Source organism: Pholis gunnellus, assembly GCF_910591455.1.
Source record: "Pholis gunnellus genome assembly, chromosome: 5".
NCBI lineage: Eukaryota > Metazoa > Chordata > Actinopteri > Perciformes > Pholidae > Pholis > Pholis gunnellus.
The window spans coordinates 17,970,241-18,097,742 of record NC_136531.1 but is presented as its reverse complement, the minus strand read 5'-3'; the positions used below and the strand labels follow the sequence as shown (position 1 = coordinate 18,097,742).

General features: G+C 41.3%; 5 protein-coding genes and 1 long non-coding RNA gene across 6 annotated transcripts in view; 1 reads left to right on the top strand and 5 right to left on the bottom strand.

Annotated features, from left to right (window-relative positions):
* Nucleotides 1-6,334: 6,334 nt before the first annotated feature.
* LOC306696150 (complement C3-like) lies at nt 6,335-34,666 on the bottom strand (the record flags this gene model as incomplete). The annotated part of the gene is made up of 43 exons (XM_079159693.1): nt 6,335-6,564; nt 6,827-6,971; nt 7,413-7,496; nt 7,606-7,698; nt 9,630-9,719; nt 9,904-10,006; nt 10,093-10,182; nt 10,318-10,408; nt 10,553-10,601; nt 10,717-10,798; nt 10,966-11,028; nt 11,146-11,301; nt 11,407-11,484; nt 11,865-11,950; nt 12,533-12,683; nt 22,505-22,600; nt 22,712-22,871; nt 23,003-23,078; nt 23,383-23,589; nt 23,752-23,841; nt 23,945-24,008; nt 24,192-24,404; nt 24,795-24,934; nt 25,054-25,142; nt 25,257-25,377; nt 25,474-25,671; nt 25,990-26,058; nt 26,774-26,903; nt 27,150-27,305; nt 27,471-27,662; nt 27,786-27,880; nt 27,997-28,096; nt 28,373-28,519; nt 29,246-29,361; nt 29,622-29,742; nt 29,977-30,079; nt 30,282-30,369; nt 30,475-30,557; nt 31,784-31,872; nt 32,196-32,290; nt 32,515-32,677; nt 32,835-33,030; nt 34,590-34,666. The coding sequence occupies 43 exons, from the start codon at nt 34,664-34,666 to the stop codon at nt 6,420-6,422; spliced, it is 4,980 nt and encodes a 1,659-aa protein (XP_079015819.1). The 3' UTR covers nt 6,335-6,419.
* A 14,982-nt stretch (nt 34,667-49,648) lies between these two features.
* LOC306696416 (complement C3-like) lies at nt 49,649-71,978 on the bottom strand (the record flags this gene model as incomplete). Its single annotated transcript, XM_079160020.1, has 43 exons — nt 49,649-49,888; nt 50,131-50,275; nt 50,716-50,799; nt 50,909-51,001; nt 52,922-53,011; nt 53,196-53,298; nt 53,385-53,474; nt 53,626-53,716; nt 53,861-53,909; nt 54,026-54,107; nt 54,281-54,343; nt 54,461-54,616; nt 54,721-54,798; nt 55,176-55,261; nt 55,847-55,997; nt 59,869-59,964; nt 60,076-60,235; nt 60,367-60,442; nt 60,747-60,953; nt 61,116-61,205; nt 61,309-61,372; nt 61,556-61,768; nt 62,159-62,298; nt 62,418-62,506; nt 62,621-62,741; nt 62,838-63,035; nt 63,354-63,422; nt 64,097-64,226; nt 64,473-64,628; nt 64,784-64,975; nt 65,099-65,193; nt 65,310-65,409; nt 65,686-65,832; nt 66,557-66,672; nt 66,933-67,053; nt 67,288-67,390; nt 67,593-67,680; nt 67,786-67,868; nt 69,099-69,187; nt 69,511-69,605; nt 69,830-69,992; nt 70,150-70,345; nt 71,902-71,978. The coding sequence occupies 43 exons, from the start codon at nt 71,976-71,978 to the stop codon at nt 49,744-49,746; spliced, it is 4,980 nt and encodes a 1,659-aa protein (XP_079016146.1). The 3' UTR covers nt 49,649-49,743.
* A 3,128-nt stretch (nt 71,979-75,106) lies between these two features.
* Nucleotides 75,107-77,530, top strand: LOC306695615. Its single transcript, XR_013767082.1, has 3 exons — nt 75,107-75,253; nt 76,850-76,946; nt 77,378-77,530. It is a non-coding gene; the product is annotated as an uncharacterized lncRNA (long non-coding RNA).
* An 837-nt stretch (nt 77,531-78,367) lies between these two features.
* dennd1c (DENN domain containing 1C) lies at nt 78,368-88,127 on the bottom strand. Its single transcript, XM_079158908.1, has 22 exons — nt 88,043-88,127; nt 87,064-87,128; nt 86,391-86,434; nt 85,089-85,138; nt 84,885-85,004; nt 84,711-84,780; nt 84,525-84,605; nt 83,449-83,502; nt 83,228-83,338; nt 82,846-82,946; nt 82,705-82,750; nt 82,477-82,578; nt 81,950-82,075; nt 81,668-81,769; nt 81,303-81,393; nt 81,064-81,104; nt 80,922-80,972; nt 80,788-80,835; nt 80,557-80,664; nt 80,316-80,398; nt 79,981-80,194; nt 78,368-79,813 (listed from the first exon to the last, which is right to left on the bottom strand). The coding sequence occupies exons 1-22, from the start codon at nt 88,057-88,059 to the stop codon at nt 78,827-78,829; spliced, it is 2,712 nt and encodes a 903-aa protein (XP_079015034.1). The 5' UTR covers nt 88,060-88,127; the 3' UTR covers nt 78,368-78,826.
* Nucleotides 88,128-89,128: 1,001 nt separating this feature from the next.
* LOC306696059 (tubulin beta-4B chain-like) lies at nt 89,129-92,305 on the bottom strand. Its single transcript, XM_079159548.1, has 5 exons — nt 92,119-92,305; nt 91,045-91,153; nt 90,834-90,944; nt 90,407-90,651; nt 89,129-90,313 (listed from the first exon to the last, which is right to left on the bottom strand). The coding sequence occupies exons 1-5, from the start codon at nt 92,173-92,175 to the stop codon at nt 89,501-89,503; spliced, it is 1,335 nt and encodes a 444-aa protein (XP_079015674.1). The 5' UTR covers nt 92,176-92,305; the 3' UTR covers nt 89,129-89,500.
* A 25,739-nt stretch (nt 92,306-118,044) lies between these two features.
* gcgrb (glucagon receptor b) overlaps nt 118,045-127,502 on the bottom strand; it is a 13,535-nt gene continuing 4,077 nt past the window's right edge. Inside the window, exons 4-13 of the mRNA XM_079158776.1 lie at nt 127,313-127,401; nt 126,759-126,865; nt 125,931-126,087; nt 125,077-125,236; nt 123,943-124,003; nt 123,661-123,730; nt 121,932-122,020; nt 121,696-121,840; nt 120,389-120,430; nt 118,045-120,038 (exon numbers count right to left, since the gene is read on the bottom strand). Of these exons, the coding sequence (XP_079014902.1) occupies nt 119,616-120,038; nt 120,389-120,430; nt 121,696-121,840; nt 121,932-122,020; nt 123,661-123,730; nt 123,943-124,003; nt 125,077-125,236; nt 125,931-126,087; nt 126,759-126,865; nt 127,313-127,401 (1,343 nt within the window). The 3' untranslated portion in view covers nt 118,045-119,615. The remainder of the gene's footprint in view (nt 120,039-120,388; nt 120,431-121,695; nt 121,841-121,931; nt 122,021-123,660; nt 123,731-123,942; nt 124,004-125,076; nt 125,237-125,930; nt 126,088-126,758; nt 126,866-127,312; nt 127,402-127,502) is intronic.

Here is a 127,502-nt window from a genome sequence, read left to right as displayed (position 1 = left end):
ACCAAAAACTTTAGTTTGAAATTCAACATTGTGGAATTGTCTAACTGCTCAGACAATGGCGGACGTCATCTAAAACATGACACGTCATGTGGGACTACAAGTGGAAGATAGATCGAACTCTCAAAATTGAGAGGAAGTTTCACTCGTGACCGCGCCTCGCCAGACCACAAAATGGTGCAAGACTACAAAATGGCGAGAGACAATAGAAATTGTGTTATCTGCCCTGGTCTGAGGTAGTAAGTGCAACCCGTATATATACATGCAGCTAACGCTATATGTGTGTGTGTGTGTGTGTGTGAGTAGGTGTGTGTGTGTGTGTGTGTGTGTGTTAATAGAAGAAGAGAGAAAGTAAAACGAAACAAAATAAATCCTCCAAAACAAACGAGATCCTTACCACCGCGGTGGAATACGGAGGATTGCTATTTCACAGAAACCCGGCTGGCGATCTTGGACTGCCCAGCCGCGGTTCTGACCTTTGAACCGATAAAATAGCAACTAACGATCCCACTAGCGGTGACTGATTTATCTCAAAACACGATTGCAGCAGTATGAAATACACATTCATTTCTACACAACATTAACAATCTTGTTCGTTAATCTCTGTGATTATTGAGCATACACAACACCACGTTATAAAAATAACACAGTAATTTAAGCAAAACAACAAAGCAAATAAACGGACTATTACCTTAATCTGCCCAGACTCACTAAGCCTCTTATGGTGCGATTACTTTGTGGCTGTCGATGTGGTCCTTCTGAGTTCCTCTATCATAAACTCAGGATTGTGAGCTCCGGCTGCGCGGCGATAACTCTCTTTGTGGCGGAGAGTTTCCTTTAGAAAATAAGGGTATTCTCCTTCCTTATAACCAATCTTTATTTGCTCATACTCTATCCCAGCTGCAAATTGGGGGTGAGACACAATAAATATAGCTTTGCCAGTGTGGTTCCTTATCACAACTGATCAAGATGGCCAAAAGATTCTCTGCTCAGAGGGACTTGCAATTGATTTTGGAAAAGAGAGAAGCTTTTGATGATGATGTAGAGGACGAGCATTCAGAATGTGAGGATCACATTTCTAAAAAGTCAGAGTCTGACAGTGACTTTGAAGAAGAGGATTAGATTGAGCATCACCTAGTTCCAAAACAAAGATGAGCCACAGGACCAGCCCATCAGCAGCCCGCTCCAGGACCAGAACAAGCCCGTCATCAGCTAGCAAGTGAAGAAATATGGATGTCAAAAAATTCTGAAATTTAATGGTCTTCTTGCCCAAGAAATGAGCCACCCCGCATGGCTGCCAATGTGATAAGGATGCAACCAGGGCCAACACGGATGGCAGTTACTCATGTGCAGGACATCAAGAAAATTATTCTGGATTGCAATAATTTAGAAGGAAGGCGTGTTTTTGGAGAGAGGTGGAAGGAGATGGACCATACCCATTCACATGCCTGCTTATCCTTGCTGGAGTTTTCAGGTCCAAAGGGGAATCCACAGAATCCCTGTGGGATGCAGAAACTGGCAGAGAACTTTTCCGTCTCTGGAAAACTTCCACATAATTTCCAGGATAATCCGCTTTTATAAACGAGACGACAGACCAGCTCAACGGCAGAGAGACAAGCTAGCTGCCATCAGGGCAGTGTGGGACAAGTGGGTGCACCGCCTCCCCCTGTTTTACAACACTGGGCCTAATGTCACCATTGATGAGCAGCTGATGCCATTTAGGGGCTGCTGCCCCTTTAGGCAGTATATACCATCTAAACCTGCAAAATATGGTATAAATATCTGGGCTGCCTGTGATGCCACTTCCTCATATGCTTGGAACTTACAAGTCTACACGGGGAAGCCAAATGGAGGAGCCCCTGAGAAAAATCAAGGACTGAGAGTTGGAAACATCACATGCGACAATTTTAAACAAAAAACGAGAAGCACTTTAATTCATAAATGTGATCTAACAAAGGTAAAGGGCAAATATTAACCATATATGCTGTTTATATTGCTTGTAATTGGGATGAGGTAAACATCTTTTGAGTATTTTAACATAAAATAGTTTGATTGTGTTGAATTAAAAACCCCAAAATGCAGCGGGTCCACCAGACCCACGAACACTGGCTGTTTAACAAAAATATCAACACCATACAAGTGTTAAGTTTCGGCTGAAACTCTAGGTGCGGCACATTCCTTGGGCCCAGGGTGTCTTATCCACCCAAATCAGGCCTTTTGCTGAACAAACCTGAGTGAGAAGCTGCGGGTGGTGGGGGTTAATAATTATCCTTTTAAACCCTAAGCCTATTTTGAGACCTCTGCTCGAAAATGTCATACCCACACTCTAAGGGGCTTATCTCACTAACTACAAGGCCTATTTGAATAATTTCAATGGAATTATAACACTAACACTTGTGACATGGCGTGTAGTTATGTGGAGGATGATCTGGCCAAAGGTGATTTGTTGTACAGTCTTATTGCAGAGGGCAGGAATGTTTTCCTGTATCTGTCCTTGTGACAGCGGAGCTGGATTAGTCTGTTGGAGACTGCAGTAGGTGGTGGAGAGGGTGATCAGGGTTATCCAATATGGATAATAGTTTCTTCAGTGTCCTCTCCACCACCTGTAGTCTTGTTTACAACCAATGATGGAGCCGGCCTTCTTAATCAGTCTATTAAGTCTGTTGGTGTCTCCGGCTCCAATGCTGCTCCCCCAGCAGACTACGGCGAAGTACAGTGCACTGGCCACAACAGACTGGTAGAACATCTCCAACATCTTGCTGCACACGTCGAAGGATCGAAGCTTCCTCAAGAAAAAGAGTCGACTCATCCCCTTCTTGTACACAGCGTTGATGTTGGTCTTCCAGTCTGTTGTCGATGGAGACACCCAGGTACTTGTAATCCTCCACCATGTCCACATCCTCTCCCAGAACTCTCAGCAGTTGTGGGGCCGTCATCTTCCTCCTAAAGTCTACCACCATCTCTCTGGTCTTGGCCACGTTCAGCATCAGGTGATTTCTAACGGCCCACTCCACAAAGTCATCCACTACTGCCCTGTACTCCTCCTCCCGTCCGTCCCTTATACACCCGACCACTGCAGAGTCATCAGAGAACTTCTGCAGATGGCATGACACAGAGTTGTATTGGAAGTCAGTGGTGTACAAGGTGAACAGGAAGGGAGACAGAACAGTTCCCTGTGGGGCTTCAATATCACTGACCACCACATCATACAGCACATGGCCCAGTCGGACAAACTGTGGTCTGCCCGTGAGGTAGTCAGTGATCCAGGAGACGGTGGACGCGTTAACCCCCACCACCCGCAGCTTCTCACTCAGGTTTGTTCAGCAAAAGGCCTGATTTGGGTGGATAAGACACCCTGGGCCCAAGGAATGTGCCGCACCTAGAGTTTCAGACGAAACTTAACACTTGTATGGTGTTGATATTTTTGTTAAACAGCCAGTGTTCGTGGGTCTGGTGGACCCGCTGCATTTTGGGGTTTTTAATTCAACACAATCAAACTATTTTATGTTAAAATACTCAAAAGATGTTTACCTCATCCCAATTACAAGCAATATAAACAGCATATATGGTTAATATTTGCCTTTTACCTTTGTTAGATCACATTTATGAATTAAAGTGCTTCTCGTTTTTTGTTTAAAATTGTCGCATGTGATGTTTCCAACTCTCAGTCCTTGATTTTTCTCAGGGGCTCCTCCATTTGACTTCCCCGTGTAGACTTGTAAGTTCCAAGCATATGAGGAAGTGGCATCACAGGCAGCCCAGATATTTATACCATATTTTGCAGGTTTAGATGGTATATACTGCCTAAAGAGGCAGCAGCCCCTAAATGGCAGCAGCTGCTCATCAATGGTGACATTAGGCCCAGTGTTGTAAAACAGGGGGAGGCGGTGCACCCACTTGTCCCACACTGCCCTGATGGCAGCTAGCTTGTCTCTCTGCCGTTGAGCTGGTCTGTCGTCTCGTTTATAAAAGCGGATTATCCTGGAAATTATGTGGAAGTTTTCCAGAGACGGAAAAGTTCTCTGCCAGTTTCTGCATCCCACAGGGATTCTGTGGATTCCCCTTTGGACCTGAAAACTCCAGCAAGGATAAGCAGGCATGTGAATGGGTATGGTCCATCTCCTTCCACCTCTCTCCAAAAACACGCCTTCCTTCTAAATTATTGCAATCCAGAATAATTTTCTTGATGTCCTGCACATGAGTAACTGCCATCCGTGTTGGCCCTGGTTGCATCCTTATCACATTGGCAGCCATGCGGGGTGGCTCATTTCTTGGGCATGAAGATTTAGTGTATTTTCCTCAATACTTATGAAACAGCATACGTGCATGAACTCTGTCCTTTCCAGGAGCAGATGCATGGAGTGTAGGAGGCATGTCCTTAATTTATGCGCCCTGTGACATGTATAGATGTTTTATATTATCAGAGCAGGCATACGAGGAGGAGCAGGAGGCCCATGTCTGAGACATGTTTTATTAGGGGTCCTGGAAAGGACAGCATCATCTGTATTTAAGGGGATGAAGACTCTCTGGTCGGCAGAGCCATTTTGAATTGACTGAGGTCTCTCCGGGCGTGCTAGCCGTCCGTATGACATGTGTTGCTTGTTTGTAATAAACTTCATTATACCAGCAAGAGCAGTGTCCGCGGATCTTCCTTCATCATCACTTCAACATCACTGTCGCTTGAAATATACAACAAAGACCATTCAATTTCAGAATTTTTTGACATCCATATTTCTTCACTTGCTAGCTGATGACGGGCTTGTTCTGGTCCTGGAGCGGGCTGCTGATGGGCTGGTCCTGTGGCTCGTCTTTGTTTTGGAACTAGCTGATGCTCAATCTAATCCTCTTCTTCAAAGTCACTGTCAGACTCTGACTTTTTAGAAATGTGATCCTCACATTCTGAATGCTCGTCCTCTACATCATCATCAAAAGCTTCTCTCTTTTCCAAAATCAATTGCAAGTCCCTCTGAGCAGAGAATCTTTTGGCCATCTTGATCAGTTGTGATAAGGAACCACACTGGCAAAGCTATATTTATTGTGTCCCACCCCCAATTTGAAGCTGGGATAGAGTATGAGCAAATAAAGATTGGTTATAAGGAAGGAGAATACCCTTATTTTCTAAAGGAAACTCTCCGCCACAAAGAGAGTTATCGCCGCGCAGCCGGAGCTCACGATCTTGAGTTTATGACCGAGGAACTCAGAAGGACCACATCGACGGCCACAAAGTAATCGCACCATAAGAGGCTTAGTGAGTCTGGGCAGATTAAGGTAATAGTCAGTTTATTTGCTTTGTTGTTTTGCTTAAATTACTGTGTTATTTTTATAACGTGGTGTTGTGTATGCTCAATAATCGCAGAGATTAACGAACAAGATTGTTAATGTTGTGTAGAAATGAATGTGTATTTCATACTGCTGCAATCGTGTTTTGAGATAGATCAGTCACGGCTAGTGGGATCGTTAGTTGCTATTTTATCGGTTGTTTTGGAGGATTTATTTTGTTTTGTTTTGCTTTCTCTCTTCTTCTACTAACACACACACACACACACACACACACACATATAGCGTTAGCTGCATGTATATATACGGGTTGCACTGACTACCTCAGACCAGGGCAGATAACGCAATTTCTATTGTCTCTCGCCATTTTGTAGTCTTGCACCATTTTGTGGTCTGGCGAGGCGCGGTCACGAGTGAAACTACCTCTCAATTTTGAGAGTTCGATCTATCTTCCACTTGTAGTCCCACATGACGTGTCATGTTTTAGATGACGTCCGCCATTGTCTGAGCAGTTAGACAATTCCACAATGTTGAATTTAAAACAAAAGTTTTTGGTCACTAGAAAACCATCAACAAATAATAAAAAAAACAGGGCTATGACTAGATGAGCAAATTCAAATAGATAATGTAATTATACACCACAATATGAAAGGGAAGGTTTACTTCTTGGGAAATTGAACAGTTACATTTTTTTTGTGTATCAGTAGGAATACATCTGTTCATTGATTATCGTCATATCCATTTTTTTGTCAACAATACTGTTGGATATGGATAAATTGATGATTTTTTTATGAAAATGCCAGCTTTATTATTGCTGCAGTTCTCAATAATTGATCTATATGAGCCGTTATATATTCGGAATCACAATCGATTATATTTTCTTCATTCTTTATTGTTTAACTTTCTATGCATCAGCCCACTGAGCTCGCTTAACACAATCCAACTTTATTAAACTTTTACTTCAAGTTGAACTTTTTACTATACATTTACCATAACCAACATAACAGTAATTACTTTAATCTGTAAAGAAGACACAGAGAATTATTGAGACCTTTCGGTTTTAATCAATACAGTGCAATATTGTAGGCCATTATATCCCATTGCAGGGAAGGTTTTACAAAAGAACACTATTTTGTTTGCTTTCACTACGCCTTACATCCAAAGATTCGGTACTGGTCGACCATCTCCTTCATGCCCGAACAGATATGTGCGTGTTCTTTGTCAGTTTGACACTCTTCGTTTGTGGGCCAATACTCAATCCAGGTTCTCTCTCCGAGTACATACTGAAACCTGAGGAGAGCAAAGTGAAAAATGCATTGGTTCTTCATGTGAACAGCTATCTGTGATACGCTGGAACATAACATGAAAAAGCCTCCTCCCTCCTTCTTTACGTTAATTTACTCTGTCAATAGCAACATAAACGCAAACAAGAGAACAAGAAAGGCTAACTTGATTTAGTAATAGAAAGCAGTAAAACTGTAAAAATATTTAAATACACACACACACACACACACACACAAACCACACACTTTCACATAAAGAACAAGCTTACGATTGTTCTTTGTCATCTCTGTAAATATCTTTGGATGCACCCATGATAAGGTAGTTGTTGCCTGTTCTCAGATCCAGCGGCTCCCTGCAGTGTGAAAAACTGAGCAATGTGCGCACTTTATTCAGAGGACCCACATCCTTGCTTCCTGTAGTTAAAATATAAGAGAACATAGAAAGGTTAAGGATTTAATGCATAGCTAAAGGTGCAGTACAACACATTAGTGATGTATTGTCACATATTCCCAGTACCACAGTGGAATCATGCTTCATGATATAGTTGGACATACGCTTATTTGATTTCTTGCAGAGAGTTAGATTGATACCTCTATTGATACCACTCTCATGACTGTACAGCAAATGTGCAGACGACAGCCGGCTAACTTAGCTTAGCATAAAGACTGGAAACAGTTAGCCTGTCTATTTCTTGGCTAGAACCAACCAGTAACTTCCTGGAGTGTCGACTTGTTACCTGGCAATGCGAGCTAATTTGGCTGGCTACTACAAACATGTGAGTGTTACCAGTATTCTCATCCAACTTTCTGACAAAAAAGCAAATATGCACAAGTCCCAAAATGATAAATACCCACCTTCTTTGATGACTTGCAGTACCCGCACTTTGTAAATATCAGTTGACAAACCGTCTCTATACTCTTCCAGTCCCACTTTGTACGCTTAGGACAGACAAGTTGCAGATTGTTAGCGGAGTTGCTAGTCTCTTACTCACATCAACATACATTTTTTGTATAAAAGTGCTTTATAAATGCAGTCACGCTCACTTACCAAAATCTATTTTATTGTTCAATTCAGTCTCACAGACCTTAGCTGTGCGCTGATCATTGCTGACTTTGTCCTTCTTCTGCATACTGCAGTTCTCTGGAAATAGACAAAGTAAAAACACGACTGATGACCCTATGAAATAAACCCATGTGGATGTGAGAGGGAGAGCTGATGGGTGAGTGAAGCTGTATCTAAATCCCAATTTAAGTAATTATTTATCTTGACCAGGGGTCGGCAACCTTTACTATCCAAAGAGCCATTTTGCCCTATTTTCCACCAAATACAATTCGTCTGGAGCCGCAAAAGCTATTTGATGTCAAATTTCTCGTCACATATCAAGCATAGAGGTAAGCCAGCATCGTTGGCAGTGAAAGCAAATTAATACGTCCACGCAGAATTAAACTCTCTATTTTCCTCCGTGACTTTTCTTCTTTTGGATTTAACCATTGATAGTTTACCGAGGGCGGAGGTCTGCAAATCATGGTCAGCCAAGTACAAGGAAAGGCACCGTATGACATAAGATGCAAGTGGCGGATAACGTAGCGCGGCCGTTTTTAAATTAACCACCATTTTGCTCGACAGGGTTCGAATCCAGGTTGATGCGATCTTTCCATAAATATATTTTCTTCAATGTATTTCTTCATACGTGGCTGTGATGTAGTGCTCACTTATACAATCGTAATCCCCACAATATATATGAGATGTGGCTTTTAGATCTCCAGCAATATGTTTGTGAATGTGTGACGCATCTGGCAACAGAGGCAGAAAACAGCTGCTGCTGTTTCGCGACCACAACACACGCACGGAAGGAAACCATACGTTTGAAAACCAGTAGGGCGTAACACCGGCACCCACTGCATGCCCAGTGTACGTGAATAGTCACGTGATATTCGTTTTATGGGGTTTTAGTCTGGATCTCGAAAACAATGCTGAAACGCCGTGTGGATGGAGATAGTTTTTGTTTGTTAAAACTCGTATTAAACGTATTAGTGTGGATGTAGCCTCAGGGAGCCGCAGCAGACGGGCCGAAGAGCCGCATGCGGTTCCGGAGCCGCGGGTTGCCGACCCCTAATCTAGACTGATGCTCTGATCCGACAGGATCCTGCAGGTGCTTGTTGCCTCTGACAAAAAGGTCTGATCATTATGTTACAACCTGGTGATTTACTGTAAACCAGTGTTCATTTTGAAAGCTGTTTTATATTTAGTCTTATTCAGCATTCACAGGGAATCAGGCAGACCGTAGAAGCAGACGGAGGCCTTCTGGATGGCACTGGACAAACCAACCAACAGTCATACGAAATATGTTGCTATGGTGATTGAATAAACTATATTAAATAAAACTATTTCATGTCCTCTATTTTACGTAGTTATCCTTATAATGCATGTAACTATAAAATGCAGCTTTCTCTTAATTTTCTAGAGGAAACTTCGACAACTTTGTCCTTCTCTACTGTACTGCAAATGTTTTATCTTTGGACGGCAATGCTGTCTGCTGTTACCGTTGACGGTATTCTCTGCTGGCCTCACCTGATTTTACTGTCCTGCTCTCATCCAGTAAAATGATTTCTGGTTTGGCGTCTTCCGTCTGCCTGATTGCATGTTTAATGCAGCATCTGTCTTAGTCTTTAGATGAAAATGCTTGTTTGTTGTAATCACATTTTAGGCATTTTCATCCTTCACAGTTTTAGTCGACGACAACTCAAAATGTTTTTGTTCAGTTTTAGTCGACGAAAAGTCATTACATTTTAGTAAACTTTTAGTCAAAAATGTTTCTCCTCTTGATTTTGTCAGTTATGTATATATATATATCAGCAAAAAAAAACATTTTGTAATTTTAGCATTATCCAAAGTAAAACCCAGGTCGAATGATTAATAATGCAGCTCAGTCCAGTCGCACCCACCAGGCCCATTGTGGGAGCCAATGTGGCCCGCCCAACATGCAACATGCTGTGTGAGTGTGTGCATGTGTGTGTGTGTGTATATGTTTGTCTGAGACAGAGAGAGTAGTTTGATATCATCCTGTTTACCGTCAGCACATGTGCATATATCATTTGGACAGAGCTGTATTAACTTTCCAGATTTCCTCTCTGGATGGTAGAATTTCACACAATGTTTTTCTGCAATGGAGAAGAAAGAAATATGAAAAGGAATTTGTGGCAGATGCAGTACATCAGAAAATGTACATTAAATACTTTGAAAATGTAATATCGACTGCTTATCCGCAGTGTTGTCTACTCTGACATCTATTGGCAGCAAAGTACATGGAAGCATCATGTGTGTCTAAGTGACTCTGAGACTCACGTTCATAGTATTCATAAACAGACACAGCAGCTGGTTGAAGGATGCCCACTTTCAGCTTCTGATGGACCCTGAAAGTGATCTCCTCGGGTCGTGTGTGAGAAACCTGTGGACAAAGGTAAGATGGAGATAAACGCACAAAAAACAAGGCAGAGAGAAAAATGATAAAGGCATGAAAAAGGGATGTCTTACCTTGTCCAGGTAGATGATGAGTGAGCCTCTTTCTGACAGGACTGTGTTCATCTCATATTTCGCAATGGTGCGAGCATGTCCTTTGGACAACTACACGCACACACACAAACACACACACAAACACTGTCAGACAACTTTCTAAACCATAAAAAACAACTTGTTTCTCCTAATAAACACAACTTGACTGAACTGTCTGTGTGTATACATGTATCTGTCAGTTCTTACTAGGTCCAGGTCCTTTGTGTTAACAGTGAAGCCAGTTAGCAAGCCAATATCCAAGATTGACATGGATGCATCGCTGTCCTTGTCCTTATACCTACACAAAGAATAGATAGAATAATTAAATAACGGCATTAAGGAGATGGAGAGAAAGAATGATGTTAATGATGTTAGAAAATGTACTATATATATAGCCATGTTACTGTAACACTGGTCAGTATGACATCTTTATTGTACTCACAAAACCTCTATTTTCAGCGTGTATATATTCTCATCCTCATCCATTTTCTCTGCAGGAGCAAAAGTATTTTGTTTATTCGTTTCTCATAAGGTAAGGAACTTGGCAAAAACAAACTGATAAAATGATAACAAATAAACAGAAAGAGAGGGAGCGCACCACATTACCTGGGAGGAGCTGCACAGACATGTCAAACTTCTGACAGTCACTCTCCTTTTCTTTAGGATGAGCGTAATACAGCGACACCATCTGTCACATAGATAAAAGTGTGTCGCAAAATGTGATAAACTGATAGCAATGTGTCTAAAAAATAAAGTCCACACAAGGTTAAAAATGTATTTGGTCTCATCTGAGATTCAAAAAGGACAAATCAACAATCAGCAGATGATAAAACTCTGAAAACATATCGTACTTACTGTCAACGTTGCTTCTCCTGTGCCGGTGGCACTCACTGTCATATTCTGGTATATATCATTGATCTGTGGGAATTTAAATATGCACACAAACAGTCAGGGATCAGCAGAATAAACCTACAGGAAACAACAGGAGTGGTGATATTAATGAGCCACAGAGAGTTTGTTTGTGTGTCTTCTCACTTTAGATGTTCTGGTGGTGTAGTGGTTGTCCCTGTTGAACTTGAACTTGTCAGGCCTTGACCTGCCCGTGAACATGATGTCCACATTCAGATCAAACTCTGGTTCTTTAGCACTGGTCCAGTACTCTGCTATTGCCTGGTACACTATTATGGTAGCCTAGAGAGAGAAAGAGTGAGAAAACACTCAGACACTTAGAACAAAAACAATAATAAAGTAAACATAGGATGGAGGTATCAAGATGCAGAGAGAGGTCAGTGTTACCTGAGTTGATCCATAGCCTCCGCCCACTTTCTGCTGCGTGCTGAACCATCTCACAACAGGTCTGGCTTCTTCAAAGGCCTTTATTAACAAAAGGAAAGTAAATAGTTGACATTTGCTGTAGTCTGTAGTTGCATATAGATTAAAAAAACAACAACATTTAAAATAGAGAGAAGTCCTGATTCTAGTACAGTTGTATTTTAGATTGTAATCTGCCAGTTTCCAAAGTTTCCAAGTCTACCATAGAGCTTCTAAATCTGTTTTTCCTAATATGGCACAACCAAACAGCAGCTACTTGAAACCATCATTTCAAGGCGTTTGCATTACTGAGACAAACATGTCATTGACTTTTGTTTCCAAACCCTCCATCCTTTTAGTGAGGCAACATGGATGATGACTGAGTTGTATGTTTTTTGTAGCATGACATCCTGATGAAACCCAAACAAGTGGGACATGCTCACCTTGGCCTTGACCAGAGCAAGAAGAGCATAAGCTGTGGCCTCCAGAGTGTAAATATGTCCCTTAGGTGTTGGCCAGTGGGTTAACGCTGAAGAAGACGCACACAAAAAGTTTTTTTTTACAATGCTGTATCTGGAACAAAGCTTAATTTACTAATAATTTCCCAATCCCTCGTTTTAGAATATTTTATGCTATAGAAATAAAATAAAAAAGAAGAAAGTAAAATGTCCTCAATTTTAAAATGTTTAACTAATCTTTCTACATAAGAGCCCGACTGAGAACAGACTATTAATTAAGAACAATAGCGATTATTGATATTACAGATATAAAAAAAATCTGATATTTGGTTTTAACACAAACAAGCATTTCTGATCAAAATACCTTAAATTTGTAATTCAAAAATTGTTCCCAAAATATGTGCTGAGAAGGACACTATATAGCTGTAAAATATCAAATCTGGTGGACTATCTGTGTAAATGAGACACTGTTTCTAAATCACTTCAAACATATATTTGAGATTTTTTACCCAATATCGCCCAACACACCGTTGTGTTGGTCGGGCTCAAATACATTTCTTATAGAAACTATTAGTAGATGTGTAATATCCAAACACTACAACATAGAATCTGTTTCTGAAAATTGGTTTAAGAATATTGCTGTGTGACGACACCTGGGGAAACAAACTTGAAGAGGATCTCCTTGTTCAGTTTGTCTTCATTTGCCAGGGCATATGACGTCATGGCAACAGCATATGGGTTGGTGAGGCTGGGCAGGCGCCCTTCCAGATAGACCACTGCTTTGCTTATACTGTGTGGCAGACTCTGGATGAAAAACAGGAAGGAGAATGAGGAGAGAACAGTCGGATAACAGTAATCCATCCATTTTAAATATCCCATTCTGTACAGGAATGTTGTAACATTTGATCCTGGGACATTAGCTAAGACTGAGTTACTATTTGAGTGTGGCTTTAATGCTCCATGGACATGCCAAACTAAGGGTTGGCAGCAAATGTTGCCAATTTGAATATGTCACATGCTTCGAAAGAGTCATTTTAGAACAATTGACCATTCGATAAACCCCTCCCCTCGAACAGCAATTGCTATTTTGGTTTAGCAACTGTAACTACACCCGACAGATCATTCCACCTGAAGCAGTATTCAAACTTCTTTTTTAGCCATTCTAAAGCAAAGATATAAGGAATGGAATAAACATTGTGTCTATTTTAGACGTAAAACGTAAAATGCAATTGTTAGTATGTCCTTGTAACACTACCTACAGAAACATTATTCTCATTACCTAAGAAATAATACGTAGTATTTCCCGACTGAAGGCGTTTTTGGTAACTTAAGCCACTCTGTGCAGCTGTTTATTGTTTTTGGTGAACTCCAGCAACCTCCAGCAAACATTACTGAAGACAGCTTACGTTACAAATATAGCTAAGCTAAGCAGCCAAGTTATTAGTATATATATATATAAACATGAATACATGTCAGGGACGTGCGGTCAGGGGAGGCAAAAACAAATATTGATAAAATAATATTAATATTAATATTTCTCAACTGATCTGTGCTATAAATGTAATTTCTGAAGGATTCCAATTATTTCAAGCATTTTTAGAATCAAAATCGCTGAATTTGCGCATGTCCTGTTCAAACAGAGAGGAGACACGCGAGGTGAGGCAGCAACGAGCTGTGCCTCATCTCAGATTGTGCAATCCCTCACAAACTGGGTTGAGCGCGTGCCTTTTGCTTTCTCATTGTTTGTCACCACTGTAATATTTGTTGACACTTGTATTATAAGTCCTTTCTTTCCATAGAATAGGTCATGTATTTCACGTGTGTGTAGAACCTATTTAGTCTTGTTGATCTGACAGAAACCGCAGTGAAGAAGCACAGAGGGGAGGCAAACAGTACCTCTGCCTCAATGAAGGGGGCGTGCGAGAGCCCACGGGTCGGGTTTATGCTTGTTCTGCCGTTGCTCTTCTTCTATACTTCTCTTCTTCTTCTTATATTTTGTTTTGACCACAAAAATGGAAGATTCTATATCCAAGCTTCAAAGTTTCTCAAAAGGGAAATATGACCAAATTAACAGCAATTCAACATCGGACAGGTAAAGTAACCTTTTAATGTGTTTGTTGTTCTCTTTATACATCCGTGGTTGTTACACAGATTATCGCTGGATCTTACGATTTTCACGGGTGGCGTCCGCGAGTGCTCCGCTCTTGAGACGCTCGCGGCGCACACGCTCCCGGTGGAATGAAATATGTACCTTACCTATGTGTGTGTAAAGAATGCTGATATGAAATATGAAAAACAATGTGGAGAATTTAAGAATTAAAAGCATTATTTAGTAGAATTTATAGCACCCCTAGTGGTGAATGAAATTGTCACAATGATGAGAATGTAAATTATGTTAAGAGTCACAATATATTTACTTATGGAATGTAATATAGGTTTACAGGATGTTTACTTATAGGAGATATTATATGTTTGCAATAAGTTTACTTGTAGGAGTCTTTTAACATAATCATTGGAAGTGTTGAACCAAAGTACAGTCACATCGTTATGGGGGTTCTGAGCCATGAGGCAGAGACATCAAAGGGGACACAGAGGTGCTGGACAAATGGCCAAGGAAGGAGGAGGAGAACCGGAGACAACTGAAGTGAAGCAGACGGCCATAAAACAGAGAGCACTCCTGGGTAAGACCATGCGGTCCCAGGTCAGAGGTGATGTCAGAGGTGATGTCACAAGGGGTCTAGCCATTGAGATGAGCAGTGGATCGATGAAGGAGGCGTCAGAGCGATTGGAAGCCAATCACTGACCCCAGAAGACGGCCTTTGTGTTTTACGACAGATTTCGGACACTTTCCGACCATCAAAGGACATAAAAGGACTGTTTGCGAGGACGTGCGCCGGGCCATGGTAGTTCGCTTTGCAGGATCCGACTTGGTCGGGCCTGTGAGGGGAGTTGCACGTGGTCTCTGCTCTCGAGATGCATACTATCGATAGTGTATTATAGATTATAATTGTCATCATCAGTTTACAGTCGTCATTGTTTAATTAAATACTGTTTTGAATTTGGACCGGATCGAGTTACTTTATGATGCGCCTGCGCAGAAAGAAGTAAACACAGCAGCGGCCTTGCGCTTCCTCCACCAGTTTCAGCCTCAACAATTTGGCGCCCAACGTGGGGCAAATGGGATTCTGAGAAGGCTGAGGAGACGTGGATCGATGGACACTTTCGAAGTGCGCACGAACTAAAGGTACGCAGAGCCGTTTTAATAAAAATCTGCATAGGTAGACTAGGAAACTTAGGCGAAAGTGTCCCGCGATTGATGTCTCCTGAATGCTGGACACGAGGAGGAACGCAAGCCGGTAAAGTAGAAATTTAGAGTGACTGTAATACTGTATGAGGTGCATTTGCAATCTGAAATACTTATTTAACTAGTGTTGTTAACGCTATGAGCTTCGGGCTCTAGATATTGTTGCGAAATCCTACCGGTGAGGTCCGTCCAGAAGTACGGTCCGTCAAGAGAACGGAGCGTCAAGAGAACGCAAGCTTTGAAGAAGCTAATATAGCTACGGGCTAATAGAGTGGCATAAGCGGCTCTGAGTGTCGAGTGATCTTCGGTGAAACGACGACTCTAACGGGAAGGGTACAAATTGAATACGAGCTTAAGAAGCCGAAAGAACGGGTCACGTTTTTGTTAGCTCCACTGGTTGGAAGCTAGCTGTCGCGAAACGCTGGTATGACTGAGTTCAGGGGAATCTAATTTGGGGGTTGGTAATAGGTAATGAATGGGGCGAATTGTGCATTTTGTTTTGTAACAGCTGTATTTTGTGATAAATGTTGTAGTGTTGTTGAAAGTTGTGTTGTAAGAAAGGGTAACGTACGGTGTGAATGAATTGTTTGAAGCCTGGAGCTAAAGGCCTGCTCCGGTGCTTACTATAGATATTTAGATAAACGAGGAGATTATAAAATAACCGGTGCATGTGGAGAAGTCAAAGCACGGTCTAGCAGAAATAGTGTGTGAATTCGGCACGTTATTGAGTTCAAACTATGGTGCTTTGTGTAACGTTTTCGCCAGTTAGCTTAGCTTGTTTCGTTAGAAGACGAAGCGAGGTAGCTGCTAGCATTAGCTACAAGCTGTTTCCGGTCACATCCGGTTGAAAAACCATAGAAGAAGAAGAGAACTCTGCACAACTAGCGGTTTGGATGAGTAATTGCATGATTACAGAAAACTCCATTACCCAGAAAACCTAGAGATGAAATCTGTTTAGAACTGCAAAATAGTTAACTACAATACGCCACCCAGTAGATTGGTAGATCAATTACAAAAGTAAGTTTTTGATGACAAACTTGTAATATTCATTGTTTTTGACTCTATAATCTTTTAACTTGCATAGTGACTTCAATTGTTGCTTAGCATCAACACAGCATTTTAGACTACCGTAGATAATTTTACATGTACTTGTTCGATTGGAAATTAGTTTCAATTCAATAATTTAACTTCAGATGGTACGTTTAGCTTTAATCCAATATTTTGACTTTCAGTTTTAATTCAATTTTATTCTACAATTGTTAACTTTGATTCAATATTTCAACTTGCATAGTTGATTTAGACTTTGATTCCAGCAGTTGTAATTTTTTATTTTATATTTTAATTCAGAATTTTAATTTTCATAATTTTTAATTTTACAATTTTTAATTGTAATGAAAAATAGAAAAATACTTAATTTTTCACTCAGTCAGGGCTACAGTCGGAATAGAGATTCGAGGGTAGACGGAGTAGAGAGTTTATTGAACGCTCCTAGCCTGCATAATGTTTACATCAACTTCGGCGAGCGGCTCATTTTATAGCCAAGTTTGCCAAGATGACTTAGGAGTACCAAGGGGGGTGCTTAATTAATTTAAAGCCAGAAATCAGATTTCTTTGAGATACTGAAATTTGGAAAATTGACTCTGATAAAAAATTGGTTTGTTTGTTTTGGGTTTTGTTCATTTTGGGGTTTTGTTTTGTTTTGTTTTGGTTTTTGTTTGTATGTTTTTTGAGTAAAATTGGGATTTAAAAGTGCACAGAATTGGGACATAGAATATTTTTGGTAATATTCATAATAATGTTTCGATAATCAAACAATTGGGAGGGAAGCAAATTGGGGTTCCTTGAAAAGGCAGTTTTTGCCTAAGAAAATTGTGATCAACTTTGAGTGTGCTTGGAGCAGAGAAAAAGATGAAGCGAATAGAAATATATTGATGTCCAAGAGGGAAAGAAAGAAATGTAAACCGTTAAAGCAGAGGGGGAGAGAGACGAATGCAGTGGTGAGACACACACACACACACACACACACACACACACACACACACACACACACACACACACACACACACACACACACACACACACACACACACACACACACACAGAGAGAAATCTAAGAATTGGATTGTCATTTTTAAATTTGATCTCAACATTGTAGCCAACTACAGATGAGTGAAGATGTATTCTAACTTTTACTGCTGAACTTTGGGTAGTTTTTTGTTTTGTTTGTTTTTAGTCGAGGTACATGGTCGAGTGAATCCTGATCTGGGATTCCACTTCGCTGCCGTACGCTCCCCACCCACAAACAACATGGACGACACCACTCAACATGCCGAGGATGAAGAAGATGAACGAGACTCATTCAAGATCTACAGTGTCAGCCCTGACCGAAGACTTTCCGCCATCCATGAGCCTGGAAAACATCACACAAGAGAATTGTGTGACATGGACAGAGAAGTTTCATCAGCACAGATGCAAGGATGCCCAGCTGATAAGGTATCAGGCCATGAGAGGAAGCTGAAAGGGGGGGCAGAGACTTTGAGACTTTGACACACACCAACTGAAGCCTTTGGGTGCCATAAAAGTGGCAGCTTGAACATCAAAGAAGAGGCTGCTCATCCTCCATGAACAAGGAGTGGGTGAAGGGATCGACAATCAGCAATCAGACTGGGGGGGTGCAGCAGGCAAGCGGAGTGGACCCCTAGTGATGGTGATGCACGCAATACAACAGAGGGTGAGTTAACTTTAGATTCTTAGATGACAAACTCGTTCATTTAATACACACATTAGAAACTAGACAGACACCACTCACATCAGATGTATTCGAATGAAATTGAAGGATTTGGAAAGTTAAGACAAGTCACGTTAACTATTAAGGTATAGATGTTAGGAATGTTACATGCAGGCTGATTCACTTCACTGCACAGCACATATGTTACGTGAACTAGATGAAAGGTTAGAAGAAGTATGACTTAGAGAAGTGGAAAGGTTATGTTATAATGGTTATAATGAGTGTATTGGACAAAAAGTACTGCTGTGTCTCTGTTTCTCTGTCTCCCACACAATCTGAGTTGTAAGAGGGGGAGATTCAACAAGTGTTCTGTTACGAGGCCGAGGAATGCTGTGATGTCTGACTGGCAGCAAGTCAGACTCAATACACTTACTTCAAAAGCACAAAGGATCTTGATAAACAACAGTAATAAAGATGGAGATGCATAACAGTTTTGTTTCTCTGAACAGGAATTTCTGCAGCTGATGCCTGTAGAATTGTGCCTTAAGTGTGCCTGCAAAAATATTCCATACTTGTGGTATTCAATTATTATAAATTGTGAATGAATAAGCCTAGACAATTGCCACATGATCGCTTCCATTGTTACGCTAAATTAGTTTACAGCAGAGATAGCGTGGCAAAGGGGGGTATGTAATGTAATTTTTGATTTTGTTGTTAAAGATAGATCCACATTTTGTATTTGGTAATGTCATAAAAAATTGCAACCTTTGTAAAAGATATGACCAAAATCCAAGTCTTCTAACTCAGTGATAGGACTTTAGGAATATAGAAGATAGGACATGGAAGGAGATTGAATCTTATACTTTTATTTTGGTAACTGTACTATACAGGTTATAATCTTGATGTATCACTAAATTGACACGAGTGAAAAGCAAATTCACCACCGTTGGACGACGATGAAACACCTGGAACTATGTGGCCTTAGAGGCACAATGTGTTGTCTACTGTTTTTTACCATATCAATTGTAACACCTATTCTGCTTACACATCATGATGACACCTATGTGTAAAGAATGATCCTTTTCCCTACACAGCTTGTACTTATTTTAGAAATGCTACACGAGAACTGTTAGAAATGCTTTAGAATGTATTAGCCTCAAGAATTGTTAATGCAGATGTTCAAGTGGATTCCTGCAGAGATTGATTGACAATTATTGAAACAGATATACAGGGCAACAACCAGTTATGAGTTGATGATGCATTGATGGGTACAACTGTTTAATATTAAAGTGTGAGGTATTGTGTTATTCCAGGGAATTGATTAATTCGCTGTGAACAGCGAATTAGGGGGGATTTGTGGAGAATTTAAGAATTAAAAGCATTATTTAGTAGAATTTATAGCACCCCTAGTGGTGAATGAAATTGTCACAATGATGAGAATGTAAATTATGTTAAGAGTCACAATATATTTACTTATGGAATGTAATATAGGTTTACAGGATGTTTACTTATAGGAGATATTATATGTTTGCAATAAGTTTACTTGTAGGAGTCTTTTAACATAATCATTGGAAGTGTTGAACCAAAGTACAGTCACATCGTTATGGGGGTTCTGAGCCATGAGGCAGAGACATCAAAGGGGACACAGAGGTGCTGGACAAATGGCCAAGGAAGGAGGAGGAGAACCGGAGACAACTGAAGTGAAGCAGACGGCCATAAAACAGAGAGCACTCCTGGGTAAGACCATGCGGTCCCAGGTCAGAGGTGATGTCAGAGGTGATGTCACAAGGGGTCTAGCCATTGAGATGAGCAGTGGATCGATGAAGGAGGCGTCAGAGCGATTGGAAGCCAATCACTGACCCCAGAAGACGGCCTTTGTGTTTTACGACAGATTTCGGACACTTTCCGACCATCAAAGGACATAAAAGGACTGTTTGCGAGGACGTGCGCCGGGCCATGGTAGTTCGCTTTGCAGGATCCGACTTGGTCGGGCCTGTGAGGGGAGTTGCACGTGGTCTCTGCTCTCGAGATGCATACTATCGATAGTGTATTATAGATTATAATTGTCATCATCAGTTTACAGTCGTCATTGTTTAATTAAATACTGTTTTGAATTTGGACCGGATCGAGTTACTTTATGATGCGCCTGCGCAGAAAGAAGTAAACACAGCAGCGGCCTTGCGCTTCCTCCACCAGTTTCAGCCTCAACAACAACCAGTAGTCAATGTGCAAGCTGCCAATTGAATGGTGATTTAAGCTACTCTATTGGGTTCATATATTTGTAAATCTGACTCTGAAAGAGTCACTGACTCACCAGCCACGAACCTCACCGCACGTCACTGATCCATGCATGTATGTATATTACAACGAAACTAGTCTAATTTAACATTTGTCCTTACCATACTTATAATGCAAGGACTAACTTGCTCTACATTGCAATACAAAATCCTCTTCAACCACCTCACAGAGCTAATGTTAACTTAATTAGGTATTTAATTACAGTTGACCAGTAGTGGGCCGTCAGGGCCAGCAAAGCCTTCTCTGCTGGCCTAAACTGAATCACAAAGTTATTATCATTTAATCATTTTTCATAAATACACTAGATGTATTATAATTTATAAAAATATTTTTCCCATTATTTTATCTTCTCATTGCACAGCTACTGTGTTCCTCAGTTGCTCTGCTTCCAGTGCAGCTTGTTTTAAGAAGAGCTTTTATCCAATCAGATTTCACCTCTGTGTCTCTAGGTAAGAAGAGAGGCCCCAGGCCTGCAGACTCACAAGTGCCTCCATGTGCAGTTTAAGTGAATGGGGACGATATTGATGATTGTCATAGTCTTCAACCAATCAGATCTTTAGTTTGACATGTTGGGCGTATTCTTTGACGTGCCAGAGCTGCTAGCTGGCCTACAAGTACGTCAGCATTAACGTGCAGCTGGCTCAGCATTAACGTGCGCCGTGATTGGTCAGTGGGCTAGCGTGACTGTTTTGAAGCTGAAGCAGCTTGCAGAAGTTAGTATTAGTAGTAAGAGTTCAAGTTGAAAGATATGTAAGAATAATGACATTGACATGACATTTTCAGCATTTTGCTTGGTGTAGATTCTTTCTTTTTTTTACCTAGCTTTGTTTTTTTTAACACTCAATGGCTGAAGGAGGAGAAACAGATTCCTCAAGAAGGACATTTCAGGAAAAGCTGGACAGGGTCGGTCAACCCCACAGCTAGCAGCCCTGAACCAGCATGGAAAAGGATTTGTACGAACGGTATTTCAGCATCGGAGAAGCGTTGCACATTTAATGGCTGGGAATGCGTTCTATTTGCAACTTGGTGTTTGGAAATGTTTGGAGCTACGCTACGCTACGCTAAACAAGGCAGCAAAACGACACCATTGCACGACAGGACACTCACAAACTATGGTGCATTTGAAAACTTTTGGAGAGACCCAAGTGGATCTACAACTCAACGAACATGTTCGCAGGAGGACCTCTGGCTAGAACTGAACTGAACCGATGTTCCATACAACCGCGTCATTAAACTCTTTGTTAACAAAGAAAGGAGGATGGACTTTGTCTTTAAGTGAACAGCAGCTTTGGTAAGTGAACTGCTTTTGTGTTTTTACATCTGCAGTAGCGTTACTACTGTGTTCATTTGTCTATGGTGCTTTGTTGTCATATAAATATATGTGACTGGTTCTTGTGAGTTTGTTCTTGTAATTGTGTTAATTACATTGATTCTGACTTTAGGAATTGTCCGTTAATGACGAAGCATCCCGTCATCGCGGGGATAGGGTCGGACATTTGATTCTGTTTGGGCTGTTGTTTTCTTTTACAAAGCAAGAATTATGGTCTGGAGAAATGGGGATTGTGTGGCGATTGCTTTAGCCCTGTTTGAATCAGTAGGGAACAGCTAAACACTGTGGGGAGAGTGTAGCGTGTTTGCTGCTATTGTTTTCTGCTAAGCTAGTTTAGCGTCGCGAGCAAAATGTTTCTCTTCCGGGGTGGGAGTGTCAGACAGCTGTCTGTTACGTCATGTGGGTTGCCAGTTTGAGCAAAGTCCACAGAAAACATTATATTTCCCACAATTTAAGCTTCTGCATTTTCCAAACGCACTAGTATTATTCAAACGTATTGTTCGGTTCGTAAGCCTCGTATCGAACGGTTAAATATGAATATGTGTATTGTTACACCCCTAGAAACAAATAATAACCTCAGCTGCGGCGTCAAGATGAGGTTATTAGGAGGTGCAACTGTAGACGGACAGCACTGAAGGACCAGGTATAAAATGCACAGCCCGCCACTGCAGTTGACCAAATCTGCCAGTGGCTAGAATTGCAAACTGGATTTGTCAACCTCTGTGTGAAATGAAGAGCCAAAGTATTTTGAATAGTAAACTCGCCCCTGTCCTTACTGTAAACTGCATGTGCAAGAACAGAAAGCTCTATAGGAGTCGCGACAGTAACTAAGAGGGACGGGACTTCGCAAATGGTGAGTTGCTTCATCATCAGAAAGCGTTGTTTGGTCAATCACTTGTGTAGAATCTGAAAATTAAGAAATAAAAGCAGTGGAGGGAAAAGAAAAAAGATTGTATCATACTCACATTAACAGTGGCAGCGCATAGTGTGCGTGACTCCTGCATGGCAATGAGGCAGAAGGCCGTCATGGAGGCATCTGAATCTGAGCCGCGAACATCACCCTACATGTACGGACACAAACGTGTTGATTTATATAAGGTTTTAGCCGGTGACATGGAATTGTTTCCATCTTGTTATTTTGTTTTTGACGTCAATTAAATCAGTTCACGTACAATCATCTCTCCGTGAATAAGCTTTCCAATTTCTCTAAACAAGCCGTCAGGTTGCTGCGCGTTGAGAATCAGAAACTTAATAGCGCCACAGATGTCATCGCTTTGCACTGCCACCAGACTTTGGGCCATGGCAAACACCTTGGCAACATAGGCTGTCAGCCTTAGAGAGGAGAGGAGACGTTTAGTTTACTTTATTTGCACATGAAATACACCATCGCCACATAGTCAGAATTTAGTTTAAAGGAGAAACATTTATGTATGCATGAGTTCTTGGATATTTGAAAGCCTCACCAGGTGCTACTTTTGTGTTTCGTCCACACAGCAAAAGACCCATCCTTTTTACGGTAAGCAAGCTGGTTCAGGTAGCCTGGACACAAACAAGAACACACAACCAGTTTGAAGAGCCCTGTTACATTTTTTTCCTGTTATAATTGCATCTTTTAAATGATTCTGCTGGCATACGTTTTTGTTTGTAGTCAAACTTGTATAGTCTATGTATTGCATTCAGACCACTAATATTTAGTGTCTCTGCTTGGGTCTGTGGGGCAGTGGTAACATTGCTGTCTGCCATACTGTTTTTATTTTTGATACCACTTCTGCAACGTCAGAAACTTAAAAATCCCACATAGAGGGGCATCAATAAGATTCCTGGTATCTGTGCCAATACCTACCAGTCTTGATGTGTTGGAGGGCTTCGTCACGTTTCTGAAGGCCCACAGCTTCCCACTGGTTGGTTTTGTCCAAATAAGTTGTTGCAATGACAGGTAGAGTCATGCGGATCATGTTCTGCTCTCCACATCCCCCGGGTTGTTTGATCAGACTACCCATAGATGTTCCGCTAACGGCATTCTCCACCAGTGCAGAAACTTGTTCTCCCCCTGCATTCACACACACAAACAGAAAAAAAACTAAACGTTACAAATCAACACAAAGAAACATCCAAAGAAACATGCAAAGGTCCCTCACAACCAGAGAGGTGGTCAGTTCATTTTACAATTACTATGTCACATAACGTGCTCAAATATGGCATAACATCTCACCTGTCACAGAGATCTGTATGCTAGTAGGTGTGTCTTGAACCAAATCTTTCTTAGGAATTCCACTGATGAGAGTTTCTTCTTGTTTACCAGCTGAAGGATAAACAGTGGGCAAGTCGGGGGATCAATTTGCAAGTGATGAAAACACAATGTTACCAAATTACTATATAATGTAGCTGTTTATGGGTAAACTCACCTACACCTTGAGTAGAGGGGTCTAGAATTATAATCTGAGAAGATTTAACCAGTACACCTTCAGGCTGGAACAACAACAGTTAGGACAAACATTACAACTCACAACTATATTTTCGTAGTCTGCTGGTGTGTAACAAAATACAATATGGCTTGCTTGTTAAAATCTCTTCATTTTGAGAAGACTGATACAGTACACATATGTGTTTCCCTATGCTGACTTTAACACGGGAGATCGCTGTTTCTCTCACCACCACCCGCAGCATCTTCCTGATTCCATCATGGAGCAACGAATCTTTAACAGCTGCTTTGACCTCAATGAGGTATTGTCCTTTTTTCAGGGGAATAATAACGAATGGCACAGAGAGTGCAGCATGGGGCTCAACTCTGACCTCCTGACGATACTTCCCATGTTTAGAGGCTGCACTGCACACATCCTCCTTCTCAATCAGATCCACACGCACCTTGAAAACAGGACAAAGATGGAGAAAGAGAGTGAAGTGTGTGTAGCTGTCAAAGATGAAGACCCCCATTGAGCGGATAAAAGGGATCATAGTCATCAGTTTTATTTTAGGTCACCTACTAATGATGCATCCCTAATTTGAAGTAATGTAATGCTTAATATTGTTTCCTTTGGGATCAATTTGAACTTGAGAATGGAAAGGTACACTGGGACCAACCACCATTCATCAAAGACTAGAGTAAGGAGTTAATTTGTTCTATTTAGTTTTTGTGCCACTCGTTGTATGTCAGTCCAATATTTGTTGCACTTTTGTTTGAAATCGCTTAGAGAACAATATCTTGGTCTAATAGGCTCCAGCATGAAGCACCAGAGCAGAGGAACACAGACTTACGGTGGCAGGATCGTCGCTGTAGTTGTGGAGGATTGCCTTAACTTCCACCTGCTCTCTACGGACAGCAGAGTACGGCAGCTTAAGATCAATGAAGAATTCCTTAAAGACAATTACCTCTAACGGATCGCCAACACAGAGTCCTTTAAGATAAGAGGGATAAAAACAAACAAACAAGAGATGAATGAAGAAAAAAACAGAGAGAGAGAGAGAGGTGTAAAGGATGGGAGAGGTTTGCAGATTTTAGTCACTGAATCCTCACCGTGAGTTTTTGACAGACTAATGCCAGTGAACTGCCAGGTTGTGATTGAGTCTTGCAAAGGAACATTTCTCGTCACTGATGTGGTGAGACTGAATCAAAGAAGAGGGTTAACACTTTGAGAGGTAAAGGGTAGCTTTAAATCCTAGTGGTGTCAGTGTGAAGTTATCAGTATATTTTGTCTGTGCATATTTCAGTTGACTCACCAGTTAGGTGTTTGTGGAGGACAAGCAGGCAGTTTGAAGTCTGTCCACAGCCAACTTTCAGGGAAGTTGGTGCGAGAAACTATTTCACTGCTCTCCATGTAACTGTTGTCATCCACCTCACCTAAAGTGTCATTAAAAATGTTACTATTTTCATTCAGTATGACCATGAATAGTAACAACTCAGAGCATCACAACATCCCCTGTCCCCGTCTCTTACTGCAAGCCAGTAGGAGGCTATCCTCCTTCCTGTCAGCTCGCTGGTCTTTCATCTCCTCGCAGCACTGTATGAAGGCCTTGACACAAGCTTCACCATCACTGATGTACTCGCTGCGCCTCTCACATGTGTAGTTGAGAAGGGTTTCCTTCATGCCATCCAAACAACAGTCACACTGCAACTGGTCTTTATATTGACTCACTGGGAAGAAAGAGGGTTGTGGAGGAGAGACAGAGGTAAGAAGATACAGACCACCAAGAAGAATTGTGAACTGGAAAGAAAAATTAGAAATCAAATAATCAAATAAACAAAGAACTAAATGGGACAGGGAGGGGGAAAACTGACAAGAAAAGACGGCTCCTTCAACTTTCAGTATGACGTTAATCCGTCTACGAATACATAGCATGGCAAAGACGAGAACAGTGAAAGTCAATGGAACAAGCTGTCCAACGACACTGAAGAGTGACTGAAGATGACTGATGATGTGTGTATTGGGTAGTTTAGAGCTGTGGTTCTTACGTAAGCTGGTTGTGACGTCCATGATAGTAGTGGCTCGTTTCCTCCTGCTGGGGGCCGGACATTTCAATTCTCGAAACACAGACAAGTTTTAACTTTGAAAGTTGGAACTAAACTTGATTTGTGCTTTGTGTAATTGATGTGAAACTCTTTAAATCAGAGTGAGGTCATTAATGTGGACAGGGTGAGGCTGTGAGAAAATGTTATCTACAATTACACATCCATTTGTTGAAATGTTACAACATTGTATAAATGCTTTATTATATTAAAATGCTGATGCAATAATGCAATAATATTGCAGCAATATTCTAAAACCCCTAAAATAAGGGAGGGACCATAATCACTTATGTGGCAGTCACAATAGTTCAAATGGAAATGCCTCAAAGCGTCGGTTCAACCAAAAACATATAATCTCACTTACGTCAGGTAGTATTTGGCAGATAGTTTTGGTTTTATGTGCCCAAAGTTTAAGATATCAGTTTGAGGTTTTGAAGAATTAAAAAGCTAGACAGCAATGAGAACTCTTTCTATGAAAAATATAAAAAATAGAATGCAACAAGAAATATATCTACATGTCAAAATACTGAAAATATAATGCAATTTGGTCTATGATGCTGTTCTTCTACTGTCCACTAGATGCTTACTCCTAAAAAGAAAACACTAGACTTATGGCGATGAAAAAAGTTCTACATGTGCCCACTTCTTCAAATCAGAGATATTTCATTGATACAATGTTAAAACCTAAAGGGGGGTATGTTCGGGGAAGGGGAGGGTAAAGTAGTGTCACCTTGTCTGTAGGGTGTCTCAATAGCCGTGTTGGCATAAAACATCAGCCCAGCATCGTAAAACACACCCATACCGTCCTTCCCTCCACCTGGTGTGCAGCCTGTGTCGTACTTTTCTACAATGTCCCACACCTGAGCAAGTCAGAGGTCAATCACACACACACACACATACAAACAAGACATAGGGTTACAGTATGCAAGTTAAACAAACAAATCTATAAACTCATGTGACAGATCTCATATGTACACATGAACTCATGCAATGTGTTTTGCTGCAGGACAAATTTACGCCAGATATTATTTGAAGCAAAAAGCTAACAATTTTCTTTTAAACATATTTATTTATTTTCTGAGATAAATATTAAATAAAGAAATTGCCTTTTTCTGGGTGAGACGGTGCTTGTTGTTTAGGACGTAGACACCTTTGTCAACTGCCACCAGTCCCACTGTGGCATCTGGATCTCCTGTGACCTTCAGAACAAACATCTTGCGGGGCTCATAGGAATTTTTGACTGTTGCCGATTCAAGCTTCAGCTGAATGTGAAGGGCAGGTCAGTGAATGAGACGTGCAGTTCTGTATTTTTTTAAGCAGTTTCATAAATAAAAATATGTCTGAGAAATGTACAAATTACTTTATCAGCTTGTGTGTGGGTGTTTTGTTTGCCCACTTGACTACTACATCAACGCTGCGTGTCTCACCGAGCCCATGCAGGAGTCCTTGACATCCACCCAAACAGAGTCTGATACCACTTCATTGCTGTTTGTATGGTAGTAGGCTATGATGCGGAACGATGGCAGCATTTCTTTGGTAACAGGAACTATCAGGGAAATCAGAACTTGACCTTGTGTCCTGTAACGCCCGTTGCTCACCAGCTGACCTCTGCTCAAGATCTAGGGACGCAGATTTGAACATCAGCACTTATCAGACATGCATGTATATTTTACACATGACGTGGGAGGCAACCAAAAGAGTAAAATATGTGCACACATGCACTGGTGTAAAACATCTCTCACCAGGTATGTGATGTCAGTGTGATGTTTATCCACCCGGATGAGGTTGAGGTTGATTTTCAGGTTGTCTCCTAATTCCAGCTCCGCTGTATCCACACCTGCAAATGTGACATGTTGTGATAAAACACCCAAAACATGTAGTGCATGGTGCACACTTTTCCACTGCTATCTCCTTATGTTGTACCATCTGATGTTATTTCAGGATGTCCCTCACCTATGTGGATGTAGTTTTTGCTCGTTGTTATATATGGGAGAGCTACCATGGAGGCTGATGCTTGTCTTTCAGGGCTAATGTTAGGATCATTGGTCCTTGCCTGCAATTAAAGACACACACAGGTAAGCATATACACAAACATGGATAAAGAATACTTGAAGAGTCCCAAGTCTATCCTATCTCAACTCATCTTGGCTGCTAAATAGAATGACAAACAGATATTACACTGACAAGAAGTTCACCATTGACATACTGTACAGTAAATGTGCGGATGAACAACAACATGGAGCTTGATTTCACCTCTTCAAGTGAACGTCAAAAATGTTTGCCAACGAAAGCGGAAATTTAAAAAGTGTCAAAAACTTCAGAGACTTACAGTTATTGTCAACCTTGAGTTCCCTGCCACTGTATTGATGGTAAGCTTTGCGATGCCATTGTCTTCGGTCGTGCCCTCCACCTGACCTGGATCCACCACCACTCTCAATCTTTGTGCCGGACTGCCGTCAGGATTCACAACTTCAACCTGCCATCAGAAACACAAACAGCTGAACCATCAGAAATCGACTGACTGACTCATTGAAACAGATCTTTTTAAGGTCAAACTCATGTTATTAGATTGTAGTTCTCAGTATCATGATTTAGTTCATGGTGATCTAATGGGTTGATAGACAAATTGCTTTTTTCTGTTTGTCAAAATCTGCCTGAACATCACAATGAAAGTACACAACAAAATATTGATCTAATCAATAACAGTTATGAAGAGAGCATGAAGCAGTGACTTGCACATTAACGATATACTGCCATCTGTGTTTTCTGAGAGTGGCTGTATTTCAGTAGTGTAATGTTTTTTTATTTAAGTAGAAATATAGCCATTTGATCAAATTCATTTATTCCAAACATGTAACAAATAATAACAAAATAAAACAAGAAGAAACCAATAAAATAACAAGAAACATTTACAGTTAATTCTGAATAAATACATATTATATGTTAATGTGAAAAACAATAATGAGTGTCAAAGTCCCGACAGAGACAAGGCCCCTTCCTCGTCCCTGTACCTTTGAAAACATTTATATCTGTGCTTTGATCAATTTCTTCATCGAATCCATTCAAAACATTTTCTGAGATTAAATCTTCCTCTTATAATCGCCTTCTCTGTCTGAGAAAAAAATTGGTGTGTTGCCCGAAGTGCCATGCCATAAGCCATACATATGCTGTACATTCATATAAAAGTAAATAAGTACTTTACCGCAACATCGAAGGACATTCCTGGTTTGAAATATTTTGGTGTTTTCCTGAAGTGGATGGTGTAAGGTGATGTGACGATCTGGATGCTTCTCAACTCTGCCTCCACCATTTCACTACCTGTGTGTTGATACACAAACACATTCACACAAAAACTGATGACATGAGTATTTCATTTTATCTATTATACATCTCTTGATTTTCATTGTGATTAACTGATAGAAAAATGTTATCTTGATATCTTTACTTTCTATTCTCCTCTCGTTCTTGTTTGGGGCTTTTCAGACTCTAATAATGCTGGTAGTTAGCTGGTAGTTAGCTGGTAGTTACTTTGATCAAATACACTGAAAAGCCACGTACACACAGTCTCTCTGTCTTACCGGTCTCCGTCAGCACAATGACGGCCACAAATATGGAAGTCCCCACCAGTTCATTGATGTTTGGGAAAGTGTTTGTGATGTGCGCTTTCCTCAGTGTGACCACTCCATCACCACTCTCGACCTAATGTGACACAATTTAAACATGCATCTTCAAATACAGTACAGTGGTACAGTCAGTGAACAGCCTGGTTTAATTCTGAACATCCTAAATAAATAATATATGTAGGTAGAAATGTAGCAATTCAGCTGAAATTACTGCAGATGTATGAATAACAGGAAATTATAGACATTTGTCATTTTCTAGAGTCTTGCAAAACATTAAAAAAATACAGCAAAAGTGTAAGAATGTGCTCACCTGCACTCTCTGAAGAGAACTTGGGAAGCTTTTCTTTTCACCTTTTTGCATAACTCCAAATACCACATAGGCGGTCCCATCCACCTTTTTACCAAACAGATACCTAATGCCACAAGACAGGGACATGTCAAAGCCCACAATGAAGCAAAGCAGAAAAATCAAGAACAAACAAACACAAATCAGACTAAAAAAAAAGCAAAAGCCCCAAACACAACCTTTGGACAACACCCTTTATTTTTCTTCCTGCAATCAATCTACCAGTCAAACCTGATTTCTCAAACCACGAAACAAAAGTCTTCACATACACAGCTTTGATGTCGACGGTGAGCTCTTCACTGTCCACGTAGAAGAAGGAACTCCTAGGTGTCAGTTTAACCTCAAAACTGGGCAGCACTGCAAAATGGAAAACATTTTATTGTGTGTCCAATCAGGTAACAAGACTGAATGTTGTAGGTTCATAAAGGTTTTAAATAGAAGTGCAGGTAATGAAGGACTCACCGTATTCTTTGACCTCGAACTCTGCAGAATAGCTCTGCTGCGGGTTGCTGTTGAACTTTGTCACCACCTTCCACAGTCCTGGACTACACACACACACACACACACACACACACACACACATACACATACAAAATTAAAATAATCATTTAAAGACTGAAAGTAACAACAGACTTCGGATGCGTGAGGTTATATATACATATTTATATCCCACACAAATTGAGATGTAGGCTTACACAACAGAGCTGCTGCACAGAACTTAACATCTTTATTACTGCGCTACAACACTGATGAAAGGATTTACGTTTTCAGGTTGACTTTGCATAAGATAGAAAGGGTGCACTTGTATTTTATGCCTTTGCACTGTGATACGTTTTATTTTAAATGGATTAAATGTATTTCCGTCCATTAACAATTAATATTTAGATCTTAAAAGACAAATTGATCTACAGTTCAAAGGAATAGTTTAAGCTTTTGTTGGGGAGTTAAATAAGATTATCCCCACTTTTTGTCTAACAGTGGTAAGAATCTTCTCATCTAAGTGACCCTCTCCCAAAAAGCACATGAGCTATTTCCTAAAATGTCAAACTCTTGCTTATTACATTTAAATTGACTACACCCTGATTTCCAAAGTAACACTAGATGTTCTACTCAAAAGCAAAGATGGCTGCTGCTGCTACTCTGCTAGCTAAGCTAGTTGACCTTTTAGCAGATCTCGTTTATCTTAGCTGTTTGCCTGCTGTCTCATTTACTTACTTTATATAATACATTTTATATACCAAAATGTTGGTTTATCAAATCAATATTTTTCAATTATATATTACAGATTCAGGTTGGGTCAAAAGTATCTAGATCTTGCTCAGTGAAGACGAGCAGTGAGATAAAGTGCAGTAATGACTCAGGGGTTCCAGAAACTACTTACCAACCAAGTTAAAGATCTATTACTATCACAGCCAGGCTCTCATAACATGAGCAAATGGAGTTACATTCACAAAACTCTTATCTCCAGGTCATGTCTTGGCCTTAATTGGCTCAAATGAAAAGTCTCAGTATTCAGTGTGTCTTCACACTTTATACACCGTATGACTTACATACTTCTATTTAGTTGCTGTCAAAACACTAAATTAGCAACATGGTAATTCATTGTAAAAAACGCGACATAAACATGTTAAAATATAGGCTACTATATAGACATTTTGAGATGAATTTACCTGCCATCCATGTGTATCCAAAGTGTAAATAAACCACTTAACAACAAAATGTATAAAAATGCAATATGGAAAATATAATTGAAATCAGATAATCTACTAACCTGACAATTTCAGCAAGTTTGAATTCTCCAGAGTGGATCCCTGATTTCAAAGCGACTGAATCAATTGGTAAAACGATGTCTTCAGGGGTCTAAAATGAACAGTTTTAAATAACCGTTAACAGAGAGCCGTGGTAAGTTACAAAATAATTCAGTAAATCCATGTCACATTTTAAATATGTCTTTTGTCTACGTCCTCATCAACGTCACTATACATTGCCTATAGACTGTATGATAGTGACACTTTTAGTGACACAATTTCTAAACTGTGTTTGTCTCCAAATGAAGGAAAAGGCTGTCTTTAATGTGTAAATCCACCACTAGAGGGAGACATGCATGTATTTTTACTCCCAGTTACAGCTTATTATATGATATCACTTTAAATTCTGTGCTTATCATAGATAAATCACAATACCACAATCTCGATGGAAATAGAAGTATCAGTTTTAGTTGCATCATCCCTCTCTACTGGCTCCATACGAGGCGTCACTGCAAACATCCTGTAGTGAACTGACATAGAGAGAGAAAGAAGTTAATTTTGCTGCTGAGGGTTGCAGGGCGGTGATGCTATTTTGGGTCATGTGACTGTTTAAAAACGTTTTGAAAAGAAGGGCTCTTTTAACTTCACAGTCATTTACAGTAATATAATTTTTTTGGAATTTGGAAAATAGACACTTAAAGACATTCTCACAGAAGTAGGTGTGTTTTTCATACTGATGCAGATTTGTACTCACCTCTGCTGTTGGGGGTGTAGAGGGTCTTATCAGTCTGTATGAAGATGTACCCGGACTGAAAGGACACTAAGACCACTTTCTCCAGCAGTTGGCCAGGAAACTGAGCTTGCAGGTACACATACTGCTTCATGGTGGCATCCTTACTGAAGTCTCCAGCAGGGATCTGAAACCAGTATGAAGAGACGCCAGTAGTGCATCAGTAGCAGGGTAGGGAGGTCTAAATCCTGTTCATTTCTGGATTCATTGATAGATTATTTGTGGCCATGTAAGTTAGCAACAGTCAGAGATAATTACATACACAGTGACGGTATTTAACTTACCGTTATTTCTCCGAGCTGCTGGAAGTCATTTGCAGTATTAAGTGTCACAGATGTAGTTGTCAGCATTTGGTTTTTGGTTGGATGGTTCATCACGTTGATTTGGACATTGATGGCTGCTCCAGTGCAGTCTTGACACTCCACAAAGATTTTTTCTGCTGTACCTACACGCAACAAGTTGGGGGCAGACAGCACCTTCCTGCAGAGCAGCGGGGAGAGAGGAAGATATGGAGTAATATTAATATTCTGTATTCAGTGTGTAGAAAACATTTCGGGCACCATAAAACACCAGTGGTGGGCCGTCAGGGCCAGCAAGGCCTTCTCTGCTGGTGCCTAAACAGAATCACAAAGTTATATCTATTCTATAATTTCATAATGTTTCTTAAATACACTACATCTTTTATATTTTATAAAAATATTTTTCCCATTATCTTATTTTCTTATTGCACAGCTACTGTCTTCCTCAGTTGCTCTGCTTCCAGTGCAGCACGTTTTAAGTAGAGCTTTTGTATTTGTAAATGCAGTGCAATCCACAAAGAAATACATACAAATCCACAAACAAATAGAAAAATCCACACACCAATACACACAAATGCAGAAATATATTTGTGATTTTATGCGTGCATTGGAATGTATTTGTGAATCGTTCTGCGTGCATTTGTGAGTCTTTCTGTGTGCATTTGCAATTATTGAGACTGATCTGACCCCATATAAAACACACACACACAACCAAAAAAGTGCATTCAGTGGAGTGCAGATCTGCGCCTGGTGTGTCTCCCTCTCCCCTGAGTTGAATCTCACTCAGTTGTCCTTCTAGGCTCCCTCAGAGTCATGATGGTGTCAAAGATTTAAATAAAAAAAAGGGGACTTACTCATCTTGTATTGTGCCTGACTTTATTGGATCATCGCGTATAACGTGTGGTATGGAATTAATCTGCAGATGCTCCAGTTCAAAATTAGATAAACATCAGTTTTCATACCACGACAAAAGACAAAATGTCACCTGCAAAAGTGAGGCCTGTGTACGACCCCTGACTGGTAACCCCTCATCACAGCTATCGGCCTTACTGAGAGCATGAGTGCCCTTTTCTTGTGAGATGTTTGTGTGGTTGATGAAGGAAACCTTTTCAGTATTTCACAAGAAAAAAGTCTGAAAAAATAAACATGGTTTTGTGTAACAGAAATGTTTTTCATCTTCTGACTTCTCAGATTTATCTTGGTTCCAAAGCCTCAGGTTGAGAACCACTGTCTTAGAGACTGTGAGTTAAAGTTTAATTTCACCCAAATCACCAAGATAAACAAACCTGTTTGCCCAGATGAGGATCTTGACTGCATGGACTTCACCCACAATGAGTAATGTATTGATTACTTTGATGAAGATCCAGCACTGGACCAACAGAACATTTCATCATGGCTCTAGACTCTTGCCCTGTCTGGCTTTAGGTATCATTGTGCAAACTCTGAAGCAAATTTAGGGCCAACTAACTGGCCTCATTTGAAAGTCCACACTACCTTGTGACACAAACGGCAAACTGGACCATAGCTTCTCATTATTTAAGACACAAGTCAAACAAATATTTATACACTTTTTACATTTTAAATTTAATGCAGATATCGTTGTTGCTCTCATTACATTTCAACCAATAATAATGTGAATACCAGGAAGAAGAACAAATGAACAAACTGCATAATTAAGCTCTGTTTTTGATGAAATTCAAGCCCAGGGGCAGTGTGTAAAGGAAAGGCAGGTCTACTTACAATGGAGCTCCATCAGCCAGAGAAGTCATGGAGGCCAAGGCCACAGAGGCCACCAGCCACAGCAGAGTCCTACTCATCCTCCTGACTGATCCTGATCTGCTGTCAATGGAGACACTGTACTGCACCCTCCTTTTATACTCCCTCCACCCTCCTCCTGCACCCCCAATTCACCTCGCCAAGTGTTTATGCAACTGTACACAAACACATTATCATTAACATTATTTCCGAGCAGCAGTTGAGAAACTGTTGAACTCGTATAAACTTTGCTGTGAAGAAAAAGATAAAACAGTAGAAAATCAATGAGGGTTTATGTGTTAGACTAACTTCTAGGCATACAGCTGAATGAACAGTTTAACTTTTTTATTATTTTGAGTTCCTTCTGAATCTTGTTCTGGACCTGATAAATCAGCATATTACAAAAAAACAAAACATATTGAACATGCAAACAGACAACTACTCAGGTGAGAGTCATGTTGAGTAATTTCTGGGAAAAGTGAGTTTGAACAGCAGGGACTTTACTCGATGACGAAATAATGATCAAAATAAAATAAGTTAATAAATACCTTTAAGTTATTGAAGTTGATTTTTTGAGTATTCACAAAGGCTCAATGATGTGAATGGAGGTTGCAAATGTATACAAACTTTTTGAATATCCGCAGAATGACTGGATATGATGGACCCCATTGTTTTTTTTATTTCTTGGGCCGGATACTGACGAAGGAGGAAAATGCAGTTTATGGTCCCCCAAGTAACCAGTTGGCCCCAATTATTCTGAAATAATATTTGTGAACTGATAATTTGTCAATTTACATTATTGAATCCTTCCTATAGGCAAAATATGTGAACATTTACATTTTTGTTCTTTAGTTTTTTAATTTAAGTTACAAATACAGTAAACTATAAAATATAGCGGTTTATTTTACTGATTCAAATTTACTATGTACGTTTTTAAGGAGCTGTCGCTTAAAATAAAATAAAAAAGTAAATTTAAACTGTAAACATTTTGATTGTATCTTCTGAATGTAGACTTGGGAGATCAGGTGATGAATACAAGAAGTTATTAACCCTCCGAAAGTTCAAATGTCCAGTATCAGCCTCTGTGATTGGTCGAAATACAATAAACCCCTAATGGCTTTGGCAGTTATCAGCTCAGTGTTTGGTTGAAGTCGTCCAGACTCCTCCTGCTCTGTTGGTCATCTGTCCAGCTCCTCTGTGTCCCCTTTGATGTCCCCTTTGATGTCTCTGGTCCTCAACCTATTCCCTTATATGGTCGTGAAGAGCCTGTCCTCTGCATTCCTCACTGACCCTATCTCCCCTGCTCTCTCTGCCTCATGGCTCAGAACCCCCATACCTATGTGACTGTACTTTGGTTCAATACTTCCAATGATTATGTTGAAGACTCCTACAAGTAAACTTATTGCAAACATATAAAATCTTCCATAAGTAAACATCCTGTAATTCAGGTCTATTTGAATAATTTCAATGGAATTATAACACTAACACTTGTGACACGGCGTGTAGTTATGTGGAGGATGATCTGGCCAAAGGTGATTTGTTGTACAGTCTTATTGCAGAGGGCAGGAATGTTTTCCTGTATCTGTCCTTGTGACAGCGGAGCTGGATTAGTCTGTTGGAGACTGCAGTAGGTGGTGGAGAGGGTGATCAGGGTTATCCAATATGGATAATAGTTTCTTCAGTGTCCTCCTCTCCACCACCTGTAGTCTTGTTTACAACCAATGATGGAGCCGGCCTTCTTAATCAGTCTATTAAGTCTGTTGGTGTCTCCGGCTCCAATGCTGCTCCCCCAGCAGACTACGGCGAAGTACAGTGCACTGGCCAAAACAGACTGGTAGAACATCTCCAACATCTTGCTGCACACGTCGAAGGATCGAAGCTTCCTCAAGAAAAAGAGTCGACTCATCCCCTTCTTGTACACAGCGTTGATGTTGGTCTTCCAGTCTGTTGTCGATGGAGACACCCAGGTACTTGTAATCCTCCACCATGTCCACATCCTCTCCCAGAACTCTCAGCAGTTGTGGGGCCGTCGTCTTCCTCCTAAAGTCTACCACCATCTCTCTGGTCTTGGCCCGTTCAGCATCAGGTGATTTCTAACGGCCCACTCCACAAAGTCATCCACTACTGCCCTGTACTCCTCCTCCCGTCTGTCCCTTATACACCCGACCACTGCAGAGTCATCAGAGAACTTCTGCAGATGGCATGACACAGAGTTGTATTGGAAGTCAGTGGTGTACAAGGTGAACAGGAAGGGAGACAGAACAGTTCCCTGTGGGGCTTCAATATCACTGACCACCACATCATACAGCACATGGCCCAGTCGGACAAACTGTGGTCTGCCCGTGAGGTAGTCAGTGATCCAGGAGACGGTGGACGCGTTAACCCCCACCACCCGCAGCTTCTCACTCAGGTTTGTTCAGCAAAAGGCCTGTATTGGGTGGATAAGACACCCTGGGCCCAAGGAATGTGCCACACCTAGAGTTTCAGCCGAAACTTAACACTTGTATGGTGTTGATATTTTTGTTAAACAGCCAGTGTTCGTGGGTCTGGTGGACCCGCTGCATTTTGGGGTTTTTAATTCAACACAATCAAACTATTTTATGTTAAAATACTCAAAAGATGTTTACCTCATCCCAATTACAAGCAATATAAACAGCATATATGGTTAATATTTGCCTTTTACCTTTGTTAGGTCACATTTATGAATTAAAGTGCTTCTCGTTTTTTGTTTAAAATTGTCGCATGTGATGTTTCCAACTCTCAGTCCTTGATTTTTCTCAGGGGCTCCTCCATTTGACTTCCCCGTGTAGACTTGTAAGTTCCAAGCATATGAGGAAGTGGCATCACAGGCAGCCCAGATATTTATACCATATTTTGCAGGTTTAGATGGTATATACTGCCTAAAGAGGCAGCAGCCCCTAAATGGCAGCAGCTGCTCATCAATGGTGACATTAGGCCCAGTGCTGTAAAACAGGGGGAGGCGGTGCACCCACTTGTCCCACACTGCCCTGATGGCAGCTAGCTTGTCTCTCTGCCGTTGAGCTGGTCTGTCGTCTCGTTTATAAAAGCGGATAATCCTGGAAATTATGTGGAAGTTTTCCAGAGACGGAAAAGTTCTCTGCCAGTTTCTGCATCCCACAGGGATTCTGTGGATTCCCCTTTGGACCTGAAAACTCCAGCAAGGATAAGCAGGCATGTGAATGGGTATGGTCCATCTCCTTCCACCTCTCTCCAAAAACACGCCTTCCTTCTAAATTATTGCAATCCAGAATAATTTTCTTGATGTCCTGCACATGAGTAACTGCCATCCGTGTTGGCCCTGGTTGCATCCTTATCACATTGGCAGCCAAGCGGGGTGGCTCATTTCTTGGGCAAGAAGATTTAGTGTATTTTCCTCAATACTTATGAAACAGCATACGTGCATGAACTCTGTCCTTTCCAGGAGCAGATGCATGGAGTGTAGGAGGCATGTCCTTAATTTATGCGCCCTGTGACATGTACAGATGTTTTATATTATCAGAGCAGGCATACGAGGAGGAGCAGGAGGCCCATGTCTGAGACATGTTTTATTAGGGGTCCTGGAAAGGACAGCATCATCTGTATTTAAGGGGACGAAGACTCTCCGGTCGGCAGAGCCATTTTGAATTGACTGAGGTCTCTCCGGGCGTGCTAGCCGTCCGTATGACATGTGTTGCTTGTTTGTAATAAACTTCATTATACAGCAAGAGCAGTGTCCGCGGATCTTCCTTCATCATCACTTCAACATCACTGTCGCTTGAAATATACGACAAACTTGGCGTCACGAACTGAGCGGATGTTGCCTGCGATTTTTCGTCATCTTCATATACGGTGAGCTCCCTCGATTGAATGCTGGTCATCCATTGGGGCTGTTATATGTAGATTGCTTGGTCACACCGTAAAATAAGAATCTCTTTATGGACATGTCCTGTTGATTTGATGTTTGAAGTGAAACTCCGTGCTAAATTTAATTTAATTTGCATAAGGAAATACGCAAAAAGGGGGAATGAATATAGAGAAGATAAAAAAGTGAAGAAAAGAAGTATGAGAAATACAAGGAATAGATTAGAATAGCTTCATTGTAACGATAAGGCGTGCTAAATAGACACAACTTCTTAATGGTAAGACATGCATATTAGCCACTGTGTAACGATGGCTTTGACATAGTCAGGAATTAAGTTAGAAAGACAAAATTGGGAAACCTGGATCCAGGTAATTTGAATAAATAAATGTAAAAAGTGATAAGAGACAGAGTAATGAGAGAGAGATAAGCTTAAAGGAAATGATCATATGATGGAGCCGCAAAATCGGATAGGATAGAGCCCTCAGTGGAGGAGCGTAGTACGGGCCGAAAAAACCTGGAACAACACCTTATGGTCAGTTTGATAACTGGAGAATGTAGAATAAAAATTTGATTGACTGTTACCACTCTGGCATTTGTTGACGAACAGTGTCTGATGCAGCCTCTCATCGGATATTTACATCTCAGAGGTAGCAGAAATTTTATGAGAAAAATAATGGTAAAGCGGCAAAAGCATGCTATAATATCTGTATGGTATAAATGGTGTGCGCGCTGAATATCGGGTGTTTACTTTGGGAGAGCAGAGCTGGGTGAAATTGTGTGTGCGTCTGTTACCGGGTGTGTGTGTGTGTGAGATTTGGCTGCTAATGTGTTCCAGCTGTGTGCTATGAAAACTGCAGGAGGAGAGGAGACATGTTTAAAGTTAAAAGAAAAAACACATTATGATTGAATAATCATATAACGGTTGTGATTTGAGAACGGGACATTTAATAACTTGTAAGGACAGATATGTTGCCCGATGTATTGAATAAACGAAAAAATGAAATGAGCTTCTTTTGAGAAGACGTAATGAATTAAGCGAGGTGTTGGATAAAAATGAGCTTCTTTTGAGAAGACGTAATGAATTTAATGAGTTAATAAATAAAACATGAGCTCTTCTTAAAAGGGACGTAATACAACAAATGAGTTATTGAATACATAATGAACTTCGTTTAAGAAGGGTAGCACCCCCCCTCACTCGTCTCAAAATTCCCTCCAGATGGAGGTCGGAAGGTGTGTGTGTGAGAGTGCACAGTGAAAATAACACTTTCCTGTGAGATACAGAAAATTCCTTTGCCGTTTGAACTGTTTGTTTCATTTGGAAGGGGTTTCATTTAGGAATAAAGTTTATGATGCTGTTAAAGGGACCTAAGGGGTTCATAAGAAACTAAATCATTGCCTGTTTTCTTGTCTTTATGTCATTTACGATGAATGAGAATTAAGACTGAAGACAAGACAGAGGGCCGGTGCCTCACGGAGTGTGGCTTGCTGACGTCTACTGAGAGGCTTCTGTTTCAATCCACAAAAGGCCGGTACAACTTTATCCACAAACTCTTTAGCAAAAACAAAACCTGAATTTTCCATATGTGTATGTGTTCTCAGTCGTGGTTAATATGGGTGGTACACATTTTTAACCTGCTTTCATTTATAAGCCTAAAAGGATACTGACCTGCTCAAACACACATGAAAGAATACATGCTCTAGCCAGTTAGGAGAAATAAATAAGTAAATAAATAGAAACTTGGCAACTGACTGACCAGTGAATGCATTTAATTAATTAATGGCGAATGACTGTTTGGTCTAAACTCTGCTGGCAATTGCAGATGTCAATTTGTTATTTGTGCGTGATTTGTTCTGATCTGTGCTGTAGTGGACATTCAGTATTGTGACTGTTTGACGATTTGAGCTGAATATTGGGTGATAATTAGGCGATTGTCTTACAGAGATTAAGTCCACATTTGGTGACAGTCAGTCACTTGTGGGAGCGCGTGATCTTTTTGTCAGACATTATAAGTGGACTTTGGGTTGTGCTATTGCATTAATGAGCTCTTGCTCCTTTGGCATTATCAAATTGATTTATTGGTTAATTAATTGATGGGGTAATTTGTTGTTTGGTTGATTGATTGGGTCTTGATGTGGTTGTTGACTGATGGATTGATTTGTTGGTTTACAAATTGGTTAATTGATTGATTGCTTAATTTCGTAATTGGTTAATTGCTTAGTGATTTTATTTTATTTTTTTTAAAAGGGGGGGGAAGTGCTCCTCCGCGAATCGCCACCTTACCGTGGTGGAGGAGTTTGCGTGGCTCAGTGATCCTGGGAGCTATGTTGTCCGGGGCAGTAGCCCCTGGTAGGGTCTCCCAAGGCAAACAGGCCTCAGGGGAGAGCCCAGACTAAAAGCGGTTCAAAAGAACCCCAATGATAAGCAGCCCACGGACTTCAGCCACCTCGCCCGGACAAGGGAAACCGGGGCACCCTCCCGGAGCCAGACCCAGGAGGGGAGCTCGTCGGCGAGCGTCTGGTGGCGGGCCTTCGCCCATGGGGCCCGGTCGGGCTCAGCCCGAAGAAACAACATGGAGCAGCCACCCTGTGGACCCACCACCCGTAGGGACAAGCATCGGGGTCGGGTGCAATGCAGACCGGGCGGCAGGTCAGGCCGGAGGCCTGGGCGAGCCGATTACCGGCAGCATAGACTAGCTCTAGGGACGTGGAACGTCACCTCACTAGCGGGGAAAGAGCCGGAGCTGGTGCAGGAGGTGGAGCGATACCAGCTAGATATAGTTGGACTCACCTCCACACACAGTACTGGCTCTGGAACCAAGCTCCTGGAGAAGGGTTGGACTTTGTCCTTTTCCGGAGTTGCCCAAGGTGAGAGGCGCCGGGCGGGAGTGGGGATACTCACGAGCCCCCGGCTGAGCGCCGCTGTGTTGGAATTCTCCCCAGAGAACGAGAGGGTCGCCTCCATGCGCCTACGGGTTGCGGGGAGCAAGGCTCTGACTGTGGTTTGTGCTTATGCACCAAACAGCAGTTCAGAGTATCCGGCCTTCTTGGAGTCGGTGGGAGGGGTCCTGGAAAGGGCGCCGCCTGCCGACTCCATAGTTCTCCTGGGGGACTTCAACGCGCACGTGGGCAATGACGGAGAAACCTGGCGGGGGGTGATTGGGAGGAACGGCTTGCCCGATCTGAACCCGAGTGGTGTCTCGTTATTGGACTTCTGTGCTAGCCATGGTTTGGCCATAACGAACACCATGTTCGAACATAAGGTGGCTCATAAGTGTACCTGGTACCAGAACACCTTAGGCCGGAGATCAATGATCGACTTTGTAATTGTATCATCTGATCTGCGGCCGTATGTCTTGGACACTCGGGTGAAGAGAGGAGCAGAGCTGTCAACTGATCACCATCTGGTGGTGAGTTGGATCAGATGGCAGGGGAACCGGTTGGAAAGACCCGGCAAGCCCAAACGTATAGTGAGGGTGAACTGGGAACGTCTGGCGGAGGACCCTGTCCGGGAGGTCTTTAACTCCCACCTCCGGAAGAACTTGTCACACATCCCGAGGGAGGTTGGGAACATGGAATCCGAATGGACCATGTTCAAAGCCTCTATTGTGGACGCGGCCGCTAGGAGCTGTGGCCGGAAGGTCATCGGTGCCTGTCGTGGCGGCAACCCGAGAACCCGATGGTGGACACCGGAGGTGAGGGAAGCTGTCAAGCTGAAGAAGGAGGCCTTCAGGGCCTGTCTGGCCCAGGGGTCTCCTGAAGCAGCTGAGAGGTACCGGGAGGCCAGAAGGACTGCAGCTGCGGTGGTCGCGGGTGTTCGGGGAGGCCATGGAGAAGGACTTTCGGTTGGCCTCAAGGAGGTTCTGGCAAACCATCCGACGGCTCAGGAAGGGAAAGCAGGGCCTACCCCAGGCTGTTCTCAGCAGGGGGGGGGAACTGTTGACCCGGACGGGGGACATCGTCGGGCGGTGGAAAGAACACTTTGAGGAACTCCTAAACCCGACCAACATGTCCTCTTCAGAGGAGGCAGCGCCTGAAGACCTGGGGGGCTCGCCCATATCCCTGGCAGATGTCGCTAAGGTAGTCAAAAAGCTCCTTGGTGGCAAGGCGCCGGGGGTGGATGAGATCCGCCCTGAGATGCTGAAGGCGCTGGACACTGTTGGGCTGTCTTGGCTGACACGCCTCTTCAGTGTCGCATGGGGGTCGGCATCAGTGCCCATGGACTGGCAGACCGGGGTGGTGGTTCCCATTTTCAAAAAGGGGGACCGGAGAGTGTGCTCGAATTATCGGGGTATCACACTACTCAGCCTCCCGGGGAAAACTTATGCCAGGGTGCTGGAAAGGAGGCTCCGACCGTTTGTCGAACCTCGGATTCAAGAGGAGCAGTGCGGATTCCGTCCCGGCCGTGGAACAGTGGACCAGCTCTTCACCCTCGCAAGACTACTGGAGGGGTTCTGGGAGTTTGCCCAACCAGTCTACATGTGTGTTGTGGACTTGGAAAAGGCTTTCGACCGGGTCCCTCGGGGGTTCTTGTGGGGGGTGCTGCGGGAGTATGGGGTGCCGGACCTGTTACAACGGGCTATCCGGTCTCTGTACGACTGCAGTAGGAGCTGTGTCCGCATTCTCAGCAATAAGTCAGACACGTTCCCGGTGGGTGTTGGCCTCCGCCAGGGCTGCCCTTTGTCACCGGTCCTGTTCGTGACTTTCATGGACAGGGTTTCTAGGCGCAGCCGGGCGGTGGAGAACGTCAGGTTCGGGGGTCTCGGGATCACCTCTCTGCTATTTGCAGACGATGTGGTCCTGTTGGCCTCCTCGGATCGTGACCTCCAGCATTCATTGGGGCGGTTTGCAGCCGAGTGTGAAGCGGCGGGGATGAGAGTTAGCACCTCCAAATCCGAGGCCATGGTGCTCTGCCGGAAATTGGTGGATTGCTCCCTCCAGGTGGGGACGGAGTGCCTACCTCAAGTGAAGGAGTTTAAGTATCTCAGGGTCTTGTTCACGAGTGAGGGTAAGATGGAGCGGGAGATCGACAGGCGGATCGGTGCGGCTGCAGCAGTAAAGCAGGCGCTGCACCGGACCGTCTTGGTGAAGAGAGAGCTGAGCCGGAAGGCAAAGCTCTCAATTTACTGGTCGGTCTACGTTCCTACCCTCACCTATGGTCACGAACTCTGGGTCGTGACCGAAAGGACAAGGTCGCGGGTACAAGCGGCCGAAATGAGTTTCCTCCGTAGGGTGGCCGGGCTCAGCCTTAGAGATAGGGTAAGGAGCTCGGACATCAGGAGGGAACTTGGAGTCGAGCCGCTACTCCTTCGCATCGAAAGGAGTCAGCTGAGGTGGTTCGGGCATCTGATTAGGATGCCTCCTGGACGCCTCCCACTAGAGGTTTTCCAGGCACGTCCAACTGGGAAGAGACCCCGGGGAAAACCCAGAACACGCTGGAGGGATTATATCTCCCAGCTGGCCTGGGAACGCCTCGGGATCCCCCAGTATGAGCTGGAAAATGTTGCGGGCGAGAGGGAAGTCTGGGTCAGCCTGCTTGGCCTGCTGCCACCGCGACCCGACCCCGGATAAGTGGAGGAAAATGGATGGATGGATGGATGGAAGTAATCTAAATAGCTTTGAGTAGTTTTAAGTTTAGCAATTACTTCTTAAAGTACAATAACGGAACATAAGGAAGCCTTATAATGGGAAAAAGGACATTAAAAGTCCAAAAGTAATCACTCCTGTTGATGTAGTACAGAAGAATAATCCTTTAATTAGAGACATCGCAAACATTGCAAAAATATCGGAAAAATGGCATAAACGCTCGCCTGAAATTGACCAACCATGGCCAGTGGAGGGGACTCTTAACCCAGATGTAATTAAAATAATGATGGTACTTGTATCCACATACAAGGCAGAGCGAAAAAGGGGAGAAAATGCAAAGAGAAGAGGCAAGTGGAGCTTGGCATTCTCCAGTTGTTTAAAAATGAGGGACAGAAACTGATCAAAGCTGCAAACGATAAGAGGGATAAAGATGCAGAAGAAATAAAACAAAATACAAAACTAACAGAAAAACTGATGAAAGACACCAATTCAGTGTTCTCACATATGAACCCAGTGAAGGGACCGCCACCTTATGAGATAGGGGCGAAGTCTAAGGAAATCTATCCTCAGACCACAGTGATCATTCAGGAGGGGGACTACCATATCAGAGACAAGGAGGGCATAATAATAGAAACAGGTCAAGCAGAGTCAACTATAACGATGTATCCAGGATCCAAAAGTACGAAGAAAACATGGTTTGGATCTGGGACGCAAAAGCTGGAATATGGAGACGAGAGTGGCCAAAGTGATGCGGAAGAGAGCAGGGGAGGATATGACCCTGCAGTCAGGCGGATGCTGACCAAAGCGGAAAAGAGAGGAGATGCTACCACTAATGACAGTGAGGATGAAGACCGCCAGGAAGAAGACGCCCGGATGACTTTAAGAGAGGTCGAAGTAAGCATAGACCGATGCCTCTATGACAGACAAAAAGCTGATCTTCCACAAAGACAAAGAAAACTAATGAACCAGTTAGAGGAGTTGCAGACGCGGAAGGAAGAGCTAGAGAAAGAAAGCTCCGAACGATCGGCCATGAAAGATAGATTGCGCTCTAGAAAACAGTCGACACCCCACAAATTCTTTCCAGTGGTCTTCCGAGGACAGAGTTTGGAGTATAAGCCTTGGCGGAACACAGATATGTCAAGCATACTTGAAAAGTTACCTACTCTTCAAGATGGAGCACATCCTTGGATTTCGAAGTTGGAAGAGATCATGATGGGAGAGCATCCTGCCATGGGAGATATCAAGAGACTCTTGGCCAATCTCGTTGGAGTTCATGCTATGGGAGAGATTCTACAGAAAGCTGGACTTAATCGATATGTGGGAACTGCTGTGAATGATTCAGAGCTGTTTGCTGCAAGTAGAGGTCAAGTGTGCAGGGCGCTGAAAGAAACATTTCCGACAAATGTACATCCTGACAATATTTTCATTGAACCACTGGGACAGGAAGAAAACCCGAGGGCCTATGTGTCGAGAGTTCATCAAGTGTGGAGAAATGTCACAGGAAATGACCCGGAGTTGAATCAAATGGAGCAGTCAATTTTGCGAGCCAGAATACAGAAGGGCCCCTGCTAGTGAGAAGCAAGTTGGCAGAGGTGGTTGGTCTTGGAAGCATGGCAAAGGGTGTTTATACGGATCATATAGCCCACCAAGTGGAGCTGTATAGGAAAAAGGAACATGATCAGAAAGACCAGGACCAAGAGACCCTCAGGAAACTTAATCAAATACAACTGATGGATAATAAGAAGATGGAGAAGAAGCAGGCTCTGGTTATGCAGAATCAGGCTCCACTAAATCAACTAGTACCACAGCCACAGCCGAACCAGAGTCAGCTCCAATCGTTCCAGCCACCGCCGGTGGTTCCAGTCGTCTCCTACCCACAGCCAGCTTTTGATCAAGTGCAGTCCTGGAGAGGAAGAGATCAAAGAAACTTTGGAAGAGGAGGAAGGTTTAATCCAAACTTTCAACAGCAATCAAATGAATGTTATACTTGTGGACAACAAGGCCATTTTGCCCGCGAGTGCAACAGGTCAGGAGGAAATTTCCAGACTTGTTGGGTCTGATGATTCAGGAGGCGCATGGTTTAGCTCACGTTGCAAGGGGGGAAGTTAAGAGAAAGATTGCAAAGGAGTATGGTTTTTGGGCACCATGTTTGCTTGAACAGATTGATTATGTCATAGGCAGGTGCACTATCTGTCTGAAAAACAATGTTCGGAGGGGAGTGACGGTTCCTCCTGGTTACATCCCAACTCCAAGGGGTCCGATGCGTGAACTCGTTGTGGACTATGTTGACATGATAAAACCGATTGAAGGAAAAAGATATATGCTGGTCGTTGTGGACAGATTTTCACGATGGCCTGAGGCTTGTCCAACAAAACGAAAAGATGCTCAATCGGTTGCCAAGTTCTTATGCAGAGAGGTCATAAGCAGGTGGGGACTTCCAGATCGAATATTCTCAGACAATGGAAAAGAGTTTGTGGATAAGACGGTGAAATTGATTTTGCAAAAAGTAGGACGCGATAAAGATCGAATTGGTGGAGGAATATCCATTTTGAATATCTGACACTATTATAATCCTATTATTTACCTCTGTTATAGCTTGGGTAGTTTGTAGTGTTGATTTAGTTTTACTCTTTCGAGACTTTGTTTAGTCTCGAAGGGGGGGGTATAGAAACAATATGATAAAGGGACAATATGAGTTATAATTTCACATTTTACTTATAGAAGTGTTCTTATTCTGTATTGATGTTTTGATTTGTATCTGTTCTGTATGCAAAAGATACTGTTTTTCTTTTCTTTCATTCTAGTACATATGGGGAGAAGACCACTGTAAGGGTGGTGGATTGTCAGGGACTCCGATGGGCTGAATGGATTCAGACACTTCAAACATGAACATACGAATGGTCTGAAGGACTCTGAACGTGGACTGGCGATACAACATCCAGATTCAAGACGTCATCGATACTACAACTGAGAGTCAAGGCTGCTGAGAAACTGCAGTGTTATACATTCTTATGTCTTCTCATATATGTTACATTAGTAAAATAAAAAATGAATTTTCTTCTTTATGTACTAAATACTTGGGAAATGATTTTTTCTAAATGTAATGGGACCTCAGATGTTTTCTTTTTCTCGATGTTTAGGGACAGTGGGATAGGCAGGAAAAGGTCCATCGAAAGGTGCGATGGGTCGACCAGCCTGACTTTGGATATTGTTTTGTTTTGATTTGCTGAGAGTTCCATATGTATTTGTTTAAGTCATTTCCTTACACAATTCGCTTAAATTCCTCATTTCAGTGGTATGGAGTACTATGTATGGTTGCCTTGGCAGAGGGACCGTGAGGGAATTTTCCTGTCTACATTGTTTAATGGATATTTCAAGAAAGATTAGCTGCCTGACAGGTTTTTCACTCTCACTTTTATACTCCTTACAGTTGCTTTAATGTTAAAATTATGCTGTATGACGGGTTGTTTATTCTGTCATGATTATGCACCTGTATGTTCTCTTCTTTTATTTTTTCGAGACTTTGTGTAAGTCTCGAAGGGGGGAATATGTAGTGTATTTTCCTCAATACTTATGAAACAGCATACGTGCATGAACTCTGTCCTTTCCAGGAGCAGATGCATGGAGTGTAGGAGGCATGTCCTTAATTTATGCGCCCTGTGACATGTACAGATGTTTTATATTATCAGAGCAGGCATACGAGGAGGAGCAGGAGGCCCATGTCTGAGACATGTTTTATTAGGGGTCCTGGAAAGGACAGCATCATCTGTATTTAAGGGGATGAAGACTCTCTGGTCGGCAGAGCCATTTTGAATTGACTGAGGTCTCTCCGGGCGTGCTAGCCGTCTGTATGACATGTGTTGCTTGTTTGTAATAAACTTCATTATACCAGCAAGAGCAGTGTCCGCGGATCTTCCTTCATCATCACTTCAACATCACTGTCGCTTGAAATATACGACAAAGACCATTCAATTTCAGAATTTTTTGACATCCATCTTTCTTCACTTGCTAGCTGATGACGGGCTTGTTCTGGTCCTGGAGCGGGCTGCTGATGGGCTGGTCCTGTGGCTCGTCTTTGTTTTGGAACTAGCTGATGCTCAATCTAATCCTCTTCTTCAAAGTCACTGTCAGACTCTGACTTTTTAGAAATGTGATCCTCACATTCTGAATGCTCGTCCTCTACATCATCATCAAAAGCTTCTCTCTTTTCCAAAATCAATTGCAAGTCCCTCTGAGCAGAGAATCTTTTGGCCATCTTGATCAGTTGTGATAAGGAACCACACTGGCAAAGCTATATTTATTGTGTCCCACCCCCAATTTGCAGCTGGGATAGAGTATGAGCAAATAAAGATTGGTTATAAGGAAGGAGAATACCCTTATTTTCTAAAGGAAACTCTCCGCCACAAAGAGAGTTATCGCCGCGCAGCCGGAGCTCACGATCTTGAGTTTATGACCGAGGAACTCAGAAGGACCACATCGACAAAGTAATCGCACCATAAGAGGCTTAGTGAGTCTGGGCAGATTAAGGTAATAGTCCATTTATTTGCTTTGTTGTTTTGCTTAAATTACTGTGTTATTTTTATAACGTGGTGTTGTGTATGCTCAATAATCGCAGAGATTAACGAACAAGATTGTTAATGTTGTGTAGAAATTAATGTGTATTTCATACTGCTGCAATCGTGTTTTGAGATAGATCAGTCACCGCTAGTGGGATCGTTAGTTGCTATTTTATCGGTTGTTTTGGAGGATTTATTTTGTTTCGTTTTGCTTTCTCTCTTCTTCTACTAACACACACACACACACACACACACACACACACACACACACACACACAGCGTTAGCTGCATGTATATATACGGGTTGAGCTAACTACTTCAGACCCGGGCAGATAACGCAATTTCTATTGTCTCTCGCCATTTTGTAGTCTTGCACCATTTTGTGGTCTGGCGAGGCGCGGTCACGAGTGAAATTACCTCTCAATTTTGAGAGTTCGATCTATCTTCCACTTGTAGTCCCACATGACGTGTCATGTTTTAGATGACGTCCGCCATTGTCTGAGCAGTTAGACAATTCCACAATGTTGAATTTAAAACAAAAGTTTTTGGTCACTAGAAAACCATCAACAAATAATAAAAAAAACAGGGCTATGACTAGATGAGCAAATGCAAATAGATAATGTAATTATACACCACAATATGAAAGGGAAGGTTTACTTCTTGGGAAATTGAACAGTTACATTTTTTTTGTGTATCAGTAGGAATACATCTGTTCATTGATTATCGTCATATCCATTTTTTTGTCAACAATACTGTTGGATATGGATAAATTGATGATTTTTTTATGAAAATGCCAGCTTTATTATTGCTGCAGTTCTCAATAATTGATCTATATGAGCCGTTATATATTCGGAATCACAATCGATTATATTTTCTTCATTCTTTTTGTTTAACTTTCTATGCATCAGCCCACTGAGCTCGCTTAACACAATCCAACTTTATTAAACTTTTACTTCAAGTTGAACTTTTTACTATACATTTACCATAACCAACATAACAGTAATTACTTTAATCTGTAAAGAAGACACAGAGAATTATTGAGACCTTTCGGTTTTAATCAATACAGTGCAATATTGTAGGCCATTATATCCCATTGCAGGGAAGGTTTTACAAAAGAACACTATTTTGTTTGCTTTCACTACGCCTTACATCCAAATATTCGGTACTGGTCGACCATCTCCTTCATGCCCGAACAGATACGTGCGTGTTCTTTGTCAGTTTGACACTCTTCGTTTGTGGGCCAATACTCAATCCAGGTTCTCTCTCCGAGTACATACTGAAACCTGAGGAGAGCAAAGTGAAAAATGCATTGGTTCTTCATGTGAACAGCTATCTGTGATACGCTGGAACATAACATGAAAAAGCCTCCTCCCTCCTTCTTTACGTTAATTTACTCTGTCAATAGCAACATAAACGCAAACAAGAGAACAAGAAAGGCTAACTTGATTTAGTAATAGAAAGCAGTAAAACTGTAAAAATATTTAAATACACACACCACACACTTTCACATAAAGAACAAGCTTACGATTGTTCTTTGTCATCTCTGTAAATATCTTTGGATGCACCCATGATAAGGTAGTTGTTGCCTGTTCTCAGATCCAGCGGCTCCCTGCAGTGTGAAAAACTGAGCAATGTGCGCACTTTATTCAGAGGACCCACATCCTTGCTTCCTGTAGTTAAAATATAAGAGAACATAGAAAGGTTAAGGATTTAATGCATAGCTAAAGGTGCAGTACAACACATTAGTGATGTATTGTCACATATTCCCAGTGCCACAGTGGAATCATGCTTCATGATATAGTTGGACATACGCTTATTTGATTTCTTGCAGAGAGTTAGATTGATACCTCTATTGATACCACTCTCATGACTGTACAGCAAATGTGCAGACGACAGCCGGCTAACTTAGCTTAGCATAAAGACTGGAAACAGTTAGCCTGTCTATTTCTTGGCTAGAACCAACCAGTAACTTCCTGGAGTGTCCACTTGTTACCTGGCAATGCGAGCTAATTTGGCTGGCTACTACAAACATGTGAGTGGTACCAGTATTCTCATCCAACTTTCTGACAAAAAAGCAAATATGCACAAGTCCAAAATGATAAATACCCACCTTCTTTGATGACTTGCAGTACCCGCACTTTGTAAATATCAGTTGACAAACCGTCTCTATACTCTTCCAGTCCCACTTTGTACGCTTAGGACAGACAAGTTGCAGATTGTTAGCGGAGTTGCTAGTCTCTTACTCACATCAACATACATTTTTTGTATAAAAGTGCTTTATCAATGCAGTCACGCTCACTTACCAAAATCTATTTTATTGTTCAATTCAGTCTCACAGACCTTAGCTGTGCGCTCACCATTGCTGACTTTGTCCTTCTTCTGCATACTGCAGTTCTCTGGAAATAGACAAAGTAAAAACACGACTGATGACCCTATGAAATAAACCCATGTGGATGTGAGAGGGAGAGCTGATGGGTGAGTGAAGCTGTATCTAAATCCCAATTTAAGTAATTATTTATCTTGACCAGGGGTCGGCAACCTTTACTATCCAAAGAGCCATTTTGCCCTATTTTCCACCAAATACAATTCGTCTGGAGCCGCAAAAGCTATTTGATGTCAAATTTCTCGTCACATATCAAGCATAGAGGTAAGCCAGCATCGTTGGCAGTGAAAGCAAATTAATACGTCCACGCAGAATTAAACTCTCTATTTTCCTCCGTGACTTTTCTTCTTTTGGATTTAACCATTGATAGTTTACCGAGGGCGGAGGTCTGCAAATCATGGTCAGCCAAGTACAAGGAAAGGCACCGTATGACGTAAGATGCAAGTGGCGGATAACGTAGCGCGGCCGTTTTTAAATTAACCACCATTTTGCTCGACAGGGTTTGAATCCAGGTTGATGCGATCTTTCCATAAATATATTTTCTTCAATGTATTTCTTCATACGTGGCTGTGATGTAGTGCTCACTTATACAATCGTAATCCCCACAATATATTTGAGATGTGGCTTTTAGATCTCCAGCAATATGTTTGTGAATGTGTGACGCATCTGGCAACAGAGGCAGAAAACAGCTGCTGCTGTTTCGCGACCACAACACACGCACGGAAGGAAACCATACGTTTGAAAACCAGTAGGGCGTAACACCGGCACCCACTGCATGCCCAGTGTACGTGAATAGTCACGTGATATTCGTTTTATGGGGTTTTAGTCTGGATCTCGAAAACAATGCTGAAACGCCGTGTGGATGGAGATAGTTTTTGTTTGTTAAAACTCGTATTAAACGTATTAGTGTGGATGTAGCCTCAGGGAGCCGCAGCAGACGGGCCGAAGAGCCGCATGCGGTTCCGGAGCCGCGGGTTGCCGACCCCTAATCTAGACTGATGCTCTGATCCGACAGGATCCTGCAGGTGCTTGTTGCCTCTGACAAAAAGGTCTGATCATTATGTTACAACCTGGTGATTTACTGTAAACCAGTGTTCATTTTGAAAGCTGTTTTATATTTAGTCTTATTCAGCATTCACAGGGAATCAGGCAGACCGTAGAAGCAGACGGAGGCCTTCTGGATGGCACTGGACAAACCAACCAACAGTCATACGAAATATGTTGCTATGGTGATTGAATAAACTATATTAAATACAACTATTTCATGTCCTCTATTTTACGTAGTTATCCTTATAATGCATGTAACTATAAAATGCAGCTTTCTCTTAATTTTCTAGAGGAAACTTCGACAACTTTGTCCTTCTCTACTGTACTGCAAATGTTTTATCTTTGGACGGCAATGCTGTCTGCTGTTACCGTTGACGGTATTCTCTGCTGGCCTCACCTGATTTTACTGTCCTGCTCTCATCCAGTAAAATGATTTCTGGTTTGGCGTCTTCCGTCTGCCTGATTGCATGTGAATGCAGCATCTGTCTTAGTCTTTAGATGAAAATGCTTATCTGTTGCAATCACATTTTAGGCATTTTCATCCTTCACAGTTTTAGTCGACGACAACTCAAAATGTTTTTGTCCAGTTTTAGTCGACGAAAAGTCATTACATTTTAGTAAACTTTTAGTCGAAAATGTTTCTCCTCTTGATTTTGTCAGTTATGTATATATATATCAGCAAAAAAAAACATTTTGTAATTTTAGCATTATCCAAAGAAAAACCCAGGTCGAATGGTTAATAATGCAGCTCAGTCCAGTCGCACCCACCAGGCCCATTGTGGGAGCCAATGTGGCCCGCCCAACATGCAACATGCTGTGTGCGTGTGTGCGTGTGTGTATATGTTTGTCTGAGACAGAGAGAGTAGTTTGATATCATCCTGTTTACCGTCAGCACATGTGCATATATCATTTGGACAGAGCTGTATTAACTTTCCAGATTTCCTCTCTGGATGGTAGAATTTCACACAATGTTTTTCTGCAATGGAGAAGAAAGAAATATGAAAAGGAATTTGTGGCAGATGCAGTACATCAGAAAATGTACATTAAATACTTTGAAAATGTAATATCGACTGCTTATCCGCAGTGTTGTCTACTCTGACATCTATTGGCAGCAAAGTACATGGAAGCATCATGTGTGTCTAAGTGACTCTGAGACTCACGGTCATAGTATTCATAAACAGACACAGCAGCTGGTTGAAGGATGCCCACTTTCAGCTTCTGATGGACCCTGAAAGTGATCTCCTCGGGTCGTGTGTGAGAAACCTGTGGACAAAGGTAAGATGGAGATAAACGCACAAAAAACAAGGCAGAGAGAAAAATGATAAAGGCATGAAACAGGGATGTCTTACCTTGTCCAGGTAGATGATGAGTGAGCCTCTTTCTGACAGGACTGTGTTCATCTCATATTTCGAAATGGTGCGAGCATGTCCTTTGGACAACTACACGCACGCACACACACACACACACACACACACACACACACAAACACTGTCAGACAACTTTCTAAACCATAAAAAACAACTTGTTTCTCCTAATAAACACAACTTGACTGAACTGTCTGTGTGTATACATGTATCTGTCAGTTCTTACTAGGTCCAGGTCCTTTGTGTTAACAGTGAAGCCAGTTAGCAAGCCAATATCCAAGATTGACATGGTTGCATCGCTGTCCTTGTCCTTATACCTACACAAAGAATAGATAGAATAATTAAATAACGGCATTAAGGAGATGGAGAGAAAGAATGATGTTAATGATGTTAGAAAATGTACTATATATATAGCCATGTTACTGTAACACTGGTCAGTATGACATCTTTATTGTACTCACAAAACCTCTATTTTCAGCGTGTATATATTCTCATCCTCATCCATTTTCTCTGCAGGAGCAAAAGTATTTTGTTTATTCCTTTTGTCATAAGGTAAGGAACTTGGCAGAAACAAACTGATAAAATGATAACAAATAAACAGGAAGAGAGGGAGCGCACCACATTACCTGGGAGGAGCTGCACAGACATGTCAAACTTCTGACAGTCACTCTCCTTTTCTTTAGGAAGAGCGTAATACAGCGACACCATCTGTCACATAGATAAAAGTGTGTCGCAAAATGTGATAAACTGATAGCAATGTGTCTAAAAAATAAAGTCCACACAAGGTTAAAAATGTATTTGGTCTCATCTGAGATTCAAAAAGGACAAATCAACAATCAGCAGATGATAAAACTCAGAATCTGAAAACATATCGTGCTTACTGTCAACGTTGCTTCTCCTGAGCCGGTGGCACTCACTGTCATATTCTGGTATATATCATTGATCTGTGGGAATTTAAATATGCACACAAACAGTCAGGGATCAGAAGAATAAACCTACAGGAAACAACAGGAGTGGTGATATTAATGAGCCATAGAGAGTTTGTTTGTGTGTCTTCTCACTTTAGATGTTCTGGTGGTGTAGTGGTTGTCCCTGTTGAACTTGAACTTGTCAGGCCTTGACCTGCCCGTGAACATGATGTCCACATTCAGATCAAACTCTGGTTCTTTAACACTGGTCCAGTACTCTGCTATTGCCTGGTACACTATTATGGTAGCCTAGAGAGAGAAAGAGTGAGAAAACACTCAGACACTTAGAAAAAAACAATAATGAAGTAAACATAGGATGGAGGTATCAAGATGCAGAGAGAGGTCAGTGTTACCTGAGTTGATCCATAGCCTCCGCCCACTTTCTGCTGCGTGTTGAACCATCTCACAACAGGTCTGGCTTCTTCAAAGGCCTTTAATAACAAAAAGAAAGTAAATGGTTGACATTTGCTGTAGTCTGTAGTTGCATATAGATTAAAAAAACAACATTTAAAATAGAGAGAAGTCCTGATTCTAGTACAGTTGTATTTTAGATTGTAATCTGCCAGTTTCCAAAGTTTCCAAGTCTACCATAGAGCTTCTAAATCTGTTTTTCCTAATATGGCACAACCAAACAGCAGCTACTTGAAACCATCATTTCAAGGCGTTTGCATTACTGAGACAAACATTTCATTGATTTTTGTTTCCAAACCCTCCATCCTTTTAGTGAGGCAACATGGATGATGACTGAGTTGTATGTTTTTTGTAGCATGACATCCTGATGAAACCCAAACAAGTGGGACATGCTCACCTTGGCCTTGACCAGAGCAAGAAGAGCATAAGCTGTGGCCTCCAGAGTGTAAATATGTCCCTTAGGTGTTGGCCAGTGGGTTAACGCTGAAGAAGACGCACACAAAAAGTTTTTTTTTACAATGCTGTATCTGGAACAAAGCTTAATTTACTAATAATTTCCCAATCCCTTGTTTTAGAATATTTTATGCTATAGAAATAAAATAAAAAAGAAGAAAGTAAAATGTCCTCAATTTTAAAATGTTTAACTAATCTTTCTACATAAGAGCCCGACTGAGAACAGACTATTAATTAAGAACAATAGCGATTATTGATATTACAGATATAAAAAAAATCTGATATTTGGTTTTAACACAAACAAGCACTTCTGATAAAAATACCTTAAATTTGTAATTCAAAAATTGTTCCGAAAATATGTGCTGAGAAGGACACTATATAGCTGAAAAATATCAAATCTGGTGGACTATCTGTGTAAATGAGACACTGTTTCTAAATCACTTCAAACATATATTTGAGATTTTTTACCCAATAATATCGCCCAACACACCGTTGTGTTGGTCGGGCTCAAATACATTTCTTATAGAAACTATTAGTAGATGTGTAATATCCAAACACTACAACATACAATCTGTTTCTGAAAATTGGTTTAAGAATATTGCTGTGTGACGACACCTGGGGAAACAAACTTGAAGAGGATCTCCTTGTTCAGTTTGTTTTCATTTGCCAGGGCATATGACGTCATGGCAACAGCATATGGGTTGATGAGGCTAGGCAGACGCCTTTCCAGATAGACCACTGCTTTGCTTATACTGTCTGGCAGACTCTGGATGAAAAACAGGAAGGAGAATGAGGAGAGAACAGTCGGATAACAGTAATCCATCCATTTTAAATATCCCATTCTGTACAGGAATGTTGTAACATTTGATCCTGGGACATTAGCTAAGACTGAGTTACTATTTGAGTGTGGCTTTAATGCTCCATGGACATGCCAAACTAAGGGTTGGCAGCAAATGTTGCCAATTTGAATATGTCACATGCTTCGAAAGAGTCATTTTAGAACAATTGACCATTCGATAAACCCCTTCCCTCGAACAGCAATTGCTATTTTGGTTTAGCAACTGTAACTACACCCGACAGATCATTCCACCTGAAGCAGTATTCAAACTTCTTTTTTAGCCATTCTAAAGCAAAGATATAAGGAATGGATTAAACATTGTGTCTATTTTAGACGTAAAACGTAAAATGCAATTGTTACTATGTCCTTGTAACACTACCTACAGAAACATTATTCTCATTACCTAAGAAATAATACGTAGTATTTCCCGACTGAAGGCGTTTTTGGTAACTTAAGCCACTCTGTGCAGCTGTTTATTGTTTTTGGTGAACTCCAGCAACCTCCAGCAAACATTACTGAAGACAGCTTACGTTACAAATATAGCTAAGCTAAGCAGCCAAGTTATTAGTATATATATATATATAAACATGAATACATGTCAGGGACGTGCGGTCAGGGGAGGCAAAAACAAATATTGATAAAATAATATTAATATTAATATTTCTCAACTGATCTGTGCTATAAATGTAATTTCTGAAGGATTCCAATTATTTCAAGCATTTTTAGAATCAAAATCGCTGAATTTGCGCATGTCCTGTTCAAACAGAGAGGAGACACGCGAGGTGAGGCAGCAACGAGCTGTGCCTCATCTCAGATTGTGCAATCCCTCACAAACTGGGTTGAGCGCGTGCCTTTTGCTTTGTCATTGTTTGTCACCACTGTAATATTTGTTGACACTTGTATTATAAGTCCTTTCTTTCCATAGAATAGGTCATGTATTTCACGTGTGTGTAGAACCTATTTAGTCTTGCTGAACTGACAGAAACCGCAGTGAAGAAGCACAGAGGGGAGGCAAACAGTACCTCTGCCTCAATGAAGGGGGCGTGCGAGAGCCCACGGGTCTGGTTTATGCTTGTTCTGCCGTTGCTCTTCTTCTACACTTCTCTTCTTCTTCTTATATTTTGCTTTGACCACAAAAATGGAAGATTCTATATCCAAGCTTCAAAGTTTCTCAAAAGGGAAATATGACCAAATTAACAGCAATTCAACATCGGACAGGTAAAGTAACCTTTCAATGTGTTTGTTGTTCTCTTTATACATCCGTGGTTGTTACACAGATTATCGCTGGATCTTACGATTTTCACGGGTGGCGCCCGCGAGTGCTCCGCTCTTGAGACGCTCGCGGCGCACACGCTCCCGGTGGAATGAAATATGTACCTTACCTATGTGTGTGTAAAGAATGCTGATATGAAATATGAAAAACAACCAGAAGTCAATGTGCAAGCTGCCAATTGAATGGAGATTTAAGCTACTCTATTGGGTTCATATATTTGTAAATCTGACTCTGAAAGAGTCACTGCCTCACCAGCCACGAACCTCACCGCACGTCACTGATCCATGCATGTATGTATATTACAACGAAACTAGTCTAATTTAACATTTGTCCTTACCATACTTATAATGCAAGGACTAACTTGCTCTACATTGCAATACAAAATCCTCTTCAACCACCTCACAGAGCTAATGTTAACTTAATTAGGTATTTAATTACAGTTGACCAGTAGTGGGCCGTCAGGGCCAGCAAAGCCTTCTCTGCTGGCCTAAACTGAATCACAAAGTTATTATCATTTAATCGTTTTTCATAAATACACTACATGTATTATAATTTATAAAAATATTTTTCCCATTATTTTATTTTCTCATTGCACAGCTACTGTGTTCCTCAGTTGCTCTGCTTCCAGTGCAGCTTGTTTTAAGAAGAGCTTTTATCCAATCAGATTTCACCTCTGTGTCTCTAGGTAAGAAGAGAGGCCCCAGGCCTGCAGACTCACAAGTGCCTCCATGTGCAGTTTAAGTGATTGGGGACGATATTGATGATTGTCATTGTCTTCAACCAATCAGATCTTTAGTTTGACATGTTGGGCGTATTCTTTGACGTGCCAGAGCTGCTAGCTGGCCTACAAGTACGTCAGCATTAACGTGCAGCTGGCTCAGCATTAACGTGCGCCGTGATTGGTCAGTGGGCTAGCGTGACTGTTTTGAAGCTGAAGCAGCTTGCAGAAGTTAGTATTAGTAGTAAGAGTTCAAGTTGAAAGATATGTAAGAATAATGACATTGACATGACATTTTCAGCGTTTTGCTTGGTGTAGATTCTTTCTTTTTTTCACCTAGCTTTGTTTTTTTTAACACTCAATGGCTGAAGGAGGAGAAACAGATTCCTCAAGAAGGACATTTCAGGAAAAGCTGGACAGGGTCGGTCAACCCCACAGCTAGCAGCCCTGAACCAGCATGGAAAAGGATTTGTACGAACGGTATTTCAGCATCGGAGAAGCGTTGCACATTTAATGGCTGGGAATGCGTTTTATTTGCAACTTGGTGTTTGGAACTGTTTGGAGCTACGCTACGCTAACCAAGGCAGCAAAACGACACCATTGCACGACAGGACACTCACAAACTATGGTGCATTTGAAAACTTTTGGAGAGACCCAAGTGGATCTACAACTCAACGAACATGTTCGCAGGAGGACCTCTGGCTAGAACTGAACTGAACCGATGTTCTATACAACCGCGTCATTAAACTCTTTGTTAACAAAGAAAGGAGGATGGACTTTGTCTTTAAGTGAACAGCAGCTTTGGTAAGTGAACTGCTTTTGTGTTTTTACATCTGCAGTAGCGTTACTACTGTGTTCATTTGTCTATGGTGCTTTGTTGTCATATAAATATATGTGACTGGTTCTTGTGAGTTTGTTCTTGTAATTGTGTTAATTACATTGATTCTGACTTTAGGAATTGTCCGTTAATGACGAAGCATCCCGTCATCGCGGGGATAGGGTCGGACATTTGATTCTGTTTGGGCTGTTGTTTTCTTTTACAAAGCAAGAATTATGGTCTGGAGAAATGGGGATTGTGTGGCGATTGCTTTAGCCCTGTTTGAATCAGTAGGGAACAGCTAAACACTGTGGGGAGAGTGTAGCGTGTTTGCTGCTATTGTTTTCTGCTAAGCTAGTTTAGCGTCGCGAGCAAAATGTTTCTCTTCCGGGGTGGGAGTGTCAGACAGCTGTCTGTTACGTCATGTGGGTTGCCAGTTTGAGCAAAGTCCACAAAAAACATTATAATTCCCACAATTTAAGCTTCTGCATTTTCCAAACGCACTAGTATTATTCAAACGTATTGTTCGGTTCGTAAGCCTCGTACCGAACGGTTTAATATGAATGTGTGTATTGTTACACCCCTAGAAACAAATAATAACCGTAGCTGCGGCGTCATGATGAGGTTATTAGGAGGTGCAACTGTAGACGGACAGCACTGAAGGACCAGGTATAAAATGCACAGCCCGCCACTGCAGTTGACCAAATCTGCCAGTGGCTAGAATTGCAAACTGGATTTGTCAACCTCTGTGTGAAATGAAGAGCCAAAGTATTTTGAATAGTAAACTCGCCCCTGTCCTTACTGTAAACTGCATGTGCAAGAACAGAAAGCTCTATAGGAGTCGCGACAGTAACTAAGAGAGACGGGACTTCGCAAATGGTGAGTTGCTTCATCATCAGAAAGCGTTGTTTGGTCAATCACTTGTGTAGAATCTGAAAATTAAGAAATAAAAGCAGTGGAGGGAAAAGAAAAAAGATTGTATCATACTCACATTAACAGTGTCAGCGCATAGTGTGCGTGACTCCTGCATGGCAATGAGGCAGAAGGCCGTCATGGAGGCATCTGAATCTGAGCCGCGAACATCACCCTACATGTACGGACACAAACGTGTTGATTTATATAAGGTTTTAGCCGGTGACATGGAATTGTTTCCATCTTGTTATTTTGTTTTTGACGTCAATTAAATCAGTTCACGTACAATCATCTCTCCGTGAATAAGCTTTCCAATTTCTCTAAACAAGCCGTCAGGTTGCTGCGCGTTGAGAATCAGAAACTTAATAGCGCCACAGATGTCATCGCTTTGCACTGCCACCAGACTTTGGGCCATGGCAAACACCTTGGCAACATAGGCTGTCAGCCTTAGAGAGGAGAGGAGACGTTTAGTTTACTTTATTTGCACATGAAATACACCATCGCCACATAGTCAGAATTTAGTTTAAAGGAGAAACATTTATGTATGCATGAGTTCTTGGATATTTGAAAGCCTCACCAGGTGCTACTTTTGTGTTTCGTCCACACAGCAAAAGACCCATCCTTTTTACGGTAAGTAAGCTGGTGCAGGTAGCCTGGACACAAACAAGAACACACAACCAGTTTGAAGAGCCCTGTTACATTTTTTTCCTGTTATAATTGCATCTTTTAAATGATTCTGCTGGCATACGTTTTTGTTTGTAGTCAAACTTGTATAGTCTATGTATTGCATTCAGACCACTAATATTTAGTGTCTCTGCTTGGGTCTGTGGGGCAGTGGTAACATTGCTGTCTGCCATACTGTTTTTCTTTTTGATACCACTTCTGCAACGTCAGAAACTTAAAAATCCCACATAGAGGGGCATCAATAAGATTCCTGGTATCTGTGCCAATACCTACCAGTCTTGATGTGTTGGAGGGCTTCGTCACGTTTCTGAAGGCCCACAGCTTCCCACTGGTTGGTTTTGTCCAAATAAGTTGTTGCAATGACAGGTAGAGTCATGCGGATCATGTTCTGCTCTCCACATCCCCCGGGTTGTTTGATCAGACTACCCATAGACGTTCCGCTAACGGCATTCTCCACCAGTGCAGAAACTTGTTCTCCCCCTGCATTCACACACACAAACAGAAAAAAAACTAAACGTTACAAATCAACACAAAGAAACATCCAAAGAAACATGCAAAGGTCCCTCACAACCAGAGAGGTGGTCAGTTCATTTTACAATTACTATGTCACATAACGTGCTCAAATATGGCATAACATCTCACCTGTCACAGAGATCTGTATGCTAGTAGGTGTGTCTTGAACCAAATCTTTCTTAGGAATTCCACTGATGAGAGTTTCTTCTTGTTTACCAGCTGAAGGATAAACAGTGGGCAAGTCGGGGGATCAATTTGCAAGTGATGAAAACACAATGTTACCAAATTACTATATAATGTAGCTGTTTATGGGTAAACTCACCTACACCTTGAGTAGAGGGGTCTAGAATTATAATCTGAGAAGATTTAACCAGTACACCTTCAGGCTGGAACAACAACAGTTAGGACAAACATTACAACTCACAACTATATTTTCGTAGTCTGCTGGTGTGTAACAAAATACAATATGGCTTGCTTGTTAAAATCTCTTCATTTTGAGAAGACTGATACAGTACACATATGTGTTTCCCTATGCTGACTTTAACACGGGAGATCGCTGTTTCTCTCACCACCACCCGCAGCATCTTCCTGATTCCATCATGGAGCGACGAATCTTTCACAGCTGCTTTGACCTCAATGAGGTATTGTCCTTTTTTCAGGGGAATAATAACGAATGGCACAGAGAGTGCAGCATGGGGCTCAACTCTGACCTCCTGACGATACTTCCCATGTTTAGAGGCTGCACTGCACACATCCTCCTTCTCAATCAGATCCACACGCACCTTGAAAACAGGACAAAGATGGAGAAAGAGAGTGAAGTGTGTGTAGCTGTCAAAGATGAAGACCCCCATTGAGCGGATAAAAGGGATCATAGTCATCAGTTTTATTTTAGGTCACCTACTAATGATGCATCCCTAATTTGAAGTAATGTAATGCTTAATATTGTTTCCTTTGGGATCAATTTGAACTTGAGAATGGAAAGGTACACTGGGACCAACCACCATTCATCAAAGACTAGAGTAAGGAGTTAATTTGTTCTATTTAGTTTTTGTGCCACTCGTTGTATGTCAGTCCAATATTTGTTGCACTTTTGTTTGAAATCGCTTAGAGAACAATATCTTGGTCTAATTGGCTCCAGCATGAAGCACCAGAGCAGAGGAACACAGACTTACGGTGGCAGGATCGTCGCTGTAGTTGTGGAGGATTGCCTTAACTTCCACCTGCTCTCTACGGACAGCAGAGTACGGCAGCTTAAGATCAATGAAGAATTCCTTAAAGACAATTACCTCTAACGGATCGCCAACACAGATTCCTTTAAGATAAGAGGGATAAAAACAAACAAACAAGAGATGAATGAAGAAAAAAACAGAGAGAGAGAGAGAGGTGTAAAGGATGGGAGAGGTTTGCAGATTTTAGTCACTGAATCCTCACCGTGAGTTTTTGACAGACTAATGCCAGTGAACTGCCAGGTTGTGATTGAGTCTTGCAAAGGAACATTTCTCGTCACTGATGTGGTGAGACTGAATCAAAGAAGAGGGTTAACACTTTGAGAGGTAAAGGGTAGCTTTAAATCCTAGTGGTGTCAGTGTGAAGTTATCAGTATATTTTGTCTGTGCATATTTCAGTTGACTCACCAGTTAGGTGTTTGTGGAGGACAAGCAGGCAGTTTGAAGTCTGTCCACAGCCAACTTTCAGGGAAGTTGGTGCGAGAAACTATTTCATTGCTGTCCATGTAACTGTTGTCATCCACCTCACCTAAAGTGTCATTAAAAATGTTACTATTTTCATTCAGTATGACCATGAATAGTAACAACTCAGAGTATCACAACATCCCCTGTCCCCGTCTCTTACTGCGAGCCAGTAGGAGGCTATCCTCCTTCCTGTCAGCTCGCTGGTCTTTCATCTCCTCACAGCAGTGTATGAAGGCCTTGACACAAGCTTCACCATCACTGATGTACTCGCTGCGCCTCTCACATGTGTAGTTGAGAAGGGTTTCCTTCATGCCATCCAAACAACAGTCACTCTGCAGCTGGTCTTTATATTGACTCACTGGGAAGAAAGAGGGTTGTGGAGGAGAGACAGAGGTAAGAAGATACAGACCACCAAGAAGAATTGTGAACTGGAAAGAAAAATTAGAAATCAAATAATCAAATAAACAAAGAACTAAATGGGACAGGGAGGGGGAAAACTGACAAGAAAAGACGGCTCCTTCAACTTTCAGTATGACGTTTATCCGTCTACGAATACATAGCGTGGCAAAGACGAGAACAGTGAAAGTCAATGGAACAAGCTGTCCATCGACACTGGAGAGTGACTGAAGATGACTGATGATGTGTGTATTGGGTAGTTTAGAGCTGTGGTTCTTACGTAAGCTGGTTGTGACGTCCATGATAGTAGTGGCTCGTTTCCTCCTGCTGGGGGCCGGACATTTCAATTCTGGAAACACAGACAAGTTTTAACTTTGAAAGTTGGAACTAAACTTGATTTGTGCTTCGTGTAATTGATGTGAAACTCTTTAAATCAGAGTGAGGTCAATAATGTGGACAGGGTGAGGCTGTGAGAAAATGTTATCTACAATTACACATCCATTTGTTGAAATGTTACAACATTGTATAAATGCTTTATTATATTAAAATGCTGATGCAATAATGCAATAATATTGCAGCAATATTCTAAAACCCCTAAAATAAGGGAGGTACCATAATCACTTATGTGGCAGTCACAATAGTTCAAATGGAAATGCCTCAAAGCGTCGGTTCAACCAAAAACATATAATCTCACTTACGTCAGGTAGTATTTGGCAGATAGTTTTGGTTTTATGTGCCCAAAGTTTAAGATATCAGTTTGAGGTTTTGAAGAATTAAAAAGCTAGACAGCAATGAGAACTCTTTCTATGTGTCAAAATACTGAAAATATAATGCAATTTGGTCTATGATGCTGTTCTTCTACTGTCCACTAGATGCTTACTCCTAAAAAGAAAACACTAGACTTATGGCGATGAAAAAAGTTCTACATGTGCCCACTTCTTCAAATCAGAGATATTTCATTGATACAATGTTAAAACCTAAAGGGGGGTATGTTCGGGGAAGGGGAGGGTAAAGTAGTGTCACCTTGTCTGTAGGGTGTCTCAATAGCCGTGTTGGCATAAAACATCAGCCCAGCATCGTAAAACACACCCATACCGTCCTTCCCTCCACCTGGTGTGCAGCCTGTGTCGTACTTTTCTACAATGTCCCACACCTGAGCAAGTCAGAGGTCAATCACACACACACACACATACAAACAAGACATAGGGTTACAGTATGCAAGTTAAACAAACAAATCTATAAACTCACGTGACAGATCTCATATGTACACATGAACTCATGCAATGTGTTTTGCTGCAGGACAAATTTACGCCAGATATTATTTGAAGCAAAAAGCTAACAATTTTCTTTTAAACATATTTATTTATTTTCTGAGATAAATATTAAATAAAGAAATTGCCTTTTTCTGGGTGAGCCGGTGCTTGTTGTTTAGGACGTAGACACCTTTGTCAACTGCCACCAGTCCCACTGTGGCATCTGGATCTCCTGTGACCTTCAGAACAAACATCTTGCGGGGCTCATAGGAATTTTTGACTGTTGCCGATTCAAGCTTCAGCTGAATGTGAAGGGCAGGTCAGTGAATGAGACTGCAGTTCTGTATTTGTTTCATACATAAAAATATGTCTGAGAAATGTACAAATTACTTTATCAGCTTGTGTGTGGGTGTTTTGTTTGCCCACTTGACTACTACATCAACGCTGCGTGTCTCACCGAGCCCATGCAGGAGTCCTTGACATCCACCCAAACAGAGTCTGATACCACTTCATTGCTGTTTGTATGGTAGTAGGCTATGATGCGGAACGATGGCAGCATTTCTTTGGTAACAGGAACTATCAGGGAAATCAGAACTTGACCTTGTGTCCTGTAACGCCCGTTGCTCACCAGCTGACCTCTGCTCAAGATCTAGGGACGCAGATTTGAACATCAGCACTTATCAGACATGCATGTATATTTTACACACGACGTAGGAGGCAACCAAAAGAGTAAAATATGTGCACACATGCACTGGTGTAAAACATCTCTCACCAGGTATGTGATGTCAGTGTGATGTTTATCCACCCGGATGAGGTTGAGGTTGATTTTCAGGTTGTCTCCTAATTCCAGCTCCGCTGTATCCACACCTGCAAATGTGACATGTTGTGATAAAACACCCAAAACATGTAGTGCATGGTGCACACTTTTCCACTGCTATCTCCTTATGTTGTACCATCTGATGTTATTTCAGGATGTCCCTCACCTATGTGGATGTAGTTTTTGCTCGTTGTTATATATGGGAGAGCTACCATGGAGGCTGATGCTTGTCTTTCAGGGCTAATGTTAGGATCATTGGTCCTTGCCTGCAATTAAAGACACACACAGGTAAGCATTCACACACAGTTGAATAAAGAATACTTGAAGAGTCCCAAGTCTATCCTATCTCAACTCATCTTGGCTGCTAAATAGAATGACAAACAGATATTACACTGACAAGAAGTTCACCATTGACATACTGTACAGTAAATGTGCGGATGAACAACAACATGGAGCTTGATTTCACCTCTTCAAGTGAACGTCAAAAATGTTTGCCAACGAAAGCGGAAATTTAAAAAGTGTCAAAAACTTCAGAGACTTACAGTTATTGTCAACCTTGAGTTCCCTGCCACTGTATTGATGGTAAGCTTTGCGATGCCATTGTCTTCGGTCGTGCCCTCCACCTGACCTGGATCCACCACCACTCTCAATCTTTGTGCCGGACTGCCGTCAGGATTCACAACTTCAACCTGCCATCAGAAACACAAACAGCTGAACCATCAGAAATCGACTGACTGACTCATTGAAACAGATCTTTTTAAGGTCAAACTCATGTTATTAGATTGTAGTTCTCAGTATCATGATTTAGTTCATGGTGATCTAATGGGTTGATAGACAAATTGCTTTTTTCTGTTTGTCAAAATCTGCCTGAACATCACAATGAAAGTACACAACAAAATATTGATCTAATCAATAACAGTTATGAAGAGAGCATGAAGCAGTGACTTGCACATTAACGATATACTGCCATCTGTGTTCTGAGAGTGGCTATATTTCAGTAGTGTAATGTTTTTTTATTTAAGTAGAAATATAGCCATTTGATCAAATTCATTTATTCCAAACATGTAACAAATAATAACAAAATAAAACAAGAAGAAACCAATAAAATAACAAGAAACATTTACAGTTAATTCTGAATAAATACATATTATATGTTAATGTGAAAAACAATAATGAGTGTCAAAGTCCCGACAGAGACAAGGCCCCTTCCTCGTCCCTGTACCTTTGAAAACATTTATATCTGTGCTTTGATCAATTTCTTCATCGAATCCATTCAAAACATTTTCTGAGATTAAATCTTCCTCTTATAATCGCCTTCTCTGTCTGAGAAAAAAATTGGTGTGTTGCCCGAAGTGCCATGCCATAAGCCATACATATGCTGTACATTCATATAAAAGTAAATAAGTACTTTACCGCAACATCGAAGGACATTCCTGGTTTGAAATATTTTGGTGTTTTCCTGAAGTGGATGGTGTAAGGTGATGTGACGATCTGGATGCTTCTCAACTCTGCCTCCACCATTTCACTACCTGTGTGTTGATACACAAACACATTCACACAAAAACTGATGACATGAGTATTTCATTTTATCTATTATACATCTCTTGATTTTCATTGTGATTAACTGATAGAAAAATGTTATCTTGATATCTTTACTTTCTATTCTCCTCTCGTTCTTGTTTGGGGCTTTTCAGACTCTAATAATGCTGGTAGTTAGCTGGTAGTTAGCTGGTAGTTACTTTGATCAAACACACTGAAAAGCCACGTACACACAGTCTCTCTGTCTTACCGGTCTCCGTCAGCACACTGACGGCCACAAATATGGAAGTCCCCACCAGTTCATTGATGTTTGGGAAAGTGTTTGTGATGTGCGCTTTCCTCAGTGTGACCACTCCATCACCACTCTCGACCTAATGTGACACAATTTAAACATGCATCTTCAAATACAGTACAGTGGAACAGTCAGTGAACAGCCTGGTTTAATTCTGAACATCCTAAATAAATAATATATGTAGGTAGAAATGTAGCAATTCAGCTGAAATTACTGCAGATGTATGAATAACAGGAAATTATAGACATTTGTCATTTTCTAGAGTCTTGCAAAACATTAAAAAAATACAGCAAAAGTGTAAGAATGTGCTCACCTCCACTCTCTGAAGAGAACTTGGGAAGCTTTTCTTTTCACCTTTTTGCATAACTCCAAATACCACATAGGCGGTCCCATCCACCTTTTCACCAAACAGATACCTAATGCCACAAGACAGGGACATGTCAAAGCCCACAATGAAGCAAAGCAGAAAAATCAAGAACAAACAAACACAAATCAGACTAAAAAAAAAGCGAAAGCCCCAAACACAACCTTTGGACAACACCCTTTATTTTTCTTCCTGCAATCAATCTACCAGTCAAACCTGATTTCTCAAACCACGAAACAAAAGTCTTCACATACACAGCTTTGATGTCGACGGTGAGCTCTTCACTGTCCACGTAGAAGAAGGAACTCCTAGGTGTCAGTTTAACCTCAAAACTGGGCAGCACTGCAAAATGGAAAACATTTTATTGTGTGTCCAATCAGGTAACAAGACTGAATGTTGTAGGTTCATAAAGGTTTTAAATAGAAGTGCAGGTAATGAAGGACTCACCGTATTCTTTGACCTCGAACTCTGCAGAATAGCTCTGCTGCGGGTTGCTGTTGAACTTTGTCACCACCTTCCACAGTCCTGGACTACACACACACACACACACACACACACACACACACACACATACACATACAAAATTAAAATAATCATTTAAAGACTGAAAGTAACAACAGACTTCGGATGCGTGAGGTTATATATACATATTTATATCCCACACAAATTGAGATGTAGGCTTACACAACAGAGCTGCTGCACAGAACTTAACATCTTTATTACTGCGCTACAACACTGATGAAAGGATTTACGTTTTCAGGTTGACTTTGCATAAGATAGAAAGGGTGCACTTGTATTTTATGCCTTTGCACTGTGATACGTTTTATTTTAAATGGATTAAATGTATTTCCGTCCATTAACAAATAATATTTAGATCTTAAAAGACAAATTGATCTACAGTTCAAAGTAATAGTTTAAGCTTTTGTTGGGGAGTTAAATAAGATTATCCCCACTTTTTGTCTAACAGTGGTAAGAATCTTCTCATCTAAGTGACCCTCTCCCAAAAAGCACATGAGCTATTTCCTAAAATGTCAAACTCTTGCTTATTACATTTAAATTGACTACACCCTGATTTCCAAAGTAACACTAGATGTTCTACTCAAAAGCAAAGATGGCTGCTGCTGCTACTCTGCTAGCTAAGCTAGTTGACCTTTTAGCAGATCTCGTTTATCTTAGCTGTTTGCCTGCTGTCTCATTTACTTACTTTATATAATACATTTTATATACCAAAATGTTGGTTTATCAAATCAATATTTTTCAATTATATATTACAGATTCAGGTTGGGTCAAAAGTATCTAGATCTTGCTCAGTGAAGACGAGCAGTGAGATAAAGTGCAGTAATGACTCAGGGGTTCCAGAAACTACTTACCAACCAAGTTAAAGATCTATTACTATCACAGCCAGGCTCTCATAACATTAGCAAATGGAGATACATTCACAAAACTCTTATCTCCAGGTCATGTCTTGGTCTTAATTGGCTCAAATGAAAAGTCTCAGTATTCAGTGTGTCTTCACACTTTATACACCGTATGACTTACATACTTCTATTTAATTGCTGTCAAAACACTAAATTAGCAACATGGTAATTCCTTGTAAAAAACGCGACATAAACATGTTAAAATATAGGCTACTATATAGACATTTTGAGATGAATTTACCTGCCATCCATGTGTATCCAAAGTGTAAATAAACCACTTAACAACAAAATGTATAAAAATGCAATATGGAAAATATAATTGAAATCAGATAATCTACTAACCTGACAATTTCAGCAAGTTTGAATTCTCCAGAGTGGATCCCTGATTTCAAAGCGACTGAATCAATTGGTAAAACGATGTCTTCAGGGGTCTAAAATGAACAGTTTTAAATAACCGTTAACAGAGAGCCGTGGTAAGTTACAAAATAATTCAGTAAATCCATGTCACATTTTAAATATGTCTTTTGTCTACGTCCTCATCAACGTCACTATACATTGCCTATAGACTGTATGATAGTGACACTTTTAGTGACACAATTTCTAAAATGTGTTTGTCTCCAAATGAAGGAAAAGGCTGTCTTTAATGCGTAAATCCACCACTAGAGGGAGACATGCATGTATTTTTACTCCCAGTTACAGCTTATTATATGATATCACTTTAAATTCTGTGCTTATCATAGATAAATCACAATACCACAATCTCGATGGAAATAGAAGTATCAGTTTTAGTTGCATCATCCCTCTCTACTGGCTCCATACGAGGCGTCACTGCAAACATCCTGTAGTGAACTGACATAGAGAGAGAAAGAAGTTAATTTTGCTGCTGAGGGTTGAAGGACGGTGATGCTATTTTGGGTCATGTGACTGTTTAAAAACGTTTTGAAAAGAAGGGTTCTATTAACTTCACAGTCATTTACAGTAATATAATTTTTTGGGAATTTGGAAAATAGACACTTAAAGACATTCTCACAGAAGTAGGTGTGTTTTTCATACTGATGCAGATTTGTACTCACCTTTGCTGTTGGGGGTGTAGAGGGTCTTATCAGTCTGTATGAAGATGTACCCGGACTGAAAGGACACTAAGACCACTTTCTCCAGCAGTTGGCCAGGAAACTGAGCTTGCAGGTACACATACTGCTTCATGGTGGCATCCTTACTGAAGTCTCCAGCAGGGATCTGAAACCAGTATGAAGAGACGCCAGTAGTGCATCAGTAGCAGGGTAGGGAGGTCTAAATCCTGTTCATTTCTGGATTCATTGATAGATTATTTGTGGCCATGTAAGTTAGCAACAGTCAGAGATAATTACATACACAGTGACGGTATTTAACTTACCGTTATTTCTCCGAGCTGCTGGAAGTCATTTGCAGTATTAAGTGTCACAGATGTAGTTGTCAGCATTTGGTTTTTGGTTGGATGGTTCATCACGTTGATTTGGACATTGATGGCTGCTCCAGTGCAGTCTTGACACTCCACAAAGATTTTTTCTGCTGTACCTACACGCAACAAGTTGGGGGCAGACAGCACCTTCCTGCAGAGCAGCGGGGAGAGAGGAAGATATGGAGTAATATTAATATTCTGTATTCAGTGTGTAGAAAACATTTCGGGCACCATAAAACACCAGTGGTGGGCCGTCAGGGCCAGCAAGGCCTTCTCTGCTGGTGCCTAAACAGAATCACAAAGTTATATCTATTCTATAATTTCATAATGTTTCTTAAATACACTACATCTTTTATATTTTATAAAAATATTTTTCCCATTATCTTATTTTCTTATTGCACAGCTACTGTCTTCCTCAGTTGCTCTGCTTCCAGTGCAGCACGTTTTAAGTAGAGCTTTTGTATTTGTAAATGCAGTGCAATCCACAAAGAAATACATACAAATCCACAAACAAATAGAAAAATCCACACACCAATACACACAAATGCAGAAATATATTTGTGATTTTATGCGTGCATTGGAATGTATTTGTGAATCGTTCTGCGTGCATTTGTGAGTCTTTCTGTGTGCATTTGCAATTATTGAGACTGATCTGACCCCATATAAAACACACACAAACCAAAAAAGTGCATTCAGTGGAGTGCAGATCTGCGCCTGGTGTGTCTCCCTCTCCCCTGAGTTGAATCTCACTCAGTTGTCCTTCTAGGCTCCCTCAGAGTCATGATGGTGTCAAAGATTTAAATAAAAAAAAGGGGACTTACTCATCTTGTATATGGCCTAACTTTATTGGATCATCGCGTATAACGTGTGGTATGGAATTAATCTGCAGATGCTCCAGTTCAAAATTAGATAAACATCAGTTTTCATACCACGACAAAAGACAAAATGTCACCTGCAAAAGTGAGGCCTGTGTACGACCCCTGACTGGTAACCCCTCATCACAGCTATCGGCCTTACTGAGAGCATGAGTGCCCTTTTCTTGTGAGATGTTTGTGTGGTTGATGAAGGAAACCTTTTCAGTATTTCACAAGAAAAAAGTCTGAAAAAATAAACATGGTTTTGTGTAACAGAAATGTTTTTCATCTTCTGACTTCTCAGATTTATCTTGGTTCCAAAGCCTCAGGTTGAGAACCACTGTCTTAGAGGCTGTGAGTTTAAGTTTAATTTTACCCAAATCACCAAGATAAACAAACCTGTTTGCCCAGATGAGGATCTTGACTGCATGGACTTCACCCACAATGAGTAATCTATTGATTACTTTGATGAAGATCCAGCACTGGACCAACAGAACATTTCATCATGGCTCTAGACTCTTGCCCTGTCTGGCTTTAGGTATCATTGTGCAAACTCTGAAGCAAATTTGGGGCCAACTAACTGGCCTCATTTTAAAGTCCACACTACCTTGTAACACAAACGGCAAACTGGACCATAGCTTCTCATTATTTAAGACACAAGTCAAACAAATATTTATACACTTTTTACATTTTAAATTTAATGCAGATATCGTTGTTGCTCTCATTACATTTCAACCAATAATAATGTGAATACCAGGAAGAAGAACAAATGAACAAACTGCATAATTAAGCTCTGGTTTTGATGAAATTCAAGCCCAGGGGCAGTGTGTAAAGGAAAGGCAGGTCTACTTACAATGGAGCTCCATCAGCCAGAGAAGTCATGGAGGCCAAGGCCACAGAGGCCACCAGCCACAGCAGAGTCCTACTCATCCTCCTGACTGATCCTGATCTGCTGTCAATGGAGACACTGTACTGCACCCTCCTTTTATACTCCCTCCACCCTCCTCCTGCACCCCCAATTCACCTCGCCAAGTGTTTATGCAACTGTACACAAACACATTATCATTAACATTATTTCCGAGCAGCAGTTGAGAAACTGTTGAACTCGTATAAACTTTGCTGTGAAGAAAAAGATAAAACAGTAGAAAATCAATGAGGGTTTATGTGTTAGACTAACTTCTAGGCATACAGCTGAATGAACAGTTTAACTTTTTTATTGTTATTTTGAGTTCCTTCTGAATCTTGTTCTGGACCTGATAAATCAGCATATTACAAAAAAACAAAACATATTGAACATGCAAACAGACAACTACTCAGGTGAGAGTCATGTTGAGTAATTTCTGGGAAAAGTGAGTTTGAACAGCAGGGACTTTCCTCGATGACGAAATAATGATCAAAATAAAATAAGTTAATAAATACCTTTAAGTTATTGAAGTTGATTTTTTGAGTATTCACAAAGGCTCAATGATGTGAATGGAGGTTGCAAATGTATACAAACTTTTTGAATATCCGCAGAATGACTGGATTTAAATGATGGACCCCATTGTTTTTTTTATTTCTTGGGCCGGATACTGACAAAGGAGGAAAATGCAGTTTATGGTCCCCCAAGTAACCAGGTGGCCCCAATTATTCTGAAATAATATTTGTGAACTGATAATTTGTCAATTTACATTATTGAATCCTTCCTATAGGCAAAATATGTGAACATTTACATTTTTGTTCTTTAGTTTTTTAATTTAAGTTACAAATACAGTAAACTATAAAATATAGCGGTTTATTTTACTGATTCAAATTTACTATGTACGTTTTTAAGGAGCTGTCGCTTAAAATAAAATAAAAAAGTAAATTTAAACTGTAAACGTTTTGATTGTATCTTCTGAATGTAGACTTGGGAGATCAGGTGATGAATACAAGAAGTTATTAACCCTTGTCAACCATCAGGCAATGGGGTACATCTTTTAGTTGAACAGCTATATGGAAATACTGGAATTTATTGATTTCAGCTTGGTGTAGTTAATTAGTGTTGAGGGGAGACCTTTTCAGGGGAGAGACAGGCCGCTTGACTTCTGCTGCTGCTAACTTTCTGCAGCAAAGTCACACCAAAAATGAACTGGATCCGTCTTACAATCAAAACGTATTTAATTAACATTAGAAGCTAGAACAGTTGCAAACTGAATTACTATATGTCCCTTGGGGCAGAGTCCTCACTTGCCCCACCTAATCGGCCAGCCCAGCTGGTCAACTACAGAGTGGTAACGGCGCGAACTGAACCCAAAACTCTCTGGAACTCTCCTATATTTAAAAGTCTCTGTCCGAAAGTTCAAATGTCCAGTATCAGCCTCTGTGATTGGCCGAAATACAATAAACCCCTAATGGCTTTGGCAGTTATCAGCTCAGTGTTTGGTTGAAGTCGTCCAGACTCCTCCTGCTCTGTTGGTCATCTGTCCAGCTCCTCTGTGTCCCCTTTGATGTCCCCTTTGATGTCTCTGGTCCTCGACCTATTCCCTTATATGGTCGTGAAGAGCCTGTCCCCTATCTCCCCTGCTCTCTCTGCCTCATGGCTCAGAACCCCCATACCTATGTGACTATACTTTGGTTCAATACTTCCAATGATTATGTTGAAGACTCCTACAAGTAAACTTATTGCAAAAATATTATATCTTCCATAAGTAAACATCCTGTAAAGCTATAATACATTCCATAAGTAAATATATTGTGACTCTTAACATAATTTACATTCTTATCACTGTGACACTTTTATTCACCACTAGGGGTGTTATTAATTCTACTAAATAATGCTCTTAATACTTAAATTCTTCACATTAGCCAAAGAAAAAAAAAGTTCTGGTATCTTATTAACATAAGATAGATTTTTCAGGAAATGTAGTCAGACAATTACAAAACTATATTGTGACGTTTTTGCTTCCGTTTTTATTGACTGATTAAACGAACACTGATTATAACATGTTATGGTGAGCTTCAGAGGTACTGAAAGATTAGTTTTGTAACCTTTACACAGAGCCAGGCTAGCCGTTTCCCCATGTTTCCAGTCTTTGCTAAGCTAAGCTAAGCTAACAGGCTGTAGCTTCATATTTAACAGACAAAAATGTAGGGATATCATCTAATCCTCAAAAAGAAAACATATAACAGTAAGCCTGTGTCCCAAAATGTCAAAATATTTCTTCAAACATAATGTATTGTAAGTCCAGTATAGCCATACTCTTTTTGTAAGTATTTTTAACTATGGCAGCATTTTAAATCACATTCATTGCATAATACACATTTTATGGACTAAAATTGTTGTTGCACTTTCAAAGGTTATTTCTCATTTTCGACTGAAGGTTTGATCTCAGATCTTTTACCCTTTAAAGCTCATTTAACAGTAAAGTAAATCTGCTTATTGCAATATTCCACACCTGCTACAAAAGGATATACTAGTAAAAAAAAGAAGCAACTCTGTGTGACTCGTGTATAAAAATGGACATTATCTCTTTGCTTAATTTTTATTCTGGATGACTCATTCTTAACTCCTGATAAGCCCCAATCCTGCCTAGAGCAGGCACACCGTGTCTTTGTTCTGCGCGTCCGGAGGAATACTATTTGGACATGAACAAAGTTTGTTTGAATAGTCAAAATGAAAGTAGGCCACTCCAGAAAGCAGATTGTCCTCAGCTGACAAACAACAGCCTCCTATACTTGCACAAGGCCCTTTCTCTCTAATTATTAAACCTTATTGATATCAAGAGTGATTGATGATACGGCAAACACAGTCAATCCAGCTCTCTGTAACCAACTGAAATATGTGGTTTGTGATAAAAAAAATTAAAAAAATAGGAAACCCAAAGTTAGACAAGAACAAATTAAATTTTATGAAAAGAAAGAGAGAAAGAAAGAGAGAGAGAGAGAGAGAGAGAGAGAGAGACAGAGAGAGAGAGAGAGACAGAGAGAGAGAGACAGTGAGAGAGAGAGAGAGACAGAGAGAGAGGTCTGTTTCTGATTGGCGCAGATGGGACACGTGACCGGGCTCATTTACATATGGACAGGTAGGTGAGCGTGGGAGAAAATAGTTTCAGCTATGCCGCGAACACACCGACCCCTGACTGGATTAAGAGTTTTGTCGGTTCGCCAGAGCATCTTGCTCTGAACCAAGTGTCACGTCGGGGCACGTCGTCGCTCATCTCACCTGGACGCTCAAAAACAGACAGGTAAGCCGCGCGGAACTGATCAATTGCAGACTATCCTTGAAGATAACACGTAGCCTACGGGTCGAGCTTGAACCGAAACATTGTCCTTGAGTCATAGAGCTTGAAGGAGCTCCTTCGTGTGTTTACCTATCAGCGGTTTCACCTGTGACGTCACAGCAGCAGCAGGCTCACCTGAGCTGAGACGGCACCGGTTGAACAGGTGAAGCAGGACGTGCTGCATTCCGCCGTGTGCGCGCATGCATCCGCCTGTGGCCGTTTTCTTTAAAGCGTTTATCGGCACGATCAAGTAACTGGGATTAAGGAGGAAATTGGCCTTTTTCTGTGTCTGATTGAAGCAAGCGCCACACGTGAGAAAACAACCTGTAACGTTGACGTGGAAGAACATTTACATTGAGTTTAGTGAAGGCCTAGTTTATTTCCCTTTCTTCTTCTGCAATGACTGCATCGTTATATGGATGAGTTACCTCTGTGGTTCTTACCAGGATTTATTCTGTAGTTTTGGTCAACATGTGGCATGTTAAGTTATAGACTCATTTACACTCATCCCAGTCACAAATGTTGCCATATGTGAAGGATAGCAATGAAGGCACAGTAAAGGTGTAATTTGTTTGAGTTATTCTGTACATTCTGTTCAGCATTTCGGCCAACCAACATTTATTTTTCATTATCTACTAATTAATTATTTGTTCTATGATGCTGGAACAAGGACGTTTGTATTAATTGTGTTAAAAAAGTGACTCAAATGATAAATCAATATTCCAATTGATTTCCTGTTAATCCACTAATTGTTTCAGCTGTAGTAATGCATTTCACGCATTTCTTATATGCTCACACAGTATTTTATAAATCAACATTTCTTCTTAGGCCCTAACTTTCAGTCCATCGCTGAAGAATGTAATACAAACAACCCTCCTGTGAATACTACCTGCGTAAAACAAACTTAACAGAAACGTTGTGTGTCTTAGAGGAGTGTTGATCGACCTTTGAGTTCATTCTTTCAGGAGTTGTTATATTGGACTAAGTTATTTTGAAATGTATGTCTAATGTTTTACATACAGGGCAACACAAATAGTGTGGTGGTGTCGTTTTTTCTCAAGAATTGTAGAGCAGCTCGTCTTCAACATATCAGCAAAGTGCTGCAGTTCTTATCTTGACTAAGTTGTGTCAGTGACATAATTGCTCCTCCTGAACATTGTAGCTGTCCTTCAGTCAGTGTTTAGAATTGATAAGATCTCTTTCTCCTGGTATTCAAAGCTCTCAGCGGATGGGAGAAGCATATTTCCATGACAGTTAAGTTGCTTTCAAGTCACTCCGGTCCTCCAGTTGTGAGGTTTTTAGTCACTCATTAACTGTCTGCATCAGGCACAAAGACACTGTGCATACCTGAGCTGATGATCTCTTATCTCTTCCCCCCCCCTCTTTCTTAAACACATACATGTTAACGGTAACGGCTATTGTTCTCGCAATTGGATTTGACATAGATCTTTCTTAGTTTATGCTCTTTAACCTACATGATCTTCATTTTACTTCTTGGACAGTGATGAGACCCATTTTACCGACCCTTGATTTGTCTGTTTTCTTTGTGTTGTTTTTCAGATGCCCCGCTGTCGTTTCGGTCTATCTGATGCTGTGATGGTCCAGATGTAAGAACACAGGCCTCACAGACTTACAATACTCTCTATTCCTCAGGGAGGTGAGCTCAGACTAAACCCTGTCGCATCATCTCATCCCTGTCTATGTGTTTGCTACTTACTTACTTATGGGTCTGTTATTTCCTTGGGTGTTTCGTGGAAAGAAGTATTGTATTTTGGTACCTATTATAGGGACACTATAAATACCCCCAAATAAAAAGCTCTGTTTAAAGAATATATTAAAACTACACACTTTTGCATATTCAGTTGACGTGCTTTGCTTTGACTCAAAGACTGTAGGGTGCTTTTAATTTAAAGTGCACTCTCTCATGTTTCTCCCCAAATGTAGTACCAAATCCACACAGTTCTCTCTGGGAGATTTATCACTACATAGACTTTGATTGACATGCTTCATGTAATCAATCAATAGTTTTATCTGGAGTTATGCATCTACTGACGCTTCTGCCTGACCTCTGTGCGACTCCCTCCCCAGTTGCATGTCAACCATGGCGACGCAGGTGTTAATCCCACCGACAGTGTTTGTGTCCACCGTGCTGTCCCTGCTCAGCTTGGCTCTGCTGCTGCTGCTGTGTGTCATAAGGAAGAAAAGAAGGATGGAGGGTACGTACAGGCCCAGTGCAGAGGAGAGGAAACAAGTGGGATCGGCGGGATCTGAAAAACCTGGCCTGCCTCTCCCGTTGCCCAAAGAAGAACGCCTCATATGATGAACGTACTGAAGCGGACTCATCAGCCCGCTGCTGTGTGAACCTGCGGATGGATACCTCCTGTTTTTCTGACGTTGCCGGGATGATCCGTGTTTGTCTTTTACACCAGAAAATCTATAGACACACTCGACACTGTTTGCACCGCACCTTTTACATTTTGGTGACAACAAACACACTGATCAGTCAATTCTATCACTGCAAGAAAAGAGGAAATATGTGTCATTTGAGTGTTTGTGGTATTACAATAACTCTCCTTTTATTTTGCCACATAAGGAACATGAGCTTAAGTATATTTTGTATTTGTACAGAGGTTAGTATATTTTTACTCTACTGTGTGTTCTGTTTATTTATATATAAAACAAATTGTTTTACACGATTTCCAGTACTGAAGGATATTGATTAAAACACTGATGACTGTAATGCACTTTTATGTCAAGCTCTGAGAAGTTCAATTTCTAAAATAAATAAAGATCAGTATGTATTGTACACAAAGTGTTTTGTTAATAAATCAGGAATGTGCACACCCCTTTCTCTCCCTTGACCTGGCTCATTGAAGTCATTGAACGGATGTTAGATGTTCAAAATGTTTATTTTATTGGGTTCTAAGTTATTCAGATTCTGTGTGACGGCTTACCAAAAGTGCAATAATTATCCTCATTTGTCAGTTTCAGCTGATGGAGCGTTTCTCTCTCACACATGCGCTAGCAGACAGATATTCAGGTGTCAGTGATGAATGGGCCATCATACAGTAGCCAATATGCAAAACATTAATTGTCCTCACTTTTGGAGAACTTATTTAATTCAACCATGCTGCCGAATTGCCCTAATTTTAAGTGCAATTCACAAGTTATTTCATCAAGTATACAATATTCAGACAAACAAAAATCAGTTCAAATACTTGCAAAATCTTGGCAATGTGCCGTATGTTTGTCAAATGTCATGAACACACATCAGTGAGCCACACTGTGTTAAATGCTTCTTCATTTAAATGAACACACTCAATCCCTCCTCCACTGCTGTAAATACTCACCAGTGCACCAAATCTGTGGCTGATAATAGTCCCCAACAAATGCACCTTTCACTCCAGTTTGTGTAACATTTGCTTAAAGCTGCAGTGCCCAGCTGTTTTAGGAAATTACTGTATATTTGTGACCCACTTTACAATATTTAAGGGACAGACGGGACAAGAAAAACTAAAATGTCGCCAGCCTTATCCTCTAAGCTTCAAATCGCTTCTTCAGTTCAGACACTTTGATCGGAGGCAGGTCTTCACATTCATGCCCCTCTGAGCGTTTTTTCTCCTCTGATATATTTGAGTCACATGGCGGCTGCGTTTGTGCTTTCTCCCTGCTCCAAAGCATGTTGCAAAGTCTCCCAGGTTCAGCCAGCTCCTTGGTCCTGGACTTCTCCTGAAAGCCCCGGCTGTCCTGAGACTGGAAGCGTGCTACAGCAGGTAGCACTTTAGGAGGACAGGGGGTCTGTATCATCTCCTGCTCCTCTTTCTTTACCTCTTCTTCACTCCTTTTGTCCTGAGCTGCTGGAGGTTTAGGGTCAACGATGAGACTCCGAGGGCCAGGAGAAGCTGTGGGTTTCAGATTGTCCTCCTCAGGGTTGGAGTGATGGGGATTCAGTTTTATAAGTTTGTTTAAAGTCACCTCTTTAATGTTCTCCTCCTGCTTATCGTTCCCCTCTCCTTCTCTTGCTTCATTTATCTGCATTTCACTTGTTCTTTTTTCTATCTCTCGCCCCTCAGCTAGCTCCTCATTCTGATTTTGCTCGTCCTCCCTATTTTCTCTCAACCGTTCATCCTTTAGCTCCTCAGCCATTTCTTTTAAAGGGTCCTCTCCTAAACTCACTCTCTTTTCTTGACCCTCCTTCTTCGTCTCTTCCTCTAACCTCACTTCCCCAAAGTTATTTATGTCGTCTATTTCTTCTTCATGGTTCCCGTTTATTGCTACCTTCACTTCTTCCTGTTCCTCTCGGACCTCCCTCCCTCTGATTTCTTGCTCTCCCACCTCACACACTGCCAGCCGACTGTCTGTCCCCTCCTCCTCTGGTACGCTGGTGTCCAGGCACAGCCAATCAGAGTCTTCCGTCAGGTCTGACAACTCCTCTGTGGTTTCCAGATTCCAGCTGTGGAGGCTGCCACTGCCGCTGATGGACAGAGACAGGCTCTCCTGGCTTGGGTTGGCTGGAAAACGGCCCTGGGAAACAACAGCCAATGTAAGACCAGAAATGACCTGTGTGTGTGTGTGTGTGTGTGTGTGTGTGTGTGTGTGTGTGTGTGTGTGTGTGTGTGTGTGTGTGTGTGTGTGTGTGTGTGTGTGTGTGTGAGAGAGAGAGAGAGAGAGAGAGCTCCTCATCTCCTTACCTTCATGATGTAGTCATGGCTGTCCGGTCCAAACAGATCCAGGCTGCGTGTCCCATACAGCAGGCCTCGTTCGTGGGAGCTCCGGGAGCTGAGCGTGTCAAAGATCTCCCCCAGCAGATCCATCTCCTCCGGGTCACACAGCAGTGAATCTTCCCCCTCTTCTTCATCCTTCTGGAGCTCAGAGTCAGGATCAACCACAGGCTCAGACACAGCTCTGAAACACAGGGATAAGAAACAGGAATGACTCGAGGAAGAAAATACTTGCTGCTTATTCTTATGTTTTTTCCAGGGGTATTCCACATTTCTCCATCGCTCAGCTTGTCTCTGACTCTCACCCAGCCCATGTGTCTCCAGTGTCCTGCATGTCTTCCTCGTCTCCGGGAGCCCTCAGTTTGTGAATAGGCCGACGGGGACGAGACTGACATGAGGCAAAATAGCAAACACAGCAAAGGGATGGGAATGGAGCAATAAAAGAAGAAGATTAGTGATGAGGAAGACATGTGTGGATGGTATCTGTTCCAGTGTTATAGAATATTAATACAAATAGATATGGGATTGTTTTGCAACAGATCTCACCCTCCCAAAGTGTTGTGTGATTGGCAGGCGGTTCTGCAAGCAGTCAGATTGGGCACGGCGGTGCGACACAGATCCTCCTCTCTGAAGGGCGTGTTCTTCATTGTGGGCCTGAATCACACACACACACACACACAAACACACACACACACACACACACACACACACACGGATTATTACAGTAAAACCACAAAAGAACTAGATTTATTTGTACCATCATGAACGCTGACCCACCTTGTGCATCAGCAGGTTTTTCAAACCAGACTTGGTGAGACCTTTGGCCTAGGAGAGATTTAAGTCATCGTGAATAGAGTTGTTTTGGTAATGCAGACCAACCCCCCAGCAATAACACCTTGGCTTGTACTCACCCTCATGTTTGCTTTGGACTTCATGTTAAGGATCAGCGCGCCTCCCCCTTTCTGTCAAAAGCACAACTGCATTTGTGTTGCACTTTTCACCAAGACGGGAACAAACTTCAAACTGTTTCATTAAAGGTGAAAAAGAGCTTACCTTTAAATTACCAACTAACTGTTGATAGGATTTGCTTCTTCCTTTAAACAGACAGAAACACAAGAGGATATGTGGTAAGTGAGTAATGTGAAATCACACACACACACACACACACACACACACACACACACACACACACACACACACACACACACACACACACACACACACACACACACACACACACACACACACACACACACACACACACACACACACACACACACGCATACACGCACCTGCAGCTGTTTCACACTTAAAGATCTCCTCCTCAAAGAGATCATCTGGTTCCTTCTCTTTGTTCAGAATATCCAGGCGGCCATCAATGAACTTCAAGACAAAACAAATGTTTGATCAATTCTAAAATATTATTTGATTAAAATATATCATCTTTAACACGAGTATGACTTAGTCCAACTGACCTCACAACTAATTTGTCAGCAATTCTATGCATCTGCATCAAAGGATGTCAGAGACATTTGTTGACAACAGTTTCAACATTTCACTTTACTGTAACGCTTTGCTCAACGGGCCCCTCTCCAGTGATATAATTGCAGTATCTGTCCAGCAGAGGGCAGTAAATAACACCAAGCACAGCGTGTACCTGTTTGAAGGACTGTAAATGAATGGCACTCTGTAGGAACTGCCTCATACTGGCAGACTTGTGATCGAGAAACAGCTCCTCACTGAACCACATCTCACCATCCTGCAAAGAGAGATATGGAGAGAGGTACAAATTAAGAGAAGAATGAGGCCCAAAAATACACATAGGAATGAAGAGGTGTCCTTAGAAATGACCAAATAGAATTGACAAACTATTAATCATTTACCCTACTGTTTAAATTTGTATAAGAAGAAATAATAATAAGCCTTTTGAGTGATTGACCTTTTGACCCTGCAGCGCGTCCCTGTAGCCTCCAAACAGCAGAGCCTGAGCTTTCAGGAAGGCCCTCGAGACACCACAGCCGGGAGACACGGCCTGACGCTTCAAACACGCCTTCAGCCCGGACATCTGGAGACATGGGTACATTTATATCTGTGATATAAATCAAGAGCAACTGCTACTCCAGCTCAGCCACAAGAGTAAGAAAACATGAAGTTGAAATGCAAAATGTGCTACAGGTGATAAACATTTTGTCATTTAGCCTTTGTTAGCCTTTGTTAGATCGTTGATGGTATATATATTTTAAATGCTGATCATCCCTGAGCTGCTACAATGTGTTGTGTATGCACAATTTATTCACACAGTAACCGGGATGCCTGCTTTGTTTCCTCCTGTGTTAAAGTTGTTGTTTTTAAGTCTGTTATGAGTCAAAACATTTTTAATCTTCACGGTTCTACAGACGTGGTGTAAACACAAACAGGAGTACATTACATTGGTATTCATTTCTATTACAATAGGCGATTTATTACCACATCTGAAGGTATCCTTTTCAGGTCGTCAAAGGGGGTTTCCAGAGTGTTTGTGTCCACATTCAAAATTACGACTTCCTCCAACCCACGACTCCTCACCCTCTGTTAGACAGACACAGAGACATACACTGTGATGTGTTGGTCCGGTAGTTTGTGGGGACAAACCTGGTAGATTAACCGGTTTGATATTGCTTGAGTAACTGTAGATGGTTCTATTTAGTAGTTTACCTCAGATAGACTGGTGTGGACCCCTATTAGGTAAGGCATAGGTGCACTGTAACCAAATAAAAAAGGGTGAATCTATTGCAGGAAGACAGGCAGACAGAATAGACAGACAGATACATACAAACAGACAGACAGACTTCTTACCAGCAGTAATCCAGTAGATGGGGTGGCAGGACAGGGATGAAGATGTGTTGCCAGTACATGGGGTATAACACAGCACTGAGTGCATGCACGCAAGACGTCAGCTACACACAACACAAAAATGGACGACTGTTTCAGACAACACCACACAGGACACTCAAGTCTGTCTGTGTGGTCGGCCATAGGCCACATATGGTGGCCAATTTGTGACTTCAAGGTAGAATAATGGAGATCATTTTAGCTGCACTGAGTTTGGTTTCCAAGTAGTTGCATTCAGCAAAATACGGTTGTAGGTTAAGGTGAGTTTCCAGAGAGTGAACATGCATCTTGGAAAAAACGTAAATAAAGTCCTATAAAAATAGAAGAACACAAATGTGTGGCTTACAGTGCTGAGTTTGCTGGCAAAGATGAGGATACGTCTCTCAAACAGCATGCTGGCATAGAGCTGGAGCAGGTTCCCCACATCTACCGCCACAATCAGCTCTGTCAAGTTCCTCTGGTGAATCCACAGACACACACATGTCGGTTTGAATGGGCAAAGTGGACACAACTCCACCTGCTCGATAGGACATACACCCGGGGTTTAGTTTAGTCCTCCATACTCACATTTTCAGGGATGGAAGGGAGACTTCTGGGGTCTGGAGCAATGAAGTATGGAACCTGGTCAAAAAAAGAAACAATACATTAATAAGAGAACGGGGGGAATTTAATGGACGTGTTTTTTTGCTTTCAGTTGGCTTCAACATCATACACTCATGTGTGCATTACAGGTTACAGGATCAGACGTTTCATTCCAAAAATCTCTTTCCATTAAATAATGCTTTTGTTAGATGCAAACTATTGTGTCAGCTAATGTCTTACTGTAACACAACCATTTCGTTATAATCCTTAAGATTTACATGACATCCAAGCACATGTTTGATAGTATTAATTGTGGGTATTTGTTCTGCAATAGCCATTCAATGTATTTACAATCAGTAATGACCTCTCTCTATAGAAGTTTTCATTGTTAAAAACCTTCCCTCTCTTTACACTGTATCAGAGCTGTATCAACGTACTGATAATACAAATACAAAGAATTCCCAGTATTAAACCAGACATGCTGTTACCAAATCAACCAGCACTGAAACTATATCGAAAACGACTTTAGTCAATATTATCTATTCTCACAACATAAAAATGTGGTGGGAGAAACACACGGAGGATTTATTACTTTGGAATGAAGCTCTTGAAATGTAAAAAATCCACGAGATACGACCAGCTGCGGCTTTGATTTGATTTCATTTGAACACACGTCATTTGTTGTGGATACATACACTCAACAGTCACAATGAATGGCAGACGTTAGTGCAAATCGTGTTACGTCTGACTTAAACATTTGATTAGAGGGGTGGGTGGCAAGGCTTTAGTCTGCACACATCCGCTTTAGCCATCAAGCACAAACAGCTAACGTTTTCCAGCAGGAGTTAGTCTGTATCCGCTCAGCAGTTATTCCAGACCACATGAACCCCTGTGGGACTCACCCCCTCTTGTCCCTTTGAGTGTCCAACAGGATGGAACACCTCTGTGCTGACCGATAGCTGCTCTCCCTCAGAAAAAAACACAACAGGCTAACCACTGACAGAAAACAGCCTTAAAGTGAAGTGTGACACCTGCTTCTCACTGTATAATTAGAGATTTACCATCTGCAGAGTGACAGATCCAGCTGCTGGTGGTAAGGGCTGCTTGTAGAGGGCAGCCAGCAGCGCTTTCGTCTCATTGGTCTGTTGAGGACATGATGGTCGTTGGGTTAATAATACTCAAACTAGAGTGTGTGTGGATTAGAGACAGAGGAGAAGACAGAGTATACACACACACTGGAACCTCACCTGTCCTTTTGTGAGGTAATCAGCCAAGTTGTTGAGAAGTTTGTAAAACACTTCAAACCATGGAAGATAACTGTAATCAAATTGATTAAAAAGGGGTTTCATCATGATGTTAAAGTGATGGGTCAACTTAGCATGAGAGTTACTCTTTCAATATCCCCCCCCTCGCACAAATACCTGAGTATGCAAAGGCAGGTATTTGTGTTGTTGGTGAGCCGGCAAAAGCCAAACCGCTGGCATCCCTCAAGGTCGGTCAAAACAAAAGTAAAGTGCTGCACGGCCACTCCCTCCCTCGCTCTGTGCAGATGAATGAGGTGAGAGGAGGACATAATATAAAAATACAGACCAGAAATGTAAACTGGAGTATAGAATTTTACTCACCTTTGTATGTCATACGGGAAGCAGAACCTGGGTAATGTTTGACAAGACTCCTGGAACGAGATGAAATTGTGTAAAATGAAAAGTGTAAAAGTCTACAGCAACGCCAATGGCTCTGTGAGCCTGTGCTTAGGCACAACACTGACAACATGTTCACAATGACAATGTTAATGTTAAGCAGGTATAATTGTATCTAATTAGCATTAACCACAATACACATTTGAGGGAAGGTCAGTTGTTTTGCAGGTATTTGGTCCAGGTCCAAGCGCCAAGGTAAAAAAAATGGGACTTGAAGCAAATATTCGTAGAAAAACGTGAAATTACAACTGCCGGGTCTGTCGGGTGATACAATTGGGCCCAAAAAGACTCAACACTAAGATTTAAATTGGGGAAGAGACGTCTGTAACTCAGCCGATAATTGTTTTAGGTGAATCAACTTCCCAGTATTAACCATTAAATAGCGCTTATTTAAGTCACAAAGTTAATAGTTAACAATACGATTTTTTCCCGAGCCATCTTGGCTTCTTGCGCAACTGAGCAACTTGTATTGGAATTAAATCTGAGCCCTCCTGCAACGCTGTTTTCAATTCTCTTTATACACCCATGATTTGGTCATAAGCCAAAGTGTTGGACAAATCTAAATTACATAATATAAATATGTTGCCACTATATTAAATATCAGAAGATCACTAAAGTCATTACAATTCATCATGAATGGGATGTGTCTGTACCAAATGTCATTGCAATTCATCCAATAGTTGACATTTCACTCACAGCTGCAAATGTTGGACATTACGTGCAATATCCTGGACATAATCAGTAAACTATGTGCATTCGATTTTGCACATACATATCTGCCACTTCTCATACATATCTATGCAACTCACAAAGAAGTAACTTAAGACGTGAGCAATTTATGAGCTGTATTAATCTTATATTAACATTATAATCTATATTGGATTTAGTGAATTTTGGATATACGTGTTGATATTTAAATACTTGCACCATTATTAACATTTTATATTTGAACTCTTGATATTTGTACTCTTTCCAACTTTCTGCAACTGATGCAAAACAATTTTCCTCGAGAGAAATAACGTTCCATCTCATCGTATCTTGTCTTAATAGTTGCTGTGATATTTTAGTCTGAACCAAAGTGGAGGTCTGACCAACCCACAGACCAGCCAACATTGCAATCCCAATAGCTGCACCGCTATCCAAAAAGAAGCCACATCAATCATTTTAGCTTGACAATACATCAACAAATATTAAAGCTTTGCAGAAGCAGCAGACACGAGCGGCTACCTCATCACTGAAGTCCTCCGGAAACTGAAACAGTACACCAGGATCTATAACAGTGAAAAGAATGAATCAATGGACATCATGGCCAATACTGCAAACAAACTATATTTACAAAGTGGGTTCTACAAGGCAACAATGAGTGAAATAGAAGGAAGACAAATCCTTAAAAATGGGTAAATTAAATAAATGTTCAATTCAATAAAAACATATTTAGTACTGTTGATCCCTTCAGCTCACATCCAGCTGCTCAGTCCATCAGATTACCACAACATGCTACGATCTGCTTCAAGTGTCACGCTGTGTGGTTTTTCTGATCACATGACAGGAAGTATGAGCAACTCAGCTCAGCAGAAACACCTTCATATACAGAAAGTCTGATCAACTTATTAGTTCATAACACAAATTAATTTGTGTTGCTTTTTACGTTTGGAAAACATTTCAAATGATAGTTGGCACTCAGATTGGTGTAGTGTGTCATGTACATGACAAGAAGAAGGTGAATAAAGTCACGGGAAGAATTTGAGGAACAATTATTTATCAACTTCTCTGTTGCTGACAAATTACTCTGCACATCTAAACAGTTCCATAACAGACAACACAAGTTATAGTGCTCCATGGAGGCTAAAACACAAGCTGGGAATCACAGAAATCGGCAATACTACATTGGCTCACTCACCTTTGTCTCTGGCTACGGGGCAAGTTGCTTCAAAGAACCAGTAGAAGGTTTGCTCAGGGTTTTGTCTGGCAGGAAAGAGCACTCATGTGAGATTCTACCTCCACAGTGTGTTAGCCACAGAAGACTGACCAAAACATGCTCACATTAATGCTGAGACATCCCAGTGAATCTGCCCAACATTTATCATATTATTCAAATCATCATTTCACAAAACCGAGGAGATTTTGCTCTCAGGATGTCATGAAACAACAGGTGTGCTGATGAAGACAAAGGTAGACAGCGGTCTATCTATTAGAGACAGGTGTCTCTACAGAAAGAGAGTTACATGCAGTGATGGAAAGATATTTCATTTATTTATGCTACTCCACTACCTCGCAGAGGTAAATGTTGCACTTTACACTCCACGTAACATAGTTACTTTGCAGATTGAGATTATTACTACAAAAAATATCAATCAACTAATAAAGGATGATGTATTATTATAGATGAAACTACATTATAGAGAATAGTTCAAATCAGGTCCATCTGCAGCTGCAATATTAAACTTAATGCTTCAATAATTATTATACAATTTTAGATTATATGTATATTATTCTGAAATGGGCCATTCTGCATAATGAGTACTTTTGGTACTTTAAATATATATTGATGCTAATAGTAACATTTTCAATGCAGGGCTTTTATTTGTAAATGAGTATTTCTACACTGTATTGCTACTTTTACTTGAAGGAAATATCTGAGTATTTCTTCCACCACTGAAGTGTGATTACATTCAAATATTCAGAACTTAGTCATATGCAACAAACAAAGATGAACATTTTCAGGCCTACCATGAAGTGTATGGCAACTCACAAAGGGCAACAGAGTTGCTGCAGGAAACTTCCTGTGCAGTTGTGAGAGGAAGTAATAAAAACCACAAGAACAGACTGACGGGCAGAGAGATGAGGGGAGTTGAGCATAAATGAAAAGATTAACTCACTTCAGTCTGGAGCCCATGCTGTCTGGATGTGTCTGTGTCCATGTGTTGGTCCAGGAGGGCAGAGATATTCAGCAGGTGCATCAGATGATAGTCATACCTCGTTCCTGATGCAGCTGCTGTGTAAACGGAGGCAGACAACAGCGGCAGCAGGAGTCTGCAAAATCAGCGCAATCGGAGTGACAGAACACTTCCTGATCTATGTCAGTATATGTGTGGTGTGTGTGTGTGTGTGTGTGTGTGTGCGCATATATATGTATGACGTCTGATATAAGACCACCTCTTCAAGCTCAGAAGTTATTTTCACTTCTCTTACATTTTCATCATTTTCCCTGTTTCCTTTAAATTACTTTGATCTTCTCATCAGATTTTTTTTAAATTAGCAGCCATCAGGTCAAAAGGGAACCATTAATTACAAAAACACAAATCAAGTTAAAGAAATCGTATTTTCAATCATCTATAGAAATAACCATGAGAAGTACTACTGCCTATTCAAGCATTACAGACAGAGGAACGGCCATTAACACTCACAGCCATGAGCCAACTTACAAGTATTTGAACAAGAACACTGAGCTGATCTTGAGACTTGATTTATCGCTTTAAGTAAGATATACTTGATATTATTATGTCATATAGTCTCCATGAAAAGCTGATTGATGGAGTTACTTACACTTGATCAAACAAAAAGGCTTCAAAATCCTGTTTTAATTTCCTAATAGGAAGTATTTCTGATGCGTCATAAAGCACTTGGTGTTTCAAGTTTCATAGTCGTAAGAGGCATCAAGGTTTTCCACATCCTGCTGACAGAGGCACTAAACTCATAGGTATCAGTACTGCCTCCTACTGGTGTTCAAGCAATACTGCCTAATCTGTAGGTCTCCATTTTGGTTTGCCTTCATACTGGGACGTCTGAGTAAAACTGAAGGTTTTTATGATTCTTTTTGTTCCATTTCAGTCAAAATAAGTCTATTTTTGTTATGTGTCAGAAACACTTTATACACATAAATAATACCGTTTGTCTCCTATTGCATGTATTTCATTTTTAAATTTATCACAGAGAAGAACATCAAACACACAAAGGGATATTTTTCCAACAAATTTATTACAATCAATGCCAAATTAGACAAGTGATCAAATTTGCGTTGAATGGTTTTATTGAATACTTGGCCCAGGTACTGTTTGACTGGTGGCGATGAACAAACATCAACAGAAAGCTACAGACAAAAGACCACAAGCACAGTTGTTAGCTACCTCTATATGAGCACTGCGAGTTAATAAAGTGAATCCTGCTGGGGCTGGAGGAAAGGGGGTCGCCAGTGGAAGGAAGAGGAGAGGCAAACAGAAACAGTAGGATAAGAGAGGAGTCAGAGAAAGAGAACAGAGCAGGAGTGAAATGAGTGGATTGATTGTTGGATGGAGTTATGACGAGCGCAGTTGAGAAACGATGTGCGACTTTTAGCCTTAGGCCACCTCCTCTTCTCCCTCCTCCTCAAACTCGCCCTCCTCAGCCGTGGCATCCTGGTACTGCTGGTACTCGGACACCAAGTCGTTCATGTTGCTCTCCGCCTCTGTGAACTCCATCTCGTCCATGCCCTCGCCGGTGTACCAGTGGAGGAAGGCCTTGCGGCGGAACATGGCGGTGAACTGCTCGGAGATGCGCTTGAACAGCTCCTGGATGGCCGTGCTGTTGCCGATGAAGGTGGCGGCCATCTTGAGGCCGCGGGGCGGGATGTCGCACACGGCTGTCTTGACGTTGTTGGGGATCCATTCCACGAAGTAGCTGCTGTTCTTGTTCTGCACGTTCAGCATCTGCTCGTCCACCTCTTTCATGGACATGCGGCCGCGGAACACGGCGGCCACGGTCAGGTAGCGGCCGTGGCGCGGGTCGCAGGCGGCCATCATGTTCTTGGCGTCGAACATCTGCTGTGTGAGTTCGGGCACAGAGAGGGCTCTGTACTGCTGGCTGCCTCTGCTGGTGAGAGGGGCGAAGCCCGGCATGAAGAAGTGCAGACGAGGGAAGGGCACCATGTTGACGGCTAGTTTGCGGAGGTCAGCGTTGAGCTGGCCGGGGAAACGCAGGCAGGTTGTCACCCCGCTCATGGTGGCAGAGACCAGGTGGTTGAGGTCTCCGTAAGTGGGTGTGGTGAGTTTTAGGGTGCGGAAGCAGATGTCATACAGGGCCTCGTTGTCGATGCAGTAGGTCTCGTCTGTGTTCTCTACCAGCTGGTGGACGGACAGTGTGGCGTTGTAGGGCTCCACCACAGTGTCTGACACCTGGAGGTAGAAAACGCAAAAGGTGAGGGGGGGTAAGTCAGAAAAGGAATAAAAAAAAAAACACCGATCAGCAGTGCCAGGTGATCACTGTACCTTAGGAGAGGGCACCACACTGAAGGTGTTCATGATGCGGTCGGGGTACTCCTCACGGATCTTGCTGATGAGCAGAGTTCCCATACCAGAGCCGGTACCACCGCCCAGGGAGTGTGTGAGCTGGAAACCCTGCAGGCAGTCGCAGCTCTCAGCCTCCTTCCTCACCACGTCCATGACTGAGTCCACCAGCTCAGCTCCCTCTGTGTAGTGACCCTTTGCCCAGTTGTTACCGGCTCCACTCTGGCCTGGATGTAAAGGGTTAATATTAAGCCTTATTTATCCTGCCAACGGGCATTAGTTCATTATGTAATAAAGGATAGTTTAATACAACAAGTCGCTCTAATACGCTCATAATTAAAATGACCTTTACTTTTTCTATGTTATAACGATCGTGTGTGTGTGTGTGTGTGTGTGTGAGATCATATACCAAAGACAAAGTTGTCTGGTCTGAAGATCTGTCCGAAGGGGCCAGAGCGGACAGAGTCCATAGTGCCAGGCTCCAGATCCACTAGGATGGCCCTGGGCACGTACTTCCCACCTGAAAACACAAATGCATGCGTCAAAATATATATATTTATTTTTATTAGAAAAGAAAAGACGGATCATGAGAAGACCAAGTTGTGTTTAACGGTGCTGACCCGACGCCTCGTTGTAGTAGACGTTGATTCTGTCCAGCTGCAGGTCACTGTCGCCATGGTAGCTTCCTGTTGGGTCGATGCCGTGCTCATCGCTGATCACCTCCCAGAACTAGACGGATTAACAGGAACCACAGCAGAACTTGAATAACACCGTTACTGACATTTGACAATGACTTTTTATTTTATTACATTTTTTTAATTGGATAAAAAAATAAAAAATGTAATTCAGACAAAGAACAGAATATACGATTAAAATGTACACAGTTGTTCTTGTGGTAACAAAAGGTTTGAGTGGAGGTTAATGAATTGACAAAAAATGTGATGATCAAATAATCATTCGTCATTTTCAAGCAAACGTGCCACTTTTCTCTGATTGGATTTCGGACTGGTGGGCAGACAAAACGAGGACATCATTACATTGTGTTCACGGACCAAATGATTAATCGATTATTTAAGAGAACAAGTGACCGATTCATTAGTAATAAAAAACCCTTTTTAGTTGCAGCCCCAGAATGATATTGTTAACATCATTCTGATTCATCAAATCAATATCTGGTTCACAGATATCTGCAGCAGATGGGTTGATCTACACTGAAAATGAGGCTTAACTCATTATTTTATGCAAAGCAGCCTATTGGGGTTTATTATCATTGCAATTAAAATATGACTTAATATGCATGTGTTGAAAAACTGGGTGGCTGCCGACGATGCGCTGTGTTCTGCGTCTGAACCACACCCCTCTCCCCCTCTCTCGCCCCCCCCCCTGACCAGACACACACGCAGTTTAGAAGCTGTCGTTCATTTAAGGGGCATCGGAGACAGCAGCGGGGGATGTCTCGGCTTGCCACCGCCCATCCCAAAAGGATGCTATTGTGCGCTGCCTTCAGCAGTGTACCACGCTTTCCAATCCACTGGGTTGACCTATTTAGTATTTCCTGTGGACAACATGGCCTCGATTCGGCCGACACGTCGACATAAACACCGTCAACCTCGATTTCAATCATATAAAAGCGAGAGCAGTTAACAGGTTAAGATATCAAGATATACTGTCGACGTGTGTGCGGGTTTTCATACCTTTGCTCCAATCTGGTTCCCGCACTGCCCGGCCTGCAGGTGCACTATTTCACGCATGTTGTTGCTGTGGTGTGGGTGTGAGGAGTCTCACGGAGAAACAAAGGAAGCTCGGCTGACGACGGCGCTCTGGTTCTTCGAGGGTTCGGTCCTGTTCCTCCTGGTGTAGTCGACTGTCTGGCTGAATGGCGGACGAGCTGTGTGGCTACGTAGAGAGCTCGCGCCTGCGTAGTACGCTCCCTGTCTCGCCCTTCCCTCCGTCCGCGGCTGCGCAGTTCATCCCGGTGCTGCAGCATGACGTCATCTCCATGGCAACGGGAACCGGGCACGGCCGGAATATAGGCCTGCCTGTTCTGTGCTGTAGAGAGACCGGCTGTCGTGGGATTGAAATGGATGTGAGATAACACTGGAAGGATAAACAGCCGGGATTAACTTCTTCTTAAAGCTTGAAACACGGGGTTAAATGTATGCTGACATTAGCATGCATTTAACCCAGTGTTTAATGTAACAACTCCAACAAAGGAGTTAACACCGATCCTGAGTGTGATGGCGACGTGTAGCCTAGAAATCAATGAATTAGCAGTAGAAAGACAATGTATGATAATATCATAAATATGCATGTTACATTGTCTTTGTCTCAGCAGTGGTTAGTGGGTGTGTCTGGGTGTGGGTTGTCTTTAGTCATTGCCTGGATAGGAATAGTGTTGGCATTAAAATGATTCACGTGTCACGCAAAGACTTGCAGTAGGGCCTAATGTGAGCTTGCAAAAAATGTGTTGTTGGGCCCATTTCCAATCCCCCACCCCCCCAACCCCCACTGTCCTCTGTGTATTGCACATGTCCAGGTTCAGTTGATCCTCCGGCTCGACATCTGTCCATATCTAACAGCAAACGTGTTTAGGTTTGGTTCGAATATGCACTTCTCTGAGATGCTAAACTGCCAAATTCCCAAAGAAACTGACGTGACCTCAGTGTCTTCAGTGATTGGGTTGTACAACCCAATTGAACGTTGTCCATCATTAGGCCATGACAGAGCTCTTATTAGCAGCCTGGGCAGCTTTTTGAAACTGTTTTCAATGAGATTGAAACAACATTTTACGTAGCTGCAGCCTCTGTGAGCCTTGTGATTTAGCAGGAGTGCCTTGAACGCCTCAAGTTGAATTGATTCAACACAGAGCAGATTGCTGGATAACTGAGGCTATATGACTTTACCAACCATAGTTACCATGCAGTTGCAGCAGAAGGCAAATTAGTGCAGTAGCCTACTTGAGATTTGTACAAGTTGTTTTTATTAATTTAAATTGCATTATAAGCTATTAAGTGTTGTCCAGTTTATGCTTTGTGATAAAGCATAAAAAACTATTTATTACCATTGCCGAGCAACAATATAAAAAAAAGATGCAGAAAACTGCAAAAAACGCTCCGTCTGATTGATCAACAAAATGTAGTGGGGTGTGTCTTCGCATTTTCCACCTGCTCCGTCTGATCAGGGCCATATGAAGCAACCTGCTATTTTGTTTGAGCTGTTGCCAATACAGGCAGGACGTTTGAAAATGAGACTAAAAGAGAGCGAGGAAGGAAGAAGAATGTGAGTCATCAAACAAGAAGGCATTCCCCAACCTCTTCTCAGGTGTCCAAAGAAAAAATCAAAAGGGGAATAAGGTGGTGAAATCTAATCACAAGTGATCACTCACTGAACTGCAGTCGTCTATTCCTGAAACCGTGTGGATCCATAGTATCTGGTTTCATTCTACCACATTACCTTCAACTACATCCATGACGCCCAAAGGTCAGTAACTGCAAATTAACCAGTCGGTACTGCAACCAGACCCTGAAATACATTGAAGCACAGTCAACAGGCCATAGACTGTATACAGGAAGTGAATGTAGTCTCTGTGACCCCACCCACTGTTGTTTTTGAAGCCTCAAGTTCAGCATTTTGACCGTTGCTATCTTGTTTTTTTGCAACCAGAAATTACATGAGAGATTAAAAGGTAAGTACAACTGAATGCTAACATTTTTTTTAGGCGACCAAAATGTTCCAATTTACTTCCTCGAAGTGAAAACACACTGCAAAAGAGTTAAAGTTGTTAGAGGAAACACGGACGACTCCCAGACCGAACAACGCTGTTTTGTAGTGTTCGGCAGCTGAGATAGCACAGCGTTCAAATGTGAAAGAATAAAATAATTAACTATAAGTAACTAGTATTTGTTCGGTAAAATAAGACTAAATTAAATAATCAAGACAGTTGTTGAGATGGGAGTGGATTTGCTCTTCCCACCATAAAACTGCACCCGCTTTCTCAAGAAGATAAATCAAGAAGACGTCAGCTCTATATGAAAATGACCTTCCATATACAAATAAGAAAGTGCAAAACCTTCATAAACTAAGTGAGCTCACAAGCCTTTTGGAGAAAGTATTAGGAACCATTGGGGAGTCTCTCAGGTGAGTAAGCACGGGATGTGGTGACATTATCTAGTTGAGCTAGATCTCTTCTCCACTGTTCCCATGGCGGACGAAGCTCATCTGGGAGAAGATCGTCCCAACTTGTGCCTCTCTACACATCTCCTGAAGAATGATCTTTGCCTTGAGCAGAACTGGCGCCACAAATCTGAGAGGATCATACAGTGAGGCTACTGTGGACAGAATGCCGCGGCGTGTTGCAGGCTGGTCCTTGAGGCTGACGTTTAGTCGGAAGTGGTCAGATTTCACATCCCACTGAATCCCGAGGGCTCTCTCAAGTGGCAGGTCATCAAAGGCAAGATCCATATTCTTCACATTGGTTGCTCGTTCAGAGGGTGGTATACTCTCCCGGACATTTCTGTCGTTCGACACAAACTTGTGTAGTCGCAGACCACCCATGGCACAGAGTTCACGAGCTTCTGGCATGCTGAATTTGCATCTTCAGTGCTTTCAAAACTTGCGAGCCTGTCATCGATATAGAAATCCCTCATTATAAACCGTGAGCCTTGATGGTAGAGGTCTGCATTTTCCTTAGCTAGATGCTTCAATCCGTAGTTTGCGCATCCAAGGGAGGAGACTGCACCAAACAGATGCACCTTCATCCAGAATTCGCTGGGTGGTGAGTTCAAGACTCCTTGCTTCCACAAGAGAAAGCACAGATAGTTGCAATCAGCCTCATCCACATGAAATTGATGGAACATTTTCTCAATGTCACACATCAGTGCGACAGGGTGCCGTCGAAAGCGGATTAGAACTCCACTCAAGTTGTTCAACATGTCAGGCCCAGGGAGGAGGTGGTCGTTCAAGCTGGTTCCTTTGTAACTGAAGAGCAATCGAACACTACGCAAAGTTTATCTGGCTTTCTTGCATGATAAACGCTGTGATAGGGAATGTACCATTTCTCACCTTCACTCCCACTGTCTACGATCTGCTCTGCGTCTCCTCTGTCGATTACCTCTTCCATGAATTTGACATACAGCTCCTTATACCTTTCGTCCCGTTTTCAGGTGGTTGAGGTGTATGATGGCTGAATCTTTGTTGTCAGGTAAGCTGGGTCTGCCTTTAAAAGGCAGAGGCATTTCGTAGTGTATATCTTTCCGTATGCTCTCATCAATCTGTTGGTGATGTCGTCTTGTGACACCATTTTACAGTCACTACCATCCTTGAAATCGGATTCTAGAATTCGAATAGCATCTGCAGGTGTTACTATAGAGGGAGCTCTTTAACAGTGATTCTGTGACACAAGCCACTTGTGCTCAGTGAGTCACGGCTTTGTGATGAGCGCCCTACAATAGACCATCCTAGATCTGTCCGTACAGCATATAGGGTTCCTCATCTCCTCCTAGAATGACTTGTCTTGGTGCCATTGCTCTGGAACAGTTGTAGCCTATCAGAAGTCCTACTTCACAGTCCTTTAGTGGTTGGATTTTGTCAGCTATTTCTCTGAGGTGGCTCCATTGTTTAGCCTTCTCACAAGTGGGAATGTGAGCGCGGTTTATAGGTATGCAGTCTTTTGTGTAGGCAACTGGAAGATCAACATGAATGGATGAACTGTATCCTCTTACACAAAGGCAAGAAACACACTCACTTGGGAGACCCGTGTTCTTTCCAGTCATGGTGGTCAACTTCAACTTCACTGGATACTTGTCAGCAACTAAACTGTCACTCACTTCTTGGTGGATGAATGTGGTTTCACTTTGAGTGTCGAATAGAGCGTAGACAAGCTTCTCAACCGTAGGGTTGTGTTTAGATGACACTCACATAGGCATTACCATTACCATTGCTACACTGAGTGACGTTGCAGTGGCACCTTGATTTGTCCCCGTTTCTATTGAAGACCTTTCCTTTCCATAGTTGTAGTCATGGAGGACTGTAGGATGCTTTCCTCTGCAGTTGTCATAGAAGTGACGGTGACGACAGTCTTTTGCACTGTGGCCTGATTTTAGGCATCCATAGCAAAGTTTCTTCTCCCTTACGTAGTTCCATCGCTCTACCAACAATAGCTCCATGAACTTGGGACATCCATGTAGCTGGTGTCTATTATCTTGACAGAGAATACAGGGTGTTTTAACCTTTATCTGATTCGACCTTTGGTTTGCGTCGTCTGTAGCTGTGTGAGTGGTGAGAACACTGGTAATGTCTCTTTTCAGTGTTAGAGTCTGATGTATGGAGAGCATGGAAAGATGTAATTGGATTGCAGGCAATCTCAGCTTCAGTTGACACAAAGATTGCACAGTCCTTAAGGCTATGTGTGACTTGTCGGTTCGAGCTTGAAGCTGCCCAGTCTGGTAGTTTATGGTGAGCTTCTGGTTTTCCTCACAGTCATTTAATATGTCGAGACCCTTGACATGAGGTGTGGCATCTTGACAGGCACTCAGAAAATCTGAGAAGCTTCTGAGTCCTTGGCCAATTGGTAAGCTTCTCTCTGAATGCTCTCTGAATGGTGAATGGCTGTCCAAAGCAACAATTTAGCTTGTTCCAGGCATCCTGATAGGCTTCATCATTGTTTCGGAAGAAAGTGCCATCTAGCACCTGACGTGCTGGACCACCAACATATTTCTTCAGATAGTAAAGTTTTTCAGCTGGAGTGATTGCACTTTGGTCGATGAGTGAGGTAAATGCTGCTTTCCATTCGATGAATTGTATTGCATCACCACTGAAGATGAATGGCTCTGGAAGAAGGAGCCTAAGCTATGCTGTCTTGAAAGACCTGAGCAAGAGAGCAAATGTCTGTATGAGAGGGTGTTGCAGCATGTGAAAGAGGGACTGTGGTTACGGGATTGTTCCTTTCGGTGTTAGTGCAGTCAGTGGCTTCACGTTCCATCTCCTTATGGTACACCTTAAGTTTGGCTTGAGCTGCCCGCACTTCCTTCTCTTCTTGTGCCTCTAGAGCAGGGGTGTCAAACTCATTTTCACTCTGGGCCACATCAGCATCAAGGGCCAAGAGGAGCGGCTGTTGCCGGACCTTCGTCGACGGACGGACGGACGGACGGAGGGTGCAGGAGAGCGACTGTTGCATCTCCACCGCATCCGCTGGCGGCAGTGTGCTCGAGCGGATCGGGTAGGACCTCCGCTGTGCGCATTACAGAGAGCAGTGGATAATTGTAATTTGTATCAAGTCTGATTTTAGTCTATTTTTTTTTTTTTGCTGGCTAATTCGCGGGCCACATTGCTGGCGGATTCGCAGGCCACATAAAATGACGTGGCGGGCCGGATTCGGCCCGCGGGCTTTGAATTTGACACATGTGCTCTAGAGCTTTCCGTTGCTGTTCGTCTAACTCTCGGATCACTTCCCTTTGCCTTTCTTCTGCTACCATTATCTTATAATTTGCTTCCTTCACTGCAAGTTCAGCAGTTGCATCCGCACGCTTAGCTGCCGTGGACGAAGTTATGGAATGGTGTTCAGATTTGCTGTGACTTATAGAAGAAGCAGCAGATCCCTAGACAGACTTTGCACAGTCACGGTGGAGCAGTTCATGAAGGCGGCGTCTTTCCTGGTCCTCATTAAACTCTCCTTCTTCGTCAATTGCTCTACTATAGGCGATAGTAACATTTTCCGCGGTGCCATAATGACTTCTGCTGCTACGAAGGGGGGTGATAAGATGATTCAGCATCCTGCTGAGAGACATGGATATGAGGAAGAACGGTATATCACCGAATATATCAGAAAAAGCCGAACCAACAGCAGCAGAGTAAGAGATGGAAGAATGCGATTCAACAAACTACAATCATCCAACAACTTTCACGATGCAGAGAAGCCCTCAGAGGAACAGTGTGCAGCTTAACCGCCCATCAGAACCATCAGGTGACAAAATACCATTTATAAATGTAAATTACTTTGATGTTCCTAGGCCAAATAAATGTAAGTCACATAATAAAATAATCTTAGATAGAAATATCTTAGGCCTAAAGATCTAAATTAAATTTAAATAAAAACTAACATAAAGGCGCTTCATGATTTTCCTTAGTGCTTCTCAAACTCTCAACTGCTGAATGGTGCAAAAATGTTTTTGAGCTAAATTTAAGGTATAAACGTCGCATTTAATTGTGAGATTGATCACTGATCCTACCTGCAATAATTTTGTTTGTGATTTATCGTTATTCATTGTATTCGTTATCATATTTATTTTTTTATTTTATTAATTTATTTTCTTATAATAGTTTAGTTATCTGTATATATATATATATATATAGTAGCATTGATTAATATCAAACTTTTTCAAACTTGGGTGCATGGCGTCCAAAATTGAATCGATAAGAACCCACGGTGACACAGTTGTCACTGACACTTTAAATATCCTGGAAAGTTCCTTAAACAGCTTAATCCTTGATTTTAACTTTTGAAGTCCCTAAGTGACACATGAACATCCTGGTGAGGTCATGTGACAGTGAGTTAATTTGTGTACTTATGACATCACTCCCAAAATGGCTGCCTGGCTGGTCAGCACATTTGACAGAACTATAATTTCAAAAAGCTTGTTTTTGCTGCTAAAGGTTTCAACACATTTAACAATTCTAATGCTTTCATAACATGTCCTACATTACATCTAAACTGTTCTGACCATGTTTATCAAACTAATTTATATATAAAAAGTTGTGAAAATATTGTTGAGACAGATATGTCACATCTGGCTTTTAACTTTATAATTGTCTCAGAAAAACCAATGAGACGTATTTGTTACAATAAGAAAAATATTAATGAGCTGCTCAATTGATTTAACTGATTCAATTATTTTTAATAAAATATGTTCTTTTGTTGAATTCAAAAGACATTTAAACAAATAAACTTAAAATAATATCATATTGAATAAATTATTTATAAAATGTATTATGAAAGATTTTTTGCATATCAGTAAATAAAACACACAAACAAACAACATTTAACTATCCTATTTTGGTCCTATTTCAAACTAATTTCTAATTAATTCCAGTTCAGGATGCACTGAAGATCAAGGAGAAGACATTTCTTTCTTGTAAAACAGATCTGAAAATTATTTTTTGGTCAAGCCTAACCGGAAAAGGTATAATTTTGATGTGTTGTGGAAATGCAAATAAAAAGGCATATCTTTGATACCAAGCAAAAGAAGGCCAAATTAATAGATTTTGAAATGTGGAGTACATTTATACATATACACCCATTGTGACACATTTCAGATCTTTGGCACTAGGGGGTAGTATTTAGAAAATATTTTCAGAAATGTGTTCCATGTGGTCCATTTAGTGTTCTGTTTTATATCCCCTATAATTTTCCTTTAAGGAAAAATGGGTTTGGGTTTTTATGTGCTAATTCTGATAGATAAACTAAGTCTTATGGCGTAAGTTGAGTAGCATCATTCTTTTATCTAATCAATGGGTTTATACATCATTTTCTTTATCATTCATTTGGAATCGGGTTTCTGGTCACTCGTCAAATGTAAGTCGAATAATTATTTTTCTTTTAGTTCTGTTTTGGTTTGCAAAACTCTTAAGCTGTTAAATGCTCCACTATGTTCACCCACTTTGCCTGTCTGCTGTCGGTGCTGTTTGTTGTAGTAACACCTGATGTCCATACGAGGGCGATAGATATCTTCTGTTATTCAGCGGATCTCACACACTGCTTCCTGTCTCTGGTATCTGTAGCCTACTGTACTGTCCTCACTCTTAAAACCCCCAAAATAATCAATTTCAAGTGTTCATCTTATGCAAGCACCAATAGTCACATGCCTCAGTAAAGGGACATCCTAAACCTGAGTGCACTACTTTTTGAATCTTGAATGCATAAAATATAACTATACAATATTCTGAAGAAGAAATGTCTCTACACATATAACAAGTGAGGCTCTTTTTTTGACCTCTTATACTATATATTTCAGTACCATGTCTTCAACTTGCTTAACTTAATTTATAAGATTCACCTTCAGAAAAAACCCCTCTGATTTACTTATGAAATGTGAAGGTGAAAACTGTAGCTTCTAGTTAACCAAGGCTTGCCTTTTAATATAATTTTCCGTTCATAATATATTGATATTCCTGTTATTTCCAGGAACAAATTAATTCTTTTACAGAGTTCTGAATGCCTGAGGAGGACAGTGGAGCAATTAAAGACACAGACAGACACACACACACACACACACACACACACACACACACACACACACACACACGCACGCACGCACGCACGCACACACACACACACACACGCACTTCATTATTCTGCTGAGATTGCCTCCTTCTTTTCCTTGGGAGGATATGAAGTGTGCAGAGCATTATCTTTCTTTTAAAACATATCCTGATATCTTGTGTATTGAAAAATCACTCCATCAAAGCCACAACGTCTCAGGTCACATCACCCTTTGGGGTCATACTCGTCGTATTATCTCATCCTCACTGCTGTGACCATCATCTTTGCATCTCCTGCTCTACATCTGTTCAATCCATTTCCTCCAGATATATGCTTTGTTTAAATGTTGCTCTTGAAAAACACACGCACACACACACACACACACACACACAGTTACGCTTACTCACTGCTCATAAATTTCATGATTATTTGAATATGTTACACTGAGGTGAACACTTGACCGCCAGTTTGTCATTTCATGCAAGAGTTGGCAGATACCGTACATTCCCTCTCATTAATGAGAGTCGTAAAACCACCCGGCCTGTCGGAAACACCTAGCTCACTGAGGAGGGTGCTAAGCCCTTCGAAAGGACACACACAAGTGAAAGTGGGTGCACACTCGCTGAGGAAAAAGTAAAACTTGGATCAAAGAAGGACAAAACTGAAGACCGGCAGAGCGCAGGGAGAAGGACAACTTGTTTGGCTGCGTATTGAAATATAACGTTTCATGTTATCCCGCCGTATCAAAACGCAACTATGTGTTATTGAAGTGATTCAGTGTTTATGTAGAGTGCATCTTCACACCGAGTAAATCTGTCTGCTGTTGAAGGTGAATTAAAGTTAAGTGATACATGAATTACTGAGTAGAAGCCTGCGGAAACCTCTATTCACTTGTTTATCTATATGACCAAGAAGGATTAGATAATGGCTGTTGATTATTGTTGCTAATCAATTTGACAGTGCAGGCAAAGACAATCGTGTATTCAGGGAAGTTGGGGCAGAAAGAATGTTAACTTGTGAGTGTGCAGTGTGTTTGCATGTGGCATATGGATGTTTTAGGAAGAATTAATCCTCTCCGCCTTTACATAACCAGCATTCATGTTTGTCAGGCAAGACAACAAAAAGAAGGACAAATCCGCCTCTTGCCAATTCATCTCAGTTTTCATTCATAGTATATCCTATAGAAAAGTAAATCAAATTTGAACAAATAAAAATAAACAATGAAATGGACCACAAAAGAAAAGCATGCAGAATGCTTGTTTCATTGCATCCATTGACTCTCTTTACTCGGTCATATGATGATACTTACCGTCAGATGATCAGGATTTGTTATAGCTATAGGTTGCATTCCAAACCATGTTTTTCTAACCGTAAGAGATTTTGTTGCCTAAACCTAGTTTTATTACATAAAAGTAAATAAAATTGACAAGCATGAGGCAAAGGACGGGTTACAAGACCTTTGATATAAGACAAAAGCGATAATAACCATTTTCACACACACACACACACACACACGTTGGTTCGGTTTCTGACTCACTCGACATTGTTACTCACCATTACCATAGCAACAAAGAGCTTGAGAGGTTTTAACTGAAACGCAGATTATGCAGATAGTAATGAAAGACTGCCAGTTCAAACATCCATTTTCATAAGACTAAATACTCTATGCCAGCTTTAACTTACTGTGCTTGATGAGCAAAAGACCAAAAGCATTTACTGTGTTGGAAACAGCTCCAATCACAAACTGTTTTCTTTCAGTTCTCACTGCTGTGATTCCTTCACCCTCAAAAAGAAAATCCTTGTGCCATTGGATTATGAGAGTGAAGTGGAGCACCTATAAGAGAAACATGTAAAAACCCTCACATAATCAATCTCACAGCTTACAGGACAATAAAACAAACCGCTCAGCCATTATTACCTTCATTTGTTTTCTTTATTAATGAACCACTTGTTTCATATCCTGGAAGTGTTCTGGGCTGTGGGAAGCCACTCTTAAATGTGTGGCGTTAACAAAGATAATTCATGTTTAAGTCGTTTTGTAATGTGCTTGGTTCAATGCCATTGTATGTTGTTTACCGATATCATTGAAGTCATTTTCTTCTTGGTTGACTGCTTCTCTGAGATATCTGGCAATGTTCACATCTCTTGAGCAAGAGCCTCTCTCTCTTTCACAGACAAATGACACACGCAATCTGCAGCGGTTTTCTGCATTATAGGCTTCGAGATAAAATGCCTCTCATGTCTGGTGCTGCGGAGTTAATAAAAAAAAAACGAAAGAAAAAAAAAGACTACAGAGTCATAAGTGGAATTCTCACTTGTATGCAAATGTATAACCCGCAGCCAATATCACTTATACTAGCCCATTATTATAATTACCGCCATGAGGAAGACAGAAACAACTAAATTACCATCCAAATAATAAACAAGCCCAAAGCAACTATGGAATTAATTCTATCATGAAATATATGTCTTAAGGGAGCAGTTTATATAAATACAGATGTCACCACTGCCTCTCTTGTGTTCACCCCTCCTTCTCTGTTTTTCAATCTTTCTCTTTCTCCAAGACTAAAGGCTTTCAAATCAACCCGGGGCTAATCCCCGAGAAAAACGTGTGACTTTAGTCAACGTGAAGAAGTGTGCAAACGGTCATGGTAATGGGAGGAAAAACAGTTAGCCACACATGCACACTAACATGTTCAGATAAGAAACCCATTCACACAGATATCAAATGTCCAAAGACTTGAGAAAAAACAGCATTTCTCTATTATTTATACACATTTATTATTCAGTGGGTGATCAATAGCCTGCAGCATTAAACCTGGTGACTCACAGACTCACAGAAACGCCAAAGTCAGATCAACAACAGCCTTCAAAAGTGTAAGTGTATTTTTAAATAGGTCGTCATTTTAAAAGGGTAAAGGGTTTGATTTAATACCTTACATATCGGTTTAAAAAAAAATGTTTTGTTGGAATCTTTGTATTTTTTGAACCCTTCCTTGAACAGACAATGAATAGAGAGGAAGAAGACAGAAGAAAATGATGACCCTAAAAGGAAGATAACAATGTAATTGAGAGTATATTACAGTAAGTTGATGAACCCTCTTTCAGTGTTAACCAAATGATAACTTACTGTGACAGCAGTTGTTCTCCTGCTTTCAGTCAGTGAACCGGGGTTATTTTTAATGTCGAGCTCTCTACTTCTCAAAGCTAAAGCACAGCACTGAAAAGGTAGTTTGTCATTTTGGGGAAATAAACTTCATCTCTTTCTGTGGCATCGCCAAACTTTTTCTTTCAAACATGTAACCTTTTCCTTTTCCTACCTTGTCTTCCCCCAAAGTGAGAGCAGTTAGTTTGATGTACCATTTCACACACACATTCCCGAAGGTGTTTCGTGATTCACGTCATTCTAGGACTTCTCTTTTTTAATTATTCACAACTCAAGATAAAAGAACAGCAACAGAAGGATAGACAGCAAAGGAAGGAGCCATGCAGTTTCACCTCAAATGAATATCAGCTCCAACTTGTCAGTGCAGCTGCTCAGGAACATAAAACGACATGTTGAATAATGGAGCTGGGATCATCATTAAGTCCTGGGACACTGCTCTGATAACAAGTCATGTTTCATGCCAAGGTGTTACTTCTAAGTCAGTCACAACGGAGAGAAAAGCAGAGAAAATAACAAAACACTCGAGGACAATGCCAAATAACACACTTGAACTGAGCCGCTTCAGTCAACACATTTCAACACTTCAACAAGAAGAGTAATTATATGTTCCCTGCATTTTGTGTTGTCAGATATCAAATTACAGACATTCACATCCCATCAGGATTACTTTGATCCTCTGACTTCTCATCTGGCCGCCATCGTCAAGTCAAAATGTTATTTTGTACAATACTTGGGTTTTTTTAATAACTAAATACCTGCAAAAGCAATGACATTCCCATCAGCTTTAACCTTTTTGCTAATGAGCAAATGTTAAAACATTTTTTTTTTACATCACTGCATTTCTAAAGCTGGGGGAGGCTGGAGGAAACCACTCCTTTCAGCTCTATTCTCCTCTCTGTTTCCATCATGCAGTGAATTAATGTATTAGGATATTAGGCTCTGAGATTGTTTATTTTTTGTGCCTTTATTTCAGATGAGTAGATGAGTGGCGCTCCACATTGCTTTGATTTAATAATCGTCACAGTCTCAGAACATATGAGACATACTGGTTTTAAACTGTCCGCGTTGAGAATGAGCCCATAAGAGTCCATTCTTGGTTAAAGACTCTGGTTTCGCTGACCACACTTCTCTTCTTGGAGCACGCTGTGTGAAACAACTTCTCTGACTCACGTATTGACCGAATGTTAGGTCTGTTTCCCGGTCTCTCTCTATCCCGTGTGTGAGTACATGTCACTGGAGTTGTGACGCGTATCGGAATACACATATTTGATTGGCTGAGCAGCATCGCGTGATGTGATTTACAACGCATGGAATTGGTCGGTGTGTTTCCTGGACCGCTGAACGAGTGCCGTAAAGGCTAGAAAAGCTGCGCCGGTTAAAATAGAAGCGCTCCGTCAAAATGTTATAATTCTCAATTATCTATCCGGTTATAAGTCCAGGTCCGGATACAACGGCGTCTTGGTCCAGAACCGGACAGCGATCCGCCTATCAGTGACCCCTGCGGTAGGCTATCGAACAACATCAACTACAAATGTTTAATTTGATCTATAGCGCAGAGACAGTTAACGACGCTCGTTTTATGGCACCCAACACAGCTCCTCTCTTTAACCTCTTAAAGCCCACCAGCCCGTCAGCAACAAGCTTATTTGGCATACCGAAAATAAAAAGGGGTAAAAACTAAACTAAAGGTGGGGCCACTTTTATTTTGTAGCCAGCAAGGTAACAAAAACAAGCATACGCAACAACACCTTGCAGGAAGAAGACATTTTGTTGGTGTCAGTGAAAGTCCGGTCTTCGTTTGACGAACAAAGTTAGCAGAACCATTGAATGACATAGACTAGACTAGGGGCACTCATGACACTCACAATAGTTGATTGTGGTGAATTTCCATCGTGAATATCATCATGAGTAAATTGAAAAAGCTGTCTAGCTTGCTATCATGAGAAGTAAAGAATATACCTGAATTCTCCAGGATTATCATGTAAGAAAGAACTGACTCACACAATGTTTTGTTTGTTTATGCAGGGGGACTTTATGATTTATGATTATCCTATTTAAGATAACTTTATTTAACTTTATAAAACGGATGTTCATTAAAAAAAGATGCATCTGTGATGCAATAAACATGCAGTATTTGTTACAAAATATAAGGTAAAGTAGATCCAGCATGTTTTGGTGCCATTTTAAGAGATTTAAGCATATTTTGATGATTATGCGGATAATATCGTAAATGATAACTATTTGGGCCAGAACAATCGTGTCATGAAATTTCCTAATCGCCACATGCATTGATCAAACGATGTGTAACATGTCCATGTTGACAATAGTTACCCAGCGTCTCAATGAGATGTTTTTTTGTCAAAACGTGTGGCTCAGCTTTTAATTGAAGTTGTATAATCTGGATTACACAGGATGCTAAATAAAATCTGCCCTTTATTAGTCAAGTCCTGCTTTTCATGTAATAAACATGATTTCAGTAGATCTCTATGCGACCACTTGTAGCGTAGTCTCAAAACAAACTGGTACATGGACGTCCACACAGAGCTTACACATCCAGCCACTGATGATGAAATATCTGCCACTCGTACCGTCGCGGATTAAGGAAAAGTAGAACTTTGGCTTTAAACCTCATGCGTCAGCAGTTCCCCTCGGACACGGATAAATTAAAGGAGTTAATAGAGACAGAAATTATTGGTACTGAGTAACCGAGGAGTGATTAAGTAGAGAATGAGGAGAAAAGCGACAGCAGCAAGGGAGACAGAGAGAGGATGAAGGGACGAGGAGGAGGGATGGCGTCAATGCCACAGCAGCTGAGGGTGATAAAACAAATGTATGCACACTGTTTATCTCCTTAATTAATTTATGTTGATTTGGCTTATTGGCAGTCTAAATCCTCCACAGACTCCTGTTCTCTTTGTATGAATCTTATAACATGGCTGACCTTGGAGCCTCACACGCTGAATGAAAACGTCATAAAGAATAATAATGAAAAAAACCTCTTGCTCTTCACATCAAAATTCAGTAAAAATGTACAAAGGGCTCAACTAAACATAAACAGATATAAAGAAGGTTGATGGTTTGAGTTGATCAGACATGATAATGACCAGCTGACAGTGTTGGTCACTGGCTGAAGGCACGGCCAACAGCACTCAATGCTGCACTGGCAGCAAAATGGGGAAGAGCCTTGGGGACACTGAAGAGCAACACTACGATTATTATTTTAGAAGTGTGCACACTGCAGTCACACGCACACTTACTCAGAGATTACAGATTGCAGTGACTTTTATTAATCAGTGATGATGAGCCTCATAATTATTCCTCCAACACACACACACACAGCAGGTCTCCCACTCCTAATCATACAGCATACACAATGAAGACGCATGTTTCTCGACGCATAGCTCCTTGAACACACAGTTTCTATCTCAGATACATCACAATTTCAAGTGGTTTTGAATGAAATGTGCAATCATTGTACTTGAGTGCAAGTGTTTCATTATTCATGCTTTCTCGTCCACCTCAGATTTTATATTTTCTGCAGGTGTGCAAATGCATTTAAGTGCATGTAATCTACAGATGAAACTGCTCTCATATAAATGTGAAGCAAACAGCTTATTAGCCTAACTCAAGTTGTAGTTGTAGAGGTTTTTGTGCCAGACTATGACAAAACTCTGGCGCCTCGTCCGCGCTAGCCTCTGTTCCCCTGGTTTCTGTGACTCAATGCAGTCTCATTGACTCTTTCTAAGTGTTCTCAGGGTCAACTATCCATATCTGTGACAAATTGTCATCCACTACGGCGCTTACTATTAGAAGTTGAAGCCTTTGTGATTAAAACAAAATATGTGTTAGCATAAAAACAAATCTACAGCTTGCATGAAAACATACCAGCAGTGAGGGTACTCATTTCATTGTAATTTAGTTTCAGCCATATCCATAATATTTACCAACACCTCCTTTAAAAGAGGGATATTAAGGCATAAAGTTGAGCATAATAAAGGACGTGGTCGCTTTCATTCACCTCTTTGGCCATTTTTAGAGTTATCTTGTATCGTTACTGCCAAGATGGCGCTAGCGGAGCCACAGACTTTGAGCTTCACGACGGCTCTTCAGGAACCTATGGGGGACATAATGTAGACTACGTCCCTATCTTATACAGTCTATCGTTGTTACAGACATATCTGAACCAGCTGCAGACCCTGGAATAGCGCATGGACTCAAAGTTTAAACTGTGACGGTTTAGGGCCTGTGGGAGATGATGATGGTAGCTAAAAACAGAAATAGATCATTTATCGTCATGCAACACAGGGTTTCACAACAAAAGGATAATGATCCGAATAACAATCAGGATAATGATAGGTTGCTTGTTATTTTATTTTTTTTTAAACAGTGGGCATATCTGGAAGTGAGCCAAGCAACAGCAGTTGCCGGGCAACCAGCGGTGCCTCCAGGAAGTCACTTACTCCCGTCCAAGAAATAGTCCCATACCACTTCTGATGAAATGGCGAACTGATACTGCTACACTTTTGCACAATTTATAAGTGCATTTTGGTGGATTATTTATGCAAAGCAAGGCTGCTTGATGTAGATTCAGGTTTAGTGTACTTCACCAGATGTCGAACTTTTGCTTTAAGAGTGAATTTCCAGAGACTTAAGAAGTCTCAGAAGCTACAGGACAATACTTGCATGCATATGCAGTACCTCTTCTTTCATTTTACACATTGTCTCCTCCAACAGTTTTGGTCTCTGCTGTTTCTTCGCTGTCTATAATAAAACGGGGTATAAGGTCAGAGGGCCAGGCAGCTTTGATGCCTTCGAATGGTCCCTTTGGGAAATCGCAGCTCATCCCGCAACTCTTTGAAATTCAGATCCTATCCGTGCCAAATGTGGCTTTGCATTTTAAAATATGGCAGGCTATTTCCTCTATCCACATGTAGAGGAACGTGCTATGATGATGAGCTCCACCAGACTTGTGCAGAGTTTCAGTGCTTACATTCACTAAGCTGACCTCTGAACACTACATGTCTTAGCTTAGCCCTGACCCTCAACACACACACACACACACACACACACTCTAAAGGGATTATTAAGGGGGTGGGTGACCGCTAACTGACCAAAACGGTTTGTCATTAATGAAACCTAGAACAAACACTGCAGTCTTTGGACACATTTCTCCTAAAATGTGCTACTGTTTATACAGGCCACAGCATGAGAGGGCAGATAAGAGTAGTGGTTTAATAACATAGCAGAGGTCCTCAAGGGACCCGATGACTGCCAATACAGTACATCTAGTTTAATTTATACGTAATCAGATGAGGTCTGTTCTCAGCTGAGCGGTTGCTGTTTTGACAGTTTGAATCACGTAGCCAGGCAAGCTAGTTTTTAAGATTGATCAACATGTTTGTCCCACATTCACGGCATCAGAACAGAGATGAGGAGTACGCGCTATTAAAAAAACACTACTCCAGAGAAGAACTCAAAAATCAATTCAGGATCCTCACTATATCCTTTGTTTAGGTCCAAAATCCCTGGATACTACACTTAAAATAGAGCAACACTATAGCATCTCTTACTTAGACCTTCCCTAAACATCCTTAAAACTGAAATTAGGCTTTTTATACTCTCAATACCAAGAGATGACCCTGATTTTATCCTCTGGGTTTTTTACTTTGACTTGACAAAGCTCCTCCAGAGGACATTGTAAACCAGTTTTCACAGGCTGAGCAGTGCGTCGCATACCTAGAAAAATCAGTGTAAAATCAGTGGATCGCTACTCAATAAAAACACAACTTTGACAAAAATAAAAGAAGACATGTGGTAACTTTGTGATTGCCTCATGGACGTGTCAAGACTCTGCAAGTTGATTGTTGTACTGTTCAGACCAGACTAGAATTTGTGCTGCAAGATTTAGGCTTTTTAAAGGGAATTTTGGTTAAAGACTAATGCAAGATATAGTTTATGATATTTTTTTGTTGGGCAGTAATCTGTTACTCCGTGATACATAAAAGTGATTTGGATATTTTTCTCAGTAATGAGTAGAGCAAGGTCTTAAAATGTGGACTTAATGACATTACAGTTCTGCTAATTTCAGGTATGCTTTGTTATTTTGAGGATTGGCTTCTCACTTGATTAATACCTCAGTCAACCTTGTAAACATAAGTTCATGGTCTCAACAGCTAGTTTCAAGTCTTCTTCAACAGCATGATGTTCATTTATTAAATTATGGTCCCATTTATAGTAAAATAGACCATAAAGCAGGGTATGCTTTAGGGCGTGGCTACCTTGTGATTGACAGGTTGCTACCGCAGCGTTGTCTGGTCTGGGAGTTGACCGTGTTTTAGTCTTACAGCTTTAACCCTTTCACACTGTGTTTTCCGTTCACACACAAGCTTAAGAGATTTTAAGGTTTTCTTCGGTCAGTAAATACGAGAATTTCAAGTCTTGTACACGTGAATATTGAAGCTTTGATGTGTCTTAAAAAAGGCATTGGCTAACAAGTGGCTAAATGAACTACAGAACGATCAACAGATCAGTCTGTTGACCAAGGTGTAGTTTCTTGATAGCCCAACGTTAGCTTTTTACTTCCAATTGTTTTCGTGCTTCAAAAATCATAAAAATGTTGTTAATTTGTGAAGATTATCTTGCTTATAAAAAACCTAGTGTTTGCCACAGAGCTGAATTCTTGCAATAATCCAATTAAAAAAAAACTAAGGCTTTTTTGTCGAGGGAACCAGTGTTACATTATCTTTCAGGGATTTTCTATGAGTTAGAAATAAATCTGCTGTCATGTAATTGCATTTGTTAGGAAAAGACAAATGCAAGTACTTGTAATATAACCAACTCATCTCCTCTGTTCCCACTGCGCTCTCAAAACGTTTTGGACTGAATGAGAATCTATCGTCACATCAGGGTGTAACAGCCTCTAGCAGCAGAAGGTCCTCAAACGCCTCACTGATGATCGAAGTTTGAACACAGAAGTCACTGCTGGAGGATCCACCGAGCATGTTAGCATGTTAGCATGTTAGCCAGACCCCACCTGCCCCAACTGTTCAGCTCGCGATCATCATGATTGTGTCACTTGGTTCATTAAATCAGTAATTAATTAAGATAGACGCAACATTATTTTTTAACCATGCCCGCCCCATAATTCCTTGCGGCGGCAACATTGAAAGTCACGCACCATTCAGCCGTCCATGAAAACAAACAATATGCTTATGTTGCACTGGTTTAACAATTATTTTCATACAGTTAAAAACTAATGGGATTCCTGTTGGTGAATATGAATAGACAGTGTCAATCCTTTCGTTTCATTATACCGTATATGTATTTATTTACTTCAAACATGTAACAAATAACAAGAATACCCTATAATTAACAGTAAATATAACAAACTGTCAATGAACAAATTCTCACTCTCAATAACAAGAGGCATGAGTAAAAAAACAAGCTAGGCCTATGATAGATTATCAAACTGTTAAAAAGCTGAATATAACCAAACCGTTGAATACATTATTGCACAAAAAAGGTTCTTAGCCTGCATGCCGTCTAAAACTACGCTTTGTGGGGTCATGTTTTAGTGACGCTTTTTGTAGTCCTTCTTCGTTGTTGTTAAACACCACGGTTGTCTTTTCCTAACTCCTCATGACGTTGTTCATCGAGGTCAAGAAAAAGTGCTTAGGAATAGACGTTAAGAGGTGATTTTCTGACTTTTTTTGTACTGTGCTGTGAACACAAACATTTATAAGGTATCATTGCCGCACTGTGCTGAGAACACAAACATTTATAAGGTATCATTGCCGCAGACACACCTGCAGCTTCTTCCCTGCTGCAGTGGATTACTAATCTCCTGTCTTCTGTTCAGTTCTCCCACAGCTTATCAGGACTTTTTCACGTGTTTTTTGTTTTTACTCTGTGATGACTGCGACTTGAAGTTTAGCGAAGTACAATACTGAAACAGCAGTGATAAACACTAGGCTACTTAAGCATACAGATTGTTAGTACACAAAAAAAACGACTTCATTACGGTAACGACAGTGAGTGTAATTTGTAATTTCCACCCATGGCAGTGAGTAGTATAATGATGTAATTACTTTTGTTGCTAAGTAATTTGTGCTTCCTGTCAGCAGTAAGTAGTTTGATTATATGTAATTAATTTGCTTTCTCAAGCAAACTCTTCCCTTCTCCACACGCTGTGATTTGGGTAAGCAATGGTCATATCGATCAATGTCGGATATGTTATGTGGTTCTGATGGCCAATCTCTTCTCTCTTACTAATTGAAATACAGAGGACACGTGTGTGAGATAAAGAAATAAATGCAGCTCATCTAAAGAGACAAGGGTGTTCAAGACACAGAGTCTATAGTTCAGGGTCAAGGAGAAATCATTTTACTGGCAAGTGCATCAGCGGCACTTTTCTGGCAGATGAGCTTACAAGTCAATAGCAGTTATGGAAGTCTGAGCCAAGTGTAGAAGAAATCCCCATCTATCTCTGTCTGTTTCTATTGCTGTATAACATTTATGTCACATATAAAAAGGACTTAATGAGACATCAGTCATCTGCACTCTGTATCAGTCGCCCGGCCTGCAGGACCAGTGTCGTTGAGGTACATGTGCGTGACGGCTCTTCAGGGATCTCCAGAAGCAGGAAAACACAGATGATGGGAAAAGTTCAGCCAGAGCAACCAAAACACAGTCCAAGTGTTACATAAGAACATACAACTGCAACTCTGGGTCCACGGTTCAAACTACTTCACATAGCACTCGGAAGGCGGATGAAAGCAGATTTGTCCCTCGTCGTCTCTCAAAGGCTTTGGTCTTGTTCAACAACTTCTGGGGCACAGAAAAACTGTAAAAACTCAAATTCAATTTGTATGTTTTAGCACAAATTACAAAGGATTAAAAGCATGCTGCACCATTAAACCAATCTCATCTCTTGTTTCCATATAATGTGAGTCTGACAACCTTTTGCTGTGATTCAATACCATTTTGAGAAATTTCTGTTAACTTGTTTCTTTAGTTGCGGCAAACAGGAAAACCAATCTTCAGAGTTTGTGTTTTGTGCTATTTAGCAAATGTTAGCATGCTAACACGCGGAACTAATATGGTGAACAAGCTAAACATTATACAACATATCAGCGTCACCATTGTGAGCATGTTGAAATTTGCATCCTTTCATTTATGAGCAATCATGGACACGTTGACATGCAGACAGTAGGAGCCTGACGGTTACAGGCTAACACTAACACCCACAGCCACCACCGTGCCTATACGGCTTCAAACAGCTGCTGTGGCCGGCAGGACTGTTGACTCATAGTCTAGATGTTCAGTCCTGTGAAAGATGAGTTAACTAACTGTCAACAAACTCAACTTATTAAATGAAGTTATAAAAACACCCTGTAGTATAGTTAAAATGTACAGGATGGAGGCTAACATTCTTCAGTTCATTAAAGTTACAGCATCCTGATGTTGGTGTTTTGAAGAAACACAGGAGAACATCTAATCTCTGAAAAAGTTGTGTGTATGTACCTCCGTGCATGAAGGGAAGGGCTGCTATAGCTGAAGTGTTGCAGTGGGGGAAAAAAACATTTGATTCGTATCGCAGACCAAATTGCATTGTGTTCATGATCTGATTTTTTGCAGTATCAAAACCGCAGCCACACAAACACAGACGCTCACATACTATTCACACAGACGTGAACAATGTTTTTTCCTCTTACTTCACTTTTGTTGGTCTGTTAAACCTCACCCAGTCTTTGCCTGTTGTTGGACTGAAGTACTTTTCACAATAGACCTGTCACGGCTGATTGATGCCTACACCGTGCTGCTCCTTTGTCATTGCTATGTCATTGTTCTGAGGTGTTTTTGTCCTAATCCCAAAAATAACATCTCCTGGCTTCGTGTGGCCCGTGTATACGACTTCCTATCCAGTTATAACTCACAGGAAGTCGGGATTTACAGCGACATAAAGAGATAAGACAGAGTTCACACTGACACTGACATTGCAATACACACACACACACACACACACACACACACACAGGTGATGATGAACCTGGAGATTTCTAACCAAATCCAAGTCACTAAAGGTCAGGGAAAAGTTGGATTGAGCCTTTAAATATTTATTCATTCAATATTAAATAATACATTTAATCATTCATCCAGTAATTATGGTGGCCTTTGCTTTGAAGACAGCACTCAGTAATGTGGATCTGCTAGAGCTCCTTTCAAGCCCCCCCCCCCCCCTGCGTGTTCAGACCTTGAAGATTGGAGATCTTTTTGGAGCTGAATATTTGCTGGACTCATGTTGTTGGACAAGTCTCTGAACTGAAACTGAGAGAAACCTCATCCTGGATGGACTCTAAAGAACTCAAATGTACCAGAATTCAGAAAAAGCAGACTGCACTCATTCAGTAGCTAATCTTTTGTGTAAAAAGTTAATTAACATCTGTTTAGCTGTGGGTCTGTGCTGAAATACGCATCACAATATCGCTGTAATATGTTTTCCCAATTAGCGGAATCTACTCCTCAGATGGTTTTAGCAGAGGTATCCTGAGGGGCAGTTTTAGAGAGGATGTGTGGAAGATTGTTGACCACTGTAATATGTTTTCAGTGACCCTCTGATTACGTAATGTGTTTTCCACAATCCTCCCCGTAGACTTGGAGCATCACGACCAATCCGGAGCATTCGCTGGTCCCGGTAGTTAAAATAATATGACAGTCCTTAAAATAGATGTTTCCTGCATGGGCAGACGGAACGCAAAATCAACTATAAAGACCTGTGTTTGTGTAATATCTTGGCTTAGGTTTTGTCATTTTGAGTCCTTTTTATGTCTGAGTTTTAGGAAATGAGCCTCTGGTTGCTCATTGGGAATCATTAAACAATTAGCATTTTGGTGAGCTTCTTGGTGACGTTTGAAAATGAAAACAAAGTTTTAGCAAAAACAGACTTACTTTTGTTCTGAGCCTGCTCTGACAGAAGGTTGGTGATGGTGTTACTGAGTGAATACGATTTAGTTTATGATGCAGGGAAATGTGCATTCACTGTCATCATGATGGGCCTGCACACATAAGGGCATGACATGAAAAAAAGCAGTGAGGCTGTTTGGAGATATATTTCCTCATTCCTGTCCTCTAAGCTGTCAGAGTAAAGCAATCAAACACTAATATGAAATAGGTTTTCACTCAACATGATTAATTTGTGCTGCAATTCAGTCATTTAAATTGAATTGCTTCGGTAAGAATCAATACACAACTTCTGTGCCCTTAAAAAATCCAGGGCTTCTACATTCTCTAAACAGTGTATGCATGACAACAAATTGTTGCTTCTCAATGGAGCCTGGTCTCACAACGCTGACATCAAAGGAGCAGGACACAACAAAGGTAAAAATATAGTTTTTTGTATGGATTTAAGGTAAAAACACAAAATCACCTCAAAGACCACATGTTTGACATTTGCTCTTAAAGAGGTGTAACACAACATGCATTATACTAAATGCCATGCAGACTGATTATACTGTAAGCCCTTGAATCCTCCCCTACCCTTCATCATACTCCACCATAGGTGTCTAATGTGCAGTTCTAAAAATATAACTCCACTATGTCACTTTGCTTAGCGACTGTGTGTGTGAGTGAGTCATCATGGCATCACGTGGTCCTGGAGACACCGAGTGTAACAGTAACAACTACAGAAGAGGTTTTGAGATCTTTGCCAGGTGTTAATATTGTCACTGCAACAGCGTCACAACCGAGCAAAATGCTGTCACAAACTTGATAGGTGAGTAGTTGAGATCAACATGAAGGCTGAGTTTGAAGGTGGGTGAGGTCCGAGCAAGGGCGAGACTGAATGCAGTCAAACAAGCAACTACATAATCAAAGACCAAAATCAAAAACTTCTTTATTTCTAAATGGCAATGGTTATTCTCGGAAAATAAAAATGTGCAATACATCCACATAAGAGAGGTAAAAGACCCGTCCAAACCCTTCAATTCAAATTTCTACAATGCATACCGAACTCATTCTGTAGTCTTTACATATAAATAAGTCCGGCGATTCCCCTGAGAGACATTGTGCGCCGTCCTTAACTAATATTTTCTGCTGGCTTCATCCGGCTGCGCAGAGAGCCGCCTCCATTGGTTTATGTACTCTGTTCTATGTAAATACGAGCATGAGGAGGGAGGGAGGTGTTTCAGAGAGATTTCTAGATCAATCACACACAAGAACACACATACACGCACTTTATCGGGGACATCAAAAATTCATGAGCTGGGAACTTATTATCCTCTGCGCAACACACAGAAGAGTCATTATAATTTCATGTTGCAGTCCAATGGAAACATGTGTGTAGATTGATAGCAAGTCCGCTGATGGCCTTTACGGTCACCCGTGATGTGAGATAACTGCACTGCACACACATGAATTTATTAGGTTTTGTCTAATTTTTCAGTCGAATTTGAAACATGTTTTTCCAATCAGGAACATTTCTGCCGCAACAGCCGCCACAAAACGTCCCTTACATTACTTTACTTACTCTACTTACTTTATTTGCTCAAAAGCCGGTCAGCTCACAACCTGTAGACGCACTGCATGACTGTGGAGGAATAACACTGATGTCTCTCTCTCTCATATGTTGACACAATATACCAGGGGTGGCCAACCAGTCAGAGACCAAGAGCCACATTTTTTACTGTGTTACCGCAAAGAGCCACATCATACACATGGGCACACATGAACATCACCCTATCCCTTCCTCACACACACACATACCTTTGCTCAGCCAGATTTATTGTAAATGTCACACACCAATATGATAATGACAGAAATTGACTCCTAAGACCACAGGCCAGTCATTTTCAACAATGAACATTGTGTACACCAGGGGTGTCAAACTACGGCCCGCGGGCCGGATGCGGCCCGCCTCCACATTTGGTCCGGCCCCCTGAACAATACCAGAGACGCATTATGTTTTTTTTTCAGTCTGCACAATTAATCGAATTTTAATCAGCCAACCACCAGGGGGCGAACGAGATGAGAGCTGTCATGCGCGCACCCTGTAGAAGTAGAAGAGTAGAAGAAGTAGAAGAGACGGGAGCTTGTATCGCGCACGGCGGTGTTCCGCCCCGATCCGCGTGCACGATGCAACGGTCGCTCACCTGCGAGTGGCACGCGAGTAGCACCCCCCCCCCCCCCCATGATCGGGCCCTAGGTCAAACGATATGTTCAGTGATGTGGCCCTCACAGGAAAAAGTTTGGGGACCCCTGGTGTACACTGTCTCACACAGACAAACTCTCAGTTCAACTAAGTCCACAAACAAAAATATAATAATTTACAATAGTGTTTTTCTTTTACTATGCATGTTACTTAGTGGGACTTCTGGCATTCCTTGCCTTGAACAATCCTCTTCAAATCTGGCTTGTATTCCGTTGTTGCCACTCGAAGCAATTCTTTCACATGGGTGTCAGTCAGAACAGATCGATGCTTTGATTTCACGTGTTTCAGGGTAGAAAACACAGACTCGCAGACGTATGTTGACCCAAACATTGACAGTATCTTAAGCGCAGCCCGTTTGACATTGGGGTATTTTTTCATTGGCACACTTTTCCAGAACTCAATGGTCCCGTCCCTTAAAGCAGGTTTGAGTTGGTCCTCCTCACAAAGATCGATCATTTCCAACTCAGCCGCATCCTCATCTGTGACTAGCGGGGCTTTCAAACAGTCCGTCTCGGCGTTAAATGGGTCGACGAGGAACGTAATCTGTGGCCGCACATGCGCGTTTGACGAAAATACCGTATTTAACTCAAGCGAAGCGAACACGAACATTAAAAAAACACAAATACAAACTTCGATATGAACGTAAGAGCCGCATGAAACCGGGCAAAGAGCCGCATGCGGCTCGCGAGCCGCGGGTTGGCCACCCCTGCAATATACTGACACTTTCTGCGGGCAGAATTCCGTTGAAATGGATCCAAGGAGACGTATGAGATGCAAACATTTAGCTTTTATAAAAAACTTTTTGCTTTCTTTCATGACATTGTTTGCTTTGGGCCCATTCTGGAAATTGCAACATTTTAAATAAAAGCACAGGTACAATCACGTTTTGTGTCTTTTCTCAAGATAATTTGTCAAGTTTATTCTAATTTTTGAGTCACCTGGACTGCAAGCAAAAACACAGTATACACATCCCTCCACGCCCCGTCCTTGTCTTTATAATAGTTTTATCAATATTTACAGAGTACAGTGCTCTCTCTTGCACACCAAACTGAATATTTGTTTACAATCTTTGATCAAGAAGTTCATCATTAATACCTTTGTGGAAATCCTAGTTCGTTCTCCGGCGACTGAAATCAGTCATATTTGTAAACCTACCAACAACTGAATCCAGCCCGTTTCTGAACTGAATCATGTTTTAAAACACCGATCCTTGTTTTAGTTTGTGAATTTTCTAAATCCAAGATTATAAAAGTGGTTCTGTGTGGCACATTTTGTTTTCAGAGTCATGACATATGAGCCCTGATCCGATCCGTAGAAGAAAAACAATAATCAATAATCAGGTGGCTCCTCTGTTGTTAATATGGTGCTCTTTTCAACAAAACATATTCACTCATTATATCATGAAACTAAAAACCTTCCTGGCACATAAAAGGACTTCTTCTTGTTCTGTGTTTTCCTCCAGAATACTGCATGACTGAAACAATGTGAGGCTGTATGGACATGATTGGAGCAGATTGAAGAAGGACGGTGATTGGTGACCTGGAGGTACTTAATAAGTTCACATGAAACACCAAATATCACAATTGCCAAATTGCTTTTCATCCAATTTACTAAATGCGTGTCAAGGAAGAGAAATCAAGAATTAAATTAAAGTCTCCTCGCTGGATAAATGCAGGTGCTGTTGGCATATTTCTATTTACATATATACACTTAAATACTGTTTCACCAATATTTCTCCATTGTTCACATACATTCAGTCAGGAGAAGCTGTTGAAAGAAGCCGAAGCGAATTATAGATAAAACTGGTAGTGAAGGAATGTGCATGAAATAGTGGATTTGATGTAGAATCGTGGTATATTATTATTTCCTGTTTGGCTTTGTCCATTTAAAACCCGAATAACTTACACATTACAGTCTCTCTGAAGAGGATACCGTCCTCTATACCTCAGCATGAACCGTGCGAGTCAGTGGTCTCTCAGTTCTGCCTTCAATCCTGATGAACAAGACATGAGTCACGCATGCTCAAGTCCACATTCAGTTTCATGTGTGCAAAAATTAAAATAAAATAAAATTGACACTTTTGAGAGTTTCCTTTTAGGAGTGCACCACAAAGCACCAGTGTGACTCACAACGACACCAGCGGGAGGCTACATATGGAAAGGTGTGAGCAGGGTTGGTGTCGAAAAAGCAGTCCTCCACAAACACAGACAACACACACACACACACACACACACACACACACACACACACACACACACACACACACACACACACACACACACACACACACACACTCACGTAATCACCCTGGACACCACTAAAGTTTCTTTTTTCTTTTTTTTTTTGCATTCCTAATGTCTCAAGTCAAAAAAGTGCTTTTTCACTTAACGTCCCAAAATCAATAAATATGAATTTGCAGCTGGGCAGGTTCAAAGATCCTGATCTGCGTGGGTTACTTCTTCGTTCTCTTCCCGCTCAGGCTGTCTTGTTGGCGCATGATGAACACTGATCTGAAACACCGATAAGCACAATCGGTGAGAGTTTTCGGCCTCAGAGCAGGTCGTCCTCAGACATTAGTCTCCTCTCCTTCCAGAGGGTATGTGCCACACTGCGCCCTCTCCTCCAGACACACGTCCTCTGTGGCAGTGCTCACGTGACTGCCGGCGCCTCGGTGTGGCAGGAAAGAGAACTGCAGGGTGTGCCTGCTATTGGCGGGCCCGCCTTTCCCCGCCCCATTGCTGTAGCAGACGACGAGTCGGCGGTTCTCCTCAGGTGCGGCGAGGCACGAGGGTTCTCTGTCCGCTTCGTTGAGGCGAGGCGAGTCACCACCAGGGTCGCTGGCGTTGTTTTCATGGAGATAGGGTAGATTACCGGTGCCGATGCTGCCGCTCTTGAGGTGCGGCGTGTGGCTGTGGGTGTGGCGATACTCCTCATCGATGTCCTTACCCAGCTTCCACCGCTTCCACTTTTTCAGTATCTCTGACTGCACCTGGGGGACGATGGGACCGCAGAGAGAGAGACAGCAGACAGAGGACAGACACGCAAAGATTTGTGATGAAGATTAAATAAGACACTGAGCACTTCATTAGATGGACATTTAAAAGTTTGGAGATTATAGATGGACGATGTTGTCCCACTTCGTAGACAAAAGAATAAAGTGGAGCTTGAACAAAGGTGGAGCTTTGAGAGATATAAGAGGGCAGATAAAGGCTGGAGACAGAAACACTGATGATGAATAATGTCTAATTTATCGTCTCTACAAAAGGGAAAGGAAGGAACTGCAGCAAGAGCAGAGATTAAATTAAGGTTGTGCTTTACATGAAAGCACATCTGTCTCACCTCTTTGTTGACGAAGCAGTACAGAATGGCAACCAGCAGGCCCTGAAACAGAAGACGGAGCTATAACATTTCAGCCATGTCAGATACCTGAAAATAAACTAATGTTTTTAGCCGGGCACAGCTCTGAATATTTAATCTTTGAACTATTATCAACAAATACCCTGATATCACTTTTGCCTTTTTGTCATAGAAATCCATTGTTATCCAAAAAGTCAAGAATTGAAAACACATGAAAGAGCCATACCATATTGCTATATATACTAATATATATATACATATACTAATTCAGGTCTACAAGTACTCGATCTACTCGTGACAGTGATGCAGCACTGCGCCAACAAAGGCAGGGAAGAAGACTGCTAGCAAATAAACAAGGGTGTTAACACATAGGTTTCTAATCGTGCAAAAGAATCAGCTCTGCACATGTTTTATGCAGATGGAAAAAAAGCATATTTGTTAAATCTCTATGATACACACAATGCGTTTGGTGAGTTACACTGGATGTAAACAGAACTTTGTTTGTTTACAAGACAAAGCCCCACATGATGCCTTTATATATTAATACTATTCAGTCATTTGTACATTTGTGGTTTTCTCCAAATCCATGTATTACTCATTCTCTATTAAAAAGTGTCAAAAACTTTTGGATGTTGACTTATAGGCAACAATCTATCTATTTATTGATTTGTTTATATGGCTACGTATGAGCAAATACATTTTTATGGGCTATTTAGTTTAAATTTATATATTATATATACTGTATAATATTTTATTTATTAGATGTGATTATTGCACATTGTAGCCGTTTCCTTTCAATTAAAAGTAAAATCCTGTAAGTCAGTATTTTGGTCCTCATCTCTCATTAGACAACAATAGAAAATGAAAATAAGAGCTTGTGATGTTGTCGTCTCTGTTCCAACCGCTGTTTTAATGCATCGGGACTCAAGTCGGATGGCTGCAATGGGGTGCTGGTGGACTCCAGCTGCAGTTAGGCAGTACACGTTCATGTGGAGAGAGGCCTAAAGGGTCTGGGATTTTGGGGATGTTTTGATTGGATACTTCTAAAATGTAGTTTACTCTTGCTGGTTTCTCCAAAGTTGCCTACCCCAGCTTTAATGTTGGATATTTGTAATTAAGATTAATCAAATAGAATGCAATTAAAGAAACAACAAAAGGCTGATAAATGATCTTGTATGGCTCAGAAAAGATACAAAAAAGTGAGAAAACAGAGAAACATTAATGTTCTGATCTGGTCTGAAGATGTATGTGTGAATGAGTGAGAGTTCAGTTGTATGTGACGCTCTGACCTGGAAAGAGTTGAACAGCAGGTCACAGAAGAGGCGAATGAGGCGCAGCATGGAGCCTTTAGGGACGGACTCGTCGATGACGAAGGTGAAGAGGATGGCGTGAATCCCGAGCAAAGGAATAAGAGTCAGAGTGGACTTTGCTAATCTATATTACAAGAAACCACAGAGGTTAGCCACTGCTCATTTACCAGCTCCAGCAGGTAACAGTCAAGATTCAATATTCAGGTAAGACTCACCTGAACTTGTAGTCAGTGTATCTCATCTGATGAGCTTTGAGTTTCGACATCAGGATTTTGATAATTCGTATGAATATGAAGAAGTTAATCTGAAATAAGAAGACAGGGAAAGTTAAATGATGCAAACAAATATGTTCTGTAGATGTTTTGATGACTAAATGTGTAAAAGAGAGACAGAGACGCCTGGAAATGTCTCCTGTCTGTGCTCTGAAGGATTTCAACTGTCTTACACACACACACACACTCACACACCACACACACACACACACACACACACACACACACACACACACACACACACACACACACACACACACACACTGTGATCAAGTGCAGACCCTTTTCAATGACAGAGAACATTAATTATTACGGCACTCAAGTTAAAGCGCTCCAAATTTGGTAACGTGTATATGTTGTCCTGACAGATGTGTTTGTGTGAATGTGTGTGTGTGTGTGTGTGTGTGTGTGTGTGTGAGTGTGTGTGTGTGTGAACAATAGTTGAACCGCAGGCTTGTGTTTGGGATTGCTGGAGGATGACATATAACGTTACACAACCGTACGGCAACTATTTCAGAGATTACGATAAAGAGAATTTTTCCACAGAGCACAAGCTGCGTGATTTACACAGTCCAGGAAACACACGAGTTTCTGCATATTGCAGCGTGTGTGTGTGAGCCCACGTACGCTTCTGCATGAGGTCACAAAGGTTGCTACTGTTACTGTGCACTAAGTGTGTCCATCCTTAATCTTGTTTGTCTCTATGGGAACTAGAGGCAGGAAACACACAACTTATTTTTGTGTGTGAGTGTGTGTGTGTGTGTGTGTGTGTGTGAGTGTCTGAGTGAGGGTGTGCACATCAAGAAGACCAACAAGGCTATATTACAATAATAATAGTCTAGCGACACATGTTCATCATCCAATTTAAGTCTTCCAATCTTCAAATTTGATTTCAGTTTCTGAGGTCAAATTACAATTTCACTATAAAGAAGCTGTTACCAGTTGAACCTATGAACAGTGTTTCTATTCCTCTAGACCCCAACACGATGTCACAGGATAAATCGGAGAGGTTGTGACATGGTGAACAACATAGGACAACAGAAACAGATGTCCTTCTTGTTTTTTCTCCGCAGGCCATTAACTGTTAAATAAAACAAAACAAAAACACACACTGTACAAGAAAAACTGTATTGAAAAAAACCTTTCACTAAAATAGGAGTGTCTACTCCCAATCACTCTTTCTTGCTTTATTCGTAAATGAATCAGTGAATTTAATCATAATCATAAAGTCATATTATTGCATAAGTGCACTCCAGTAAGAGCCTGACAAAGAGTCATGTCATGACGATTACTCCGTAAAATAGTTAGTAGCGACACTTCAAAATCTAAAGTACTCAGTGAGGAGAGATTATTATCTTACTGGTGTAAAGAAATTGATGCCAGGAAACTGTGAAATGAGGTGTAATTCTTAAGTGAAGCAATTTTTCCTCCAACTCTCCTTCCAACTACTGCATGATCTACATACTTTCAAAGAAGCACACATACAGCCAAACACAAGCATAGTTGGACAATGTCAGCAGCTGTGTGTGTGTGTGTGTGTGTGTGTGTGGATGTGGATCAGTAGCTCGATCACATGCCAACACACTCTAGGCTTGACTTTCCTTCATCACATTGTTCAACTGCCAGACAGAGAATATGAGGATACCAGACAAACAGATAAAGACAGTTTTACCAGATAAGCAAACACTATAGGAGAACGGATGATCCACCAGTATCCCATGTTGATATTCCTCTCCCAGCACCTACACACACACACACACACATTTAAAATTGTAACCTATTGTTGTTATCATTGTATTTCTGATCTTTTCACTGTCTCCAAAGGGTCATCATATATTCGTACATTACAGCATAAACTCTCACAACTCTCAGTTACACGATCTGTTACATCTAAACTGCCTTCTTTTTGATGTGGCAACATTATTATGAAAAGATATTATGAAAAGCAGCTTACTCCTCGTTCTCATACAGATATTTCATCGTGATCCACGGCAACACGAATATGAGCGGTGCGCCTGAGAATGACAGAATGTGAAGGTCAACAGAGAACCACGTTGTGAGAGTGAAAGAGATGGAGACTGTCCTACTTTTACCGGTGTCATCCTGTGCTCCCGGACGATCGTTCCTTCCAAAAGCACACAACTGATGTGTATCACAAATTACAGTTTGCTCTTTATTTATTCTTTTAACCAGTTATCAGGCTGACATGGTTTTACCGTATTATTTAGCAATATTCATGATGATGAGTTTAAAATCCCTTTATCTCAAGACAAATATTTCTATTCTTCTCTGACAAGATGAAGACTTAAAAGGTCTCTAAATATTAAAATGTCTTCCTGTAATCTGTTCATGAAACTGGTCTGTTCCTCGGACATTCAGTCGGGCTGCAAAGACTCACCAACATCAACTGGACAATCCAGTTCATAATGTGGCAAGACAGTTATTTGTTATCTCCGCTCGGGGAGGACTTTCATAATCACGGAACTTAATGTTTGAATTCTCAAGATAACGATATAATGAAATTATCATCTCAGAATAGCAAGCTGAAAACTTATTATGAACATCATAAAGTTTTCATTTATTTAGAGATAATTAGAGAATTTAGTTTGAAAGAAAACAGGTCAGGAAATGACAAACCAAAGCCGGCCCCGGGGGCATACGGTTGCTTTTTGTATTTTGTGCCCTGAGGATTTTTTAAATAATATATTATTACAATTAGTAGGAGGTAAAGAACTACTTACTTTTTTAGATGTACCTGTTCACTTTCAGTCTGCTATGATCATGTTTTAGATATATGGGAGCTTAGCAAGGGGTTACCTGACTCATCCTGAGAACTGCTCTTTTATTGGTCTATCTACATACCTGTTAACCATTCTGGTAAATGACTGACTTCCTGTTGCTGAAGACTGTTTGATTGAGTCTGTTTGCAACAACTGATCTATCTGAACTCTCTGCTTTTGGGTCAAAATCCTGTTTACCCTTCTCGGAAAATTGATCAATATTTGTCAATCGGAAAAAGAGCAGAAACACAGCTTCTGTAATAACCGGAGCAGCATTATTAGTCCCTGTGTCAGAGTTAAGACCTTACCCCAGCCAATCGCCAGATAAATGTAGAAGTATTTCCTCTCGCTGAACACAGTGATGACTAGCAGGCTGTGCAGGTAGATGCCCTCCACCAACAGCCAATAGTTGTTGGCCATCACGCTGTACTGCATCATCACCATGGCACCACGGCACCATGTAACAGCCTGACACACGACACAGGACGGGGGTGGTGTGGATACAAACAATAAGCCAAGGTAACATCTTCTCCGATAGTACAAAAGTCGAAAATGTGACCGCAGCACAATACAATGCTCAACTCTAGGCTTACGGCAGCAGTTCAGAGGACAAGGACTGCTGTCTTTCACGTGAACTCTCACACGAAAGCGCCTGAGCTCAAAAGAAGAAAATCACATTTACAGGAACGTTTTAGCTGCCTCCTGCTTATACTTCATGTGGACTGATGCCGCCACAATGCCATTCTCCCCATTTTATATGAGATATAGTGTATATTCCTCCGGCGTAAATGTAGCAAGAAAGGAGCGAGTGGAACTGGAAGAAATTCAGTATGTGTGGACATTTCTTGATTTTCTCTTCTTCACTAAAATCAAATATTTCAGTATGGACGCCTTCTTTATGAGCCGATACAAGATTTATTTCTAGGAAATTACATTTGTCGCAGAAGATGAATTGCTGGTGGAGGGGCTCAACAAATATCATCTGAAACAATAGCTCCTTCTGCTAAGCGGCACTATAAGAAGTTACAGTACAAGCACTATTTTGCATTTACAATGTATGTTCCATGAATAGTAACAGGAAGTAGTGTGATGTATTTGTCTGATGCTAAATAGCTGCACACGAACACCAAAGATGAGGCTGCCGAGGTGTGTTTGGTCTCACCGGTATGTTGACCCAGGCTTGTGTCCGGGTGTCATTGCTGCCCCTGGGGTCCAGTGTGAGGGACAGCAGGGCGTCTTTGACCAGGATGGACACGGCTTTCAAGATGAAGGAGGCAAACAGGTTCATGTGGATGTTGTTCCTCATACAGTGGAGCTTCCTGATGCACATGGGTGACAGTGTGTGTGACGGCTTTTGACTTTGATTTGTTGTATTCACAGGAACATGACTTCAATTACCCAATCCTTTATTATTTGCTCTCATCTTTTGTTCTTTAAATTAGTTCCTTCTTGATTCTCTCCTTGCTTCCTTGTTTTTTTCCATATCCCCTCTTCTTTCCTTACTTGGTTCCATCCTTCACTTTTCCTACTTTTTTTCCCACTTTTCATTCATTGCGTCTTCTTCTCTTCCTTTTTTCTGTCTGTTCTTAATTCTCTCTCACCCCCTTCTTTTCTTCTTCCTTTCTTTATTCCTGCCTTCCTTGTTCCCTCCTATTCCTCCTTTCTTTTCTTTTTTCCGTCTTTCTTCCCCCTCCATTTATTTCCATGAGTCTAAAATTTCCTTAAACTTTTTAATACTTCCCTCCCGTCTTCCTTATTTCTAATAACTTTGCCTTACTTCATTCATCGCGTTGTTCCTCTTGTATTCTGTCCATCTGTCATCCTCTTTATTCCCATTGTTTCTCCTTTCAACCTTTTCTTCTTTCCTTTGTTCTCTTTCCCTTTTCTCATTGTCCTTCACCCCCTTTATTGATTCATTCCTTTCCTTTTTTCTTTTCATACCTACCTATTTCCTGCTCACTCCTCTGATTACTCCTCCTACATGTCGTACCTGAAGGTGATGAGGATTCCCAAGGCCAGTAGCAGAGCTCCCAGGGAGAGTGAGTAGCCCACTGTATACATGATCCGTAACTGACTGAGGATGCGGCCATACTGCTGCTGCAGAACCAACAGGAGAGACAGAGTCAGATGCTTCTATGCATTGCCATCATACACACCCACCCACCAATCCATCCACCTCCACACACCCACACACACACTGCAATTTAGATTTGGCACAAAATATGTAAAAAAAAAAAGGTTCCTGAAGAGGATTTGAACAGATGGGAGGGTTTTCACACGCTGACTAATTTCCTATTAAGTCAGTTAAAGTGTCAAGATATTCAGAGTCAGAATATCGTCAAACCATCTGCCAGTTCAAGTAGCGTCACACATTATAACTGTTACCTCATAAGGCAGGCTTGGCCCACACACACACACACACACACACACACACACACACACACACACACACACACACACACACACACACACACACACACACACACACACACACACACACACACACACACACACACACAAACACGGTGTATTGTGTACACACACCTCACCAGGGTCGTCCTCACATTCGCTGGTATTCTTTTGCGCCCAATGACCCTCTTCATTGCAGAATCTGTAGACCAGACCCTGCTGAACTGTTCACACAGAGACATTATGAGATTTTACATTAGGATGGCATGTGTACCCCCCCCCCCCCCCCCCCCCACTGTTCAGAAGTCGCTTCATCCCCACGCAA

Coding starts and splice junctions, on each gene's coding strand:
- LOC306696059 (XM_079159548.1), bottom strand. CDS start 92,175: ATGCGTGAAATAGTGCACCTGCAGGCCGGGCAGTGCGGGAACCAGATT. Junction 91,154..92,118: donor GGAACCAGATTGGAGCAAAG/GTATGAAAACCC, acceptor TAATCCGTCTAG/TTCTGGGAGGTGATCAGCGA. Junction 90,314..90,406: donor GTGTGGTGCCCTCTCCTAAG/GTACAGTGATCA, acceptor TTCTACCTCCAG/GTGTCAGACACTGTGGTGGA.
- dennd1c (XM_079158908.1), bottom strand. Junction 84,606..84,710: donor ATTACCTCACAAAAGGACAG/GTGAGGTTCCAG, acceptor TGTCCTCAACAG/ACCAATGAGACGAAAGCGCT. Junction 83,503..84,524: donor GATCTGTCACTCTGCAGATG/GTAAATCTCTAA, acceptor TTTTTTGACCAG/GTTCCATACTTCATTGCTCC.